The sequence below is a fragment of the Myxocyprinus asiaticus genome, chromosome 46 (genome assembly GCF_019703515.2).
Source record: "Myxocyprinus asiaticus isolate MX2 ecotype Aquarium Trade chromosome 46, UBuf_Myxa_2, whole genome shotgun sequence".
NCBI lineage: Eukaryota > Metazoa > Chordata > Actinopteri > Cypriniformes > Catostomidae > Myxocyprinus > Myxocyprinus asiaticus.
The window spans coordinates 22425643-22547538 of record NC_059389.1 but is presented as its reverse complement, the minus strand read 5'-3'; the positions used below and the strand labels follow the sequence as shown (position 1 = coordinate 22547538).

Here is a 121896-nt window from a genome sequence, read left to right as displayed (position 1 = left end):
AACTCGTGAACTTTAACAAAAATGAAAATCATTCATTTAAACTGTTCTGCACTTCTCTGTATTGACAACTGATGAACTTTAACAAAAATAAAAATCATTCATTTAAACTGCTTGTTTATGACAGCCCAGTTAACATCCATGTGGCATTCTCAGGCCACATCTGAACTATAAGGTCAATACTATGAGCTTTCTATGGGCCTCATCTGGTCCACACAAGTTCCTCCTTCAACTTACACACTGTGGGCCACGTCTGGGCCAGAACCATGCATTTAACAATCTCTGGGCCAAATCTGGGCCACACTAATCATCTCTACTCATAATAGTGCATAGGCCAGATCTGGCCCACACCCATTAGTTCTGCTCACTTTACATTGTGTGGGCCAGATCAGGGCCGAGGACCCAGATGTATCCTGGGCCAGAACTAAGTCAAGTGATGTGGCCCACAAGTGGGCCAGACAGATTTTGCTAACTGATCTTAGATTTGTAAGGGGACATGGGGAAAAGTAATAATTACCAGAGATTCTCCCTGATTTTAATCCCATGCAAACTCGTCATTCCAGTCATTTTTATGGACTTTTTCTGGACTGCATGTTCCCACTTCGATAAAGATTATAGCGTAGCTATTTTACCTTCTATAAAATGCCTGGTAAAATAACCCCTTGTTATAATCCCACTCTTTCACAATTTGAGCCTGATGAATCTTGGCATTGTCGTCCTGGAATATGCCCGTGCTGTCAGGGAAGATAAAATCCATTGATGGAATAACCTGGTCATTCAGTACATTCAGGTATTCAGCTGACTTCATTTTATTGCCACATAACATTGCTGAGCCTAGACCTGACCTATTGAAGCAACCCCAGATCATAACACTGCCTTCAGAGGCTTGTGCAGTGGGCACTATGCATGATGGGTGCATCGCTTCATGCGCTTCCCCTCTTACCCTGACGCGCCCATCGCTTTGGAAAAGGGTAAATCTAAACTCTTCAGACCACATGACCTTTTTCCATTGCTCCACAGTCCAATCTTTATGCTCCCTAGCAAACTGAAGTAGTTTTTTCCCGATTAGCCTCACTAACAAGTGGCTTTCTTGTGGCCACACAATTTAGCCCCAATCCTGTAAGTTCTCATCGCATTGCACGTGTGGAAATGCTCTTACTTTCACTATTAAACATAGACGTGAGTTCTACTGTCGATTTTTTTACGATGTGACTTCACCAAGCGTTTTAGTGATCTAAGATCATGATCATTCAAGATTTTTTCCTGACCACATTTCTTCCGTGAAGCTGATGGTTCACCACTATCCTTCCAGGTTTTAATAATGTGTTGGACAGTTCTTAATCCAATTCCAGTGATTTCAGCAATCTCCTTTGTTGTTTTCTTTGCTTGATGCAGGCCAATAATTTGCCCCTTCTGAAACACAGTAACATCTTTTCCACGACCACGGGATATATCTTCTGACATGGTTGTTTAAGAAATGAGAAGCTACACACTGCATCAGTTAGGATTAAAAGAATTGTTGCCAGCTGAAACATATTAATCACTGCAATAATGATCCAATCATTGGCTCTTAAGTATCTGCTTATTTAAATCCAAAAAATGTTTTTTTTTTTTTTTTTTTTGGCCAGCAGGCAGTGTACAATTAAGCAACAACACAAAAAGCCAAAAAAGAAGAGTGAACTGCAGTAGCACTGATGAACAGTAGGGGTCGACAGAGCAGAGAACAGCGGAACGTGTATTTCAACACCAATATATTAATGCTTTATCAAGAAGCTTCAACAGGTTACAAATGCTTCAAGGGAGGGCTGTAAGCTAAATTTCCCACAAATATGGTAATGTATGTTGCTCACAGTGAATTTGCACTCAAAGCAAACAAAACAAAAATAACATAAAACGTGATGTCTCTTTTGTGCTGAGAAGGTAAGCGCAGAAGTTCATTAAAAACGGGGTTTCAGCATCTGAAAATATTGTCCTTTTCAAAAATTATCCCCATTTGCTCTGCATTTTGCAAAGCATGATTCTGACAGTTTTAAACGGAATTACGATGTATCTGGCAACCCCGTATTCAGAGACGAAGTTCAAGGCTTTGTAAGATTACATAACTCACTGAGCCTGAAAAACATTTCCAAACTCTTACAGTTGAGAGCTGTGAACTCACACTGCACACACACGGCATGGCAATAAGGGTATCAGCCTTGTTTTTAACTTGCATCCTGATTGCAGGGACTTATTCAAGCACAACAAATGCAAACGATGGTAAGTGACAGTGTTTATGTCTCTTCTAGCAGTTACACATGGAGATAAACAAACCTCAGTTTGCAGAGGATACTTTGACAGACCAGAAATGTAGGTCAATTACCATTATAGTTAAAGATCATTTACATTTTAGGCTAAAAGTGCTACTTATATTTATTGTAGTAACTGGAATATAACAATATTCTTGCCTTTTTAAAATTGATTATATACAGGACCTGTCCTGCAAACCAAATCAGGAGCCCTGAAAGGTGCACACATTACTGCACAGGGGAAGGAAACAGTGATCTATTCCTACCTGGGCATACCATTTGCCAAGCCACCTGTGGGCCCATTGAGACTGGCTCCACCCCAGCCTGCAGAGAGATGGGACGGAGTGAGAGATGCCACACAGCAGCCACCCATGTAAGAATAAAACAAAACTAATCACCCTGTTAAAAATGGGAAATAAAAAAATAAATAAAAAAAGTCAACATAAACTTTTATACACCACAATACAATTTTATTTACTCTGTGTGTCTATCGCAGGTGTCTGCAGGGGAAGCAGTTAATAGTAGACTTGTTAGCTAATGTGTCTATGAAAATGGAGATTCCTGACTCATCCGAGGACTGCCTTTACCTCAATGTTTACACTCCTTCTAAACCTGTGGAAAATGCCAAGTTACCTGTAAGTCTTTTGATTATGCTTTTGTTGCATTTTAGGTATACAGGTGCATCTCAATAAATTAGAATGTCGTGGAAAAGTTCATTTATTTCAGTAATTCAACTCAAATTGTGAAACTCGTGTATTAAATAAATTCAGTGCACACAGACTGAAGTAGTTTAAGTCTTTGGTTCTTTTAATTGTGATGATTTTGGCTCACATTTAACGAAAACCCACCAATTCACCATCTCAAAAAATTTGAATATGGTGACATGCCAATCAGCTAATCAACTCAAAACACCTGCAAAGGTTTCCTGAGCCTTCAAAATGGTCTCTCAGTTTGGTTCACTAGGCTACACAATCATGGGGAAGACTGCTGATCTGACAGATCAATAATTGACACCCTTCACAAGGAGGGTAAGCCACAAACATTCATTGCCAAACAAGCTGGCTGTTCACAGAGTGCTGTATCCAAGCATGTTAACAGAAAGTTGAGTGGAAGGAAAAAGTGTGGAAGAAAAAGATGCACAACCAACCGAGAGAACCGCAGCCTTATGATTGTCAAGCAAAATCGATTCAAGAATTTGGGTGAACTTCACAAGGAATGGACTGAGGCTGGGGTCAAGGCATCAAGAGCCACCACACACAGACATGTCTAGGAATTTGGCTACAGTTGTCGTATTCCTCTTGTTAAGCCACTCCTGAACCACAGACAATGTCAGAGGCGTCTTACCTGGGCTAAGGAGAAGAAGAACTGGACTGTTGCCCAGTGTTCCAAAGTCCTCTTTTCAGATGAGAGCAAGTTTTGTATTTCATTTGGAAACCAAGGTCCTAGAGTCTGGAGGAAGGGTGGAGAAGCTCATAGCCCAAGTTGCTTGAAGTCCAGTGTTAAGTTTCCACAGTCTGTGATGATTTGGGGTGCAATGTCAGCTGCTGGTGTTGGTCCATTGTGTTTTTTGAAAACCAAAGTCACTGCACCCGTTTACCAAGAAATTTTGGAGCACTTCATGCTTCCTTCTGCTGACCAGCTTTTTAAAGATGCTGATTTCATTTTCCAGCAGCATTTGGCACCTGCCCACACTGCCAAAAGCACCAAAAGTTGGTTAAATGACCATGGTGTTGGTGTGCTTGACTGGCCAGCAAACTTACCAGACCTGAACCCTATAGAGAATCTATGGGGTATTGTCAAGAGGAAAATGAGAAACAAGAGACCAAAAAATGCAGATGAGCTGAAGGCCACCGTCAAAGAAACCTGGGCTTCCATACCACCTCAGCAGTGCCACAAACTGATCACCTCCATGCCACGCCGAATTGAGGCAGTAATTAAAGCAAAAGGAGCCCCTACCAAGTATTGAGTACATATACAGTAAATTAACATACTTTCCAGAAGGCCAACAATTCACTAAAAATGTTTTTTTTATTGGTCTTATGATGTATTCTAATTTTTTGAGATGGTGAATTGGTGGGTTTTTGTTAAATGTGAGCCAAAATCATCACAATTAAAAGAACCAAAGACTTAAACTACTTCAGTCTGTGTGCATTGAATTTATTTAATACACGAGTTTCACAATTTGAGTTGAATTACTGAAATAAAGGAACTTTTCCACGACATTCTAATTTATTGAGATGCACCTGTATATGCACCGATCAGCCACAACATTATAACCACATGCCTAATATTGTGTAGGTCCCCCTCATGCCACCAAAACGGCGCCAACCCACATCTCAGAATAGCATTCTGAGATGTTATTCTTCTCACTACAATTGTACAGAGCGGTTATCTGAGTTACCATAGACTTTGTCAGTTCAAACCAGTCTGACCATTCTCTGTTGACCTCTCTCATCAACAAGGCATTTCCGTCCACAGAACTGCCACTTACTGGATGTTTTTGTTTTTTGCACCATTCGGAGTAAATTCTAGAGACTGTTGTGTGTGAAAATTCCAGGAGATCAGCAGTTACAGAAATACTCAAACCAGCCCATCAGGCACCAACAATCATGCCACGGTCCAGATCATTGAGATCACATTTTTTTCCCCATTCTGATGGTTGATGTGAACATTAACTGAAGCTCCTGATCCGTATCTGCATAATTTTATGCACTGCACTTCTGCCACACGATTGGCTGATTAGATAACAGTATGGATGATTTTTGGTGCCAGATGGGCTGGTTTGAGTATTACTGTAACTGCTGATCTCCTGGGATTTTCACGCACAACAGTCTCTAGAATTTATTCCAAATGGTGTCAAAAACAAAAAACCTTTTTGTGTCACGAGAGGGTCCTACACAATATTAGGCAGGTGGTTTTAATGTTGTGGCTAATCTGTGTATATTAATGTGTGTAATTCTAGTTGTTTTAAATGGTTAAATTGTTGTTTTTTATGTTTGGTGTGCCAAAGGTTATGGTTTGGATTCATGGTGGAGGTTTGTCTATGGCCTCTGCTTCCATGTTTGACGGACATGTTTTGGCTGCCTATCAGAATGTAGTTGTTGTCTTGATTCAATACAGGCTTGGACTACTTGGATTTTTCAGGTAAAAAAAAATGAAGTAAATATAACACTTATATTAAGATCCAAGAAACAAAATTCAATATTGTGAATTTATATCAAATATAAATTAAATATATAATCTCTAGGTTCAGCGTAAGCATAAAGGCTTGGTCACATTCACCCTTGCACAGCAAAATTTCTCAAGCGAAGAAGGCTTAGTCAAAATTATAAGTGAGTGTGAAACTCTTACATGCTATGTAAGAAGGACCACCCCACTGCCAAACCAGTCAGCCTGCTATTAGTCAATGTTGCAAATTTGCATGTAAAAGTTTAACAAACTTGAACCCCACTCAAAATTTGCAGACTGATCTCACAGTGAAATCGGAAACAGTAGTCTGACTTTTCTTTAGCTGAAATCGGTCTGTGCTTACAGAAATTTGAAACACTGCCCCAGTGGCCAAAGCGGAAATTGTTGTTAGGCGTATAGGCACGTGTGAGCTCAACTTTCCGGATATAATGTCCACAGAGGGGTGCCAAAAGCGAGTTGTGAAACAAGTTGTTTTCAGCTATATAGGCTGTAATACAGCCCAACCTATACCCCAAACTTAAACCTATCCATCAATGGAGTAAAATTTTAATGTTAGAGGCAAAAATGCAACTTCCAAATTGCGCTCGTAACTGATTATGCAAACACAATCACTTCCTGGTTTCAACGAAGGATTTTGCAACGTGCTTCTGGTCGCGCCACAAGGTGAAGGAAAACATGCTGGAGCTGATGCAAAAATATTTGATAGCAGATGCCACTTGTCAGTAAGTCACACTTAATGTGTGATCATGTTGAAATTTGAATAGGGAAATTTTATCGTCACCGAGGTCCATCAGCTTGAATTTCTGATTAAGATGACTCTGGCCAGGTCCACAATAATCCGTTTAAATCTGAAAACTGTTTTCAGTTTTTTAATGTTTCCCAAATTATGTGGTTATGGAAAGCGTTTTCGAAAGTCTCCATTTTCTGTGGAGGAAAACACCATTTCAGTGTGGCAGTCGTAAACATAGTGAAATCAGTGTTTTCAAATGTACTGTATTAGGCCACGTCCAGTTTTCAGTTTCCTATTGTCATCGTTTTCCGAAGTATGCGGTATTGGAGAGCGTTTTTGAAAGTCTCCATTTTCAGTGTCATTCCACTGTGGATGAGGGCCGTAAATGTCTCTAATCCTGTAATCTGGAACATTTAGCAAATGTGGCAACAATTTAGGTCCCCGCTGAAACACAGGTGAAAATCTGTCCAGGTGTTAAAGACGTAATAACATATGACAAAACAATCTGTATAACAGTTAAAGTTTGGCACAGCTAACCATGTGATGTGTCTTTGGACTTTAAACTTGAAATACAATAAACCTAAAGACCAACAAGCTATTAAGTCCCAATCACTAATGACTTACAGTTTTTGTTGAGAGACATGTTTATAGATGTCTTATTTCAATTCTGTGGCATATTGAAATCAATTTTGGGGGGGGGGGTGGGTGTTCATAAGTTTTAAGTATCAGACTGTCCTCATTGAAAGTAGTTACCAAGTGGTTTCGTATGTCTCACTACTCTCATTCATGTATGACTGGACTTTGTGTTCAAGAAATTACTGTAACCTGGTCTTTGAACACCATTGATTTGATAGCATAAAACAAATTTGATTGGTACAGCGGAGTAGGGTAGACATCTAAGTTGTATTATGAGCAGACCTGTTCAATTACTTAAATGGTAAAGTGTGTAATTACTGTGCCACTAGTGTAACAAAATGCAATTGCAAAAAGAACACTTGCATATGACTTGTATGATGAACTTCTGTCCTTCAGCACAGGAGATGAACATGCACCAGGAAACTATGGTCTTCTGGATCAAGTGGCAGCACTCCAGTGGGTTCAGGAGAACATCCACAGCTTTGGTGGAGATCCTGGATTAGTGACTATCTTTGGAGAATCTGCAGGAGGTGTCAGTGTGTCTTTGCATGTAGGAATTGGAAATTCTTATGTATACATGTGCATATAAAATACAGACACCTTTTTGAATTTTAGGGTAACTGACTTCATACATGTTATTACAAAAATGGTTAAGAAATAAGTGAAGTACTTTCTGAAATACTTTCTGTAGGTTCTTTCACCATTGTCTTCAAACCTCTTCCATCATGCTATCGCCGAGAGTGGTACTGCAACAATGGATGCTATCATGAGTCCCAACCCTCTGCCAATAGCTCAGGTAAATTACGCTTGATTTTTCCTCAGGAAGCCTTGTTATTATGTTATGACTGAAGTATACTTTTTGATGTATGCATAATTGTACTCAACACAACAAGTTAGAAATGTAATGTAAAAATGTTTTTCTCTAGGCTGTAGGTAATATATCTGGCTGTGATATTTCCAGCACAAAGAAGATTGTTGAATGTGTCATGCAGTTGTCAGAAGAGGGCATCTTGAAGATGGCTCAGGTCTATTTATCTACTGGATTATCTATTATTGTTTGGATGCATTTGTTGCCAAGTCTTTAACCATTTTTTATTTCTTTGTTTACACTTTAAGTTCATGCTATGTGCTAAAGGTTGTGTTTGCATGTGTTTGCTCATAAAACAGGAGAATCCAATGTTTCGTTATGGAGTGACAACAGATGGCCATTTCCTTCCAAAACCTGTAGAAGACCTTCTTTCAACCAACAAGTTTAACAAAGTGCCTCTCATCACTGGAGTTACTGATGATGAGTGTGGATATATGCTGCCTAATGTACAGATTGTTTTTTTTTTTTTTTACTTTTAAATTCTTTTACTGTAAAAATACTAGTCTAAGGGCCTGCTCACACAGGACACGTTTTTGGCATCCTTTGTTTTTTTTTGTAAACATCCGCTAGACAAATGTTTTTGTCCATTTAAATGTGTCTCACTGCTTTTCAGCGCCTCACGTCATGAGTGTGTCATTTTTAAAGCTGAAGCGGGTAGATTTTGTTAATGTTAAAAGCAATGTTAAAATTCTTTCTCCTATCTCAGCTTTATATTCAGAGACAAAGGATTCAGTCATGAAGTTCAGTCACGAAACTACATGGCGCAAGCTGATAGGTCTTTTGAACCTGTAATCTGTAAAGCCAATCAACTTGCGAACTCTCTCTTTGTCTAGCATTTAAATTCCCTCAGTTGTTTGCAGATAAGCCTGTTTCACTGCAACGTGCTACTAGAGTTTTCACTCTGAAACCCTCCTCCACCCCAGCATCACATGCCTAATTCTTATGTATGTCTAATTCTGCAGCAGCAGAGCAGATTTCTGCCCGCCAAGGCTAGACCTACCAACCTGTCGTATCCATTATACCAGCTTAAAGGAATATTCCGGGTTTAATACAAGTTAAAGTCAATCGACAGCATTTGTGGCATAATGTTGATACCACAAAAACTGAATTTGAAATAGTTTTGTGTGGTAATCAATAATATGCCACAAATGCTGTCGTTTGAGCATATCTTGTATTAACCCTGGAATATTCCTTTAAATTTGTCATGACTGAACAATAAATAGGCCATTTTGCTTTTTTTTGTGTGAACAGCCCCTAAGTGGTGTAACACCATTTATTTCTAAAACTTGGAACTATTGTAATACGGTCTGAATTTTACATCATGTTCATATTCAACGTTTGCCTTTCTATAGTTCATGTCACCTCCAGGGTGGACAGATGGGATGGACCGAGAGCAGATCATGCCATTTTTGCAGATGTTTTTTCCTGGTGTAAGGGACTATACATTTTTAAATACATGTCTGCCAGGGTCAATAAAAAATGTTTGTGTTCATGTTTTTTATTAGTAATAATAGGTAGCTGAATACTAATAAGCTGAGTGCACACTGTAGGGATTTTATACATTACTTTGTTGTAGGTGACAAAATTCTCAGATCGTAAAAGATATGGCATTTTATGGCACAGTTGTCAGTCTTGGGTCGCTTACGCTGGTTAATTGCCTTTGTAATGAATGTTAGCCACTGACAGTGTTTTTATTTTCCTTTCCTTTTAGATTCAGGATCAGTCAACTGTTGAGCTTATATTAAATGAATATCTTGGCACATCTACTGACAGGATTAAAATCCGTGATGGATTTAGAGAGATGTTGGGTGACTTTTTCTTCAATATACCAGCTCGCAAAATAGCAAATTACCACAGAGGTAAGAGTTACCTCTGTTTGTTCGTTTTGTTGGAAAATGCTGTTTTCTCTTTGCTATGCATCATATAGATAATTATGACAGTTAAATTATAGATTTTTTATTCTTATTAGATGCTGGTGCACCAGTATATGTGTATGAATTCCAGCAACCTCCCAGTATACTTAAAAAGCAAAGACCCAGTTTTGTTGGAAGTGACCATGGAGATGAGCTTTTCTTTGTTCTTGGCTACTGCTTTGCAAATGGACATATAAAGGTGGAAGGTACAATCCAAATGATATTAGAAAACATACACATTGTTTTTAGGATTGATATATTAAAGGGGTTATGACATACTCCAATACCGATACTTCTATTAAACTGATTTTTTTTGCGATTTCTCGGGATAAAATGGGTAATTAAAAATATTATTTTTAGTCATAATTCAAGTCATTCATTTTTTATTTTATTTTTATTTTTTTACATTTGTGAGCCTAAACATAAAATTATTAGACTTCTGTTTTGTTTACCCCTACAAAAATGAACCATGGTTTCACTACAGTAACTATAGTTCAACCATAGTATTTAGTTAAACCATAGTTACTACACAATTAACCATGGTTACTACAATATTACTTTAGTAAAACCATGGTTAACTATTTTATTTAATTATTTATTGACAACAATTACCCACAAACACATTATAAGAAATGTCACCTTTAGATATGTTGTTATTTTAGTGTGAATTTGCTCCAGAAGCTGTTTCTCTGATTTTCTATCATTACCTCTACAAAGCACTGATCCCTCTTGTTTGAACGAGTCTTGTGATGGCACAAGCGCTTGTCTGTTTGTGTCTTTAAGCATTTTAAGATGAGTGGAAGAAGAAATATGTTCCCATCCTGCACAAATATTTGCTAATATAGCCTAATCCTTTTTATTTCACTTTGAAGATTATTGTTCTTGTTCATGGTAACCAAATAATATCCCTAGTTAAAAAAAAAAATGTTAGAATCAATATTTTTGTTTGAGGATCGATATTTTTGATACAACACCAGTATCGGAAGTATCGATACTTAGGATCGATCTGCCCATCCCTACTCCACACTACATTTCAGGGTTAACACATAACATACACCCTACACATTTCATCTGAATATATGAAACTGTTCACTCAAGCATCACCATAAAATATTAAACAGTCATGACTTATGAAATATTCATGAATACAATTGTTTACTTACAGATTTGCAGTCCAATAGTGTTTTAACTGCCCCATCCTTCAATAACAGTTCCTTTGCAAAGCCTGAATTATTTTGTGACTAATCCAATCCATAATGTTGGGGGCTTCAACAGGCCAAAGCAGAGACGCTGATCTTCACATCTTACAAATTCCGTGTTTGTTTATACACAGGACTGCATGTGTTTCTCCCAGTCAGTGGCAGCATCAGAATGAGACACGTTTTTAAAAGTTGCACTTGTACCGCTCTTAAAACGTGGCGCACATCGCTGAAAACGTATCAAAGCGATCAAAGATGTCCATGTAGTGCATGATTACAAAAGACCAACAATTAAAAATAGCACAGGTGGGTGCAAAAACGGTCTAGGATGCCTTAAAAAGAACACAACAGCATGATAGCGCAGCTGAATGAAACACAATGGGGGTCTCCATTTTAGAGTTATAACTTGACATTGCATCTTTTAACAGCAGAGCGATATGTATGATAACGGTTTATGTGGAAAAAATTTAAATCCAGGCAGACACATGAAGCTGTCCACTTTGGAGGAATCTCACATGACAGGCCATCTCTCCCCTCTTCACCTGTGTGACTGACTGAGCACCAGTGGGCGGGGCCAAGGGTGCAATGACGGAAAAATAGGCATTGCATATGCAGATGTATTTGGTCCTTGTGACGTCACATGGTCCACAAATTCCAAACGAGATGTTTTTGCAGCTATGTTTAAATAAATGCTCTTTTTTTATTAAGAAGTTTGTTTTCAGTTCTGAAACCTGCAGGATGTTTTTATAGTACAGTGACCTCTTATATGTCAAAAGATCAAGGAAAATTTGATTCCTCATGCCATAACCCCTTTAAGGAATCCCAGTATAAGATTGATTTTTATGGCACTTGTAGGTTTAACTGTAATCGTTGTCAATGTAATGAAACATTCATTAGGTAGTGACAGTCAGTCTGGTTTCATTCTTAATTTTCTTTCTGTTTGGTAATTCAGGTAAACTGACAGAGAAAGAAAATGAACTTTGTAGGACAATCATGGCTTATTGGGGGAACTTTGCTCGTACTGGGTAAGTGATTCTAACCACACCACAAATTACCACAAGTTACAAAAAGTGCTAAACCAGAACCCCATGTTTTTTTTGTGTGTGTGTTTTTTTTTTTGTTGTTTATATCCTCTGTATTATTTATAACCTATGTTTGGCTTTGTTTGTAACTGACGGCAGGTCTCCAAATGGTCCGGGCCTCACTCAATGGCCTAAATATGGAGCAGAGGCTGAGTATCTCGGCATTGGACTGGAACAGAAACCTGGAAAAGACCTGAAGGGAAAACACTATACTTTCATGACCCAAACCCTTCAGCAGATCATAAAAGACCGAAAGGAAGGCAAGTTATCAGTACCGGCTCTGTCTCAAAACGGGCTACTTAGACTTTCCGCATTAAAACTAAGAATTGCTACACATTTCTTTCTGGCAGGACCTGTAGTACATACCAAATTAGGAAGTCTAAGAGGTTCCTTCATGACTGTGAAGGGCAAGGAAACAATCATTAATAGTTACCTAGCTTTACCATTCGCAAAGCCGCCTGTGGGGCCCCTAAGACTGGCATCACCCCAACCTGCCGAGAAATGGGACGGAGTGAGAGATGCTACAAAACAGCCACCCATGTAAGACACAAAACGAATCAACCAGTAGGTAATGGGTAGTGGATGCCTTAGCGAAGCATCTTTATATGAAAAAAGACCAACTTCTATACAAATCAGTAATATCTGTAGTCCTTTGTGTTCCTTAATTGCAGGTGTCTTCAGATGAAGGAGATTCTCGTAGACTTAATAGCTAATTGGTCTATGACTATGGATATTCCTGAGGTATCAGAAGACTGTCTTTACCTCAATATTTACACTCCCTCTAAACCTGGAGACAATGCAAAGTTACCTGTAAGTCTTTGTTTGGACTTCATTTGATTGAAATTTGTTGAATTTTCATGCATAAATATTTGTTTAATATAAATAATGTCTATATTTTAAATAGTTTTTCTTTAATATTTGATGTGCAAAAGGTCATGGTTTGGATTCATGGTGGAGGTTTCAGTACGGGCTCTGCTTCCTTTTTTGATGGAGCTGCATTGGCGGCCTATCAGGATGTAGTTGTGGTCATGATCCAATACAGGCTTGGCTTACTTGGATTTTTTAGGTGAAAATGAAAGAAATTGTCACAACAACAGATGTAAAAGTTTGTTTTTCACTTAAAATCATGCCTTCTGCCTGTTTAAATCAAGATACACATGAACTCAACACCATATAATGACAAGAAACTGCACAAAAAGTCATTAATTATCATGGTGCTCTTGATTTGAATGTGTAGAAGCATGAATGAGATTTGACAGGTTTTTGGTGAAAAACTGTCATTTTTGTCTGTTCCTTATACAAAGTAGATGATAATTGAGTTGTTTGGATTACTTATAGACTACTTTTCAATTTTGGGTGAACTACCTCTTTGAGATCTAGTATAATGAACTGCCATTTAGCACAGGAGATGAACATGCACCAGGAAACTATGGTCTTCTGGATCAGGTGGCAGCACTTCAGTGGGTCCAGGAGAATATTCACAACTTCGGTGGAGATCCTGGATTAGTGACCATCTTTGGGGAATCTGCAGGAGGAGTCAGTGTGTCTTTACAAGTAGGGATTCACAATTACACACAGAGACTGGATAATATAATGTTTAGGGAAATCATATTGATCCTCTAAAATAGCAGTTTTGCAGCATTGCTTTGAAAGACCACAATTATATCATTTTTGTGGTTTTCATTGTTTTCTCTACATTGTCTGTAGGTTCTTTCACCATTATCCAAAAACCTTTTCCATTATGCTATCGCAGAGAGTGGTACTGCAGCAATGGACAGTGTAATACATACCAACCCTCTGCCATTAGCTCAGGTAAAGTATTTATCTACTGTTCACAATCATTCTTTCACAAATACATTTTAAATCTTCTGTGGTGGATGGATGAGACATAAAGGCCCATTTACACCTGGTATTTAGATGCGTTTTGGGCGATCCTTTTGAAATAGGACAGTGCTAAAGACAGGTGTAAACAAGATCCAAACATTTTGAGATTTGTCCACTTAGCCTCATAAGGAGGTACTTGAATACACATGACCACATTGCACTTGAAGTGTAAATGGTCATCCGTTCGAATGTGTTCGAATAACAGCGAAGCACCACCTACTCACCTGTCAATCAACCACTGTAAAAGTTCATATGTTGCACAGGAGCTGTTTAACACTTACAGTTGTGCTCAAAAGTTTGCATACCCTGGCAGAAATTGTGAAATTTTGGCATTGATTTTGAAAATATGACTGATCATCAGGTCTTTTATTTAAGGATAGTGATCATACAGTGCATCCGGAAAGTATTCACAGCACTTTTTTTTCCACATTTTGTTATGTTACAGCCTTATTCCAAAATGGATTAAATTGATTATTTTCCTCAAAATTCTACAAACAATACCCCATAATGACAACGTGAAAGAAGTTTGTTTGAAATCTTTGCAAATTTATTAAAAATAAAAAAAACCCGAAAAAAATCACATGTACATAAGTATTCACAGCCTTTGACATGACACTCAAAATTGAGCTCAGGTGCATCCTGTTTCCACTGATCATCCTTGAGATGTTTCTACAACTTGATTGGAGTCCACCTGTGGTAAATTCAGTTGATTGGACATGATTTGGAAAGGCACACACCTGTCTATATAAGGTCCCACAGTTAACAGTGCATGTCAGAGCACAAACCAAGCCATGAAGTCCAAGGACTTGTCTGTAGACCTCCGAGACAGGATTGTATCGAAGCACAGATCTGGGGAAGGGTACAGAAAAATGTCTGCAGCATTGAAGGTCCCAATGAGCACAGTGGCCTCCATCATCCATAAATGGAAGAAGTTTGGAACCACAAGGACTCTTCCTAGAGCTGGCCGCCTGGCCAAACTGAGCAATCGGGGGAGAAGGGCCTTAGTCAGGGAGGTGACCAAGAACCCGATTGTCACTCTGACAGAGCTCCAGCATTTCTCTGTGGAGGGAGAACCTTCCAGAAGAACAACCATCTCTGCAGCACTCCACCAATCAGGCCTGTATGGTAGAGTGGCCAGACGGAAGCCACTCCTCAGTAAAAGGCACATGACAGCCCGCCTGGAGTTTGCCAAAAGGCACCTGAAGGACTCTCAGACCATGAGAAACAAAGATTGAACTCTTTGGCCTGAATGGCAAGCGTCATGTCTGGAGGAAACCAGGCACCGCTCATAACTTGGCCAATACCATCCCTACAGTGAAGCATGGTGGTGGCAGCATCATGCTGTGGGGATGTTTTTCAGCGGCAGGAACTGGGAGACTAGTCAGGATCGAGGGAAAGATGAATGCAGCAATGTACAGAGATATCCTTGATGAAAACCTGCTCCAGAGTGCTCTGGACCTCAGACTGGGGCGAAGGTTCATCTTCCAACAGGACAACGACCTTAAGCACACAGCCAAGATAACAAAGGAGTGGCTACGGGACAACTCTGTGAATGTCCTTGAGTGGCCCAGCCAGAGCCCAGACTTGAACCCGATTGAACATCTCTGGAGAGATCTGAAAATGGCTGTGCACCGACGCTCCCCATCCAACCTGATGGAGCTTGAGAGGTCCTGCAAAGAAGAATGGGAGAAACTGCCCAAAAATAGGTGTGCCAAGCTTGTAGCATCATACTCAAAAAGACTTGAGGCTGTAATTGGTGCCAAAGGTGCTTCAACAAAGTATTGAGCAAAGGCTGTGAATACTTATGTACATGTGATTTTTTTTTCGTTTTTTATTTTTAATAAATTTGCAAAGATTACAAACAAACTCCTTTCATGTTGTCATTATGGGGTATTGTTTGTAGAATTTTTAGGAAAATAATGAATTTAATCCATTTTGGAATAAGGCTTTAACATAACAAAATGTGGAAAAAGTGAAGCGCTGTGAATACTTTCCGGATGCACTGTATGAAGCCATTTATTATCACATAGTTGTTTGGCTCCTTTTTAAATCATAATGATAACAGAAATCACCCAAATGGCCCTGATCAAAAGTTTACATACCCTTGAATGTTTGGCCTTGTTACAGACACACAAGGTGACACACACAGGTTTAAATGGCAATTAAAGGTTAATTTCCCACACCTGTGGCTTTTTAAATTGCAATTAGTGTCTGTGTATAAATAGTCAATGAGTTTGTTAGCTCTCACGTGGATGCACTGAGCAGGCTAGATACTGAGCCATGGGGAGCAGAAAACCTGCGTAACAAGGTAATGGAACTTTACTAAGATGGAAAAGGATATAAAAAGATATCCAAAGCCTTGAAAATGCCAGTCAGTACTGTTCAATCACTTATTAAGAAGTGGAAAATTCGGGGATCTCTTGATCCCAAGCCAAGGTCAGGTAGACCAAGAAAGATTTCAGCCACAACTGCCAGAAGAATTGTTCGGGATACAAAGAAAAACCCACAGGTAACCTCAGGAGAAATACAGGCTGCTCTGGAAAAAGATGGTGTGGTTGTTTCAAGGAGCACAATACGATGATACTTGAACAAAAATGAGCTGCATGGTCAAGTTGCCAGAAAGAAGCCTTTACTGCGCCAATGCCACAAAAAAGCCAAATTACAATATGCCCGACAACACCTTGACACGCCTCACAGCTTCCGGCACATTGTAATTTGGAGTGACGAGACCAAAATAGAGCTTTATGGTCACAACCATAAACGCTATGTTTGGAGAGGGGTCAACAAGGCCTATAGTGAAAAGAATACCATCCCCACTGTGAAGCATTGTGGTGGCTCACTGATGTTTTGGGGGTGCGTGAACTCTAAAGGCATGGGGAATCTTGTAAAAATTGATGGCAAGATGAATGCTGCATGTTATCAGAAAATACTGGCAGACAATTTGTATTCTTCTGCATGAAAGCTGCGCATGGGATGCTCTTGGACTTTCCAGCACGACAATGACCCTAAGCACAAGGCCAAGTTGACCCTCCAGTGGTTACAGCAGAAAAAGGTGAAGGTTCAGGAGTGGCCATCACAGTCTCCTGACCTTAATATCATCGAGCCACTCTGGGGAGATCTCAAACGTGCGGTTCATGCAAGACGACCAAAGACTTTGCATGACCTGGAGGCATTTTGCCAAGACGAATGGGCAGCTATACCACCTGCAAGAATTTGGGGCCTCATAGACAACTATTACAAAAGACTGCACGCTGTCATTGATGCTAAAGGGGGCAATACACAGTATTAAGAACTAAGGGTATGCAGACTTTTGAACAGGGGTCATTTCATTTTTTTCTTTGTTGCCATGTTTTGTTTTATGATTGTGCCATTCTGTTATAACCTACAGTTGAATATGAATCCCATAAGAAATAAAAGAAATGTGTTTTGCAAGGTTATGCAAATGTTTGAGCACAACTGTATGTCCCAAATATGTGTTGCAATAATTTAATTTTATCTTACAGATAGTAACAAGTTAATACCTATTTTAATTGCAATAAATAATTATAGTATTATATTTTCAAAGGTACTTTGTGTGAAAAGACTATATTGACTGACTATAATTGTACCAGTATATGTGGTGTATGCATGTCATATTTTTTCTTTTACTGTGAAGTACCTATTGAATGTAAATGGATCAACATGTTTCTCTGTAGTCTTTAGGGAATGCATCAGGCTGTGATATTTCCAGCATAAAGAAGATTGTCGAATGTGTCATGCAGTTGACAGAAGATGACATCTTGAAGATCTCACAGGTTTGCACGCCAGATCTGTCAATAATAATAATATTAACACAAATCATGTATGTGCCAAATTCTGTGTTTGCATGTGTTTGGCTTATAAAACAGGAGATTCCAATGATTCATTTTGGAGTTACAACAGATGGCCATTTCCTTCCAAAATCTGTAAAAGAGATTCTTCAAAGCCACGAGTTTAACAAAGTGCCTCTCATCACTGGAGTTACGGATGATGATGGAGGCTATTTACTACCGAGTGTAATGGAAAAAGTTTACTCTTACATTCTTTTGCTCTAAACATACTAGCATAGTTTTATCTTTTCGTCTACGACTCAAGTGAATTAAAGTGATAGATTATTTAAAAAATAAATAATAAATAAATAATTTTGTAACACAATTATGAATATAAACATTTAAATTGTAGATTGATAATATTAAAACTAAATTTTTCCACAGATTCTTGGACCCCCAGGATGGACAGATGGGATGGACAGAGAACAGATTGTACCATTTTTGCCTTTCTTTTATCCTGATGTAAGACATAACAGAGACTTCTGGGGCATTTACAATATCATAGGATATTTGAAACCTAGTAATATAGGTATACTTACAAAGTGCATGGCAGAATCATTTAGAGAAGGATTTAGAGAAGGAGTCTTTAGAGCTCACACACCCCCAAAACATCAGTGAGCCACCACCATGCTTCACAGTGGGGATAGTATTCTTTTCACTATAGGCCTTGTTGACCCCTCTCCAAACATAGCACTTATGGTTGTGACCATAAAGCTCTATTTTGGTCTCGTCACTCCAGATTATTGTGCCAGAAGCTGAGGTGTGTCAAGGTGTTGTCGGGCATATTGTAACCAGGCTTTTTTGTGGCATTGGCACAGTAAAGGCTTCTTTCTGGCAACTTGACCATGCAGCTCATTTTTGTTCAAGTGTCGTCATATTGTGCTCCTTGAAACAACCACACCATCTTTTTCCAGAGCAGCCTGTATTTCTCCTGAGGTTACCTGTGGGTTTTTCTTTGTATCCCGAACAATTCTTCTGGCAGTTGTGGCTGAAATCTTTCTTGGTCTACCTGACCTTGGCTTGGTATCAAGAGATCCCGATATTTTCCACTTCTTAATAAGTGATTGAACAGTACTGACTGGCATTTTCAAGGCTTTGGATATCTTTTTATATCCTTTTCCATCTTAGTAAAGTTCCATTACCTTGTTACGCAGGTTTTCTGCTCCCCATGGCTCAGTATCTAGCCTGCTCAGTGCATCCACATGAGCGCTAACAAACTCATTGACTATTTATACACAGACACTACTTGCAATTTTAAAAGCCACAGGTGTGGGAAATTAACCTTTAATTGCCATTTAAACCTGTGTGTGACACCTTGTGTGTCTGTAACAAGGCCAAACATTCAAGGGTATGTAAACTTTTGATCAGGGCCATTTGGGTGATTTCTGTTACCATTATGATTTAAAAAGGAGCCAAACAACTATGTGATAATAAATGGCTTCATATGATCACTATCCTTAAATGAAATACATTATTTTTTATATTTTTCATATTTTCAAAATCAGGACAAGGCTGAAAAATATATAGTGGGATCTCTTGCAGGATAAACTGTGCTCTCTTGCATAATTGGCACTTTAATGTTAAATCTGAAGTTCAAAATTTGTGTAGTACTCTATTAATATATGAGGCACAAAAGAAAGTTACCAGTACAAATGTCACATTCCCCCTTTTGAGAAACATTGCGAAAATCACAACAATTTTATATCTAGGTGACATGGAAAAACTTTTAGTAGGCTTCCCAAGAAACAACAAATCTCCTTAAACTAGAACTATTGTTCCAAACTTTAACTATTGGTAAATTTGTTTTCTCTTTCTCTCCCTTTAGCTTCAAGATCAGTCTCTCGCTGAGTTTGTGTTAAATGAGTATCTGGGCTCATCCAGTGACAGGATCAAAATCCGAGATGGTTTTAGGGAGATGTTGGGAGACTTTTTATTCAATATACCTGCTCGCATAGTAGCAAATTACCACAGAGGTGAGAATGGACAATAACTGTTGATTTTGAAAAATCAAAAAAAAAAAAAGTTTCATCTCTGTTTTACATTATGAGTCAAAGCCATGATTTAGGATTTTTTTTTTTTCTTGTTAGATGCTGGTGCACCAGTATATGTGTATGAATTCCAGCATCCTCCCAGTATAATTGAAAACAAAAGACCCAGTTTTGTTGGAAGTGACCATGGAGATGAGCTTTTATTTGTTTTCGGCTACTGCTTTGCAAATGGACATATAAAACTGGAAGGTACAGTAAAATGGTATTAGGACATGTAACAAATGTTTTTAGTATTATTACTTTAAGGAAGTGAACAATTTAAAATCTCAAACTTTAGTCTGATTGATATCTACGGCACTCATAGATTTAACTGCAACCTTTTTAATTACAGTAGTAACCAAGTAATTGGACATTGGACAGTGTCAACTGATATTTATTCCAGTGTCTTTAATTTTTCTTCTGTTTTTTTATTCAGCTGAAATGACAGAGAAAGAAAATGAAATTTGTAGAACCACCATGGATTATTGGGGGAACTTTGCTCGCACTGGGTAATTGATTCTTACCACTAAAATAAACCAGTCACTGTAAGGTTAAGGGTTTTTGGTCTATGTAGTTTTCATTATAACATTAGCTCTGAAACTGATGGCAGGTCTCCAAATGGTCCGGGCCTCACTCAATGGCCTAAATATGGAGCAGAGGCTGAGTATCTCAGCATTGGACTGGAACAGAAACCTGGAAAAGACCTAAAGGGAAAACACTTTACTTTCATGACCCAAACCCTTCAACAGATCATAAAAGAGAGAAAGCAAGGCAAGTTATCTGTTCCAGAATTGGCTACTAAGATGTTATTTTTAAAATTTAAATTTGTTACACAACTAAGCTTACAGATTTACCATAAATTGTGTTTACACTTTCACTGTAATAGAAATTGCACTTTATATTATCCGTTCAATCTTTCTGACAGGACCTGTAGTACATACCAAACTAGGAAGTCTAAGAGGTGCCTTCCTCACTGTGAAGGGCAAGGAAACACTCGTAAGTAGTTACCTAGCTGTACCATTCGCAAAGCCGCCTGTGGGGCCCCTGAGACTGGCTCGGCCCCAACCTGCCGAGAAATGGGACGGAGTGAGAGATGCTACTAAACAGCCACCCATGTAAGGCCAAATAATTACATTTATTTCTTAGGATGTTTTAAACACTCTTACACCTCACTGAAGTTGTCAGCTAATCTGTAATATGCAGAAAGAGTATATTTAACTTTTGTGTTTTATTTAGTGGTCACATGAGATTTTAAGAGTTCAAGACAAACTGTTGTATTTGAACATTCCCATTTTCATATGGTACCATTGTTTGTTTAGGTGTATTCAGGACAGGCAGGTGACTGTAAATGAACTGGGGTTTATGAGCATGGAGGTGCCTGAAGTGTCAGAGGATTGCTTGTATCTCAACATCTACACTCCATCTAAATCTGGTGAAGATGCCAAGTTACCAGTAAGTTCAAAATGGTGTCTGAGAATGACTAGGGCCAACAAGGTCTGGAAGTTTCACAGAAACTGTTCATGTGTCTTCTAGGTCATGGTTTGGATCTATGGTGGAGGACTATCATATGGTTCAGCCTCAATACATGATGGCTCGGTCCTGTCAGCGTATCAGAATGTGGTTGTGGTGATGATCCAGTACAGATTGGGTCTGATAGGATTCTTCAGGTAAGTCCCAAAACAATATCTTTAATTACTGTGATTAATGTCACTAATACAGTAATGAAACCAAATGTCATATAACCATTTTGTATAAAACATTGTCCTATGTATGTAAATGATTGCTTCTAAGAAATAAAAAATAAAAACTTGTGACATGCTAACCTAATTTAAAATATATATTTTTTATTCTATAATTAAAAACATGCAGTTTTATGTCCTCATATTTATTGAGAGATTACTTTTAAAAATTAAACTGTCACACAGCTGGAGCATTTAAGTGAACTGCAATAAAACTAAAAGGTAATTTACCCATTTAGACCCCAGTTATGTTCAAGGGATCAAACATATGACCATGCTTTATTTCAGCTCTAAATACAGCCATAAATGATAATCAATAAAAATAGTTTATGGTAATGTTTTAATAGTTGTTTCTGGTTTCCATTACAATGGACATTGGTTCTGAATTATGCCATATATGTTATTGTTCATAAAGTATCAATGTGTGATTTGACTTAGCAGCATCTAATCTAATAATTCTTTGTGATTTGGGTGGCACCAAATGACAATAACCTTTAAAAAAACACATGGAGTAAAAGAGTATTGTGACCAACTGACCATGTTTCAGTACATATGTTATACACTTTCTCCATATACATTTGTTATATCCAAAAGTTTGGAATAATGTATAGATTTTGCTCTTATGGAAAGAAATTGGTACTTTTATTCAGCAAAGTGTCATTCAGCTGATCACAATGTATAGTCGGGACATTAATAACATGAAAAATTACTATTACAATTTGAAAAAAATTTCAGAACTTCTTAAACTACTTCAAAGAGTTCTCATCAAATAAAATCCTCCACGTGCAGCAATGACAGCTTTGCAGATCTTTGGCATTCTAGCTGTCAGTTTGTCCAGATACTCAAGTGACATTTCACACCACACTTCCTGTAGCACTTGCCATAGATGTGGCTGTCTTGTCAAGCACTTCTCACGCACCTTACAGTCTAGCTGATCCCACAAAAGCTCAATGGGGTTAAGATCCATAACACTCTTTTCCAATTATCTGTGTTTCTTTGCCCACTCTTAACTTTTCTTTTTTTTTTTTTCTGTTTCAAAAGTGGCTTTTTCTTTGCAGTTCTTCCCATAAGGCCTGCACCCTGTGTTGTTTTTTACATCAGTAATGTCCTGACTATACTTTGTGATCAGTTGAATGCCACTTTGGTAAATTAAAGTACCGATTTCCTTCCGAAACAGCAAGATTTGTACATTATTCCAAACTTTTGGCTGCCAGTGCGCACGCACACATGCACACACACACACCATTAAAACCTCCTGCAGAAACAGAAATACTCAAACCAGTCTGGCACCAACAATCATCCACGCGATAATCTAATCAGCCAATCATGTGGCAGCAGTGCAGTGCATAAAATCATGCAGATATGGGGCAGGAGCTTCAGTTAATGTTCACATCAACCATCAGAATGGGGGAAAATGTGATCTCAGTGATTTGGACTGTGGCATAATTGATGGTGCCAGATGGGCTGGTTTGAATATTTCTATAACTGCTGATCTCCTGGGATTTTCACACACAACAGTCTCTAGAATTTACTCCGAATGGTGCCAAAAACAAAAAACATCCAGTGAGGGGCAGTTCTGTGGACTGAAATGCCTTGTTTATGAGAAAGATCAACAGAGAATGGCCAGACTGGTTGGAACTGACAAAGTCTATGATAACTCGGATCAAGTTTTGATCAAGCCTGTGTGTGTCACCTTGTGTGTCTGTAACAAGGCCAAACATTCAAGGGTATGTAAACTTTTGATCAGGGACATTTGTGTGATTTCTGTTATCATTATGATTTGAAAAGGAGCCAAACAACTATGTGATAATAAATGGCTTCATATGATCACTATCCTTAAATAAAAGACAGTTTTTTTTTTACATGATCAGTCATATTTTCAAAATCAATGCCAAAATTTCACAATTTCTGCCAGGGTATGCAAACTTTTGAGCACAACTGTATATAAAATGTAATCTACATCAAGATTTTGGGTTAAAATGTGTTTGTGTGTATATATATATATATATATATATACACACACACACACACACACACACTTACAGCAGGGCGAGCACACACACAGACACAGCAGGCACAGCATCAAGCATCACACAGGCACTTATCGGACACAACAACACACACACAACATCAAAGTGGAAAAAGTGTCCAAGGGGGAAGAGTGTTCATAATTAACGAGGGAATCTGGCATTCTCGCGGTGAACGGGGCTCCGTGAAAGGGGCGGGGTAGTGTTCATCGGGAAAGCCCAGGCATGGGCTGAGTCAGTCGGCCGCTCACGCTCCCCTGCAAAGTCCACGGCGCGTGGGGCGGCTTCCCAGGCCCGCGGCAAGCGTGAGGGGAAGGCGGCCCGGCATCTAGCCCATCGGCGGCAATGCGAGCAGTTCACCCCTGGTGACTCATCACGGCATCCGGGGGTCCGAAGAACGGGTCCGGCAGCGAGTCCACTTGTCTGATTCCCCCCCAGCTCTGGTCCTGGGCGCGCGCGAGGATGCCAGTGTGTGTGCACACATGGAGATTTGAAGCCGGCTCCCCGAGAAGAGGTGCGCACTGTATTTTAAAGACAGCGGTGATGAAGCATTATCTCCATCAGGTGTGCTTCATTCGCCGCTGACCAAACGAGACTCATTAATTATGCACCTCTTCTCGCTCTCCCGCCCAACTCCCATCGTGAGCCTGGCTGAAGGGCAGCCCTAAGAGGCGGGGCGAAGATGACGAGCCAGAGGGGCGGATCATTCCGCCACATCTGTAATTACTCTGTGGTCTTAATTTATTATTGCTTTATCTCACAGATTCAGTGTTTGTGACATGTACTCCTACCTGGAGCAAATATTGTGTTTTTGTATTTAACTACAAATTTAGATTTGTGAAAGTTTCCTTTTCTGATTTCAGCACAGGAGATGAACATGCACCAGGAAACTATGGTTTTCTGGATCAGGTGGCAGCACTCCAGTGGGTTCAGGAGAACATCCACAGCTTTGGTGGAGATCCAGGATCAGTAACTATCTTTGGAGAATCTGCAGGAGGAATAAGTGTATCCTTGCTGGTAGGCATATTTATCTATATCTTTATTGATATCCAGTATATTTGTAAATAAATCCAAAGTGAAGGGGTCAAATTTATCTGAATCTGCAATTAAAGGGATAGTTCACCCAAAAATGAAAATTCTCTCATCATTTACTCACCCTCATGCCATCCCAGATGTGTATGATTTACTTTCTTCTGCAGAACACAAACAAAGATTTCTAGAATATTTTACATAATAGTGAATGATGACCAGAACTTAACGGAGATAAAAGCAGCATAAAATTAATCCCAGTGGTTAAATCCATAGCTTCAGATGTGATATGATAGGTGTGGGTGAGAAACGGATCAATATTTAAGTCATTGTTTTTACTATAAATCTCCACTTTCACATTGTTCTTTTGTTTATGGCGATTTGCATACTTCATGCATATCGCCACCTACTGGACAGGAAGGAGAATTTATAATAAAAAAGGACTTAAATATCGATCTGTTTCTCACCCACACCTATCATATGGCTTCAGAAGACATGGATTTAACCACTAGAGTCTTATGGATTACTTATATGCTGCCTTTATGTGCTTTTGGCTTCAAAATGTTGGTACCCATTCACTTACAAAAGTTGAACTACTGATCTAAGATATTCTTCTAAAAATATTTGTTTGTGTTCATCAGAAGAAAGGCAGTCATACACATATGGGATGGCATGATGAATTTTCATTTTTGGGTAAACTATTCCTTTAATTTTTATAATAACCAGTTTGTCCAATTGCAAAAGGGGGAGTATTCATTTTTTGCAGTTCCATTTGGTGACGCTAGTTGTACAGAAATTACACACTTCAGCTTTAATCTGCTGAGTACATAGAGTCACTTCCTTTTGTCATTTTGCATTCAAGGTTCTCTCCCCATTGGCTTCTGGTCTGTTCCATCGAGCCATAGCAGAAAGTGGCACTGCTCTTTGGAATGGTCTTGAGATGGGCAATCCTTTACCATTAGCTCAGGTATCATTTCTTTTCATATTTTCCCTCATATTTTTCACTTGATATTTCAATTAATTGAACCCCTTATATTGATCTTAATTTCAGCATGTAGCCAAATCATCAAACTGTGACTTCAGTAGTTCATCAAAGATTGTTGAATGCATCATGAGCTGGTCTGAAGAGGAAGCTATTAAATATTCCAAACAGGTGAAAACACACACACACACACACACACACACACACACACACACACACACACACACACAGTGTGTATATATAAACTCAGCAAAAAAAGAAACATCCTCTCACTTTCAACTGCTTTTATTTTAAACAGAAACTTAACATGTGTAAATATTTGAATGAACATAAAAATATTCAACAACTAAGACATAAACTTGGGGGGGGGAGTTCAAAATCAAAAGTAACAGTCAGTATCTGGTGTGGCCACCAGCTGCATTAATTACTGCAGTGCATCTCCTCCTCATGGACTGCACCAGATTTGCCAGTTCATGCTGTGAGATGGGACCCCACTCATCCACCAAGGCACTTGCAAGTTCCCAGAAATTTCTGGGAGGAATGGCCGTAGCCCTCACCCTCTGATCAAACAGGTCCCAGACGTGCTCAATGGGATTGAGATCCGGGCTCTTCGCTGGCCATGGCAGAACACTGACATTCTTGTCTTGCAGGAAATCACATGCAGAATGACAGCAGTATGGCTAGTGGCTTGGTCATGCTGGAAGGTCATGTCAGGATGAGCCTGCAGGAAGGGTACCACATGAGGGAGGAGGATGTCTTCCCTGTAACGCACAGCGTTGAGATTGCCTGCAGTGACAACAAGCTCAGTCCGATGATGCTGTGACACACCGCCCCAGACCATAACTGACCCTCCACCTCCAAATCGATCCCGCTCCAGAGTACAGGCCTCAGTGCAATGCTCATTCCTTCGATGATAAACGCGAGTCCGACCATCACCCCTGGTGAGACAAAACCGCGACTCAGCAGTAAAGAGCTTTTTGCTAATCCTGTCTGGTCCAGCGAAGGTGGGTTTGTGCCCACAGGCGACACTGTTGCCAGTGATGTCTGGTAAGGACCTGCCTTACAACAGGCCTACAAGCCCTCAGTCCAGCCTCTCTCAGGCTATAGCAGACAGTCTGAACACTGATGGAGGGATTGTGCGTTCCTGGTGTAACTCGGGCAGTTGTTGTTGCCATCCTGTACCTGTCCCGCAGGTGTGATATTCGGATGTACCGATCTTGTGCAGGTGTTGTTACACGTGGTCTGCCACTGCGAGGATGATCAGCTGTCCTTCCTGTCTCCCTGTAGTGCTGTTTTAGGCATCTCACAGTACAGACATTGCAATTTATTGCCCTGGGCACATCTGCAGTCCTCATGCCTCCATGCAGCATGCCTAAGGCACATTCACACAGATGAGCAGGGACCCTGGGCATCTTTCTTTTGGTGTTTTTCAGAGTCAGTAGAAAGGTCTCTTTAGTGTCCTAAGTTTTTATAATTGTGACTTTAATTGCCTACCATCTATAAGCTGTTAATGTGTTAACGACCGTTCCACAGGTGCATGTTCATTCATTGTTTATGGTTCATTGAAAAAACATGGAAAACATTGTGTAAACCATTTACAATAAAGATCTTTTAAGTTATCTGAATTTTTACAAAATTATCTTTAAAATACAGTGTCCTGAAAAAGGGATGTTTCTTTTTTTGCTGTATATATATATGTGTGTGTGTGTGTACAGCTCTGGAAAAAATTAAGAGACCGCTGCATAATTATCAGTTTCTATGGATTTACTATTTATAGGTATGTGTTTTAGTAAAATGAACATTTTTGTTTTATTGTATAAAGTACTGACAACATTTCTTCCAAATTCCAAATAAAAATATTGTCATTTAGAGCATTTATTTGCAGAAAATGACAACTGGTGATAATAACAAAAAAGATGCCGTGTTTTCAGACTTCGAATAATGCAAAGAAAACAAGTTCATATTCATTTTTAAACAACACAATACTAATGTTTTAACTTAGGAAGAGTTCAGAAATCAATATTTGGTGGAATAACCCTGATTTTCAGTTACAGCTTTCATGTGTCTTGGCATGCTCTCTACCAATCTTTCACACTGCTGTTGGGTGACTTTATGCCACTTCTGGCACAAAAATTCAAGCAGCTTAGCTTTGTTTGATGTCTTGTGGCCATCCATCTGGAGTTCTGGAGATTGGGCTGGCCATGACAGGGTCTTGAGCCGGTGGTCCTCCATCCACAACTTGATTGGCCTGCCTGTGGCATGGAGCATTCCACAAAACCAATCCTCAATGTTGGGGAACATTGTCAGAGTAGAAGGAAGCAAGTTTTCTTCCAGGATAACCTCGTACATGGCTTAATTCATACATCCTTCACAAAGATGAATCTGCCCGATTCCAGCCATGCTGAAGCACCCCCAGATCATCAGTGATCCTCCACCTGGTCATCTAATGGTTAGACGGTGACCTGGAGAGGCCTTCAAGCCACAGTGTCTCGCACCCACTGTGAAATCTGGTGGAGGATCGGTGATGATCTGGGGGTGCTTCAGCATGGCTGGAATCGGGCAGATTCATCTTTGTGAAGGATGCATGAATCATGCCATGTAAATGTTTAATCGTATAACATAATATTGTAACACAGTTCAATGGAAAGGAGGAGGCGAGAACCGGCTTGACAATATAAATAAAGGTTTAATGATAAACTTAACCAAAAGGACACAAACACACACAGGTGTTGGACAGCTGTCCGTAACTCTCTCTCTCTGTCGCACTGCCGTCTCCGGTCGGCCTTATCCCTCTCGGGCTTAATCAGCCTTATTAGGGGCCGGGTGTGCGGAATCACGACCCGGCCCCGCCCTCCACCCTGCCATAAATATCAACAAGAAAACAGCACATTTTGATTCCGGTTCCAATCATGATCAGACACAGGCGATGTCCAGGTAAGCGCAAGTTGGGAGATTCATCCGCCAGAAGAGCAGTGCCAGAACACGACTGACATAAAGTGTTCTTCCGCAAATTGCTTGCAATTTTAAGTTTCAACCACAGAAAGAGCACCAAGTTATGTAGTGCAACTTTAACTGTAAAAGTACTTAGTTGAAACAACTTTGGCAGTGATTACAGCTTCAAGTATTTTTTGTATAATGCGACAAGCTTTGCACACCTGGATTTGGGGATTTTCTGCCATTCTTCTCTGCGGATCTTGCACTGAGGAGAGGCTTCCGTCTGGCCACTTTGCCATAAAGCCCAGATCGTTGGAATGTTGCAGTGATGGTTGTCCTTCTGTAAGTTTCTCCCATTTCCACACATGACCTCTGGAGCTCAACCAGTATGACTATAGGGTTCGTGGTCACCTCTCTTACCAAGGCCTTTCTCCCCCGATTGCTCAGTTTGGCTGGGCGGCCAGCTCTAGGAAGAGTCCTGGTTGTTCCAAACATCTTCCATTTAAGAATTATGGAGGCCACTGTGCTCTTGGGAACCTGCAATGCAACCGAAATTTTTGTGTAGCCTTCCCCAGATCTGTGCCTCGAAACAATCCTGTCTCTGAGCACTGCAGGCAGTTCCTTTGACCTCATGGCTTGGTTTTTGCTCTGATATGCATTTTCAGCTGTGAGACCTTATATAGACAGGTGTGTGCCAATGTCAATGTGACATTTCAGTTTTTTCTTTTTAACAAATTTGCAAAGTTATCAAAAATCTGTTTTTTTCAGTATTCATTATGGAGTGTAGATTGATGTGAAAATAATAATTTAAAGCATTTTAGTATAAGGCTGCAACATAAAATGTAAAAAAAAAAAAAAAATTAGGGGTCTTAATACTATATTCAACTGAATACTGAATGCACTGTGTGTTATATATATATATATATATTGATAAAACAACAATGCATAAAATGACATCATATTCAATATCTGAACAACTAGTATTAGAAATTAAATACAACATGTTCCATAATCTAAGTACTGCGCAAAAGTCTTGGGCACATTAGATGTTTCACAGAAACATTTGTCTTAAGATACTTTTATATTTTCTTCTTTAGTGTGTCAATAAGAAATATCAATTTTACATTTCCAAACATTCCTTTTGCAAATAGAATAGAAGAACAGGGAGCCTTGCAACAGATGAGTGTTTTTGAAGACATCCTCACTATGCAACTTTTTTGACAACTGTCAAAAACTTGCACAGTACTGTTTTTATATTTATAAATAGTGATAAATCAGTGTCTATAGGCTATATTTCCTTTTATTCATATTGCCAATAACTGTGATGTTTGCATCCTTATTGTTTACAGTACAAAATGATGTACTTCGGAGTTGCAGTGGATTCATATTTCCTTCCCAAGCCCATAAAGGAGATTATTCAGAACCAAGAATTCAGTAAAGTTCCTCTCATTACTGGTATTACTGATGATGAGTTTGGCTTTTTGTTGGCCACAGTGAGTAAATATTCATTATACTAATGACACTCCAAATAGTGGTTATTGTGTTTTTATGTGAACATAAATCTTGAACAGTACTACAACAATTAATACTACACTAAAATCAAATGTCCTGAGATTGTCATTAAGAAAAAAGTCTAATTAAATTATTCATTTTTAATATAAATAATATTTGAAAAAACTTTTGCCAGCCAAATAAAATGTCATGGTGGTACAACTAATATGCAGGAAGAGATTCTGTTGACATGTGAAAAGAAAACCATAAAATAAGAAATTATATCACAGCAAAGAGCCCTTTAGACCCTCATAACTGTTAAGGTCAGTGTATCTCTTTAAAACATGGCAGGTTTAGTTCAGTAATTTTATTTGTCAAAGTTTATTTGTCAAATAAATGGAAAAACCTTTAGAAAATATTATATGATTCAAAAATACTTTTTACGTGGAAAAATGTGTTTGATTTTGTTTGTTTTTTAAATAATAACACAAATACATTCAAAGGTATTCATGATGTAAGAAAAATATGTCATTACTTTGTACATGATGGTTGTACCACATGACATTTGTGAAGACATTGAATCAAAAACTTTGTTGATAATGGTTTTCTAAAAACGTAGCCTATAAAATCAACCTGAATACAACCATTACAATTTAGAAAACTTGCCACAGGTATGTTGAATTAAATGTTTTATCTTAAAAAGTAAAAGAAAAGGAGGGCCTTGGTAGCTCAGCGAGTATTTACGCTGACTAACACACCTGGAGTCGCAAGTTCGAATCCAGGGTGTGCTGAGTGACTCCAGCCAGGTCTCCTAAGGGTAGAGACACATGGGTTAACCTCCTCGTGGTCGCTATAATGTGGTTCTCGCTCTCAGTGGGGCATATGGTGAGTTGTGCGTGGATGCCGCAGAGAATAGCGTGGGCCTCCACACGCGCTACGTCTCCGCGGTAACGCACTCAACAAGCCACGTGATAAGATGTGCGGACTGACGGTCTCAGATGCGGAGGCAACTGAGATTCATCCTCCGCCACCCAGATTGAGGTGAGTCACTACGCCACCACGAGGACTTAGAGCGCATTGGGAATTGGGCATTCCAAATTGGGGAGAAAAGGGGAGAATAATAAAAAAAAAGATTATTTATTTTCATCATGTCAGACATCCTTATTTGTAACTGACCCATTTACAGTTGTTTACACCATTAACTAACTGTATGTATTTATATATTTGACTGAGACCATATTTTGACGCATGATGATCAATGTTATTTTCCCATAGTTCTTTGAGCCTCCAGGATGGACTGAGGGAATGGATAAAGAACAAGCCACCCAAACCTTGATTTTTGCTTTTCCTGAAGTAAGTATATTTACTTTACTTAATTTTGACTTTTAAGTGTAGTTTCAAGTCTTTTTTGCCAGTCATGAAAAGTACACTGGAACTTATTCTCCTGCTCACATATTTTTGGTTTTTATTTTATTCATGTATACTATGAATGTAATTGTCTCTAGCCTAAGGATCGATGGATCACTGACCTGGTGGCTAAGGAATACCTAGGCAACACTAACGACCGTGTTCAAATTCGAGACAATTATAGAGAGATGATGGGGGACGTGCTGTTTAATATTCCTGCCCTCAAACTGGCAAAATACCACAGCGGTGAGAAGTGATGATTTATTGATTTGTTTATATTGGACTGTATTGATTCTCAGAAAGATGTATACGTATCTGTAGGAGCTCGGAAATAGGAAATTGTCCGGAATTTGCTACAAAAATTACAGGTTTCATAAACTTTTTGGAAACTGTCATTATTTTTATTAGTTTATCCTTCAAAGCCTAGTTTATTTATGTACAATTAAACATGTAATCTTCTCTTATTACAGCTTATTGAACATTCACATTTGACATTATATCCTAGCTGCCAACACCACATACAGTGAAATGCCCTAGAACCACGGTTTTCAAACTGGGGGCACCAGAGCATGTCAGGGGAGGTTGCAGAGAATGATGATAAATTCACCAAGTAAAATCAAAAGATAAATAAATACAATAAAAATGTATTGTGAAGATTAATAGCTTTAATAAACCATAGTCAGGCTAACCCTTCAATGCACTTGTGGGTCAAATTGACCCAGCTGGTTAAATCATAGTTCAACAGGCACAATTTGCACATTTTCTCCCCAACAACTTTTGTATTGTATTATCATCAATAATTAACCTCTCACTAATTTACAAATGTAAAATGTACAAATTGTATGTACACTAAATGCTCAAATTTGTTAGAATATACACCAATGAGCCAAAACATTATGACCACTCACAAGTGAAGCGAATAACACTGATCATCTCCTAACAAGGCCACATGTCAAGGTCTGGGTAGATTAAATTGTAAGCGAACAATCAATTCTCATAGTCAAAGTGTTGAATGCAGGAGAAATGGGAAGGAGTAAAGACCTGAGTGAGTTTGACAAGGGGGTACGACGAGCTGGTGGAGGGAGTGTGCAGCTCTGGACCATGTTCTGCTGGAAAACCCTGGATCCGGCTATTCATGTGGACATCAAATTTGACACGTGCCACCTACCTACCTAAACATTGTTGCAGACCAGGTACACCCCTTCATGGCAATGGTATTCCCTGATGGCAGTGGCCTCTTTCAGCAGGATAATGTGCCCTGCCGCACTGCACACATTGTTTGAGAATGGTTTGAGGAACATGATGAAGAGTTCATGGTGTTGCCCTGGCCTCCAAATTCCCCAGATCTCAATCCGATTGAGCATCTGTGGGATGTGCTGGACCAACAAGTCCGATCCACGGTGGCTCCACCTCACAAATTACAGGACTTGAAGGATCTGCTGCTAATGTCTTGGTGCCAGATACTACAGGACACCTTCAGAGGTCTTGTAGAGTCCACGCCTCGGTGGGTCGGCGCTGTTGTGGTGGCATGGGGAGGACCAACAGCATATTAGGCATGTGGTCATAATGTTTTTGCTCATTGGTGTATGTATGTGCAGTTTGTATTTATGTATGTTTGTGTGTGTGTTTGTGGATGGGTGGGAGGGTGTTGGTCAGGTTTTGCTTGAACCACACACACACAGATTTGTTCCCATTTGTTTCTATTGACTTACATTGTTTTTATATTGAGGTAATAATATTGTGACAACTAATGTGTGTCTGTGTGTGTGCATGCAATTATGAGTATGAGTGTACTTACAGTTGTGCTCAAAAGTTTGCATACCCTTGGAGAATTGGTAATATATGTACCATTTTTAAAGAAAACATGAGTGAGCAGGCAAAACACATTTCTTTTATTTATGGGATTCATATTCAACTGTAGGTTATAACAGAATGGCACAATCATAAAAAAAACAAAAAATGAAATGACCTGTTTGAAAGTCTGCATACCCTTAGTTCTTAATATTACCCTCTTTAGCATCATTGACAGCGTGCAGTCTTTTGTAATAGTTGTCTATGAGGCCCCGAATTCTTGCAGGTGGTATAGCTGCCCATTTGTCTTGGCAAAATGCCTCCAGGTCATGCAAAGTCTTTGGTTGTCTTGCATGAACCGCACGTTTGAGATCTCCCCAGAGTGGCTCGATGATATTAGGGTCAGGAGACTGTGATGGCCACTCCAGAACTTTCACCTTTTTCTGCTGTAACCACTGGAGGGTCAACTTGGCCTTGTGCTTAGGGTCACTGTCGTGCTGGAAAGTCCAAGAGCGTCCCATGCGCAGCTTTCGTGCAGAAGAATGCAAATTGTCTGGCAGTATTTTCTGATAACATGCTGCATTCATCTTGCCATCAATTTTCACAAGATTCCCAGTGCCTTTAGAGCTCACACACCCCGAAGACATCAGTGAGCCACCACCATGCTTCACAGTGGGGATGGTATTTTTTTCACTATAGGCCTTGTTGACCCCTCTCCAAACATAGCACTTATGGTTGTGACCATAAAGCTCTATTTTGGTCTTGTCACTCCAAATTACAGTGTGCCAGAAGCTGTGAGGCGTGTCAAGGTGTTGTCGGGCATATTGTAACCGGGTTTTTTTGTGGCATTGGCGCAGTAAAGGCTTCTTTCTGGCAACTTGAACATGCAGCTCATTTTTGTTCAAGTATCATCGTATTGTGCTCCTTGAAACAACCACTCTGTCTTTTTCCAGAGCAGCCTGTATTTCTCCTGAGGTTACCTGTGGGTTTTTCTTTGTATCCCGAACAATTCTTCTGGCAGTTGTTGTTGCTAAAATCTTTCTTGGTCTACCTGACCTTGGCTTGGTATCAAGAGATCCCCGAATTTTCCACTTCTTAAGTGATTGAACAGTACTGACTGGTATTTTCAAGGCTTTGGATATCTTTTTATATCCTTTTCCATCTTTATAAAAGTTCCATTACCTTGTTACGCAGGTTTTCTGCTCCCCATGGCTCAGTATCTATCCTGCTCAGTGCATCCACGTGAGAGCTAACAAACTCATTGACTATTTATACACAGACACTAATTGGAATTTTAAAAGCCACATGTGTGGGAAATTAACCTTTAATTGCCATTTAAACCTGTGTGTGTCACCTTGTGTGTATGTAACAAGGCCAAACATTCAAGGGTATGTAAACTATTGATCAGGCCCATTTGGGTGATTTCTGTTATCATTATAATTTAAAAAGGAGCCAAACTACTATGTGATAATAAATGGCTTCATATGATCACTATCCTTAAATAAAAGATGCATGATCACGCACACGGCCATCGTCTGCGCATGCGCTGGCCATTGACCATACTAAAAGGCTGCATCCAAAACCAGGAAAATGCAGTCTCTGGAGGCTGTATATTGAGGTAGGAAGGGATCAAGGCACATCCAAATCCAATGTTCGTGTCACATCTTGTCTAATGAGATACATCTGATAAATCTTTGAAGGCAGCATAGATGTATCCTTCGCTACCTATGAAATCTCACAATCCTGTGCGCACGGATCCACAGCGAAGAGAGAAGAGAAAAAACACCGCTGCCGAAGAGGTTTTTTCCACCTTTTGATTTCATTTCTAGCGAGAAATTGTATTGTAGTTATGAAATATACACTTGGTTATCGCCAAAACTCTCTTGATTTTGTTCTAGATTATTAGACCATTTTGGATCAGTTGGATGAATGAAGCAGACGCGTTACCTTTAGTGGGCACCAGATGGCATTAATCAGTTGCTGGTATCCTAGCAACGAGGTGACATTACACTGTCTCAGTAACCTGTCCAAAACCAGTTTCTGGAGGTACCTTCGTACGCAAACGCTGTCTGTTGAGTCATTAACTGATAGGGCAGTGAGGCAACAAGACAGCTACCTTTGGTTTCGGACGCAGCCAAAGAGTGTCACAAAGTAGTTGTAGTGCGCATGTGTTGAACGTGTTCCCATTAGTTTGCGGTCAGAAAGTATACTCGGAAAGGCAATGCGGTCAGCTGGGCGCGATCCGACGTTTCTGACCGTGAACGAATAGGAACGCGTTCGACGCATGTGCACTACAACTGCTTTATGACACTCTTTTAGTATGGTCAGTGGCCAGCGCATGCGCAGACCACATGCTCAGACAAGGACCACGTGCACGAGTCAATAAAATCTAGACAGTGCGGCTTTGCTGTTGACGCAATTTGCGCCGCACCCGAAGTATACTTTGCACAAGTTTTTCTAGGATGCATAAAGGATTTTTCAGAAGTCATGTGCCGGCAAATACGTAGAAAATCTGAAAAATATGTGGAACAAAATTACAACGTGTCCATTATTATGAGTTCAATATGATCTCAACATGATCGTGTCTTCATGTGTTTGTTACAAGTGCAAATTCACATTGAGCCGAAGACTGGCTCATGTGATGCGAGTTTATCACAAAAACAGGCTAAAAACAGTTCCATTGTCATAAGAACAAAACATGTATTCTTAATAAAAAATAATGCAAAATAGAGTTTCATAATATTAATAGAAATATTTATAGCCGTTAATCACGCACCAGTGTATAACGCATTAACCAAATTAGTCTGTCAGACTGAATTTAAGGTTCTTGATCATCATTGGCGAATTGCTTCAATCTCTGAAATATGATTAATTTTGATAATAAACTCAGCAAAAAAAGAAACGTCCCTTTTTCAGGACACTGTACTTGTAAAAATCCAAATAGCTTTACAGATCTTTATTGTAAATGGTTTAAACATTGTTTTCCATGCTTGTTCAATGAACCATAAACAATGAATGAACATGCACCTGTGGAACGGTCGTTAAAACACTAAAAGCTTACAGACGGTAGGCAAGTAAGGTCATAGTTATAAAAACTTAGGACACTAAAGAGACCTTTCTACTGACTCTGAAAAACACCAAAAGAAAGATGCCCAGGGTCCCTGCTCATCTGCGTGAACGTGCCTTAGGCATGCTGCATGGAGGCATGAGGACTGCAGATGTGGCCATGGCAATAAATTACAATGTCCATACTTTGAGACGCCTAAGACTGCGCTACAGCGAGACAGAAAGGACAGCTGATCGTCCTCACAGTGGCAGACCACGTGTAACAACACCTGCACAGGATCGGTACATCCGAATATCACACCTGTGGGACAGGTACAGGAGGCAACAACAACTACCCGAGTTACACCAGGAACGCACAATCCCTCCATCAGTGTTCAGACTGTCCGCAATAGGCTGAGAGAGGCTGGACTGAGGGCTTGTAGGCCTGTTGTAAGGCAGGTCCTTACCAGACATCACCGGCAACAGTGTCGCCTGTGGGCACAAACCCACCTTCGCTGGACCAGACATGACTAGCAAAAAGTGCTCTTCACTGACGAGTCGTGGTTTTGTATCACCAGGGGTGATGGTCGGACTCGCGTTTATCGTCGAAGGAATGAGCGTTACACAGAGGCCTGTACTCTGGAGAGGGATCGATTTGGAGGTGGAGGGTCCGTCTTGGTCTGGGGCGGTGTGTCACAGCATCATCGGACTGAGCTTGTTGTCATTGCAGGCAACGCTCTCAACGCTGTGCGTTACAGGGAAGACATCCTCCTCCCTCTTGTGGTACCCTTCCTGCAGGCTCATCCTGACATGACCCTCCAGCATGACAATGCCACTAGCCATACTGCTCGTTCTGTGAGTGATTTCCTGCAAGACAGGAATGTCAGTGTTCTGCCATAGCCAGCGAAGAGCCTGAATCTCAATCCCATTGAGCACGGCTGGGACCTGTTTGATCAGAGGGTGAGGGCTAGGGCCATTCCCCCCAGAAATGTCCGGGAACTTACAAGTGCCTTGGTGGAAGAGTGGGGTAACATCTCACAGAAAGAACTCACAAATCTGGTGCAGTCCATGAGGAGGAGATGCACTGCAGTACTTAATGCAGCTGGTGGCCACACCAGATACTGACTGTTACTTTTGATTTTGAAACACCCCTGAACATTATTACATTTCTGTTAGTCACATGTCGGTGAAACTTGTTCAGTCTTAGTTGTTGAATCTTTTTATGTTCATACAAATATTTACACGTTAAGTTAGCTGAAAATAAAACCAGTTGAAAGTGAGAGGACGTTTCTTTTTTTGCTGAATTTATAACATTAAAGGACAATACCTGATGAAACTTCAAAATGTATTGGCCAAAATGTACTGTTGTTTTAGTGGAAGTTTTTTTTTGTATTTTTTTTTTACATTTAGCATAGGCTATCTTATTTATTATTGCCTAGTTTTACCTGTGTTTCAAATGTCCATTAAGCCAAAGGATCCTGTCGTCATTTTAGATTCAGGAGCACCAGTTTACCTGTATGAGTTCCAACATTCTCCAAGTATGATCAAGAAGAACAGGCCCAGCTTTGTTGGTGTTGATCATGGAGATGATCTTTTCTTTGTTCTGGGCAGCTGCTTCACAAAAGCCCATATCACTATAACTGGTAAGCAAATATTTGTAATGATACTTTTAGAAATGGAATAGTCCAATTAAGACTGCACCCTAAAACACTGAGATAAAAGGTTTGTTAGTTTTAAGTAAACAGTGAAAATTGATCAGTCGTGTTTTATGGTTCAATCCCTTTAGCTTCTTTCACAAAGGAAGAGGATGAACTATGCAGAACTGTGATGGCCTACTGGGGAAACTTTGCTCGCACTGGGTATAATATATTTTGGCTCTATACATTTGTGTGTATAATAGGGTATGGTGTATTATTCTGTAATTTAATAAAATTATTTGTGGATGTGTGGGCAGGTCTCCAAATGGTCCCGGTCTCATAGTATGGCCTGAATATGGATCTGAGCTTGAGCATCTCGGCATTGGACTGAAACAGAAACCTGAGAAGAACCTGAAGGGAAAGCACTATACTTTCATGACTAAAACACTTCCAGAGCTTGTGCGCCAAGGCCGAAAGAGGCACTCAGAACTGTAGGAAAAACAAATTGTTGCTTTATCCTCTTAATTGACACTTGAAACTATTTCAGACTAATTTTAAAGAAATTCAGAGGGTAAAATTAAAAAAAATGGAACAATAACGGTGATTATCTTATAAGAATTTGCATAGTTAAATTTGCACTGAAAAGGGTCCCTCTGTATACATTGTCAACATTTTGAATATTTCTTGATGCTGCAGTTTGAATTTCACAAGGTAAGAAAGTTCTTGAGAAATGTTCAACTTGAGCATGAGAAGTGATTTTGAACACCCAATCATCTGACATATTGACAAATGTACTTTGAACAATTTAACTATTTGTTAACTAACCTGTCACAATTAAAAATAAAATGCAAAGTCAGACATTGTTTTTCCTCCATTTTATTAAGAACAAATGAAGGCTAAGCGGCAAACCTCCCTGAATTTGAATGCAACAGGGTGCATACTAGTTATGAATTTGCACTTAAAGAATTTGACAATTTTACATGGACATCAGTCTAACTATTGACAATCTTTTAATGCTAAATAAGAAATTTCCAAGCAAATACCATTTTCCAATTACCTATACTTAACGCCAAATGAAGAATAAGCACTATAAGTATTCATATTTTGATAGCTTTGGAAATTTGCCGTTTTGCTACTCATAAGATCACTCTTCTTAATAACATATTATTTACATTACCATATGACTGAAAGATTCAAGATAAGACAAATGAAACTGCAAAACTTACAGTGACAAGAAAAAGTATGAGAACCTTTTGGAATTACCTGTATTTATGTATACATTTTTCTTAAAATCTGGTTTGATCTTCATCAAAGTTACAATAATGAACAAACAAATTAATGTATTGTTTTTGTACATATTGAATACATCTGTCAAACATTCACAATGTTAGTTTGGAAAAGTATGTGAACCTAGGCTAATGATGTCAACAAAAGCTAATTAGAGTCAGGAGTTGGCAAACCAGGCATCCAATTAATGAAACGAGATCGGAGGTGTAGGTTAAAGCTACTTTGACTTATAAGAAGCACTCAAACATTTTGAGTTTGCTATTCACAAGAAGCATCTGCTGACGTGGACCATGCCCTGCAAAGAAGAGATCTCTGAAGACCTACAATCAAGAATTGTTGTTTGCATAAAGCTGGAAAGGGTTAGAAGAGCTTATATATTCATCTGATCTGTCCACAGTTAGACAAATTGTCTATAAATGGAGACAATTTAGTACTGTGGCTACTCTCCCTAGAAGTGGCCGTCCAGCCAAGATGACTTAAATGGCACACCGCAGAATGCTCCAATGAGGTAAAAAAGAACCCTGGCGTGACAACTAAAGACTTGAAGGAATCATTGGAACTGGTCAACATCTCTGTTCATGAGTCTACTACACGGCAAACATTAAACCATGAAGGAAGCCGCTGCTTTCCAAAATGAAAAAAAAACAAAACATTGCTGTGCGCCTGAAGTTTGCCAAAGACCACCTTGACATTCCACAACGCTACTAAGAAAATGTTCTGTGGACTGTTGAAACTAAGGTTGAATTGTTTGGGAAGAACACGCAGCACTACGTATGGCGTAAAAAGGGCACATATACCAACATGAAAACATCATCCCAACGGTAAAGTACGGTGGAGGGAGCAATCATGATTTGGAGCTACTTTGCTGCTTTGGGGCCTGAACCACTTACCATCTTCAAGGGAAAAAATGATTCCCAAGATTATCAAAATATCCTACTGGATTATATCAGGGTGGCTGTGCGCCAGCTGAAGATCAGCAGAAGTTGGGTGATGCAGCAGGACAATGACCCTAAACATCAGTAAATCCACTACAGAATGGCTTCAAAAAAAGAAAATCTACCTTTTGTGTGGCTCAGTCAGAGCCCAGACCTTAACCCAATAGAGATGCTGTGGAATGACCTCAAAAGAGCCATTCACACCAGACATCCTAAGAATATGGTTGAGCTGAAGCAGTTTTGTAAGGAAGAATGGACCAAAATTCCATCTGAGCGTTGTGCAGGTCTAATCAGCAGCTACTGGAAATGCTTGGTTGAGGTTATTGCTGCAGTTATTAAATCCAAGGGTTCAGTTACTTTTTCCACAGCACTGTGAATGCTTAATGTGATGTGTTCAATAAAGTCAAGAAAGATTATAATTGTTTGTGTGTTGTTAGCTTAAAGGAATAGTTCATCCAAATATGAAAATTCTCTCATTATTCACTTACCCTGATGCCATCCCAGATGTGTATGACTGTCTTTCTTCAGCAGAACACAAATGAAGATTTTTAGATGGAGCTCTGTCAGGTTCTTATAATGGAAGTACACGGGTGCCAGCACTTTGACGGTCCAAAAGTAATATTTAGGCAGCATAAAAGTAATCTACATGACTCAGTCTATCAATGAATGTCTTCTGAAGAAAATCGTTGTTTTTTTGTAAAAAATAAATAGATAATCAAAACGTTATTAACTTTTAAAAAGCGGTGAGTTCACGTGGGAATTCGGAAGCAGCGCTTATTTACAACAGACGCGAGAAATCGGCCATTTCAAACTGCATCAGTGCCCAGGATAGAAGCGCCAATTTAAAGTTAAAAACTTTTTAATTGTCTACTTGTTTCTTACATAAACCCATCGATTTGCTTCAGAAGACATTCATTGATCGACTGGAGTCGCATGTATTACTTTTATGCTGACTAAAAATGCTGGCACCCATGTACTTCTATTATAAGGAACTGACAGAGCTCTATCTTCTTCTAAAAATCTTCATTTGTATTCTGCTGAAGAAAGACAGTCATACACATCTGGGATGGCATCAGCGTAAGTGAATAATGAAAGAATTTTCATTTTTTGGGTGAAACTATTCCTTTAAGCACATTGTGTGTAGAAAACCAGCTAATTCCAAAAGGTTCACATACTTTCCACTGTATTTGTTAGACAAGGTTTTGCTAAATTATCATTAAGATAGACACAAGGCTATATCACAGTAGCAACATGAGAGAAACAACACTAAATAATGCAACTCAAATTCAACATGAAACAATGTTTGAAACCAATTTTACTTCCATTGTGTGACGTATTTCTGGGTGAAACAGTCAACGCTAAGAGAATATTCCACTTAAAACAATTAGCACTTAACTAAGAGGTTGTAAACACAGGTGACATACTTAAATGAGTTCATCCATCATACAATCATCGCTTAAAGACCAAATTTATTGATAAATGTTTAAATATTTTTAACGCATTTACATACAGTATATATTTACTTTACATTACTGGTTGAGTTTGCTATTTTTTTTTTTTTTTTCATTTTCAAATGCTAGTAATCCTGCAGTCAAATACAAAAGTATAGTCAGAGGAATTTTGCCTCTGATGAACGTCTACACTGCGTAGGGAAGAGCACTTGGAAGAGAGCTGCACAGCTAGATGGCCAGAATAACTATCATGTGAAAATTGTAACGTTATGTTCGTAAAATTTTATGACAAAAAAATGAAAATGAAGCCATATCATGTTTTGGTGTGAATGGATACAATAATTGGTAAATCCAAATCATTCTAAATATTAGCGTGCCCAACAGCGATGCAAATGCACAGCGACTACCAATGGGATTGAAGACAGTGAAGCTCTCGTGATCCGCCTCCTGATACAGTCAGACACAGCAGTTGAGTAGGAACTCCTACTTGCCACCTACAGTACAGCGAATTGGCATGCGATTTAATCGCTATCAGTGTGAATGTTAACATTTTGAAGTCTACTACAGGGCAACGTCAAATGCGACGAAGACTGTTTCAGTGAAAACATTACAAAAAAATGAAAGAGCACTTCCATGCCATAATGTTGGGAAAACACAGTCTGTATTTAACAAATAATGTTCAGAAGAAAAACAATTATTGAATAACATCGATTAAAAGCTACTGCAGAACAGGGTTGGGCAACATTCAGAATTTAAGAATCGACTCAGTTTTAGTTCCTGCATTGGAATTTGAATTGAATTGGCCATGGCCCCATTATGTCGAATTGGAATTTGAATTGCAACTGAATTGCAATTCGAAGAATTTCAACAATCACACAACACGAATTTCATTAGTCCAACAGAACAACAAAATGGGCAAGAACAGATCATTTTCTAGGTGGTCTGAAAAGGTCTACATCTTGTAAGCCTGTGTCATGTTGTTTGACTCCATTTTTAAGATTCTGGGATAAATGAGTATAAATGAAGTGTTCTTCCATCATAGTCCATAAAATGTAGGGATGTCCCGATACCATTTTTTTGAGTTATTTTTGTCAAATAAAGTGCTGCATAACAAAGCATCACAGATTTGAGATATTGCTTAAATATAATTAGGGATGTACCGATACCATTTTTTTGAGACTGAGTAAGAGTACCGATATTTTTTTTAAATTTTTGGTACTCGCCGATACGGAGTCTGCAACCTGTTTTTTTTTTTTTTTTTTTTTTTCTGAACTGCATATCAACAGTTTATTTAAATTTTATAATCAAAATGGTGTTTAAATAAAATCATTAAAACTTAATCAAATGAAAGTTTAACAATTAATTTTCACCATGATATTGTATTATTTTTATCAAATGAAGCGCTTATATTCAGAGCCTCACAGCACAATCTAAAATACACTGAAGTTATATTTTATCAAATAAAGTGCTGCACTACAGAGCATCACAGATGTTAGTTACTGCTTAAATACAATTAATATTGATTTGTAATTATTATTAGTTGCAGTAGTAGTAGTACAACAGTGAATGTTATATATCTGTCATACTTTTTTTTTTATTTAAATTGAGCTTTTATTTTGAAGTGTTTCTGTGTTGATATGACCAAGTAGCTCTGACCAGAAGCCTTCTACAGTTGTGCTCAAAAGTCTGCATACCCTGGCAGAAATTGTGAAATTTTGGCATTGATTTTGAAAATATGACTGATCATGCAAAAAGTGATTTAGAATTGGTGTCATAACGAAGTTTGTCCAGCAGAGCGTGCTCCGACTCCATTGTTTACAGAGCTAAGCTGTCAGTGGAGGTAATCGGCGTCTTCACGGTGAGTTGCTAACTAGTTTGTGAAATACATACTTGAAAGTTAATAAACAATGACCCCATCATTTTCCCTTTTCAATATACAGTTGTGCTCAAAAGTTTGCATACCCTGCATTTTGATTTTGAAAATATGACTGATCATTTATTATTTAAGGATAGTGATCATATGAAGCCATTTATTATCACATAGTTGTTTGGCTCCTTTTTAAAACATAATGATAACAGAAATCACCCAAATGGCCCTGATCAAAAGTTTACATACCCTTGAATGTTTGGCCTTGTTATAGACACACAAGGTGACACACACAGGTTTAAATGGCAATTAAAGGTTAATTTCCCACACCTGTGGCTTTTTAAATTGCAATTAGTGTCTGTGAATAAATGGTCAATGAGTTTGTTAGCTCTCACGTGAATGCACTGAGCAGGCTAGATACTGAGCCATGGGGAGCAGAAAAGAGCTGTCAAAAGACCTGTGTAACAAGGTAATGGAACTTTATAAAGATGGAAAAGGATATAAAAAGATATCCAAAGCATTCAATCAATCACTTTGAACTCAGTTTCAGCCACAACTGCCAAAAGAATTGTTCGGGATACAAAGAAAAACCCACAGGTAACCTCAGGAGAAATATAAGCTGCTCTGGAAAAAGACGGTGTGCTTGTTTCAAGGAGCACAATACAACGATACTTGAACAAAAATGAGCTGCATGGTCGAGTTGCCAGAAAGAAGACTTTACTGCGCCAATGCCACAAAAAAGCCTGGTTACAATATGACCGACAACACCTTGACACGCCTCACAGCTTCTGGCACGCTGTAATTTGGAGTGACGAGACCAAAATAGAGCTTTATGGTCACAACCATAAGCGCTATGTTTGGAGAGGGGTCAACAAGGCCTATAGTGAAAAGAATACCATCCCCACTGTGAAGCATTGTGGCGGCTCACTGATGTTTTGGGGGTGTGTGAGCTCTAAAGGCACGGGAATCTTGTGAAAATTGATGGCAAGATGAAAGCAGCATGTTATCAGAAAATACTGGCAGACAATTTGCTTGATGCTAAAGGGGGCAATACACAGTATTAAGAACTAAGGGTATGCAGACTTTTAAACAGGGGTCATTTCATTTTTTTCTTTGTTGCCATGTTTTGTTTTACGATTGTGCCATTCTGTTATAACCTACAGTTGAATATGAATCCCATAAGAAATAAAAGAAATGTGTTTTGCCTGCTCACTCATGTTTTCTTTAAAAATGGTACATATATTACCAATTCTCCAAGGGTATGCAAACATTTGCGCACAACTGTATATAGGGAGCCTTCATGCTTAGCCTAAAATAGCATAACACTGTAGTCCCATAAACACTCTATGGGCAGTACACTGGCAAGGAGACAAGAGGTCGTACTTTTTTAATGGATGTCATGGAGGAGATGCTTCATTATGCTGAATAAACTGCTTTTGTGAGGAAACAGCTCTTCATTTAATAAATTGACCACCTGTCTGCTAATCTTCAACATGTATTGCACTAAACAATCCTTTTTGAGTGAAACATGTGTGGAGTTGGCTACAATAAAATTACTGTTTTGTAAGAGAAGACACGGACGATTTTGCGACAGGTTTATGGCTCTCCCCATTCATTTGTATGGTATCCGCAAACTGTGACTTACTGTCGTAACACGCTAGTTGACCGTTACGCTCTCTTCTGTGGTAAAAATGCAGAGGTTTTTATCTCAGTATAGAAGATCTCTGCTCTGACGTTATGACGAGCTTTCCACTCCTGAAAAGCCGGTCGCGCCACCGAAAAAGAAGAAGCCACCGAAGAAGTCCGTCGCTACGTGACTCAAAGTGATTATTAAACCGCAAAGGCTGCTATTTAAGTAAATAAGTATGTACTCTGTTTGTGATGACATTCATATGTCTGATGGTATTGGTTTTTGGTATCGGAGCATTTTTACGAGTACGAGTAACAGTACATGAGCGCAGTATCGGACCGGATTCCGATACCATCATAGGTATCGGGACATTCCTGAATATAATACAGTTACTATTGATATATTATTATTATGATTATTTTTAGTATTACAGTGAATATTATATAACTATACAGTAGTGATCTATTTATGTTGTACTTTTTTTCCCTTAAATAAACTGAGCTTTTATTTTGGCAGAGCTTTTATTTTGAAGTGTTTTGTGTGTTATGACCACGGAGCTCTGACGTTTCCCACTCTGGAAAAGATGGTCGCTACGTCACTCAAAGTGATTATTAAACCGCAAAAGGCTGCTATTTAATTAAATAAATATTTAGTCTGTATTTGTCTCACGCTAAAAAGTGAATTAGCTAAAAGAGAATTAGCATTGTCGTCTGCTACAAACAGAGCGTGCGATGCTCATGATGGTGTTTTCTGTGTATGAGTCAAGGATCTCTAAAAGGTATAAGCAATTTGTGTCTATGTCAGTACAACACCGGCTTCACATATTCACAAACTCACATTTGAAGTGTAGCCCATATAAACTATATATTTATCTCATTAAATCACAGCTTTTGCAGTTAAATAATCTCACTAGGACATAACGTGATTTTATTTGTGCGCTGAATGTTTATGTTATGACATTCATATGTCAGATGGTATTGGTTTTTGGTATCAGAGCATTTTTACGGGCACAAGTACAAGTACATGAGCGTGGGATCGGACCCGATTCCGATACCAGTATCGGGACATCCCTAATAAAATGAGAGTTAATTTATTAAATATAATGAAATAATGTATATATAAATACACATTTCTATTAGTGGCATCTCAGACATTGGCTATTAATATCATGAAAAATTTATTATAAAAAGTACACACAGTAGTTTTATGGATTTCATTCCATTTTAAGTCTACTTAAACTCAAATTTCAATTCTGCATCCTGTTTGCTACCTCAGCTCAAATTAAGTTTAAATTCAAATTAAGGAATTTAATTGGAATTTAAAAGGCAATTTCAATTCAATTCTAAATGGCACACAACCCTGCTGTAGACTGTTTTGGCAGTACATCCAAGCCATTTTGAGGACAAAACGCTGCTCGGTAATGATTCAGAGGCACGCGTCGCTTGCTCCAGTATATGGGTGAACTTTTACGACATCCTCGTCACCATTTTCAGGTTACAAAAATAAATTTATTAAAAAGCTGATAAGAAAGGCTTAATATAATACAACATGTATGGGCATGCCGCTGTAAATATACCTGTGCTAATGCAAGCAGGAGTTTGTGTGTGTGTGTGTGTGTGTGTGTGAGGGATGGACACAAGTACTCAAGTACTCGGAAAAGACGTGACGATAATGATCGATCATGATCATGCCTGAGATTACCTTTTACTGAATTTGAAATGATACGAAAAGGTGTCAAAAACAATGTCTCATTTTTTGATTTCTTAATTGGTTATGATGTATTAAAAAATCAAAGATAATGGCAATAAATGAAAACTTTTTTTTTTTGTTCCTGGGTAGTAAGTGTTATTTCCTAATTGCTTATGTCTCAAAAGTATAGAAAATGGCTATTATTCCCCACAAACTTTGCTTTTGTGACCAGGACAGTGATATTTTGAAATTTACCCATTTCCAATAGTTCACATAAAGTCAGAAAAAAACAACATATGAATCCAAATTAACATGTATTTATACTAAAGTAATATTCAAAGCTGTGCTGGTCCAAAATTGTAACAAGTACCCGTCTCTTCCCCTGGCTCACTCAGTGCACCTCAAAGAGGATTACAACAGCATCAAGACCTTGCTGGCGCCTTGAAGTATGATGAGTACGGCTGGGAGGTCATAGGAGATTTCAAAATGGTGGCATTCCTGATGGGTCTCCAAGGTGGTTTTACCAAGTTTCCCTGCTATCTTTGCCTTTGGGGCAGCAGGGACACCAAGGCGCACTACCACAGGTGGGACTGGCCACAGCGGACCGAGTTCTCTGTGGGGAGGAACAACGTCAAGTGGGAGCCACTGTTGGAACCCCGGAAGGTGCTGATGCCACCACTGCACATCAAACTGGGCTTTTTGAAACAATTTGTCAGAGCTCTAGATAAGGAGTCTTCAAGTACCTTCAAGACTCCCTAAGCTGTCTGAGGCAAAGGTCAAAGCTGGTGCCTTCGTCGGACCACAGATAGAGAAAGATTTTGGATTCATATGTTTTTTTTTTTCTGACTTTATGTGAACGAAAAGGCAAACATTCTCCTGTTTTCTCATTGGGAATAGGTACATTTCAAAATATCACTGTCCTGGTCACAAAAGCAAAGTTTGTGGGGAATAATAGCCATTTTCTATACTTTTGAGGCATAAGCAATTAGGAAAATATCACTTACTACCCAGGAACAAACATTTTGTTACATAGTGAAATATACGGTCATACAATCTTATGAACTCAGTAACCTTTCCCTCATTAAAAAGTTTTACTTTTAAGTTTAAGATAATTACTGTAATCTGAGAGATGCAATCGGGGCCTGGGTAGCTCAGTGGTAAAATACGCTGGCTACCACCCCTGGAGTTCGCTAGTTCGAATCCAGGGCGTGCTGAGTGACTCCAGCCAGGTCTCGTAAGCAACCAAATTGGCCCGGTTGCTAGGGAAGGTAGAGTCACATGGGGTAACCTCCTTGTGGTTGCTATAATGTGGTTTGTTCTCGGTGGGGCGCATGGTGAATTGAGCGTGGTTGCCGCGGTGGATGGTGTGAAGCCTCCACACGCGCTATGTCTCTGTGGCAACGCGCTCAACAAGCCACGTGATAAGATGCGCGGGTTGACTGTCTCAGACGCGGAGGCAACCTCCGCCACCCGGACTGAGGCGAATCACTATGCGACCACGAGGACTTTGGGAATTGGGCATTCCAAATTGGGAGAAAAAGGGGAAAAAATCCTCCCCCCCCACCCACAAAAAAAAAAAAAAAAAAGATCAGAGAGATGCCACTTTGTTAATTCATCTTTCGAGTACTCAAGTACACAAAATGACTAAAATGCCCATCTCTAATGTGTGTGTGTGAGTGCATCAACAGGGAGGTCCCTGATGGTTGTGTGTGGGGTATCTTAAAGAACATAATCTGAATACCATAGTATTATGTGCCTGATGAAAACAGTGTAGTGCAGTAGCGAGGTTGCTATCAGGATGTCCAGGACTGCATGTTGCGGAGCATGGCCTCGAAGCGCTCCATGCTGGGGGCCTGAGCGTGGGATAGTTGGTCTGTCAGTCGGCTATACAGACTGAAGGACTTGAGCTCCAGCCAGATGAAGCCAAAACGGTCATCATCAAACACAACAAAAAGACCCGGCGTACGCTCTGGGCTCGTAAAGCCGTGGCCAGCAATCAGGCCTGTCCCATAAAAACTGAAATGCATAGAGAAAATCCAGATTAAAATTGCATTACATTTATTCCACATAGTAAATATTTAATTCCTTTTAATGTCATTTATTTTGTTTAAATATTTGTATATTTTAAATATACAGCATGATAATAACTTGCATTAACATAAAAAATGACATGGTGTACTTTGGGGAAGTTGACATGATATATACTCCATCTAAAATAATAAAAAAAAATTTTGCTCATTCTTTTATAATTATTAATTGACAGTCTAAATGATATATTTATATCTTTAAAAATGTATTTGTAACACCACATGACCATTTAAAATTAACAAAGGCAAAATGGTCATTAAAAATTACGAAAAAACGGTGATCAATAATCAGATCTAAGATGTATACTTTCCCCTATGCATGAATATAAATTTTATTTGTTAATGTATTCATAAAAATGTATTAATATAAATATAAAAAATTATTGCAATAAAACACTCACCACATCTTACAGGTGCGGGGGTACACTTCATTGCGGGCCATGACTCCCAGAGGCAGCACAAAAGGTTGCAGTTCAGGTGGGGCACTGCAGGCACCAGCTCTAGGCTCAACATCATCTGCTCCAGCAGGGGGAGCTACATCTGAGCCCTCAGCCCCCTGAGCAGGGCCAGCTTCTGCACCCTCTGATGATGCGTCCTGGCCCTGCGAACCCCTCTGGGCCTCTTCATGCACCCCCAGCACCAGGCGAGACAGTTCTTCCATGTTCCTTTGCTGCTCCAGGTCAGGCAGACGCACAGGATGGTTCAGGTCAATTTCTAATGTCAATTGACCTGCTGGGACATTGGGATCCCCCTAAAAGACAAAGTAGTAAGGCAACAGGGGTGAACAGCCAAAACAGAACTGAAGAGAGTAGGTGAACCAACAAAACAGAACAAGGAAATTTGATAGTCAAAAGCCAAAACCAAACACAGAAGTGAGGAGATGAACAGACAAAATTAAACCCAGAAGTGAGGAGTTCAACAGCAACACTGAACACAGATGTGAGGAGATAAACTACCAAAACCAAACACAGAAGTGATGTAATGAACAGCCAAGAAGTGAGGAGATGAACATCAAAATTCAAACACAGAATTGAGGAGATAAACAGCCAAATCAGAACTCAAAAAGGAGATGACCAGCCAAAATGTGGAGATGAACTGCAAAAACCAAACCCAAAAAAAGGAGGAGATGAACAGCCAAAGCTGAACATAGAAGAAAGATGAGCAGCTGAAACCAAACACAGAAGAGAGGAGATGAACAGACAAAATTAAACCCAGAAGTGAGAAGTTCAACAGCAACACTGAACACAGATGTGAGATGAACAGCCAAAACCAAACACAGAAGTGATGTAAAGAACAGCCAAAACGGAACACAGAAATGTGGAGATGAACTGCGAAAACCAAACCCAAAAAAGGAGGAGATGAACAGCCAAAGCTGAACATAGAAGAAAGATGAGCAGCTGAAACCGAACACAGAAGGAAGGAGATGAATAGCCAAACTAGTGGTGTCACAGTACCAAAATTTCAGCAGTTGGTACAGATACCAGTGAGATTTCACAGTTCTCGATACCAATTTCGATACCACAGCAAAAATATGATATGATAATGTGCTATTGAACACACCAGTTTAGTTATTTTTAATAATCATTTCAAGAATTATAGTTAAATAATTATCATTATTTTCCAGAACATGTTTTAAAGTTTAATTCAATCATCAAAATGGTGTCTAATCAATTAATTCTTACAATTTTAATATAACTTAACGTCATTGCATTTTTTTTTGCCAAACCTTTATCAGCAGCTGTCTTGCTTGTGATAAATTGATTAATTATTGTTGTTGTTATCATTATTACTACAAAGAATATTACATTTTACTATACAGTTGTATTAATGTATTTATATTAAATTTTTTATTTAATTTCTTCAATTTCAAGCATCTAGCTTTTATTTTGAATCGTACATTTATTATGACCTGTTTTTTGCCGGAAGCTTCACTTTTCCAGACAAACAGTTTGTGTCATGGCCCAGTGTGATCACTGAAAATTCATGTCTGAAATCTCCTCTCTTTACACTGGCCTTTGAGTCTGACAAATGAAATGTAGGACACCGTTTTGGAGTGTTTGTATTTTAGATTACTGGTGTTTGTGTATGTGGTAATTTTGAAATGTTATGTTTAAAATTGTATTACTGTGAAGCACTTTGGTCAACTCTGTTGTTTTAAATGCTATATAAATAAAGTTGAGTTGAGATTAAAGTGCAAATGTTGTGATTTAATTATATAAATATATAGTTTACATGTTCTGCGTGGTTCACAGTGGATTAGTGCTCTGCTTTGTCATCTCAAACAACGTGAATGATTCTCAGTGTCTGTGGAGTTTCCAGTGTAGGAGCGGTCGGATTTATACATTCATTTAAAGTATGCAGCTCATCCACACTAAGGTTGTAGCCTTCAGCGGTTTAATAAATGTCACTAGGATTAATTGTTCATTTCAGTGTAAAAGGAGTAACAGAGCACGCGTTCAAAATAAGCCTGTGAGCATTTTAAAGCTGTCGTGTGTCAGTCATACTGCGTGCTGGTACCGAACAGAGTCGGTGCTCGGTACTATCGTTACATCTTTTTTTATTTTAGTACTGACTTGGTACCGAAGTACCGGTACTTTTGACAACACTAGCCAAAACTGAAAACAGTAGGTAGGAGAAAAATGGCAAGAAACAAACCCTAAAGGGAGGAGATGAACAGAAAAACAAAAACAAAAGGGAGAAGATGAACAGCCAAAACCGATCACAGACGTGAGGAGATGAACAGCCAAAACCGATCACAGACGTGAGGAGATATACAGCCAAAACAGAACACAAAAAGGAGATGAACAGCCAAAACAGAACACAAAAAGGAGATGAACAGCCAAAACAGAACATAAAGTGAGGAGATAAACACCCAAAACCAGACCCAAAAGGGAGATGAACAGCCAGAATCGAACATAATAGTGAGGAGATGAACTGTGAAAACCAAACCCAAAAGTGAAATTATGAACAGCCAAACCAAAACACAAAAAAAGAGATAACCAGCCAAAACTGAAAACAGAAATGAGAAAAACGGCAAAACCCAAACCCTAAAGGGAGGAGATGAACAGAAAAAAAAACTAAAGGGAGAAGATGAACAGCCAAAACCAAACACAGACGTGGAGATGAACAGCCAAAAGAGAACACAAAAAGGAGATGACCAGCCAAAACAGAACACAGAAGAGGAGATGAACAGCCAAAACGAGGAGATGACTAGCCAAAACAGAACACAGAAGTGAGATGAACAGTCAAAATGTGAGATGAACAGCCAAAATGTGAGGAGATGACATGCAAAAACAGAACACAGAAGAGAGATGAACAGCCACAATTTGAGGAGATGAACAGCCAAAACAGAACACAGAAGAGAGGAGATGAACAGCCAAACAGAACACAGAAGAGAGGATATGAACAGCCACAATTTGAGATGAACAGCCAAAACAGAACACAGAAGAGAGGAGATGAACAGCCAAAATGTGAGGAAATGAACAGCCAAAACAGAACACAGAAGAGAGGAGATGAACAGCCAAAATGTGAGGAAATGAACAGCCAAAACAGAACACAGAAGAAAGGAGATGAACAGTCAAAATGTGAGGAGATGACAAGCCAAAACAGAACAGAAGTGAGGAGATGAACAGCCAAAACAGAACACAGAGGTGAGGAGATGAACTGCACTAGATGTAAATAGGCAGAAGTGAGAAGGTGAACAGCCAAAACAGCACTAAGTACAGATGTAAATTGGCAATGTAATACGATCACTCAAACCACATTCAGAGGTGGTCAGGAGCACATGGACACATCACATTTGTAGAGTTTGCGTAGATGTTATATTATTTTAATGGAAAACATTTTCACTTTTCCTTAAGTTACAAATCTCTTTTGTAATCTGATTTTTGAGTCTTCTAGAGGCATTCAAGCTGTAGAAAACAATCTAATAATTTCAGCTAAACTCTACTAAGAATCAAAACTGTAACCTACAGTAAGTTTGGTGGCTTTAGCCTTGGAGCCATGGAAGCTCAGCATTATAATCTCCAGGCCATGACTGCCATACGTCCCTTTAAAGAGGCCCGGCTGCATGAGGTCTGAAGGGAGGCACGGGGGCAGATATATCCGCCGATATGTCAGGCAATTACTGAAAGCAGGAAATAAAAATAAAAACAGATCAAACAGTAAGAATATTATTTGTTATTTTACTGGAAAAGTAACTGGCAGAATGAAACTGCATGTTCATCTTTGCTATAAAGAAAATGTTGGTTGAGAACCAGTTTAGTTGCCTTCATGAAAATATACAATTATCTTATTTAAAGTAACCCAATACTGATACTGATCTGGGAACAAATATCAGTTTCAATATCAATCAATATCAAAGTATTTACTTTTGCCTGCTACTTGAGAATCTAATAAAGGTAAGAATACATGACTGGATAGGAAATGTTCTTTCCCATCCGAAAGTCACGCAAGCTCATTTGATCGACTGAGTTAAGGATTGTGTAGAAGACTTACTCATACTGGCTGGTGTAAATAAACTTCATGAGGATCAACTCCTGCATGTGCTCATGGAAAATGTCCTCTAACGTTCTTCCCCATTCCTCCTCTAACCATGTTCTGAACTCCTATCCATCAATACACACACAAACACCTAGGGCTCAATGTACATCCACCCAACCATTGCTGAAAAGATATTTGCTATTTATTAGGAACTGAAATACATATACAGTACCACAAAAGCTGTCTATACAAGACCAGTTTCCTACCTCTTGCCTTCCTCCAGGCATACGATGGTGATCTGTCTGGTTGCATTTGGTGGAAAATTCATCCTTTTTCACAGTCTAGTAAAAACATTTGCAATATTATGTGAAATGATGGCAACCTTTAACATAGTTTAAGCAAATCCCTATATGATCAAGTACAATTACACTATAATGTCTAATTGTATACAATACCTGTACAATACAATACAGGTTCAAATGTAATAGCAGAAAATAAGAAATATCTTACTACTGTCAAAACCAGTTATTCTTTTAATTTATCTTTAAAGCTACACAACGGAACTTTGGGTCTCTAGCAACATCTGAGGTTCAACCTAAAGTTGCAAATAACTTGTGGAAGAACATTTTACATCAGTAAACGGATGAATCTCATTGTTTTGGGTTACCTGGACTTTGCCTGGGATTACACAGAGATATTCACCTGCATGATGTGCTATTTTCACCTTGATATTATGTCATTCCATTAAACACTTATAACCGAGATATGAACAAGTGTTTTATCCACCACACATTAATGTTTGTATTGTTTGTACAACATATATCCCAAATTTAAGAGATGAAACTCATGATATGGCTGATACAACACTTAAGACACTTAATTATTTGTATGTTACAATTTACAGCCTCAGTGAACAATGCAAGTGAACTGTAATATTACAATAATAGGTCTATGCACTGCACACAATAAAACTAATAAAAATAAAAACATGAAACAAGGATTCAATAATGATGGGGATGAAATATACTTTATTGAATATAAAAATAATATGCAGATTATCATAAAAGTTATAATAAAGAGATGGTTACACGCTAAAATTAATACGTACATTACTGTGCTATGAAATGGGTACATAAACAATTTGAGATGAGTATACATTCATGGGGAACTACTAGGGCTGGGTATTGATACAGATTTCACAATTCGATTAGATTCCGAGTTACAAGCTTTCGATTTGATTCCGATTCATATGGGTACATTTTAGTGATAGTGTCCCTTTTGCTTACATATGAAAGAAATTCTCTCCAAGCTAATGCTGATAATTATACAGGGAACCTTCTAACTAGGTACATTATGAAAATATACATATTACATATTATTAGCTTTTAATTATTTTGTCACATGTTGGCTTTTTAAAAATGAACAAATCCATGTATTCAATCATTAAATATGATAGTATATTGCATATATTATTTTTGCTTAATTGCATAATTTGTACTATTTACAAGTATTAACATTGATTTTTTGAACACATGCTAAAACTGGTACTGTCTCTTTAAGGAAACCGGCAGTTCTGTAAAGATTGTCTGTTAATGAGCCCAAGAGAGAGAACTCGAATGGTTTTATCTCATCTGTGCCATGCATGATTAGAATTAAATGTTTCTTTTTTTGTTGTTTTTTGATCAACAACAGAGTGTAGAGAAAAGAAAGGGTATTAAAAGAGACATTATTCAATGTCAAATGGGTAGCGTAGATCTCATCTTTGGACACACATAACACAGAACAACTTTTCTCGCTGCTGAATACTCCATCACTATACTACACAATTACTGGAGAGTGAAATGTAAACACTTACCAGCCATTTGCCAAATATATACATTTTAGGGTACGTTTACATGACAACGATGTACTAAAAATGGAAAAGTTTTTCCCTTTGCTTTTTGAAATGTTTCGCGTACAGATGACAACGTTGTCAAAACGATCCCCGTTCACACGCATCTGCGAAAACGACTAAAAACGCTGTATTATGCATGCCAGGCCAGTAGTTGGCGATGTCACTTGCACATAAGCATTCTTCCACAGAGCAGTGAATACAAACAATGAAGATAGCGAAGCATCGAGCAATTTTGTCTGGACGGACGATGATGTTGCTTTATTACTACAATTACTTTACTGGAGAAGCGTCAATAAACTCAAAATCTTGAGAAGCACAAACACAGCCCTGTAGTCCACCACTGTAGTTTTGAATAGTGCCCGACCGATATATCGGCCAGCCGATATTATCGGCCGATATTAGCCTTCACCGATATATCAGTATTGGCGTATATTTTACAGATAATCGCCGATATGAAAACTTTTTTCAGAACATATAATGCAGAAAACAATGCTTTAGTTTGTCCAGCTGAGCACGCTCCGACTCCATTGTTTACAGAGCTGACGGTGGCTCTGCAGACAGGGCGGAGTTGAGCTGTGCGTCGCTAAGTTGCTAACTAGTTTGTGAAATACACACTGGAAACTTAATAAACAATGACCCCATTATTTCCCCTTTTCAATATAACTAATATAACATTAACCTTGTCCCTGACAACCATGTCACTCATGTCTGTTTGCTGTTAGCCAGCTATAGATGGTGCAGTCAGTAATGTAGCAGATTGAAAGGTAAACATCAGAGCATCTTTTTGCAGCTCAGCAGACAACGGTGCGGTGGTGGATTGTGTCTGATGAGTGTTGATTTCATGCTATGTTGTTACCTAGTTGGTGAGTTGCAATGCTGGAAAGTAAAATAAACAACGTCCATCTTTTACTGTCCGTGACAAGCTTATAGCTAACTAGCTAACCACGGAGCTGCTTTCATTGTTGTCAGCTGAGTGGAAGCTAATGTGTAAACATGTATTCACCAAACTGTTTTGTTCAGGATTTGCAGTTTGGTACCCCCTTCAACCGAACAATTCCAGTCATTGCATTTATAAAATGTAATATTTAAAAGTCTGGTTTTCCACCATTGAAAGTCTCCCATGAACTTGTTTAAAAGAATACGGTGTAACACTGCTGCTGCTGTTTATCTCTTGACTCGGCAGTATTAATATAGTCAGCATTTGACTGATACTAAACAGTAATACTGATGTTTATTTAGCTATTTATTTTATTTTTATTTATTTTAATGGTCAGCATTTGTCTGATACTAAACAGTACTGATGTTTATTTAGCTATTTAATTTATTTTTATTTATTCTTTATTTTAATGGTCAGCATTTGACTGATACTAAACAGTACTGATGTTTATTTAGCTATTTATTTAATTTTTATTTATTCTTTATTTAAATGGTCAGCAATTGACTGATACTGAACATACAGTACTGATGTTTAAGCTATTTATTGTATTTTTATTTATTTTCTCAGTGTTCATTTCTAGAATTTGTTGACAATGTATAATAATGATGTCAAATATTCTTTGATAAAAATATTTAAGAAAGCAGCCTTCTGAGTACCTTTGTATAGTCATATCGGTGCAAAATCGGTGAAAAATCCACATAGAAAATGGTCGGCCACCATATCGGTAATCGGCGAATTTTCTGATTTTTCTCTAAAATCGGTATCGGTCTCAAAAATCCCATAACGGTCGGGCTCTAGTTTTGAATGTCTCACGCGTTGTTTTGAAGTACTTGCGCATGCCTATAGACTGAACACGTAATACGCGTGTGCATGACGTTACCGTTTTCACAAATTTGCATTTTTGTATGTTTACACGGAGACGATAACTGCATCGTTTTCAAAAACTTGTACTTTGAAACCCATTTTCAAAATATTGCGTTTTCAGCCCCCAAAACACTGTTGTCGTCTAAACGAACAGCCAAAACGCATAAAAAGTTTTCAGTTTTTAGTTGAAAACGTTGTCGTGTAAACGGCCCCTCAGTCGCAAAGTGTGAATTTGTTTGCAAATGCAATCTCTCACTGTAGTGGAGAGTTGTGCATAGAGTAAAAGGAGGAAATCGATATTTTTACTCACCCCTAGTTACTACTTTGTACCTATAGTGGCTCTGTTTAAACAGACTATCTGCTAAAAGGGCAGTGGAAAGAGACAACAACTTGTGCTTTCTGTGACTGAGGTAAAATAAATTAGAAAAAGTGGCGCGCGCACACACACACACACACACACACTTACGAACCCTTGAAATGGCAGCAATGTTTTAAAATAATCAGAGGACATGAATATTAGTTAACATGTTACAATAACTTTACTGGAAAACGTAGAACGACCCGACAGCTCAACATTTAAGGGTGCTCTCACACTAGCACTTTTGGTGGCACCCGGGGTCGAATGACGTCAAAGTTCGGTTCGTTTGGATAATGTGAATGCTATTTTTTCGAACTCGGGCGCGCACCCAGGTCTGCTTGAAAAGGTGGTCTGGGGTATGGTTCATGTGAACTCTGGTACAGTTCGCTGCTGATATGAATGCAATCCTACCAAATCGCTGAAGTGAACCGCTTCTGATGACGAATAATTAGCATCTTTGCAGGCTCGTGATCACAATTATTATGGTATAATGCGTTTCTCCTACCTGCTTGTGTCCCAAAAAATCCTCTTCAGAGAGCTTCTCACATCTCTTGCAACACATCAGCAGGCTCGTGGCAGATAAATGCTAATATTCATCACATCATTGCACATTCAGTGCATCCGCGGGAGACAAAGACGAGTGTCGTTCTGTGCATGTAAAGTTTTTCATTGACTTTGTTGTCCACAATGTGGAAATTTGTCTTCGGCTTCACCATATACAATATAGACACCAGCACATCACATAAAACAGCATAGAAAAAAACAAACAAATATGATCCATTAAAATTATACCCTCTGCAGGCATATTCAAATACCCACCCACATATTTACACACATATACAGCTACGCATTTAATAGTCTGACTGCATTATGGAGTCAAACAGCTGCCGCTTGTACGCACGTTGATGACGTAATCGGACCCGTGGTTAGGACCCAAATAAAATGATGTGAACACAGACCAGCACGGGGAGTGGGAGGAGGAGGAAACAACTGAACAAAGTGTGAAAGCCCCCTAAATCTTTACTGTTGGCTTACCGTTGTGATGGTAAGAACAGACTTTTGAACAGATTTTTTTATGTACTCACTCAATAATGGAATTTTGTCAAATATACAGTATTGCAGCTCTAAAACAGAAGTGCTTTGCACATACAAACTATCACATCACTAAGATGAAGAATGGTTATGGAAGTTATATATACTATAATACGATTGGAAGTTTTAAATAGTATGCTCAGGGCATTTACCTGAATGTCTCCTTTATGAGGGCCCTTATGGCCGTACATACATTCTATTGTAGCTTTATTTTTCTCCCACATATGAATGCGGAATAGAGGCCGTCTACGCATGGGGTCCTCCACACGGGGATCATGGGGAGGTAAATACATCCAGCCTATAATGAATAGCCCATCAACCTGAAATGATTAGAGCAAAGCAGGAAAGAGTGAAACAACAGACAAAATATACACGACAATATATGTTTTTTTTAAATGTAGAACAATTAGATGATATATAAAAGATCACAGGGCTTATAAATCATGAATCGAAAAAAGCTGAGCTAATCTCAAGTTACTGAAAAATGTAGTTAATTAAGTTAGTATCGTTGTTACTAACTTAACTATGCTATTGGCATGGTAGGCAAACTCAAAATTACTTGCCCATCCGCATCAAAGTATGTTGCGGTCCCATTAGCATTTTCATACTCGAATTATGAAAACTGGGATTAACCTATGGTTATAGTTAAGTTTTTTGTTTATAATGCAGGATCTTACCACCACATTCAGTAGTCCTCCATAGGGCCCTATATCAGGCTGCCAGAGACCAAGGATGTGTCTATATGGATATAGCACTGGAAAACAAGTTTAAAACATACAGACTTAAAAACGTCACAAAGTAGCAAACAGCATGCATAACATAAACTCAGAAGAAATGTTAGATGGGATGAGAATATCATAAGGCTGCATGGTGCATGAATTCATGTTGAGTGTGTGAGTATATGCCACATATTTGCCATGCAACAACTTATATTATGAACAAAATAATAATTCTGACAGTTAGAGGGGATCATACGTATCCTTGTTGGATTTCTTAATGTAGTTGTGTCACCTGTAATAATTAAACATGAATGATCTCACACAGTCAGTTGATGTTAACATAGCTGCAATCTTTTGCACCCCTTGCCATCCAGTGTCCATCACACACACATGCAGGACACCCAGGCGTGCGCAGAGCTCGACAGAATTTGGTCTCATGCTGCTCTCAGATCAGTTTCACACTCTCCTGCCAAATCAAACCAAAGCTGCATCCCAAATTGCATACTATCCACCCTGAAGAGTGTGTACTATTTGCATACTATCCGTCCTAATAGAGTTTGTTGAAAAAAATATGCCAAAGATGCCAGAATGGAACGTTATTCCTGGTGTTTTTTTAGGCTTAACAGAAGAGGACCTCTTTTGAATTTTCCAGCCAAGAAATGCGAGGACAAAACTGATATACATGTGTATCACAGCTGTTTTTAAATGTATGCTATATGTAAACAGTCCCTTCTTGGTATTCAAAAGTTACCACGTTTTCCGACTTTGCATGGTCATGACAGGAGTTGAACAATTGGATATAACTTTGCACAGACAAGGTCAACAAGAGATTTTATCAAACTAGACTCATGCTATGTTTTTAAACTTAAATAGTTGAAACAGCGTACTTTGATGTTTATTTATGGTGCCACGTCTTACCCCATATACTTCTGTGGTACTGTAAATACGATTTTTGCTTATTTTTACAAATTGAGGGACAAGCCGTTTTTTGTATGGTAATAAACAGAATATCGCAAATGGTGTTAATAGAGCTTAACTTGTATTAAACATGGAACATTCCATTACGGTAGTTAAGTTAGCTAGATAAATTAATAATGTAACAAAAGTAATGCATTTAGCTATTGGGGTCTGTAGCATCAAGATGCAATTTTCATGTAGTGGTAGACTTAACTGATCCACAAAAGCATGTACTGTACTTTCACATTACCAGCGAAGTACAGTATGCACTTTTAGTACATAGTAGAAGTAAGTATACTATATGGGATTCAACCTTAATCCATTATATAAGGCTCAAACCATAGATTTCTTTATAATAATTTTGTTTCCCCCTGAGTTCCACTTATAATTTTAGTAATGTCATAACCATTTTGCAGAACGGTTGACGTGTAAATATGGATGGCCATGTGTTAATATCTTGCTGACATCAGAAAGCTGCATGAGTTCGGAATGAGAAGGTCTTACAGCTTATAATCAAACCGCTCTTTTTGGACTGGGGAGGAAGTTTTGAGTTCGGAAAGTTACAGTACATTTTCACAGTCCAGTGTGATTCCTTGTGATTTGACCCCTTTAAAGTGAAACTGTCTCAGATCAGCAGCAAAACCATTTTTAGCCAACACCTTTCACAGACAGTGATGTGTTTCCACCACCACAAAGCCTTCACACATGGCCAGTACATACAGTGTGCGTACACGTCCCGATAGTCCATATGCTCATAATCAGGGAGGAGCTTCATAAAGCGTCCCGACTTCACCTGCGGGTTCACACCTGGAGGGGTACGCAGGTGAGTGTGCCACAGGAAGATAAGAGAAGCAAAAGACACTGTGTGTGCTAGTAAGGGCTGGGTGATACATCAAATATTCATCATATATTTGCGATGATTTTGGTAGCAATGTAAAATTAAGCAAGATCGTGAAATTTCACGAGATTTTAATATGCTTTTTGTTGGGCCATTAAGTATCCTAAAGAGAGTCATGACTAGTTTCAGGATCCTTCCTTGTCTTATGTCTCACGAATAAGAGTTACGACATAAGAAAAAATGGCAATATCAAAAATGGCGATAAGAGTTGGTAAGTTTGATTATGTAAATTGGTTCAAGCTGTCTGTTTCAATGAATCGACTGAAATTTCTTCTTCAACGAATCATTTAATTAATATCTGATAAATGTTTACAACAGATTAGTTCAGCCAAAAATGAAAATTCAGTCATTGTTTACTCACCCCTGTGTTATTACCATATATGACTTTAATTCTTTTTCTTAACACAAAGGGAGAAATTGTGAAACAAAATTGTGCTCAGTGATGTCATCCAATGGCAGTTTATGGTGACTACATCTTCAAGCTTCAAAAGGACACAAAAGTAAAATTCAGAAGTCTAATAAATTATTGTATGGGACTCTTGTAATAAATTATTGTATTGTATGGTTTGGTGAGAAACAAACCGAAATCTAACGTTTTATTAAGTGAAACTCTTGACCGTCCGTAGATCTCCTGTGTGCGTTCATGAGACGGACTGCACATGAGTTTTCCTTGCACGAGAGCAGAGCGCTGAAGCCACTCGCAAGGTGGGCAGGGTTCCCACTCTTTTATGAACACCAGATTTAATGACTTTTAAGGACTTTTTCAAGCACCTATTAAAATCACGTTTAAGCATACATCATAATGAAGGCCTCTTAGATAATAAATCAAACATTCTGTAATATTCGATGTGTGAGGTTAACTTTAAGCTCAATAGAACTATTATTGGTAACAATTTGTCAGTACTATCAATATCACTTTTTAATGTATCCATTTTTTCATTTTTTTTTTTTTTAAATGTTCAGTGTAGCTCCTCAAGTAAATGTCCCTTGTTTTGGATATTCTTATGGAAAAACAAGTTAAAAACTCACCTAAAACTAATAAAGAACTTTTTGCAGTGTACAATAAGCTTAACATCTCTCACCTTTTTGTTAAATTGATTTTACTCTAACTCATAAAAGCAAATCTGACCCCACAGAGAATTGCCACTTTCAGAATGTGTACTTCTTTACATGTCCTGCTTCTTACTGATAGAACTTTAAAGGATACAGTAGAGGTAAAAGAAAATAACACTGGGGTGTTTCCTTTTTAGAAGCTCTAACATGCAAGATTTGCTTCCATGGAACACCAGCTCCCCTTTATGACAACATTTATTCTTAGTTTTTTTTTTTTTTTTTTTTTTTTTTTTTAAGTATACAGCCTATATTACAGCTCTTCTCTACAGTCACTTGTTTCCCAGCAAGACTCTAAAAAAGTTGGGACAGTCAAGTTTTTACCACTGTGTAAAATCACCACTTTGTCTAAGAACACTAATAAAGTGTTTGCGCACTGACGACACAAGTTTGTTATGTTTAGCATCCAGAATTAGCCATTTTCACATGAATCAGAAACTACGTCACCGCAGGGAAAGCTACTTCCGCTACGGCTTTGCAGCTATAACTTTAGTATACATTTGCCTCGAATAACGCTTTTTACCTCTTCTGTATAGTCTGTTTTCCAACGAGTCACAATATAATGTACACAGAAATTATTTTGCATATTTTCCCAACTTATTTGGCTACTCAGGCTGCCATCTCTTTTGAGCTTATATGCTCAAATGAAGCACTAGTGTGGTTTCATCACCAGCTCCCTAATATTGTGTAGGTCGACCAAAACTGCACCAACCCGGATCTCAGAATAGCATTCTGAGACGATGTTCTTCTCACCACCATTGTACAGAGCGGTTATCTGAGTTACCGTAGACTTTGTCAGTTCGAACCAGTCTGTCCATTCTCTGTTGACCTCTCTCATCACCAAGGCATTTCCATCCACAGAACTGCCGCTCACTGTATGTTTTTTGTTTTTGGCACCATTCTGAGTAAACTCTAGAGACTGTTTTGTGTGAAAATCCCAGTAGATCAGCAGTTACAGAAATACTCAAACCAGCCCATCTGGCACCAACAATCACACCACGATCCGAATCATTGAGGTCACATTTTTGTGAACATTAACTGAAGCTCCTGACCCATATCTGCATGATTTCACTTCTGCCACACGATTGGCTGATTAGATAATCGCATGGATGATTGTTGGTAATAATAAAATTTAAAAAAATTAAAAATCAAATGAGTTGGTTCGGCTTCATGGTGTGAAATACACAGAGTTTAATGAATATTATCCGGAATGTCACACATTAACTTTACCACACTCAGTTTTATGATGATGTCAGGAGCATGTGAATGAGATTAAATATCAGATCGAAAGATGACAGCAGTGTCTCTGTTTACAAAGTGTCCATGGTGCGAGCGATCAGATGTGATTTTCCCGGCCCTGCTTCTCATTCTGGAGCTGCACAGGTGTGTGAGAGAGTGGAGCTGGCTTCCGATTATTTTCTCAGCACACGTGCTGTTTTACTTGCAATAATGCATAGCCGACCCAAACAGACACGGAGAACAACGATGAGAATTTATTATCTAATTTATCTTATTATAGTTATTTATTACCGGTGTAGTCTATGACCAGTAGCAGCTTGAATGTCTCTGGATTCAGTGAAATATCTGTGAATATGCTGGATTCAGTCGCATTATGCCTTCTTTAATGCTGTCAGATTGTTAATTAGAGCTCTGTAGAGTTGCCAACAAAGCATAAAGTCAGATCACACATTTACACGCTATTTAATTTGTATGAGGACTTTGATTTCAGCAGATCTTGCTTACGTTTCAATGGCCGTTGTTGATGCCGGAAGTAAGTTTACCCTGCGAGGGCCACCCCCGGAAGCGAGAAACGCAGAAGTGTGATAAAAGCCTATTTTCCCCCAATCATCCATTATGCAGGTCTTCAACTGAGCAATTTTATGAGGCCTCCTATGCAGTATTGTGTACTTCATAATGCACCAAACATTCTCAATTGCAGACAGCTCATGACTGCAGGAAGGCCATTCAAGCACCTGCTCTCTCTGCCTATGCAGCCATGCACTTGTAATCTGGGCAGTATTCTGTTTGGTGCTGTCCTGCTAGAAAATGCAGGGATGTCCCTGGAAAAGAGTCTGAGTGGAAGCATATGTTGCTCCAAAATGAGTACATTTCTTTCTGCATTAATGGTGCCCTCATAGATGTGCAAGTTACCCATGCCATGGGCACTGACACACCCTTGGCCCATACAGACACTGACATTTGGATCTGATGCTGATAACAGCTTGGATGGTCCTTTTCCTCTTTGGCCTATAAAACTATTTGAAATGTGGACACATCAGACCACCAAACACAATTCCACTGTTCTACTTTCCATCTCAGATGTGACCGAGCCCAGAAGTCTGCGGCGGTTCTGGAAAGGTTTCTGCTTTGCATAGTAAAGCCGTAACTTGCATCTGTGGATGCAACAGCGAATGGTGTTATTTTGGTTATTTCCGATCGCATGTCATGATATCCATTAAAGACGAATGACGTTTTTTAAGACAGTGACGTCTGAGGGATCAGAGTTCACGTGCATTTAGAAGTGGTTTTCCAGCAGGACAACACCCAACCACAAACTACCCGGATTACAAGTGCATGGCTGCGTAAGTAGAGAGTGCTATATTGCCCTGCCTGTAGTCCTGACCTACCTTCAAGAGAATGGATGACACATGATTCCTCAAAGCCCTTGTAAATTTATCTCTTCTGTGGAACACAATGTAGATGTTAGGAGGAATTTTAATCCCAGTCACCATTCACTTTCATTCATCTTTTTTCCATACAATGAAAGTGAATGGTGACCACGACCAACATTTGCCTAACATCTTTTAAATTCCACAGATGAAAGAATGTCATATGGGTTTATTACAAAAACATGAAGGCGAGTAATACATTACTGTGCAAATGTTTTAGGCACTTGTGAAAAATTTTGCATAGTGAGGATATCTTCAAACATAATGAAATAAATAGTTTTCATTTATCATTTAATGTCATACAAAGTCCAGTATACAAAAAAGCTAAATCAATATTAGGTGTGACCACCTTCAAAACAGCACCAATTCTCCTAGGTACACCTGGACACAGTTTTTCTTGGTTGTTGGCAGATAGGATGTTCCAAGCTTCTTGGAGAATTCACCACAGTTCTTCTATCTATTTAGACTGTCTCAATTGCTTCGGTCTCTTTATGTAACCTCAGACAGACACGATGTTCAGTGGGGGGCTTTGTGGGGCCATGACATCCATTGCAGGGTTCCCTGTTCTTCTATTCTAATTTTTCTATACGCAAAAGTCATGTTTGGGAGTCTAACATTTATATTTCCTATTGACACACTAAAGCTGAAGATATAAATAACCATCTTAAGACAAATGCTTTTGTGAAACATCGTATGTGCCTAAGACTTTTGCACAGTACTGTAAGTGATGACAGAATTTTCATTTTTGGGTCAAAAATATATTTAAGAGTTCAAGTCAGCTAACCAGTTTACAGTTGACAAAATGCACTGAAAATTAACAGATGAAATCCTGAAAGAGGGGACCTTGCTGCTAAATCAGTTATGTAGTATATAAAATAGATACAGTGCATCCGGAAAGTATTCACAGCGCTTCACTTTTTCCACATTTTGTTATGTTACAGCCTTATTCCAAAATGGATTAAATTCATTATTTTCCTCAAAATTCTACAAATACCCCATAATGACAATGTGAAAGAAGTTTGTTTGAAATCTTTGCAAATTTATTAAAAATAAAAAAAAAAAAATTAACAAAAAATCACATGTACATAAGTATTCACAGCCTTTGCTCAATACTTTGTTGAAGCACCTTTGGCACCAATTGCAGCCTCAAGTCTTTTTGAGTATGATGCTACAAGCTTGGCACACCTATTTTTGGGCAGATTATCCCATTCTTCTTTGCAGGACCTCTCAAGCTCCATCAGGTTGGATGGGGAGTGTCGGTGCACAGCCATTTTCAGATCTCTCCAGAGATGTTCAATCGGGTTCAAGTCTGGGCTCTGGCTGGGCCACTCAAGGACATTCACAGAGTTGTCCCGGAGCCACTCCTTTGTTATCTTGGCTGTGTGCTTAGGGTCGTTGTCCTGTTGGAAGATGAACCTTCGCCTCAGTCTGAGGTCCAGAGCGCTCTGGAACAGGTTTTCATCAAGGATGTCTCTGTACATTGCTGCATTCATCTTTCCCTCGATCCTGACTAGTCTCCCAGTTCCTGCTGCTGAAAAAAATCCCCATAGCATGATGCTGTTTCAATCTTTGTTTCATCAGACCAGAGAATTTTGTTTCTAATGGTCTGAGAGTCCTTCAGGTGCCTTTTGGCAAACTCCAGGCGGGCTGTCATGTGCCTTTTACTGAGGAGTGGCTTCCGTCTGGCCACTCTACCATACAGGCCTGATTGGTGGAGTGCTGCAGAGATGGTTGTTCTTCTGGAAGGTTCTCCCTCCACAGAGAAATGCTGGAGCTCTGTCAGAGTGACAATCGGGTTCTTGGTCACCTCCCTGACTAAGGCCCTTCTCCCCCGATTGCTCAGTTTGGCCAGGCGGCCAGCTCTAGGAAGAGTCCTTGTGGTTCCAAACTTCTTCCATTTACGGATGATGGAGGCCACTGTGCTCATTGGGACCTTCAATGCTGCAGACATTTTTCTGTACCCTTCCCCAGATCTGTGCTTCGATACAATCCTGTCTCGGAGGTCTACAGACAAGTCCTTGGACTTCATGGCTTGGTTTGTGCTCTGACATGCACTGTTAACTGTGGGACCTTATATAGACAGGTGTGTGCCTTTCCAAATCATGTCCAATCAACTGAATTTACCACAGGTGGACTCCAATCAAGTTGTAGAAACATCTCAAGGATGATCAGTGGAAACAGGATGCACCTGAGCTCAATTTTGAGTGTCATGGCAAAGGCTGTGAATACTTATGTACATGTGATTTTTTTCGTTTTTTTATTTTTAATAAATTTGCAAGATTTCAAACAAACTTCTTTCATGTTGTCATTATGGGGTATTGTTTGTAGAATTTTGAGGAAAATAATGAATTTAATCCATTTTGGAATAAGGCTGTAAGATAACAAAATGTTGAAAAAGTGAAGCGCTGTGAATACTTTCCGGATGCACTGTATGTATATTTAATTTAATTAGATTAGTGACCGACCGATTTATCAGTATCGGCGTATATATGTTTTCCGATAGGCGCAGATATGAAAACTTTTTTGCAGAACATTTAATGCAGAATACAATGCTTGGGGTGATTTAGAATTGGTGTCATAGCGTAGCTTGTCCAGCAGAGCATGCTCCGACTCCATTGTTTACAGAGCTGAGCTGTCAGTGGTGGTAAGCGGCGTCTTCACAGTAAGTTGCTAACTAGTTTGTGAAATACATACTGGAAAGTTAATAAACAATGACCCCATTATTTCCCTTTTCAATATAACTAATATAATGTTAACCCTGTCCCTGACAACCATGTTACTCATGTTTATCACATCTGTTTGCTATGTTAGCCAGCTATAGTTTGTCAGTGCAGTCAGTAACATGGCAGATTGAAAGGTAAACATCAGAGCAACTTTTTGCAGCTCAACAGACAACAGTGCGGTGGTGGATTGTATCTGTTGAGTGTTGATTTCACGCTACGTTGTTACCTAGTTGGTGAGACGCAATGCTGGAAAGTAAATAAACAATGTCCATCTTTTACTCTCCTTGACAATGAGCTTATAGCTAACTAGCTAACCACGTAGCTACTTTCATACCTTGTCAGCTCAGTGGAAGCTAATGTGTAAACATGTATTCACCAAACTGTTTTGTTCAGGATTCGCAGTTTGGTACCCCCTTCAACCGAACAATTCCAGTCATTGCATTTACAAAATGTAATATTTAAAAGTCTGGTTTTCCACCGTTGAAAGTTCCCCCTGAACTTGTATAGCAGAATAGGGTGTAACACCGCTGCTGCTGTTTATCTCTTGACTCGGCAGGCATAAATGCTTCTTGTTGCCCCAACTGACTGGCAGTATTAAAATAGTCAGCATTTGACTGATACTAAACAGTACTACTGATGTTTATTTAGCTATTTATTGTATGTTTATTTATTCTTTATTTAAATGGTCAGCAACTGACTGATACTAAACAGTACTACTGATGTTTATTTAGCTATTTATTGTATTTTTATTTATTCTTTATTTTCTCCGTGTTCATTTCTAGAATTTGCTGACAATGTATAATAATAAATGTAAAATATTCTTTGATAAAAATATTAGTTTAAGAAAGCAGCCTTCTGAGTACCTTTGCATAGTCATATCGGTGCAAAATCGGTGAAAAATCCACATAGAAAATGTCTGTTTTCATTCCAGCTCAAAAATTAACTATATCAGCCACTATATCGGTATCAGTCTCAAAGATCCCATATCAGTCAGGCTCTATTTAAGATAGATAAGATATTTAGAATATTATATTATTTATATTATGTAAATCAGAACATAGGCCTACATATATTAAAATCAACTAATTCTCAAGGCAGCGAAGACTGTTTTAAGGGTTTCTCTTCACTCTCCAGCTGAGTAAAACTTTACACAAATAAATAGCAAAAATTCTTTCTTTCTTGTTAAAGGTGACAAGATATGAAGAAGCAACTAGATCGCTCCAATGTCATGTGCTTGCACTGTAATTATGAAAAGTAACGATAGTTTTATTGCATCTCTCGCTCGCAGAGACAACATTTTGTTTTTACATCTTTAAGTTCAACAACTATGTGACAATGCACTTCCTTAGCTCACTGTGCGCTCAAACTAAACTCAAGCATCCAATGAGCTGGGAATGCAGCAGGTCTGTGTATGCGGGAGAGTGACACAGTAGAGCTGATTCTGGAATTAAGATAGAAAGACAAAAATTCCTGCATTACAGTATGAACATGGAACTTGCGGGAATAAATAAAATGGTGCGCAATACTTGCAATCCTGCCCTGTCAGCACGAGGCGATATTCTGTGTTCCGCAACTGCTATCGGGTCCTTGAATAATGCATAATGTGCGAGGAAGGGCAGCCGGTGGAGTTTTTGGTACCTCCCTAGGGAGATGGTGCCCCATGCAGACTTCATAATATGCATATAGGGAGCAGTAGTACCGAGTATGTGTAACAGAGAACAGAGCTGTGCACATACAGTACGTGAAGCAGCGCATGCACATTCTTTAATTCAATCGCCTTTGCAGTTTGATAATCGCACATCGTGATTTTATTTGAATTTTGATTAATTGTTCAGTCCTAATTCAAGCACTTTCTATTTTCACAACTTTCCAGGCCTTGAATCTGTGTCTAAAATGTAAGTATTTTCAAGGACTTTCAAGGAGCGTGGGAACCCTGGGTGGGGTGTTCATGAGAAAACTTGTTTTGCTTCAACAGGACCACTAGCAATATTAACAACAGAAAACACAACATGGCTGCACACAAACCAGAGAACAGAACTTACAAAACATGTCTGAATAGTTTGAGGTTGAAAAATAGATGCATTTCTATGCCCAGCCTTATTTGTTTGAAACAGAGTCCTCAATCAAACAGAGAGATGGGGCTGAAGTTAGCTACAGTCACACTGTGTCCTAACCAGACACCAAATGACATGCAATAAAAGTTATCTTTTCCATGTTAATCAGAGTTTTTGTCCTAAGCAGCTGCGACGAGTGACGGGACATTCTTTCGATTACTTTGTTTCTTTATTTGGCGTCGTGCCTCGAGTCCCATCCGCTATGAACTGTCACCGGTCCAAAATCTTTCTGATAACATTATATTGAAGCCAGTATCTCACTTGCTGGTTAAAACTTGTTTTTGGCCGAGAATGTTACACCTACCGACTGTTTTCGCGGAGGTCTCTTCAGGTGAAGGTCTGTCAAACACACACAGGTACAGGTGGAGAAGAGGTAACAGATATTCCCGCTCCCTCCGCCTTTCTCTCTATTTCTGGACAAAGAAATTAATCTATTTTTTGACTTCAAACTCTTCATACATGTTTTGTAAGTTCTATTCTCTGGTTTGTGTGCAGCCATGTTTTGTTTTCTGTTGTTAGTATTGCTGGTGGTCCTGTTGAATTGAAAACGAGTTTTCGCTTTAACGCCCCACCTCGAGAGCAGCTGCAACGCTCTGCTCTCGTGCAAGGATCTTTAAAGCTTGTGTGCAGTTTGTCTCATGAACGCGCACAAGAGATCAACAGTTGGTGAAGATTTTTGCTAAATAATAGATTCGATTTCGGTTTGTTTCTTACCAAACCTTATCGTATTCCTTCAGAACAAGACACGCGTCGCATACAATAATTTGTTAGACTTCTGAATTATACTTTTGTGTTCTTTTGAAGCTTGAAGAGGTGGTCACCATAGACTGCCATTGTATGACATCACTGATCATAATTTATTTTTCACAATTTCTCCCTTTGAGTCATATGGGGTTATAGCAACACAGGGGTGAATAAACAATGACTGAATTTGTATTTTTGGGTGAACTATCCCTTTAAGTCTCCATGCTGCACATAGGTCAATATTGCTGTTCATTACTATGAGCACTTAACCAATCCAAACTAATTGCACTTACTATTGAACTTAACTTGCACTTACTGTACACACACACACACAAAATACTTCTGTCTCTTTCTTCTGCGCTAGCACCTATACTACTCCAGCCACCTTGAGAGCTTGGCAGTACAACACTGTTGTTGAACTTTGTATGACAAATTGCTTGTTCCTCATTTGTAAGTCGCTATGGATAAAAGTGTCTACTAAATGATTAAATGTAAATCTGCCTCATCAGAGGATAATATTCATTTAATGTTAAAATACACACTAAAATCACACTAAATTCTTATTTTTTATTTTTGCATTGGTGCCTTAATCAAATACCAGTACACTTCATAGGAAACTAGCATCCCAGCTAACAAATGTTTGTTATTAAAACGTTTTCCAAACATTACGTTAGTCCCGTTTTCTTAACACGAGTAGAACTTTTTTTTTAAAGCTTAGCGTAACATTTCATAGAATATGAAAACCTCCAGAAAACATTATTTGCCAAATCATTTATCAGTTTTCACTCTCAGAAAAAAATGTAACAAAATCTATTGTAAGGAAGTAAGAACAATGTTGTACTAAGATCTTTTCTACTAACATTGTGAGAAATTGTATCGAATAATAATGCCATACATATATTCCATTAATATTATTTACGTTGACTAGTGTTCCTAACCTTTCCATAACACTAGTCAAAGCTGCTGAAACATCCCATTAGGTAAGATATTTGAACTCAGGGGTCAGCAACCTTGCGGGCAATAGTGCGAGAGAGGAACATTGTATATTTATTTTTTAAATGTTGAAGTCCCTTGCACCTGCATGCCAAACCATCTCTTGCAGTAATCTTTCCTCATGGTCACATAGACTTTTCTATTTAGTAATGAGCTGAATGGGAAGCAAAACCCCATTTTTTGTTTGGCAACGCAGACATTTGTGTGGTCCAATGCTGATCAAGACCTGCAGATCAATTTAGACAGAACAGTACTTTCAGTGAGTCGTGCAAGTAAACATGTCCATGGTTAAGAGGATGATAACCCACTATTTGTTCTGTTTGATATAATTCTTGATATAAATGAGAAATAACTGCTATCAATCTTTAAGGTTTTCAACCCAGCAAACATGATTAATATTAAAAAATAAAAAGTGGCACTTCATGTTAAAAAGGTTGCCAACCCCTGTTGATATATCTTGGTTCAAACCAACAATGTAAACACCTGATTTCCTCTACATACAAAATAAACTATATAAAGTGGGTGTAATTGACCATAGAGTGTCATGGAGAGCTAATATGAGTGTATAAAGCATCATGAGTACATGACAAATGATGTGAATGATATTTAATGGTGGTGATGTGATGGCATTGAACTACCAAACAGATTCAAGTCTAAATGGCGTTTAAACAGAGACCAAGATCTAGATGCATATGTATTGATTTGCCGGAGGAGCTTTTTAAAAACATTCTGCATGAAGACAAAGGCTTGGAATAAGTCAAATAAATTCAAAACATTTTTATGAAGTAATATATTTATTCACATGCTTTTACATGTGTATGTGTTTATAACTTAAAAACTAACTGTTGAGGTTACAGTAGTGTTACTTACGTTTGACATATAGTTCTCGGCTTGACATGCCCACAATCTCCATCTTGCGTAGGTCATCTTTCATACCAAATTCTGCAAGGAGAAAACATCTAATGACAAAATGCAATTATACAATACAGTTTAAAGAAAGTACTTAATCTAGCTTACTATTTAGTAAATTGCAATTCAGCACTGCAAACCCTAAAGTTGTCATTAATGTAAAAATCAAGTTGCATTAGTTAAGTATTACTTGAAATGTCAAGTTTTGGACTCATAACTCAAATATGTAAGTTCACTGAACTTATTTTTCTTAAAAATCCATAGACTTAAGATTTGAAGTGTTCATAACTCACTACTGAGTACAAAATTGAGGCTATGGGGAATACCCACAATCCCTTGCTGTTGAATTATGTTTCCTTGGTCAGAGGGAACAGATTGGGGAATTTAAATAATTGTTATTAAGAATTAATAGATGTTTTAGCTCTTTTGATGCATTATTTATGCTTTGTTGCAAATAGTTGTTTGGTGTGATCTGTGTCCCCTCTGTTCAAGTTGGACCCTGATCACACTATCTCAGTTCTCTTTGTGCATGTGCAGCTGAAGTGCATATATGCATATCTGTAAAGAATGATTTATTAACTGACCTAGAATCAGTTATCTTTATTTGAGCTGTGCTGTTGTTTGATCTAAAATTGAATCAATTCAATTCAAATGTACAACAGTAGAAACAACATTTAAATTCAAATCTGAGTTAAGTCTACTTGCATGTAGACTCAACTTATAGATAAGTTCACTCTACTTGAAAACCAAGTTAACTTAACTTAAATACTCAAGTTTTGGGAGACCACATTACTCAATGGAATTGAGGGAACGGTTTTACTCAAATGAGTGCAATGAACTTATTAGGGTTTTCAGGGTGACAGAATATGTTCTTTTGTGCTAAGTTTTAAGCTAAACAACATTTTAATACAAGTCTAGAGCCAAACCATCTATGTATCTATCCATTTTATAATTATACTCTAGATTTACAGTATATTTCTACTGTTTTACTTTGTTCTATTCAATTCAACTAGAGGTTTAAATGACTTCTTGAGACCATTTCTTTATTAAATTATTTAAATAAAGTGATTTTGGCTAGATTAAAATATTTCATAACCTTTTATTTAATCCTAGTAAATTAAATAAATTCTAGTGTTTCAGAGGCACTAGGCCATGCTGAACTTATGGTTGTGTATTAATTGTAGGAACTGAGAAAAGAAAAATAACAGTGACCTCAAGGGATCACTTAAAATGTCTTTAGTTTAACACAACTGAACTGATGGTTTGGCAAGTTATGCACAATTACCTCCAAATTACATATCTCAATTCATAGTAATACATTGGCAGGGCTGCAATGTGATATGTATTGCAATACACGTCATGATTCGATATACTGCAATACATAACAATGTCATAATTTGATTCGATTACGAATCAATTCCAGTTTCTATTCCAATTAATTTGGGTATATACTGATCATGAAACATCATGTTTTTGTCTCTTGGTGAGCTAATTAAATTGATTTGGAAGTAACTGTGTGCCAATTTTGTTGCGTGTTTACATGATATGAATACACAAATAGTTTAATATAAATATCGATACATGGATCTAAAGTATCGATACAATATCATGAGAAAAAGTATCACAATATATCGATAGTTGGTTGTATCGGCACGGCCCTAATCACATGTACATTTTAAATGAAATTAATTTTACCAGTGCTTCTGAGAATTAAAGGGTGATTCTCACAAAACCTGTCAAGAAAATGTCCTATTCTACTCCAAAATTGAAAGAAAAAAAATAAGAAATCATATTTTGCATATAGAAAATGAAGCACGTTTTACGAATTCGCATTACCGCAATGGAAAGAAAGATCCATTATTAGGACAGGGTATTCATTCAGATTTCCCGATTCGATTCCGTTTCACAGGCTAACAATTCTCTCCCAACTAATCCAATAATTCTTTCAGGAAACCTTCTAACAAGGTACATTACGAAAATATTAATTTCACAAATTAGACTGCATTATTTTGGTCACATTTTAGCTTTATAAAATGTACAAATCCATCTATTCAATCAATAAATGTGATTTTATATTGCACATTTTATTTTTTATTTTTATTTAATTGCATAAATTGTACTATTTAAAAGTATTTACATTGATTTGTAGAACAAGTGCTAAGAATCGGTACTGTCTCTTTAAGAAAATCTGCAGTTTTGTCAAGAGCATCTGTAAATGAGCGCATATTAACGAGAGAGGACTCGAATGGCTTCTTTACCTCAACCCTGCAATTCATAATTAAATTAAATGTTTATGCTTTGTTGTTTTTTTTATCAACAAACTGTAAAGAACAGAAAGGATATTAAAAGAGACACTATTCATTGACAAATGGATTGCGTGGATCTCGTCTTTGGACACACATTTCACGGTATGAGTCAACTCAAAATTTTACTCTCATCACGCAGTGAAAGGATGCTGAAATTCTTAGCCAATGTACAACACTCCTGAGTGATATCGAGATCGTTCAAATCGAGATCACAATGCATCGGAAAATCGATATTTTTATCGAGTCCTAGTCATTATGATATTGTCATTACCTCAATGTGAAAAACATTAAATTAAATTATTGTAATTTAAAAACTAATTGTACAACAGCATCTTTTTTTACTGTTATGGTAATGAAAACAGTGGAAATGGCAAAAGCAAAATGTCCAGATAAACTGCCTGGCCAAAAAGAGTCACCATTTGGATTTAAATAAGCAGATACTTAAGAGCCTATGATTGAATCATTATTGCAGTGATTAATATGTTTCAGCTGGCAACAATACTTTTAACCCTAAATGATGCAGTGTGTAGCTTCTCATTTCTTAAACAACCATGTCAGAAGATGTATCCCGTGGTCGTGGAAAATACATTACTCTGTTTCAAAAGGGGCAAATTATTGGCCTGCATCAAGCAAAGAAAACAAATCAGAAGATTGCTGAAATCACTGGAATTGGGTTAAGAACTGTCCAACACATTATTAAAACCTGGAAGGACAGTGGTGAACCATCAGCTTTGCAGAAGAAATGTGGTCAGAAAAAAAATCGACAGTAGAACTCACGTCTATGTTTAATAGTGAAAGTAAGAGCATTTTCACACGCACAATGCGACAAGAACTTACAGGATTGGGACTAAACAGCTGTGTGGCCACAAGAAAGCCACTTGTTAGTGAGGCTAATCGGAAAAAACAACTTCAGTTTGCTAGGGAGCATAAAGATTAGACTGTAGAGCAATGGAAAAAGGTCATGTGGTCTGATGAGTCTAGATTTACCCTTTTAGAATGAAGTCAGCTGACCACCTGAATGTACTGAATGACCAGGTTATCCCATCAATGGATTTTATCTTCTCTGACAGCACGGGCATATTCCAGGACGACAATGCCAAGATTCATCAGGCTCAAATTGTGAAAGAGTGGTTCAGGAAGCATGAGGAATCATTTTCACACATAAATTGGCCACCACAGAGTCCTGACCTTTACCCCATTGAAAGTCTTTGGGATGTGCTGGAGAAGACTTTACGGAGTGGTTCAACACTCCCGTCATCAAAACAAGATCTTGGGAATAAATTAATGCAACTCTCAATGTCGTGACATTGCATAAGGTTGTCGAAACAATGCCACGAAGAATATGCGCCGTAATTAAAGGTGCACTCAGCGATTCCTGAGAAACACTGTTGATATTCAAATTCAACTGCCAAAACAAATACACCCCTCCCTTCAGTGCTCCTTTGGAAGCTCCGCCCCCCAAATTCATGCAAGCGAGACGGTTTTATGCATACTAGCTCCAGACATTCGCAACTCTCCTGTTATTAAATCTAACATCACAACAACAGAATATATGGGTTCTGTGAAACATAGCAAAATATATGTTACCCACCTATCGAGAAGAAAAAGAGCAACTTCTGCATCCGTCTTCAAGCCTTTTACCTCTCTGAGGTCTCTCCACTGCTGAAAAGCCTCACTGATGTTGACGCGGCTCCTAGCCGTCGACTTTATCATGATCCTTCTTTTTTAGTTTATATTCGTCTGACCTTTTTCTCTTGGTCTGATTCTCAGCCATTTGTCCTCCGTGGAGTTTAGAAAGTTCACATCAGCCAGATTTGCCATTGCTCTTCTAATGAATTTCCCTCTCGCTCTGCCCCCACCCCCCATCCTGTGCACGTGCAAGAACCACCCCCGTTGCTGATTGGCTGGAGTAGTGTTGAGTGGATCGGTCTGATCCACTTTGTTTTTGTCCCATTTACAAAGCCAGGGCTGTGTACAAATCCTAGATTTTTTTTTCAGCCCACCCACAGAACAGACAGCTAGCAGACTGTGAGGAGATATTTGAAGAATTTGACAAAAAGTGTATTGGATTAGAATTACTGAATGCACCTTTAAAGCTAAAGGTGGTCCAACGACATATCAGAGTATGCGACTTTTTGGCCAGGCAGTGTACGTTACAATAATTAGAGCTGGGGGGGTTAAGCTCAATAGGAACAAATATAATGTTTTGCATGTAGAAAATAAAGCCTATTTTTAAGGGGCCATTAAGGTTTTTAACATTATGATATTACTATTTATGACAGTTCCACACATTTTACTTTCTCATAATTCTCATAACCGCAATGCAAAAGAAGATGGCCATTATGATTTTCTCATGACCACAGTGTGATTATAATTTTAAAAATTATTGTATAACAGCATATTTTCTTTACTGTAATAAAGTAAAAATGTCTGTGTTTCGATAATGGGAATCAGTGAAAACAATGGGAATGGCAAACGTAAAATGTCAGGATGCGTTACAGTAATGACAATTGGGGAGTGTATTTTTACTCCAAAAGAAACTATTTTAGGCATATAAAAAACAAAACCTAATTTAGGGATTTTTTTACATTTAGATATTATATTCATGACAGTTATGCACATTTAAACCCCACAATTCTCATTACCGCAATGTGAAAATATGATTTATTATTATTATTATTAGTAGTAGTAGTAGTATGATTCTTTTACAACAGCATTTTTTTTTTACTGTCTTTCAATGAAAAATGACTTTGTGATGGTAATTAGCATCCTCTTTGATAACAATGAGAATAGTAAAAGTAAAATGTTCTGACGCGTTACAGTAATGAGAACTGAGGGTAAAATGTGCTTAAGAGTCCTAAAAATAGTGTCACAATGCAAAAAAATCTTAATGGTTCTAAATGTAGGCTTCATTTTCTTTATCTAACATATAATTTCATATTTTAATATTGGTTTGGGGTTAAATATGAACAGAAACATTTTCTAGACGGGTTTCGTGATAATGAGAATCACCAGAAACCTTTACCAAAACATTGCCGCTGTTTCTCAAAACATAGTGAGCTGCCTAACTAGACAGCCTTTGTTATACGCACTAGTCAAAATGGTTGCCTATGTAGGAAGCACACTAAGTTTTGAGACACATCTCGCGTCTGACGTTACGGCGCTTGATAAGGCTTGTTCAAGAAGTCAGCACTAAAACCCCGGCCGCTTTCCTTCTAAATACAAATCTTACATTTCCATATGTGCAAATATATGGTGTATATACTGTATATGAGCCAATAATCAGAAACAGTTGCTGTTTGCAGACATTACCCTCTGTACATCTTCTTCTCCAGATTGTTTCCGTGTTCAGGATCTGCCTGAATTTCTTGCACACCAGCGCCAGATTCGGCAGCGCCGTGCCGGGTAAAGAAGCGAAGATCTCAACTAAAAGCTCCGGTGGTAAATCCAGCAGTGTCTGCGGACGGGGTGGCCCCGTACAGGCCGAGCCCGAGCCTCTGCATCCGAGTCCAGTGACCCCACTAGCACCGGCTCCGCTAGGCCCCGCACCGCAGGTCTTGTGACAGCTGCTGCCATCAGGGTCGTCTTTCATTTTGCCCACGACCCTCTCCTCCTCCTTCTCCTCGTCCATGTCCATCTCAGAGTCGCTCTCTTGATCCGCCTGGCTGTGCCTCTGCCGCCGCCTGCACCGCCGCGACTGACCCACTCCGCAGAGCCTGGCACACACCGCCATCCGTAGCAACATTACATCATCACCGCACAACAGCTGTCGCACCTGCAGTGCTTCGCTAGATAGTGCGCTCCCTGCGCGTTACGTGATCAGGCGTCTTCGCGTGACGCTATCACGCTGCTTTTGACGTATTGGATGGCGGAAGTCTGCAGGTCCGCGTCAGTGCTGCATTTTGCGGACTGAATAAAATATGTAAAACCATCGGCTACAAAAACATCACTTTTAAATTCAAATATAAAATGAAAACATATAATTATTTCGGCGATTCTCTGTCTTGAAACTCTCGAAACATTGCACACTGGAGACATCTGCTGGTCAAATATGTGTAACTGCAACGGGAAGAAATCCCATAAACAAATTGACTAAAGGTTGTTCTTTACCCGGTTGGGAAACTGTGCGTTTTATCACGTCCTTCATCACGTAATTTTGGAATAAGGTCTCTTTTTTCAAAAAGAACTAATGGCAATACAATATGAGGTGTTATATTGGGAGAACTTTGTAAATAACATTGATTGGAAAAAGTGTGGTCATTGCCTCTTAAATACATGATAGGCCTAACTAATAAAGTAAAGAAAGTATCGTTTGAGTTATTGCATAGATTTTACCCTGCCAAATTATATTTAAAAAGGTTTCAAATAGATATAGAGACACACTGTGATGCCCCAAATTAATCTGCACATCACATCTTTTGGGATTGTCCTTTTACATAATTATTTTGAATAGACTTTTTTAATTTTATTAACGAAAATTTGCTTTTGGATCTTTCTATGTTGTTTAAGGTTGTATTGTTTGGTTTTTATAGCATTGGCAAAACAAAAGTAAATTAGTATTTTATTATCAACCTTTTACTGATGTTTGCCAAATTTCACACTCACCGAAGCAAATTCCGTAATCAAAAGCCCTTATTAATAGATTTTGAGATTAATAGATCAATAAATACATTCTTATTTTAATATTTTTGTTTAAGTCTGTACACTTGTATTTTTTAATATATATATTAAATAGAGCATATATATATACACTACCCGTCAAAAGTTTTGAAACACTTGCCTGAAATGTTTCTCATGATCTTAAAAATCTTTTGATCTGAAAGTGTATGCTTAAATGTTTGAAATTAGTTTTGTAGACAAAAATATAATTGTGCCACCATATTAATTTATTTCATTATAAAACTAAAATGTAATAAAAAAAAATTAAAAAAAAAGTTTTTGAAATTGATGACTTAGACCAAATAATAAAGAAAAGCAGCTAATAAGTGCCCAACATAGATGGGAACTCCTTCAATACTGTTTAAAAAGCATCCCAGGGTGATACCTCAAGAAGGTGGTTGAGAAAATGTCAAGAGTACATGTCTGCAAATTCTAGCAAAGGTTGACTACTTTGAAGATGCTAAAATATTACACAGTTTTGATTTATTTTGTATTTTTTTAGTCACAACATAATTTCCATAGTTCCATTTATGTTATTCCATAGTTTTGATGACTTTACTATTATTCTAAAATGTGGGGGGAAAAAATTATAATAAAGAATGAATAAGTGTTTCAAAACTTTTGACCGATAGTATATATATATATATATATATATATATATATATATATATATATATATATATATATATATATATATATATACATATATATATATATAGTATATAGTGTATATATATATATATATTAAAACTCTGACAATAATAATAAAAATAAAAAAATAAAGAAAAAAAGTTTTCTCTTTTATTATACCTTCATTTATTTCTTCAAAATTAACTGGATCTCTTTTAATCTTTTAAAGATAAAATAGGGAAATAAATTAAATGTCTGAGTTTTTGTTTATTTAAATATCGTTGTATGATATTTGGACATATAATAAAAAAATAAAATACATTTAAATAAATAAGTTGATAAATAAATAATTAAATTAAAAAACTTCCCCACTTAGCCGCAGTGAAATTGCGATACATATCCTAAATTATCCTGCAACCACAAACGACCGTAATTGGTCTATCATCGTCAGCGCTGAGAAAAGTAACACAAGTCAAATCATTTGCTGCCTGCTGAGGTAATTGTCAGAAGCATTCTAAGAAACAGTATAATAATAAAGCAAATCTTGCAAACTTGCAGTTCTTGATCATGTTGTTAAAAAATATTTACTTTTGTTTCCATAGCAACGAAAACTACCTAAGAAAGAAGACTACCTGTGCTGTGCGACATGGTAACTTAAATCTCATTGTTGTTTATTAAAGATGGACATAGATGGATGTTTTAATTATGATATGCTTATGGCTGTTTTGCTCATATCTACTGACTTTTCCATGCAATTTTGTCCAGGCTGAAGTCGAAGACACTTTAAAGAGAATTCAGAGCCACAAGGGTGTTATTGGCACAATCGTCGTTAACGGAGAAGGCGAGTAACAGTACTACAGTATGTTTTTACTATAGTAACACTAACTGTACTAAGGTATTTTTGAAATGTTATAGATTCATTGTAAGTAATCTATTAGGAATGAAAGGGAAATTACTTTTTTTGTTCAACTATGGCTCATGTAGTTATAACATCTAAATGTGTTTAGGTTACCATTTTTCATAACAAATAGTTTGTTTTATAGAAACCATAGTTACATTGATGGACATATCAGTGGTAATGAGGAGCCATCCATGTTTTACCTGTGGTTACTATGATATACCACAAATGATGGTTCTTAAAGAATGTATTTTATTTTATTGTATGGTGTATTTTCATAACTAAAACTGTTTCAGCTTATGGTCATTCAGTTATATATCAGCGTAATCAAATATATACAGTATATACCCTGATCTGGTTTGTTTGCTCCACTATTTCTAGGTATTCCCATCAGAACAACACTAGACAGTTCCAGCACAGTACAGTTTGCAGGACTGCTGCATCAGCTGACTATGAGAGCCAGAAGTGCAGTGAGAGACATCGACCCCCAGAATGACCTGACATTCCTGCGCATCAGATCCAAGAAACACGAGATCATGGTGGCGCCAGGTAGGTCACCACATTATCGGAGTCTTCTTATCAGGCTTACTGTTATAAACATATACAGCTTTCACCTTTTTCCTATTCTTCCAGATAAAGAATACCTGTTGATGGTGATCCAGAACCCAAGTGAATAATATTGTCACAATTAAACAACAGCAGCAGGTGTGGACACTGTTTTTTGGTGGTTTAACGTCGGCATAATACATCCTTTTCTTAAACGTGTGGATTTGTTTGAACATGGTCCTAAACCTGTATGACGTTTCATCTTGATCACATGTAATGTCGTCAATAAATAAGAATCCTTGTTTGGTAAAGGTCTTCTAAATGTATGTTTAGTTTCTCTGGATTCAAAAATGTTTTATGATATGCCTAAATTTATGGTTGTTTTCTTTCCCCTCAGGCAGTATATTCAAGTGTAATTAATCTAATATCCACTGGAGGGATCCACTATATTGCTGCTGCTTTGCTTCTTTGAAATATTGCTGGTTTTATCAGTTGTGACAGCAGCAGACTGGTTTACAATGCACTTCCTTTAGTACAAAAGGTAATGGGAAGTGTATGCGGGTGCATATCATTTAAATGCATTTGTTCTTTAGGAAAAAGCACTGCACATTTAGTAAAAAGAAGTCAGTGTGATGGATAATCAGTTCCTAAATTACATAGATTTGGCATCATCATATGTCACCCAGAACCTTTGGGCTCACTTTTTTTGTGTTTCAATAGCCCAAGTGTATTTGCTTGAGGGTACAGTGTGGTCTTTTTAAAGGAGTGATGAGCCCTGAAACTTTCTACTTAGGCCACATCCACACTAATCCACGTTCATTTGAAAACTCCTAACATCATCATTTTATTGTGGAAGCTAGAACCTGCCACAAGATGTAGCCTAATTCTGACCCTATGTTTTACAATTGACCATTCGCTAAGCCCCGCCTTAAAAGCATTTCTGGCCAATCCAGTCTTGGCAACTGTTGCAGCCGCCATTTCTCTGACAATCATTTGACTTTTTACAATGAGAATCTATGGTAGTAATGTGTGTGTGAGTATTTTATCGCAATGATCCCAAAAATTTTAAAAAAAACTTTGTTGCTGGATCACTTAATAATGACACAAGGTACCTAGAGAAGATACAGTGTGTTTTTTTTCTTTGTTTTTAAAAAAAATCTTTAAATATATATTGAGAGGAGCATGCTATGGCTTAAAGTGTGTCATTCCTCATGACCAACTACACATGTATAACAACAGAGAGGACACCTACATTTCCTCCAAGGTAAATTAAAGCTAATAACTGAATGTTACTTCATTTATGTATCGAATCATGTCTTAGTAAAGGCGATTGCAAAGAAAGTATATATCATAGTGAGTGTGTATTGAAACATTATTAACAGCTCTGTTCACTTACACTAATGTTATGAGGTGTGTAATCTCTATCAAATGGCGCTTTTCTCTTTTGAAGTGACTGTGATAATCGTTTGCCTCAATTCTGATTCACAGTCTGCACAGTTTTCAATCAAACTACTATGTAAATTAACAATTTCTTTTACAAAAAAATGTAAAAAAAGATATGCTTTACAATGTCACTCTTCATTCCAGCCCACGTAATAATATTACCCATTCCATTTATGAGCAGTTCACGGCAATCTCCCATTCATTTCTGAGAATTTCTGTAGAGCTTGTTAGAGCCAACGACCATAACAAAGTGGGGCGGAGCTTAGTGAAGTGTCAGTTGTGACTTTCTTGCAATTGTGACTTTATAACTCACAATTTTAAGAATTAAATGTTGCAATTGCGACTTTGCGATATAAACTTGCAGTTGTGAAAAATAAAGTTGCTATTGCGAGTTTATATCTCACAATTGCAACATTATTTCTCGCAATTGTGACTTTATAACTCAGAATTGAGAGATATAAAGTTGCAATCCAGAGAAATAGTCACAATTGCGAGGCAAACAATAAGTTCTAAAGTTTATTTCTCGCAATTGCGAATATATCTCGCAATTTTGACTATATCTCGCATTTTAGATTTTATTTCTTGCAAGTGCAACTTTATTTCTCGCATTTGCGACTTTATATCTTGCAATTTTGACTTAACAACTTGCAGCTGCGTGAAATTAAGCTGCATTTGGGATTTATATAAAGTCACAGTTGTAAGAAATAAAGTCAGAATTGTGAGTTATGAACAGAATTACCTTTTTTTTTCTGTTCTGTAGCAGGATCAAGGTAACATTCTGTAGCTTTATGTTGTTGTCTAAGTGCTACAGGTAGTGGGGTGAAAGGTGGTAGTGATTCTAGGGGCCCACAACACATTTTTAAACTGTATTTTTTAATAGGAAAGGGGCTCAAAGCAATATACAGTCAGGAGGCCCAGAATACCTTGCTATGGCTCTGGGTTGACTGGTAGCCATATTTTATTTTATTTTCATGCTCATATTACTGATAATTGGATGTGAACAGAATATTCCAGGTCTCACCTTTAATTAAGTCACCTTTACTTTGTAAACTGTAATGCAACACCATCACTATGCAAATGGGTTTAATGGTAAATGCTTGAGTCACAACTGCAAAAATTGACTAATGTACCTCAGGACTATTTGACAAGAGATTTGGTGGATGATTGGTTATCGACAAGGAACCAATATCTCCAAAACATCAATATGCCCAGTAAATCTAGTAAAATGATTGTGTCCAACAATTAAAAAACATACAACATTGTCATCTTTTGACAATCTGTTGATTAGAAATTCATTGTATGAAAAATATTTTCAATTATTGTACTGATTGTAACTGAATAAAATGACCAAAAATGTGATGTTAAGTTGTGTCACGCATTTTGCATGCAACCCTGTTACTGTATGATAACTGCCCTAATTAAAAAAATATAACATTCCAATAACATTGTGACACCCAGGAAGTAACCTTACTTCCACTCTTTTACTGCATGGTGTGAAGACAAGTAAATAATTACTTAATTATCTCAATTTTTACACAAATTGTAGTGTTGACTGCATTCATCAAGCTCAACCATTCAACCTTGTTTCCAAAGTTATTGTAAGAAATCAGAGAAGTACCTGAGAAACTGTAAGTATTAAGACATGTTTTGTTAACAGGTTCCACAAAATGTTTGAGCCTTGAAAATAAAATATTATATATTTTTTTTATTTATTTTTTTTCACAGATACTTTGTCGAAAAAGAACAAATTTGAATACATTTTTAAGAGTCAGTATAACCTCTGATGTCCTTACCAATCCAGATACCTGTAGTGTGTTTGCTGAAATTATAAACTCTAAAACCCTAAAATAGTAATGAGAGGGGGTCTGGAAATCACCTGCCTGAATGAACTTCGCTGGAGTGTCTCACTGCTGGACTGACCTCTGTTCGGCTTCCATCTGCTCTCTGTTTTACATGCGCAGCGCTGCCAATTGGAACTCTCAGCACGGGGCAAGAAGCCAGCAGGTTTCATGTTCTGAGACCGGCTCCTGTGCAGAGCCCATGAAAGATTGTTAGTGCAAGATGATAAATGGTTGGGTTAATGATGAATTAGGAGTTGGGCTAGTCTATGTGATAGGTATTTTTTGGTGAAGTAGGAGAGATTGTGGTGTTGTTGGTCAGTTATGAACCTTTAAAATTATGTGCTTTTTCACCACCGGGCTGTTCTGTTCTGAGCACAGTGAAGAATGGTTCCAGTAGCATTTCCACTTGAGCATGGTTCGGCACGGTACAATTACAAACCATTCTCTATGGTGGCCGAGAAGTGAACAACACAACAAAATTAGCGAAGCAAATAAAAGCTGAAAACACAACGGAAATAAGCCACAACACAACGAGATAAAGTTCCCTGGTCAAAGCATCACAAGAGAGCATTGACGGGAACTGAGCATTTCCCCTGAGTGCTTCACCGTCCGATAGCCTGCATACAGCCTATTTTCCCAAGAAGGTATAGCTGCAGGCCAGAGACCTCCAAATGGGGGCGGAATCTACAAAAGAAGGTGGGGTTACTTCAGAAAGTGGCGTGGTTACTCCCAAAGGTGGTTACGCCAACTCCAAAAGGGGAGTTACTTCCACTCACGGTTGAGATTAGGAAAAGGGTTAGATAAGGGGCTCCCTATATCTTTAATGTCAGTTTAGAGTGACTGCCCCTTTTTGGAGCAATGCCTGCAGCTTTATCCTTCTCCATTTTTGCAGGAGCAGGACACATTATAAGAGCTGCCGGTACACAAAAACAACTGAGGGTACTGTGACAAATTTCGAGCAAATGTTGAATTTATTGGCACGGTTAGCAAACCATGCTCAACCATGCTAGTGGAATAGTTTTAGTACATGGCAATTCAAGATTATCAATTTGCCAACGCCAAGGTAACTCAGTTGTTTCGAGGTAGCTGGCCAAGATAGCTAATATTTGGGTAAGGTTAATAAAAGTTAATAAAAATAGTGTGTGTTTAGTGTATCTTCATGCATTAATGATGATGGTTGAACTAAAATAGTACATTATTTTCCTACACACCATCTGGGAAGTAGATTACGCAAGCTAGCTCATTAAAACCTATTTAGCAAAGATGGACCACTTCTATTAAAATGAATGGATGAAATATGAATGCACAACCGTCAACGGATGTATGAAGGAAGTTCCGCCTTGCAGGTAAAAGAGCCAATCACTTTAGATCTTCTGTCAATCAACTCGAGAATGTGCATGCGCATTAGCTAGACAAGTCGGGGGAAAATTGCATTTTTTAGTGTTATCTGAGGTAAAGAAGCACAATTTATGATACCAGTGTTGTCAGATTTTACAGCATATTTGAAATATTTTCTTTGATCGTAATCTTGGCCAACTTAGCTGTTCCCTCATTCATGTAGATAGGAGCCGCACTGTCATGTCTGGAAATAGCTTCATGGAAGAATTCCAAAGATGGCCGCCCATGGACTGACTCGCTAGAAAGACTTTGTTAAAACCCATATAAGATATATATATTGTATATCAATATATTCCTGATTTAATATTTGTGAATAACTGTCCTTTTAAGCTAGTCTGGGAACTTTTACCTTTTGTGTGTTCATGTCTCATGGCATGCACAATCCCTCAGCATAAAATGGAAAACCATTCACCTTTTTCGCTTTGCTTTCGTTTTTGCGACATGGGCCGTGTCTTTCCTGTGCTTTAGTAAATACCATGGAAAAAAGCAGACCGCATAGCGGTCCTAAAAACTTAAATATGTGATCATTCTGCATAGCGCTTCAATGTTTACCTCTCACACCATCGCCAACTGGCATATTTGTTACATTCATTTTAATCCTGATTTCACAGCAACACAGTGGAAAAAGAGACCGTAACTGTGCCAACTGGCCTGGAACAGCATGGTTTCGCAACAAGAAATGTTTGGCCCGATGGTGGAAAAGCGGCTATTTTTTTTTTCTTTATTTAAAACTTTACTGTTTGTTTTTCTCTGTATTAAAGGAATGTTCCATTTTCAATACAAGTTAAGATCAATCAATAGCATTTGTTACATAACGATGATTACTCCCAAAAACTATTTTGACTCGTCCCACGTTTATTTAAAAAACTGCAAAAAATCACAGTTACAGTGAGTGAGGCACTTACAATAGTAAGTGAATAGGGCCAGTCCATAAACATTAAAGTACGCACTGTTTCAAAAGTATAGACACAAGACGTCAACATTATATGTGTTAACATAATTTTAATGTTATAAAATCAAGGATTTACCAGTATTAAGGCATTTACAGGATTACAGGGTTTACCGGCGTTAATTCATTCGTGACAGAGAAGTTGTAATACTGGATATAACTTTACACAGACAGGTTAGTAAGTGATTTTATAACACTACAATCATATCCACACCTATCATGTGTATAGTGTGAGTCAGAGCAAAAGTGTGGTCAGAGGCTACTGGTAGTTAGTTTTAGTGAGAGTGGAGACTTCTGAAGAACTGCTGCTTACTTGAATGACATAAGGTAGGTGACTGGGTGTTTTAATTAAGGTGTCCCACAAGGAGCTTTGTATTATCCCTATCCAAAAAGGTATTCAGAGATCACTATCAATATTATAATGAAGCATCTATCCCCCTTTATTTCCCCAATCTACCTTTCAGAGCTTAGAGTCATCTATCTGCACACCTATATCTTCTTTGGTTTAAAGTTCTGTGTGTCTCTCTCCTTAGCTACCTGCTCAGGTTTCCTGCATTGCAGAAACAATTGAAGCTGTGTGAATGTCTAGATTACTCATCCTAAAGCAGATATGTACGGTGCCAAGCCATATGTGTTGACCAGAATATCAATAGGCCAGTAAGCAATCACCAAGCAACTACATAGCAACACCCTGGAAACCACCCACAATACCCTAGCATCGTAGTGACAGCTTTTACACTGGCAAGCACCACTACAGATCTGCTTATGAATAGTTGCATTTAAAGTAATATAATAACAAGCATAATATTAAACAATCAAACAATGAGAGCAAAAAATGTTACTCATTACCTTTGTGTAGGTTGCTAAAGCAGCTCTATATGATGAGTTTAGTGCTTTAGTGGTATAAATGTTTGCCTGCTGCTAATGTGACAGCTGTTACGAGAACAGGTGATAGGCCGGAGGACACTCTAGCCATCCTTATCTAAAAGAGCTTTTACAGGATTACACACTTTGTTCAGTCAGAGGAATATTTACGTGATCTGGGAAGGATGATGTTGTAGGCGTGTTTATTTGTTTTTAACATTGAGCCAATTCTGTAACTTTTATCATTTCAAAATGTTATAACTTTCAAAATATGTCCTGGTAAGAGTGTTGTAGTAAAATTTATTTCAATGCTGCATTTCGAAAGTACAACTGTTATGTAGCCGAAGAGGTGGGGTGTTGTGGTGGGGGCGTGGTTGAGCGCCGGCTTGTGAATGGAGAGTGAGATCAGGAGATGAGAACGGTAAGGATCATCACCTGGCAATGATTGTCTTTAACAGCTGTTTGTCATTGCAGTGAGAGTGGAGCCGGTTTTTAAGAGCGAGTCGGATGCCAGTGAAGATACCCACAGCAGAGAGAGCTACCCACGGACACACAGCCAGAGAGCTTTGTGTTGTAAAATAAATTACCGTTTGAGTTGGATTTCACCGTCTCCAGCTTCCTCCTTGTACCCCATCACAAACTTGCACAGTGTTACCAGGCCGCAGCGCTGGCCTGACAAAACAATTGCAATTGGCGTTATTCACAGTAGCACCGTCTTTGATTTTTGATGGGAATGAAAACAAGGCTGTGGGGGATATACTTATCATCTCTTCAATGACATGTATAAATCTATCAAAAAGCTCCTAGATCATATCTTCAGTGCATTCAGAAAGTATTCAGACCCCTTAATTTTTTTCATATTTTATGTTGCAGCCTTATGTTAAAATGCTTTAAATTATTATTTTTTCAAATCAATCTACACTCCATACCCCATAATGACAAAGCAAAAACCAGATTGTTGATGACTTTGCAAATTTATTAAAAAGAAAAACCTGAGGGTCATGTGATGCCATGCAAGAAGCAGACCTGTGAGCGATGAGCTCTTGCCACTTTGCTAAATTTTTAATTATTTTCATGTTATAATCTGGTGATATTTGATACACCCAGTTACACATTTGCTCTTTGAGGCAAAACATGGCAAAGAAGTAAAAATCCTCAGGCTCTGGAGACATTAAAAGACACTTACGTGTTCAGGATGAAAGCCCCGACAGGCCTACAGACCGGGGACTCGATTTGGATGGTGCAGCGGGAGAGGTGATCCAGCATCAGTTGTCCAACATGTCGGTGATATTGACGAAGATTCTTGCTGACTTGGAGGATCTCGCTGTAATACATCGATTGATTACGGCGATGGAAATAAAATTCTCTGAATTAGTTACAAGAGTGACTGATGTTGAGAGACGAATCGATTGTCTGGAATCTTCGGAGAGGGAATTAACTGCAACCAAAGTTGATTTGGAACATCTCCTTGAAAAGCTTGAAGATCTTGAGAATAGAAGCCGCAGGAATAACGTTCGAATTGTTGGAATTCCTGAGCATGGAGAGGGCAGAGATATGGTGAAATTCCTAGACAAGCATTTCCTGAGTCTGCTCGACATAACAGGCCACAAGCTGGAAACGAGCGAGTCCCAGCTCACAGATTTGCTGAGGGAGATAGGCCCCGATCGATTCTGGCCAGATTTCTGAGATCATCCGATAAAGATCTTGTGTTGCGCCAGGCGAGGAGCAAAGGGAAGCTTTCTTGGAAGAACCGTAATATTTTCTTGTTCCCGGACTTTGCGAGTTCGACAAGAGAGAAAGCGATCGGTTCAAGGAATGTAAGAAACTCTTACATCAGCGAAAGATCACTTTTGCTCTGATGTTTCTGGCCAAACTGAGAATAGAAACGAAGGACGGTCGCAGAGTATTTACATGTCCCAATCATGCAATGTCTTTTATTGAATCAATGGGTGAGTAAACCATTGGGTGTTTCTCATGTGAGTGGCTCGCTTTACTTACTCTGGCTTTTGAGGAAGCTGGGCATCATTTTGGTTTCTTTTTTCTTTTTGCGTTGGCTCTGCTGAGCGGCTGGAGCTTGTTTTGTGACTAACACTTTTCCTTAAAGAAATTTTTGTATTGAAGGAAGATTACTTTTGCATTGAAGTTCCTGGACAGTTTGAGAGTGGACACTATGGATGACTGCAAAATATCTACATTACGTGCTCACACAAAGGATGTCTTTTATAAAGTTGATGGATTGTGTAAGTCATGGTATATACTTTTATGCAGCCTCCGAGTGAATTGACTCGACCATCCGGGGAACCGGGATGCTGGTTTTGTTTCTTTTTGTGTCGGTTCCGCCTAGCGGCTGGAGCTTGTTCTATTGAATAACATTCCTTTGGAACAGCTGTGGATTAATCTGTTTGTTCTTCATGCTTATTCCTCCTGCTGGCTGGAGTTTGTTTCGTTGAGTATTTTTATGGGACATTGGAATGATCATGTCATCCGCTGAACTCATAACAGCCGGCTCATTGAACATTTGTTTGTCTGTCCGAGGAATCTGAATGGTTTTATATCAGCTGGAATTTGTTTTGTGGAAGATCACACCTTTGAGACAGTTCTGTGAATGAATCTACACATTCTTTGTGTTCATTCTTCCTATTGGCTGGGGTTTATTTTACAAAGTATTTTCTGTTATGTAATTTTGAGGCCAAATTGAGCAATCTGATAAAAAGAAGGAAGGTTATTACTTTTCTTAAACATAAGAAATATAATATAGTGTTTCTTCAAGAAACACATCTCTCCCCGCAGGAAGCTGAAAAATTTGGGAAGATATGGGGTGGACATGTTTTTTTTAGTGCTGGCTCAAGTAAGAGCAAGGGAGTCGTTATATTGATTAATAAATATCTACAATTCAAATGTCTCAAACAGACTAAAGATAAATTAGGGAGAGTCATTATTGTTTTAGCTGAAATTCAAGGGCAAAGGTTGATTTTGGCTAATATTTACGCACCTAATGCTGATGATAAGGGCTTTTTTATAGATCTTGAAGGGATGCTGCAAACCCCTGGCACCACTCATGATATAATATTGGGAGGAGACTTTAATCTTTTGATGGACTCAGTCCTTGATCACAGTGAAGCAAATGTGTGTAAACCCCCTAGAGCAACATTGACGCTTCACAGGATGTGTAAAAATCTTGGTCTTACGGATATTTGGAGACTTTTGAACCCATCTGGTAGGGACAATACATTTTTTTCATCAGTCCATAAGATTTATTCTAGAATAGATTTTTTTTTATATCCAAATCCCTCATTTCATCTGTTGTTGATTGCTCAATTGGAAATATCTTAGTCTCAGATCATGCCCTGGTGAGTTTAGAGGTGTTGCCATATACAGAGAAAAAGAAATCATATAGTTGGCGCCTTAATGTGTCCCTTTTGCAAAATTCTGATTTCCAACAAATGTTAAAGACTGAAATCAGTGTTTATATGGAGACCAACTGGTCCTCAGTATCCTCTGTGGGCATGGCTTGGGAGGCACTTAAGGCAGTTCTTAGGGGTCGGATCATACAGTATGCCTCATTCACCAAAAAATCCAAAGCACGAGAACTCGTGGAGTTGGAAGAGAATATTAAAAGTGCAGAGGCAGAGCTGAAGCGCCGTATGTCAGCTGATGGCCTCAAAGAATTGACCCGATTGAAATATAGATATAATACTATTTTGTCACTGAAAGTGGAGTTTTGGTTATTCAGGGCAAGACAGTCATACTTTGAGTTGGGTGACAAAGCAGGGAAGCTTTTGGCTAGATATATAAAGCAGAGAGAGTCTTTTTCTATCATTCCCTCAGTGAAATCTGCTGGTGGTGAAATGTTTTCCTCAGCCATTGATATTAATAATGCCTTTAAAGAGTTCTATCTTGATCTTTATAGTTCCATGTCTTCGTCTACTGATGAAGATATTAGAAACTTTGTGGAACCATTAGATCTTCCTAAACTGACGATTGAGCAAAAAAGCTCTCTTGATTCTAAGATAACCTTGGAGGAGCTTGACGAGGTAATTAAGTCCCTACCTACTGGCAAGGCTCCAGGGACAGATTTTTTAAATCCTATGCTACAGAACTGGCTCTACTTTTGTTAGAAGTTTATACTGAATCATTAAAGAATGGAAAGCTTCCTCCAACCATGACACAAGCCCGGATCAGTCTGATTCTTAAAAAGGACAAAGATCCAAGCGAGTGTAAAAGTTAACGTCCAATCTCCCTGATCCAACTAGATGTAAAAATATTGTCAAAACTTTTGGCTAAACAATTAAGTAAGGTTATGACATCTCTTATACATATAGATCAGGTGGGGTTTATTCGGGGCCGTAGCTCTTCTGATAACATCAGGCGTCTCATCAATATCATCTGGTCAGCAGCGAATGATCAATCTCCGGTCGCTGTCATCTCACTTGACGCTGAAATGGCGTTTGATATGGTAGAATGAGATTATCTTTTTAAGATTTTGGAAATGTATGGGTTCGGGAGTACATTTATTGGTTGGATTAAGTTACTTTATAGACACCCTGTAGCAGCGGTACAAACAAATGGATTAATTTCAGATTATTTTACTCTGGATAGGGGCACTCAGCAGGGCTGCCCTCTTTCCACATTATTGTTCTGTCTTGCCCTGGAACCATTAGCAGCCACGATAAGGGGGGAGGATGATTTTCCAGGAGTGGTGGCGGGAGGTGTGGCGCATAAGCTTCTGCTTTACACAGATGATATTTTATTATTTGAGAATTATTAATTCTCAGATTATTAATTCCTTTTCCAAGTTCTCAGGATACAAAGTTAATTGGTCTAAATCCGAAGCTTTGGCTCTGACAGCGTACTGTCCAGTAACGGCTTTCCAATCGGGCACCTTCCAATGGCCCAAATAGGGCATTAAGTATTTGAGGATTTTATTCCCAGCAAATTTGTCTGATTTAGTTAGTATTAATTTTGACCCTTTAATAAAAAGATTTGAGCGATGTTGGCAGGTGGGCTTCATTACATTTATCGATGATTGGGAAGGTTAATGTTATTAAAATGAATTGTATTCCAAAATTTAATTACCTGCTACAATCTCTCCCTGTAGATGTCCCCCTCTCTTATTTCAAGCAATTTGATATCATAGCGAAGCCCTTCATTTGGAATGGTAAACATCCCAGATTGCATTTTAATAAGTTACATAGGCCGATTGACAATGGAGGGCTAGGCCTACCCAAGATTTTGTTTTATTACTATGCGTTCAGTCTCAGACATTTGGCTCACTGGTCACTTCCACCTGAGAGAGCCCCTCCCTGGTTTGTTATTGAACAGGCAGTTCTTGCCCCTATTTCGCCATTACAAAGCATCTCTATCAAACTAATCGGAAAAGTTAAGTTACACCCTGTTATTTCACATTTACACTCAGTATGGACTAAAGTGTCCAGATTGTTTAAATTGGACACTTATTTAAATGTTGCCTCGAGCATATGGCAGAACCCAAGATTGTGTATTGGCAAGTCCTCTTTCTGCTGGCCAGAGTAGATTGTGAGGGGGGGGGTGCTACACTCGGTGACCTATATGAAAGTGGAATGTTGAGATCGTTTGAAAACTTGGTCCAACATTTTGGGATCCCCAGACCTCAGTTTTATAGGTATTTACAATTGCGCCACCTGCTTTGTACTATTTTTGGGAGTAGCACACACACCCTAAGGAGGCAGATGCATTGGGAGAGGTGATTGCAGCTTTTGGAAAAGGTCATGAGGCATCAGTGTACTACTCCCTGTTAATTCAGAGTATGGGGGATGGAGCTTTAACTTCTATTAAGAGAAAATGGGAGAAAGATTTGAATTTGGTATTGGAGGATGGAGTGTGGACTAAGATTCTGAAAAATGTCAAGTCTGCATCTAGAGATGCAAGGGTTTGCCTTATGCAATTTAAGATTTTACAAAGATTTTATTGGACCCCCTCTAGATTATATAGGCTTGGTCTTAAAGACACACCCACCTGCTGGCGATGCCAATCAGAAGTTGGAGACACAACCCATGTTTTTTGGGGATGCGTTAAGATCCAAGATTTTTGGTCAAAGATTCAGAATTATTTGCGTGACATTCTGGGCATTCAAATTTTACTTTGCTCCAGACTTTGCATTTTGGGTGATGGGGAAGTTATAAATTCGGGGGACAAATATATAAAAAATTGGGTTCTGACTGGCGTGATGATTGGTAGACAAATTATTTTAAGGGGATGGAAGTCAGACGGAGCACCACCATTTCCAGAGTGGGGTGTGGAGATGGGGAGGGTGGCGGCTTATGAGAAGATGATAGATGGAAGGCTGGGGCTGGAGGACTTATTTTTCAGGAAGTGGGGTAGGTATTTGGTAGTTTTGGAGGACTCTAGGGGATGGGATGAGGAGGGAGCTGTTTAGTTTAATTATGCATGTTTATTATATATTTTATTTTTATTTATTTGTATTTATTTATTTTTTATTTTATTGTTTGTGTGTGTGTATTATTCTATGTGACCACAGGGGTATTCTTTGGGGTAGGGTGGGGTTGGTGTTTGGGGAGGGATGTTAATAAGGGTTAAATGTTAAATGTTGATTCGGTGTGTATATGTTGTGTTTTTCTCTGTTGTGTTTTTTCTTTGAATCAATAAAAAAATGTTAATTACAAAAAGAAAAACCTGAAATATCACATTGACATAAGTATTCAGACCTTTTGCTATGACACTTGAAATTTAGCTCAGGTGCATCCCATTTCTCTAGATTATCTTTGAGATGTTTCTTCACTTTGACTGGAGTCCACCTGTGGCAAATTAAATTAACTGGACATGATGTGGAAAGGCACACACCTATCTACATAAGGTCTCAAAGCTGAAAATGCATATCAGAGCAAAAACCAAACCATGAGGTCAAAGGAACTGCCTGCAGAGCTCAGAGACAGGACTGTGTCGAGGCACAGATCTGAGAAAGGCTTCAAAAAATGTTGGGCTGCATTGAAGATTCCCAAAAGCACAGTGGCCTCCATAATTCTTAAATGGAAGGGGTTTGGAACAGCCACGACTCTTCCTAGAGCTGTCCGCCCAACCAAACTGAGCAATCGGAGGAGAAGGGCCTTGGTAAGAGAGGTGACCAAGAACCTGATGGTCACTCTGGTTGAGCTCCAGAGATCATGTGTGGAGATGGGAGAAACTTGTAGGACAACCATCACTGCAACACTCCGCCGATCTGGGCTTTATGGCAGAGTGGCCAGATGGAAGCCTCTCCTCAGTGCAAGACACATAAAAAAGCACCTAAAGGACTCTCAGACTGTGAGAACAAGATTTTCTGGTCTGATGAAATGAAGATTGATCTGTTTGGCCTCAATTCCAAGCGTCATGTCTGGAGGAAACCAGGCACCGCTCATCACCTGAACAATACCATCCCAATGGTATTGGGCTGTGGCGGTGTTTTTCAGCGGCAGGGACTGGGGGACTGGTCAGGTTTGAAGGAAAGCTGAACGCAGCAAAATACAGAGATATTCTTAATGAAAACCTGGCCCAGAGTGCTCAGGACCTCAGACTGGGCCGAAGGTTCACCTTGCAACAGGACAATGACCCTAAGCACACAGCCAAGACAACACAAGAGTGGCTTAGGGACAACTCTGTGAATGTCCTTGAGTGACCCAGCCAGAGCCCGGACTTGAACCCAATCGAACATCTCTGGAGAGACCTGAAAATGGCTTTCCACTGACGGTCCCCATCCAACCTGACAGAGTTTGAGAGGATCTGCAGAGAATAATGGCAGAAAATCGCCAAATCCAGGTGTGCAAAGCTTGTCTCATCATACCCAAAAAGACTTGAAGTTGTAATCGCTGCCATAGGTGCTTCATCGAAGTACTGAGTTAAGGGTCTGAATATTTACGTCAATGTGATATTTCTGTTTTTTATTTTTAATCAATTTGCAAAGTTATCAAAAATCTGGTTTTTGCTTTGCAATTATGGGGTAAGGAGTGTAGATTTATGTGATTTGTTTTTAAAGCATTTTAGCATATGGCTGCAACATAACAAAATGTGAAAAAATGAAGGAGTCTGAATACTTTCTGAATGCACTGTAAGTTTAAACATCTCTGGAGTTTTGTCTACTGAAATTTCTTAATATTATGTCAGCAGAATGATCCAAAAACAGTTTAAAAAACTGTACAACCCATTGAAGAGACTGTACATCTATTCCTCACAGCCTCGTTGTCATTCCCATCAAAAATCAAAGATGGCGCTGTAATGAATAAGGTCTGTGTTGGTGAATGTGGCAATTAGCGAAACTTAAATTTGGTCAGAAATTCTGTTGACTGAACTAAAGTAGAAAAAGTTGAGATTACTTACATAAATCAATAGTTAGAGAAAATTAAGTTTTTAAACAGTGAGCACATACAATGTCAAGTTTGGTGGTAAAGACTGAACTAACAGGCTTTACAGTTTGATCACTGCTAATCTAATAATGTAGATCTGCTTAATAAAGTATATTTTTGGGGGGGGGGCCTAGGTAACTCAGCAAGTAAAGACGCTGACTACCACACCTGGAGTCGCAAGTTCTAATCCAGGGCATGCTGAGTGACTCCAGTCAGGCTTCCTAAGCAACCAACTGGCCCGGTTGCTAGGGTGTGTAGAGTCACGTTGGATTAACTTCCTCTTGGTCTATAATGTGGTTCTCACTCTTGGTGGGGCGCGACTGAGGTTCGTCCTCCACCACCCGGATTGAAGCGAGTCACTACGCCACCACATGGACCTAGAGCGCATTGGGAATTGGGCATAACAAATTGGGGAGAAACCCCCCCCCCCCCCCCCCCAAAAAAAAGAATATTGAAAATGATGGTCAGCTGTACTTAAAAACTGAATTTTACTGAACTTATATCGATTTGTAAAAATTATAAATATTTTTGAGTTTTCTGAACTTCCAATTTAACTTGAATTGCTAAGTTGATAAAACTAATTTGCCTGAAGTTGAGTAAACTCAAAAATGCTTGGCAGCTGGTTAAATAAAATAAAATCAACATTGTTCATTTGTTTGTTTATTTTTCTATGTGGGAGTAAAAGTTGTACATTTTTTAGCCAACTCATATGATTTCATCATCTCGTACTGTTATTATGACTTCAAAAAGATTCTTTTTATAACAAATCTCCAAAACGGTTGGTCAAGTTTATGTTCAAAGCACATTGGAATTGAATTTCAAATCAACAATAAAATCTGACAAAAACGGTATCTGCTTCTTTAGCTCAAATCACCCAGAAAACACTTCTACAGCCGCTATATTTTTTATTCTGATTTCTTTCATTAATTTTTATATTATTCTCATCCTATAATATCTCTGGCAACACATCATATGCGTTTGAAATATCACTTCATTTAGGTGAAAAATGGCGAATGCTTCTGTCTGTGTTTTTTTTAAAATTTTTTTTTTAAGTTAGTGATAAGATGATACTAGCCCTTAAAAATGCATCCACTAGATGAAGTACATAATGTATAGTGCATCATTTGAGATACAGCTATAGACCCTTTGCCATTTGAAGAAAAAATACCAGAGCATCCAATCTACAGTAGATCTGATATACTCCTTAGCAGCTTTTTTTCTCCACTTTGTTGCCTGCTGCTCACCTTTGACCTGTACTTTTATAATTACCAGTGATTTAGTGTCCATCACTCTAGCCACTTTATTACACCTACTGTACATTAACCCATCCAGACTGCTCTCTTCCATATTCACCGACTGTCTAACAGCTGTCTAATAGTTGTCGTGTATATTTTCACAGACTGTCTAGCAGCTGTCATGTTTACTCACACCTCATCCAACTAACAGTCACTTTAAACTCAAGCTTGTTTAAAAGATATAGTCATTGTCCATATGGACCTCTGCTGACCTAGAACATTTTAATATGTTTATACTTGACCTGACTGATAAATAAAATGTCAAATTAAATTAAAAACACACTGTAACATATATAAAAAATATGTCCAGTGAGTGCACGCTGTATATATTGTCATATTGCATTATAATTTTAGGATGTGCACTGTATTTCATAATGTCCTTTTCACACTGTGTCACCTTGAACCACTGTATCATTGTATTCTACATCCTGTCCTGCATTTAAAGAAGTACTGTACTCAGTATTTATTTTTTATTTTTATTTTATTTACACTGACAATTGTCGGTATGGATGAAACAATGTAGAAATGCAATATTTGTATTTAGTCATTATATTTTTATTCTACAAGTAAAAGTATTAACTGAGCATTGAGATGCTCAACATACCTTTAGTAGACCTCATGAGGCAGGTCTTTAAACTTTACATGCTTAAATGTCTACTAGCCATATATGTCATTTTAGTAATATTTGCAGTCACAATCAAGAGCCCATTCGTTAACCCACACTGCCCTACATCTTGCCCTCTGATCTTATTGGCTCAATACTCTAGGTTAACTGTCAGCCTTACCTCCCCCAGTTACCTTGAGAAAAGCAGGACTACTCTCCAGCTGTTTCTATAGGAAGAAAGGCCTGTGGATGTTGCAATTTGTATGTACTGTATTGTATGTTCTGTACTGTACAGAGCTTTCAAATATTACTGGTAGGTCTAAAATGAAAATCAAATAAAATATTTTGCAATGTTTTGGTTGCACAACAGATGATGTTGATCTTCCCTCAGCCTAAGATAACTCTTTATCTGTGTCTGTCTGCTGCATTGTATAGCAGATGGTGCATTAACACCAATTAGCCTCAAATTCAGCCCATCTTCACCCTTGCACATTATGACACCTGGGCAAGAGGACAAACCTGAGGCCACAACAGCCAATTAGAACAGAGAAACACAGATGGAAGACTTGTGGCTGAAGATTGTACATAGATTGGATTGGAGGCAAACATATGGTTAATCAAGATATGGAAGAAACAATTTAGAGCAATACTTCCCTGTAAGCCACTTAAAGTTTTTTTTTCATGACAAACTACTTGCCATGAAACCAGCTGTTCTCTTTCAAGAAGGTAAGTTCGGTGCTGCGTCAGAAGCTGACACTATGGGAGCACCCCCCAGGGGGCGTTGACTTTAAAACCTTATCCATCGGGGGTCTGGATAGCTCAGCGATAACGCGCTCAACAAGCCACGTGATAAGATGCACAGATTTACTGTCTCAGACGCGGAGGCAACTTACACCAGGAGGACTTAGAGCGCATTGGGAATTGGGCATGCCAAATTGGAGAGAAAAGGGGAGAATTTTATTTTTTTTTTTTTTATCCACCACGGCAATTTGATTGGCTGGGGATGCTTGGCACTCTGACTATGCTGATATCATCGTGAGCATATATATTCCTTTTTCAGGTCAGCGTTGACACTAAGCCAACTCTTCGCTGTTGATCTGCACCTGTTCAGTGAGAATGAGTTATATTTTTCTCCCTGCTGTGTTCCAGCAAAAGAAGCATCACTTCTATGTTAAAATGCACTCATAAAAGAGCAAACTAAAAGAGTATGCTTGCTGAAACACATCTTTTTAAAGACAGCCAATGTTTTGCAGTTGTTTTCCAGCATGTGAGCCCCTGTGTCAAACAGGCACTGTGGAGTCTGATTGTGTTCATTGTGAACGCACGAAGCTCAGGACTCTGTACTCATGGCTTGCTTTCATTGAGAAAGTTGAAACCGATCCCTCTTCCTCCCAAGGGAACACACAAAGGACTGGTGTAAGGGCGGATACAGAGTATGGAGGTTTTGAGGAGAATTTGATGCCGGCACAAGCCTTGTGCACCTACACTACTCCATATATGTCACCCGTTATGACATGCACCCTGAGATTGATACGCATGATTCGATCATGTTCGCCGTCGTGGACAAAGAAAGTGATGCTTTATCGCTGGAGGCCTCTGATGCCGAGACCTGGTCACACTCAGTGTCTGTATTTCTCCTTGAGCGGTGGAAAATATCAATAATGCTTCAGAAACTGAGTTGAATGAGGTTGTCGATTGGGCAGTCGAGAGACTTGTTAATGTTCACGTTAACAAGTTATCCTATATTAATATGTACAGTAGGCCTACATAAGAATTAATGATTAGGCTATCTGTTTTATTTGTGTACAAAAATGCTATTTTCTGTGTATAGTGAAATAGCTTTTCTATTAAAAAATTATAAATTAAGATGATTTGATATCGTGAAGGAAAAAAGGCACCACTGAAAGCAGTAAAAGACAGAAAAAAATGACATTTGGTACAATTACGGGACAACTTGTCATCAGCGAAGAGCATGCACAAAAAACAAGCACGGGTGCAACCTGAAGTTTAATAGTATATTTTTATAGCATAATGAGTTTTTATTTAAATGCATGAATATTTTCAGCAAAGTAAATATACAGCGAAAATTGTGGTGACTCTAGCGCTGCAGGCGCATCAGCATTTCACTGTAGATGCAAGAAATGTCCCGCTCCTTATTGAAACGGAAAATATGATTGTTTAGAAAATATCCAATTGCAATTAAAAGAAACGTTCTGATTTGTAGCTCAGCTGAGTCGAACTATCAATTCTGCCCGTGCCTTCAGTTCAGTGCTTCCGCTGCTCCGTGCGAGGTTAGACAGAATCTTTGTATTCTTGCAACACCTCAGTATAATTAAAATTTGTCAAAAACCTCCTTGCTGTTCTGGCAGCTATAAATATAACTCATTTTAGGTGGGCATACGCAAAATCCTTTGAAAGATAGGTGCCTGCATATGCCCTAGACTACACTACTGCTTTCATGTACAGATTGTCCCTCGTCATAGGCCATTCTTGAGATTTTCCTTCGAGGGGACTGCATTTCTAGCCTTTGTGCTGTCCCTGACTTCTTGCACATTCATGAAATGTGTCAATGCGGCACTTGCTCCGCTGAAGCTAAGGGTGCTTTCACACTGGCAGTTCAGTTCGAAACACGGCACGGTTCGCATGAAAAATTGGTAATGTGAAAGCTGTCATACGGACCGGGGAGCGCACCACGGTACTGAACCCGAGACTACCTGTTGGAGGTGGTCTGAGTTCGTTTACAATGGAACTGTAGCGCGATTCAGGTGAATGTGAAAGCAACTCGGACTCGGGTGCGCACTCATTCAGGAAGTAAAGTAACCTGTGCATGCATTTTAGCTGATGATGACAATTATTTTCGACAACACACGAGGATCCACACATTCCTGAAAGTCCCAAAAAAGTAATGACACCACAATGACATTCAACACTAAAATACCGTCTGTCTATCTATCTATCTATATACCTTCTAAATACTATTATAGGTTATAATTACAGGGTATAATAGGAGATGAAAGTGGCGATAACTTCACATTGGACACGAGCGTGAGTAAGCATGCAGTGTAAACAAAGATGCAAATTAATTCCTTGCAATCAGCTGTCTCCTCAAAAAACGCTGTTTGCGAGCAGCAGCAAGCCGCCTTCCCCTAGACATCTTATGAGTTACGCCATGAAGCGCACATATACACAGTTGTCATTCACTCTGCTGTGCATAATGGCACCAAAATAACAAAAAAACCAAAAGTATGAGTCGCGTTGTGTTCTCCATGCGTGTTTGTGATGACGTAAGATGAACGCAAATGGATCGGGGTTCGATAGAATCAAGTGAGTGTGAAACCAGACCAACGCTGCGGGGGGCACCAGGAACAATCGCACCGCAATTGGACCGCAGCAAACGTGCCCAGTGTGAAAGCCCCCTAAGTGGCGTCTGCATACTGAACTACCTCGATGATTGGCTATTTCTAGCTCAATCAGAGATGCAGGTGTGCAAGCACAGAGATCGGTTTCTCATCTGTTGGGACTCAGGGTCAACTGGACAAAGAGTGAATTTGCACCCAGTCAGCAAGTTTCCTTGAATGGAACTCGACTCCATAGCCATAAGAACACATTCAATCCATTCTCATGCACTTAAAGAATTTCAAGCCGGAGAGTACCCTGCCATTGTGTAATTTTTAGAGAGCAGTGGATTTAATGGCCACTGCAGCTGCCATTGCCCTGCTAGGCTTGCTACAGATGAGACCTTTACAGTGCTGGCTCTGCCCGAGGGTCCCTCCTCATGCCTGGCGACATGTTTACCATCGCCTCCTAGTGACGCGTCACTGTTTAGCCATGGAGGAGAACCGAATTGGAAAGGTTTGACACTCGGCAAGTAGGGCAGATGCAAAATTGTCACCTCCAAGCGTATAGTTACCATATGTGTCCACTGGTGCTTTTTGAGCGGAGCTGAGTGGACGATTTCAATTCATTTCTACAGGAGTTGAGCACCACGATCTCACAGGGGATTGTGGGATTAACAGCAGAGCGGATCAAGCGTGGAGAACGGCAGAGGGCATCAAAAAAGTTAAGAAATGCTCAGCGTTATGCAAATGAGGAGCAAAAATCGCTGGGCAGCAGCCAATCACTATGAGCTGAAGCGGTGACATTTGTCATTAGCGCTTCTAAATCTGCATTTAATGCTGGAGTTTCTGCTGGATTCAGTGCTTTAATCCCATCATTATGTTTATTTCAGACTTCAAACAGACTTCAGATGAAGATTGCATACATTTATTGTGGCAATACTGAGGCTGGGTAACCAAAAGTGTAATAAATCAACACTGTTTGCATACTTTGGGAATTTGGAAATAAAGTTGGCATCTTTCTTACTGAAATGGTGCATAAAATGATGATTTTATTGTTTGTGTCCTGAAAACAATTTTAGACAATACACACTCACTTTATATAATACAAACACCCCCAAAGTGGTAGCTCTTGAGCATTGTGAGAGAGGCTGAGCGAATTTGTTCCGCTCCAGTGTGCATGTACCGTTAGCGCTGTGATGCACACACCATCTGCAGAGGTATGGCAAAACTTTAAAATGTTATTTTTCATGACATTCTATCCCTGTGTAATATTTTAAGTGGTTAAAACCTTAAAGGAAATCACAATTTTTGTTATATAATTCCAAGTTAAACATTAATAAAATATTACTAAAAAGAATGACAATTTGTATGACAATTTATCATTATAATCACAATAATATGCATGACAATTTATTGTTAGCCAAATTTCATAAATGTGACTTCCCCAGCTGCAATAGGGTCTGAGTTCTTAAGGAGTTGTGGTATGAACAATAAAGGGTCTTAGAACATATTAACGCTAATTGAACCAAAAAAGAAACTGGGTCCTCTTTTACAGTAAATCCACTTACATTGTAAAAACCAAAAGTACTGAGGTCTGTACTTTCTGGTTTACTTTAACTGAACTGGCTTTGGTCCATTTAAAATGTACTACGTATATGTGAATCCACCCATACTGACATTTCCTGAGAAATGAATCTAGAAAAAAACATTAAAAGAATATTCTGAAATATTTAAAATAAGTTAAGCTCAATCGACAGCATTTGTTGATTAATAATGTTAATTACTGACAAACACTGATTTCGACTTGTCACTCCTTTTCTTAAAACAAAAAGCAAAAATCAGTGAGGCATTTAAAATGGAAGTGAATGGGGCCAATCCATATGTTAAAAAATTAACTGTTTCAAAAGTATAGCTACTAAACAATATGCATGTTAACATGCTTTTACTGTGATAAAATAGCATACCAACCTATTCTGTGTAAAGTTATAGCCAATTTTACAACTCCGTTGCTATGGCGATGTAATGCTGTTAACCCTAAAACGACCCTAAAAACGATGATTTAAACAACTTTAAAGCAAAAGTAATACACAAGTTTTAATAGAAGAATTAATGTAAGCACTTTTATAAAATTATAAGCTTCACAAAAATTGGCCCCATAAATGTACATTATAAGTACCTCACCGCAACCTCAATTTTTGCTTGTTCTTAAAGAAAAGGAGGGATGGGTCAAAGTACTTTTTTGAGGATTTACCACCAAAACTTTCCACACAAAGAACCACACTCGAGTATGTCTGCCACGGATACATTGCAAAAGATGCAATGAATCTAAACTGCTTTTTAAAGGCAATTATTCAGAGAAAAGCAGCTTTGATAAATACATTATACTATAATAAGTGACAGGGAGCATTCAAAGATGCAAATTATACGGCATCAATAGCGGTTCACTTCCAAGAGTTAGTACGGATTACACTCTGTACCAATTGCAGACCGAGTTCACATGAACTGGCCCACAAACCACATTTTCAAGCAGAACAGTTTTCCACACAAACCAAAATTTGATGTCGAACGAACTTGGGTCCGCATCAAAAGCACTATTGTGAAAGTGCCCTCTGAATTACACAGCACTGGTGGTCATAAAGCTACATCTACCTTGTCTTCCCACATACTAAGCAAAAGAATTCAGAGTGGTTTAATGCACTGCAGTGCAAAAACAGTACTGGAAGTGGCCATGCTTCTGTGCATAGCCGAACACTGCATGGATGTGAGTGACATTTACCATTTTTGGGAGCTTTATTTGTGTACTTTTGTCATTATCATATCCCCCAAGCTTTCCATGTTTGTATTTAATGGATTTCCAGCTGTGCAACAGAGAGAAAGAAAGAAAGAAAGAGAGCCACAACTGTAGGCACTTTCAAAAGACCCCTGCTGTTACTACAACATTAGTAGGGGACTAAGAGTGTTGCACGTTTGTGTGTGTATGTGTGTGATTCTATGCAAAAGTGTGTCTCATGAACTGAAGATTCTGGGGGGTTCTGATTAATGACTTGTGTACAATTCATTCTTTTAAACTATTTCTTTTTTTTAACAATTCAGTCAAACTGATTCCCAAAGTGTTCATACAGTATATCACTTGAATGTAAGGGAAAACTTTGCTTGCAGTAAAATTACTGGGTGGCATGTTGTAATCATAAATAACACAACATTTGACAAAATCTATATATTTCCCTCCTGATATATATATATATATATATATATATATATATATATATATATGTACCTGTTGTGGCGACAGTAAACAGATGTCCTGTTCCATTTTGCACTGCATGCTAACAACACAAATAAACGGTTTAGAAAGTTCGTGTCGACGCACCCGGTGTATGCAGCCTCAAGCCGTCGCGTCGTGTCAACGGACACGCATGGTGTAAACAGGGTGTCAGCACCATAAACTATCAAGCTTTCCACATCCAGTTTCCAGTATCATCCTGCACTGAAATGCACATCGCCGGAAATGCATCTAAACGTCAGAGTTGTCCATCCAGCACATGTTTTAAAAATAGCGCAGATGTGTGAAAGTATGTGTCCATGATGCGTTTGTGCTCAAAACAGCAAGAGGCAGCAGCTGAATGAGAGAGAATAGCTTCTCTTCTTCAGAGTTGTAACTTGACACCGCATCTTTTAAAAGCTGCCCGAGATATGTATCAAGCGATCAAAGACGTCTGTCAGTGCATGTATAAATACATAAATAATTGAAAATAGTCCAGATGTATATACCACATTGAAGAGAAGAACTAGGGCTTTCAAATGATATAAATATATGTATGATTATTTAAGGCTAATCATCCTTTATCAATAAGATTTCACACAGCAATTTTTACAAAACTCTTCTCCAGCCACCATACTTCATCAGACAACTGCATTTTCAACCATTTTAATTACTGTGAGTATCAGTCATATGAGACATAGAAACAAACAATACATACATACCCAATGGTCTTGGCTGGGGATCAGGTTCCATCTCATCTTCCATCTCCTCATGGTCCGGGTCTTCCTGCAGTAGTTCCTGGTCCAGCAGATCTTCCTCCTGTGTGCTCCTGCCTTCAAAAGCAGGGAGCCATAGTCTTTCCATCTCTACAACTGAAAAAAAGTGCTCAATTGGTAGCCAGCAGTGTATTCTTCACAAATCCATACTCTGAATAGTCACCAAAGGCTTGCAGAATAACCAGAATGTCCAACTGCAGACAGCCCTCTCACACTTTCCTTGTGAACAAGGAAGCTACACACACAATCTAAAATCATGTCTGTGTGATGGATTGGTAAGGTTATCTGCTAAATTACAGAAAGATATCTACCATATTTTTTTATTACATGGGAAAATCAACAAGCTATATAACTTCTCTAACTAACAGGCCAGTTTCCATTCAGGTCTGAACAGTGTAAAAAAAAAGAAGGTCTGAACAGCATCTGCTCTCTGCCTCACATTACTTCAGGCGGATTTTTCACAAGCGACAAAATTGGAAAAAAAAGTTACTGATATTTAGTTAAAAATGTACATAGCATTACTAGTTAATGTTTATTTAGCAAGTTTCACAGAAACTGCCAAAAAAAGAAGAGGCTCGCCAATGACGGTCACGTTTTTTTCCAGAAAAAATAAATAAATAAACTACCTAGCACAAATTAATGCTTCGTAACTAAAAAGTTTTGACTATCTTCCACAAGCAACAAAACTGGCCAAAAAGTTACTGATATTTAGCTAAAAATGTACATAGTATTGCTAACTAATGTTTATTTAGCAAGTTTCACAGAAATTTGCTTAAAAATAGAGGCTAGCTGCCTGTCGATGAACGCCGACAGTCATGTCATTTTTTCCAGAAATAACTAGCATTACTCCTACAAATAAATGCTTCGTAACTAAAACTTTTTGACTTTCAATAGACAATATTGACAACACATGTTAAATAACTTGTCTTACCTCGAAAGATCGCCTCAGTTTTCAATTTGAAGCAGTAAGTCCAACACTGGAGGTAATCTCCCGGGATATTCTCTCTGGCTCCGCCCAGGCAAATGGAGGATGACGATGATGACGATACATTTATTATTCATGCCTAGTAACCCCTTAAACAATCATATGTGCTTTTAGCTTATATTGTCATGAGTATCTGGCAGTTTTCAGAAATAAAATCAGTGATTGGATGGCGAAGATATTGAGACAGGAACCATGGGAATAATTGTTCCCAAATTTGAATGCTCCGGCTGGAAATGGTTAAGCACCAGTGGGCGGGGCCAAGGGTAAGATGATGTGAAGTAGGCACTGATGTTTTTAAGCTGTAGAGGCGGTCATGAATAAATGGGCCCCTAGTGACGTAGGGAAGTCATGGAAGTAGAGAACGAGGTGTTTTTGCAGTTTGGTTTCAATAAATGCTATTATTGCACTGGGGATAAAGTTTTGAGTTCTGAAATTTACAGTATGTTTTTATTGTAGAAAGACCTCTTATATGTTAAAATATCAAGGAAAATTTGATTCCTCATGACATGACCCCTTTAATGGAAACTATACATTAATGCTTCCTGTTGGTCTCTACTGGTAATGGCTTCTGTTGGTGATATGGTATGTTGTCTAGTGGATACCATTAGAGACCAGGACATATCTGTAATGCAAACCAATACAAACCATTAAATCCTATTGGAATAAGGCCCAAAACACACTGCAAATAAACATTTGGTTATGGTTTTAATAGTTATCAGCTAATGGTTCATAATGGTATTTGTATTGAAAACCATTAGAATTTCTATTGTTTTGTGTGTGTGTGTTTTTATAGCAGGGCTGATTTGAAAAGAGCAGTAACTTAACATGCATTCCTGGGTTACTGTGGCAGTAACAAACCTCAGTACTCAAGGGGGCAATAGAGTTCAAAAGGCTGCCAGTAACCCTTATGTGTTGACATTCAGGTAGCTTAAGCTATAAACATGTTGATAGTTTAACTTGCAAATTCTCATTAAACTTTTGTTAAACTGAAAGAGAGAGAGAGAGAGAGAGAGAGAGAGAGAGAGAGAGAGAGAGAGAAAATAAACTATCAATTAATTTAGCCTGAAAGTGTTAATACAATTTTAGCTTATGGTTTTGACATGACTTCTCACTGGCACTCACTTACTCCTGCAGTGACGGGCTGAACGGAGGGGGCTAATGGTGACTCCTAATAGAAAAGAGCTGGAGATTATTGACAGAAGAGCTGTTGGCAGAGCTGGGGCTCTCCAGACCTGTCTTCTAGGTTAGGAGACCTGTGTTTCCTGATCTTAGTCTTTTCTTGGCTGCATCTGAAAGCTGAAAAATGCTGCCTTTGCAAGCTGTATACAGAGGTAGGAAGGCATCAAGGTACTTCCAGATTTTATGTTTACGTCACATCCTGTCCACTAAAATTCCTTCATCTGGTTGGTTTTTGAAGGCAGTTTAGGTCCAGTCTTACTGCCTTTGATATTCCAAAAACCTGTATGTACGATTTGCTGGCTGGTTTAAAGATTAAAAATGGTGTCCGAAGGATCTGTTAAAAGCAGTAATTTGTTGTGTATTCATTTCTACAGAGAAATAAGAAATAAGGTTGTCCTCAAAGGAATATTCTGGTTCAGTACAAGTTAAGATCAATCAACAGAATTTGTGGCATAATGTTGATAAATAACTACAAAAATATATTTACTTATTTGTCCATCCTTTCTTTAAAAACAAAAACTGAGGTTACAGTGATGCACTTACAGTGGAAGTAAATAGGCGGCAATTTCTGGAGGGTTTAAAGGCAGAAATATGAAGTTTATTATTTTATTATAATTTCACTCCACTTTGGAACCTTTGCCAAACTCCCACCAAACCAGTTACCCTGAGCAACATTTTACCACCCAGTTCTGGGCAGTAGCTTCGCTATAAAAAGCTAAGCGATTAGCTTAGCTTCATTTCTCAGTAGCAAGGTGGTAGCTTCGCTAGTTTTTATATAAAGTAGTTTTCAGTAGCTATTTTATTGATTAGACAAAATCTACACAGCTACATAAGACTGTGTACCAGGTGTTTACTGTCACCAGTTTTTAATCAGAACTACCCTTACAAAAATCAAGAGTTCATGGCAAATTTGCCACGAACTTGCCGCAAATTCGTCACTGATTATTTTCACATGCTAATGAGTTTTGTGACAAATTGTCCATTGTTGTCAAAGGTTTGCTGTATGTTCACCACTACCGGTGAAGAGCTGCAAAATTCTGGCAAACATTTGCGGCATATCACAAGCTCATTTGCATGTGAAAATAATGACTGGCACATTTTTGGCAAGTTTGTGGCTAGTGTTCCAGAACCCTAGATTTTAAAACACGGAACACAAAGATTACGCTGGTTGCCGTGGATATTTATCTACAATGAATGGAAACCAAACCTGCAAATGTGTCACATCATTTGCCAGTGATGAGTAAGGTTTTTAAGTTCAACACGTGTGCAGCTTCTAAATGTCTACTCTAGGTAAAGACATTTTCCAACCAAAAGAGTACAAAAAAAAAAAAAAACATATCATGGCATTACTATGTTTTTTGGATGTGTAACATTACCTGAAAGCACTATGTAAATACAGTGGTACAGTATATGAATAAGGTAGTCAAATATCGAAGTACCATGGTAGTACCATTCTTTGAAGTACTTTGAAGCACAGTGTAAATACAATAGTATATAAATATGGTAGTTATATCAAAGTACAATAGAATGGAATTACCTTCTGATACCATCAGATATTGAATGTTATTGCCCAGGTGTGCCTCTAAACAGAAGCTTCAAGTACATACAGAAATACAACAGCTAGACACAGAATTACAGGATAAGATGAATAGTGTCTGTACGTAGAGTTTTGCAAAGGAAATTATGTTCAAACACGTGTGTTTGTAGAGGTAGTAGTATATACGGTATATCAGTATATTTTGATTTTGCATACTGAACACATGGGTTTACATATAGCATGTAAAAATATGGATTACATGTTTTTTTTACATGCACATACATTTTAGCAAGGCCGTAACCATGTCTTGAACACTGGGGGGGACCAAACCGTTTTGGGGGAGGGGGTCATGGATGGTCACAAATATAATGGTCCTCTTTGGCCCTTTAATAAAGGCGCTGAATGCAATAATTTTCTGAATAAAAGTTGGAAATGCGATAAAGGCCCAAAAGTGTATAATATTTGGTTTTAAAAGATACATGTATTTTTAAAGTTCACACAGTGCAAGACAAACACTGTCTGCATTGCTAGCAATTTGCCTGTTTTAGTAATCTTTTCTTTTTTGTGCTGCCTCAAAGAAAAGATAAATATAATTAGAATTTCTTTTCATCATTGATGTGTCTGTAAAATGACATGACTGTGTCAGCTGGCTAGCAAAAAGAAAATACCCAATTATTTATTGCCCTCAAATTGTCCCTCATTGTTTTTTGCTCCCAGTAGAATATTAACACAATCTTTTCTTCCAGAATGCTAACGCTGCTCTTTTCCATACAAAAACAGTTCATATTGACCACTGCTGTCAAGGTCCAAAGAGAAAAAAAATAAAAATCATTATTAAAATACCACAAAAGTAGTCCAACATAGCTGTTGTATAGCCCCAGAAAGCTTGTAATATAGTGCACTTGTCATATGACTACTGTTATGATGTCTTTATACAGAACCTTTAATAGTGATTTATAGTATTTGTCCTCTTTGAATCTTAACAGCACCTGCTCACTATAAACTGTTATTCTATGGAATAAAGCTGCTTAAAATATCTTTTTTGATGTTCCAAGAAAAAAACAATCTCATTTTTGAGCACAGGCCTGACAAGCACATTCTCAAAATAAAAAGGTCTCTTTTAAAAGTAGACTCTTGGGAGATGCTGTAATTAGAATTCAGAATTAATTAAAGAGAAATTATTTAGAAAATCTTGAATTGATTTTAAATTATTACTTAATAATATTTGCATTAAGAATATGTGACACTGTCCTTGCCAAAATCTAAAAGTCACTGGTTTTACCATGTTCTAGTTCTAATCTGGGTGATAACGCTCTACTTTGTGTTTTTTTTATAGATAATCTTCTTAAAAAGCTACTTCAAAAGCTTGCCAGATTACTGCATTCATTCAATTCCTTTACAATATACACACATTTGCGCTTTGTCTTAAGTCTGATTCGCTGAAAGCTGCTCCGTTAATGTTTTCACATTTAAAGTTATGAATGACATCCGAATCACGTACTGTACAGGACATATTTTAAATTCAAAATGGCGAATTTCGCTAAATGGTGAAGAGTTTGCACCCTTGGAAATTTATGTCGGTCAGTACAACATTTCAATCATAAAACAGTGGTCAAATATTGCATGTTTATTTAGATATTTACATTTTGATATTCTAGGAACTATTAACAGGCCAGAAGTTTGTGATCGCAATGAACTTGATGGAATATAGCATGTCAGAAGATTTCTAAATTAATACGAAATTTAACAGGTAGCCAATGTAATGACGATAAAATGGGGCTAATATGATCATATTTCTTGGTTCTAGTCAGCACTCTGGCAGCTGCATTTTGAACCAACTGAAGTTTATTTATTGAACTTGCTGGACATCCTCCCAGTAATGCATTACAATAATCTAGTCTTGAGGTCATGAAATAGTTTTTCGGCATCAGCAACAGAGAGCATGTGTTGTAACTTAGCAATATTTCTGAGGTGGAAGAATGCTGTTCTACAAACATTGGTAATTAGATTTTCAAAGGACAGATTGGTATCAAATATAACACCTAAGTTCTTCGCTGTAGAAAACGACATAACAGTACATCCATCGAGAGTCAAGTTTATTTTAGCGGCTTATTTCGAGAGGTTTTTGGTCCAATAATTAGTACCTCTGTTTTGTCGGAATTGAGTAGAAGGAAATTTCTGTCCATCCAATCTTTGATTTCATTGATACACTCTGCTAATTTGGAGAATTGTGAATTTTCGTTGGGTTTAGATGAAATATAATGTTGGGTATCGTCTGCATAACAGTGGAAACTTATTCCATGATTCCTGACGATATCTCCCAGGGGAAGCATGTATAAGGAGAAAAGCAGAGTCCCTAAAACTGATCCCTGTGGCACTCCATAATTATCTTTTGTTTGATTTGACAATTCCTTGTTTACACATACAAAGTGGTAGCGGTACTGTAGTTCTAGTGTTCCATTGCAAACATATCCCATGATTAATTCCTCACCAAAGACAGATGTCATAGCAGTCACAAAGCCAGAGGTCAGAGTTAAAGTGTCAGACAGAGTGGGTGGCTGAGTGAAGTTCAATAGTCAATTAAGGACATTTGTTGATGTGAAAAACTCACCCTGAAACCAGAAAATGATGTTCCAGGGGTGAAGGCTAATTAACATACAAAGGAGGGCCGCCATAGAGTGGAGTCCCATCGACTGCAGGCTGTGCGCTAACCAGGTCACTGAGGGTCGACCCTAACACCTGTGCCTTTCACAGAAACTCAACACACACTCTAAACACAACCGAGAACACACAGATTTCATCAAACTCCCCCCACCCTCAGTGTTTTGCTCATACACACAGACAGACAGTACACGCACATGCTAATTTCACACTCAGTAAGTGTGAAGGCTGTCAGTCCGGGCTCAGATGCAGGCACAGATGGCTTGAGGGAATGGGCTTTGGATATTGTTGCTAAAGCCCCTCTTTATGTAGCGGTTCTTGAACCAGCCTACCAGTCCATATAACTTTTACTACTACTACTAAGAAAGGCAAATGTGTTCGGTTAAATAAATGAAGACAGAATTTTCATTGATGGATCAAGTATCTCTTTATACTCTAAGGTAACCAAATGGGCAGCAGACGGATCATCTTGGTAATGTGGGATTTGTGGGATGCACTCTGGATGAAGCTCCTAATCTCATGGTTACCAAGGTTGCCAAGGCCTGATTTTTTAATAAATGTGTGTATGTACAAAACCCATCTGAATGGGTATACGTATAAATAGACCTAGTTACACTTCTAAATGAGCTCAATGTGTATTTGGAGACTAGCTGGCCAATAATAATCAGGGTTGACAGGACGGAATGAGATAGAGATGAGGGTCTCGAGCACCCTGATCTCAGTAATACGCACACTAATGCCAGGCTTGTTAGGGTCTGGACTGCAGCTGTGCCCATTGATTGGTTGTGCCATCTGCCAAGCAGGCCTCTGGGAGTGAGAAACATACAGAGAGCTTTAATTGGGTTGTGAGCAGACAGAAATTGCCCTGGCGGCATGTTCTACAGTAGCAGATAGACTAATGAACATGCTCTGCTGGTGAATTCTCACTGAGAATGTTCTGCTGCAACATATTTAATGGGGTTGTATGTATTATACACTTTTGTAGCATTTTATTTTCTCCCTGCATTTTAAAGTCCACTTATGATGTTAGTCAAGGTTTCTTGCACCAAAAACAGTCCTAATTTAGTTTTACTTGAATATGTGTACCCTCTCTCTGTGCCTTGGAATTAATCAGGCTATTTTTCCTTCTGTACCTTTAAGACGTCTATATGTTAATGTCCTTCCTAATTGTGTCTGTGTTCCTCTGTTTGTTAATTAATGTTATTTGCCCTTATGTTTGGCTTGACTTTTGTTATGCCTTTTTAAGTTAAAGCCCAGTCTTATTTTGTTAAGTTGCATGTTTGTTTTTTGTTTTTGTTTTTTGCTGTGTTTTTTGTTTTGCTGTTTTGTTTGATGTTTTTATTTTGTTTTGCTTTGCTTTGTTTTGTTTTGCTCTATTTTGCTTTGCGTTGCTTTGTTCTTTGTTAGTCCAGTTATGTGCTTGAAGTTAAATTCAGTTTTTTTTTAAGTCCTTATTTTGAGTCCTTGTAGATTTGTTTGTTTGTTATTTTTGTTTTCTTTTGCTGTGTTTTGTCTGAGGTGCTTTGCTTTGCTTTGTTTTGCTGCGCTTTTTTGTTTTGTTTTGTTCTTTCTCTTAGTCCAGTTATGTTCTTGAAGTTATGTTGTTTTTTCATGTTGAGTCATTGTTTTGAGTCCTTTTAGATTTGTTTGTGTTTTGTTGGATTTGTTTGTTTGTTGTTTGTTTGTTTGTTTGATTTAATACTACATTACATTTTCTTTGCACTCATCTTGCTTTACTGAGCTGGTTTATGTGAAGGTCACAGACCTATACAAAAATGAATTCCAAGTTTCAACAAATATAATCAGCTGTAATTTGCAATTCAGCTGTAATTGACTCTCTCTCTCTCTCTCTCTCTCTGTCTCTCTCTATCTCTCTCTCTCTCTCTCTCTCTCACATCTTTTAATTTTCTCCAGCTATTTTTCCTTCTCACTTTTCCTTCATCTCCTTTGCACTCTTCTCTGCAGTTACATATAAATCCAGGCTTTGTTGTCATTTCAATTAACAGAACTGGTGGGATCCACTCTGAAATCCTGTTTATAAACCACAACAATAAAGTTACATACAGTAAAACTGCTAGTACCATTATTTATTTTATTTCTTTCAGCAAATGGTCAATGAAAGGAAATGTTTATTGTAAACCTCAGGAGGTCAGTTTTTTTATATGAGCTGTTTTATTTTTTATTTATTTTATATGAGGCTTGCAATTTTTGCAAACTTGTTACTCTGAATTGCGTGATTTTGTTTTATTATAGCTAAAAAAACGTAACATACATTTCAAAGTTACATTTGAACTAAACGTATCAAACTAAAATGACTGTATATTATTTAAAAAAAAAAATGAAAAAATGTAACAAGCAGATTTGTTGTAGATTTAGCCTAAATTAAGCTTTAACTCAGTAGGGACTAGTTTGACCAAACAAGTTATTGATAAACTATATTTTCCATAAAGTAAAGAAATACTATTTGTTAAATATTTTTTCGTTCAATAACTTTGGTAACAGTGTTAAATTGTTTAGCCAGTTCTGACGAATTCTGGACAAAGAAAAACATTATTTGCTTATTTTTCGTTCATGCAGTATAGAGGGCCAAATTTACATAATTTCTTGATTGTCATATTTTAAGTAATGTTTCATTGTTTGTAATATGAGGAAAACCATAAGGCAACAGAGTTGCACACAAAATGTGGGACACAGATAAATATTTTTTAAGATAACTAAAATGAGTTATTTGTGAACAAAATATTTTGTTTACGACTTATAATTTTAATTGTTGAATACATTTGAAAAGGCTGAGACCTCTGAAGTGGGAGGTCCTTATACGGACAGGGGTATAGACTTTCAACATGTTAATCATGTTATTTGATAGCTTATATATCTAAAAGTTCTCACTTCAAAAACATGGGATTAATGTCTCTAATGATAAAAAAAAAAAAAAAAAGTAGTAATGGGACACCAATTTCTAACCAATTTATAGAAAGTTCCTCCTACAAAGTCACAATGGTATATTTTGAGGCCAGAGTTTTCCCCAAAAAGCTTAACAAAGTGGATTAGGAGGCAAGCAATTTTTTTTTTTCATGTGTAACGTGAAATTCTCTTTCTTTCTTTGTTTCTCTCCCTCTTTATCCAAGAGGAATCACTGATATTAAAAATAATACTCAAGTCTATATGATCTGTGGCATTTTTCGCTTTGGCTGTGAGTCAACGGTATCTCATTAACAAGGTTTCCTAGATATATCTAAGTCAGATTATGGTTTATATCCCTGGTGAAATGATTATAGGCTTTGAACAAGATCCAAACAATACAATTTCTTGAAGCTTTACAAGCTGTCTATCCAAATACACTGTTTATGGACTATCAATACAATTCTATGCCGTATATAATACATGTAAAATATAATAATATACTGTACGTGCAATAGTTACTTTTGTGCATATTGTGTAAAACTTGTAAAATGTCTTGTCTATTGTGTTTTCTATAATGTTTATTCTTATAATTTTGTCTTTATTGTAAAGTTTACATTGTGTACTGTCTGTGTAAATTGTGTATCTTGTTTAGAATGTATTTTATATTTAATTTAATTCTTCCATACTGATGCATTTATAATTTCCAAGCAGAATGTTATGCATATCCTCATGTTCATTAAATAATGCCGCCACATATGCTTCAAACAAACCACCTGCCCCCCCCCCCACACACACACACACACTTCAGATATCTGACTGCACAAGGACTGTCATCCTATTTTTGGCCGGCAACACATTGTTTTCCCTGTCTTTCCCCATAGTCACTTGTGTGATTGTGGTTGAATGTCTTTTCATTGAGTGAAGTCTCTGGATAATAGGCTCCACTCTTGTGAGTTCATGACCCCTGAAGCAGTGTGGCTTATCAGGAGAACAATAACAAACATGTTGGCAGGGAATGATGGATTCTAAAGGCTCTTAATCAACCATCATGATTTATATCCAATTATGCAAACCTCATGTTGGATTGTGTCAATGACTGGAGAGTTCTTGTTCTGCAAAAGTGTTCCACCATCTCAATCATGCTGCTGTTGAACAGAAAAGAATATGTCTGATATTACTTCACAAAAATGTGAATCACAATTCTGTACAGTATTTCTCCTCCCTCTCCTTATTAAAATAGCTCACATTTACTCAGTCATTTTTTTTGTGGTCTCATAGTGGCAGCAAGGGTCATGGCTAAATATTTACAGGATTGCAATCTTAAAGGAGTAGTTCACCCATGAATATTCTGTCATGATTTACTAATTTGCAACTGCATGCTTTCACTTACTTCTTTGAATGGATTTGACATGAAAGGCACAGTACCTCTGATTTAAACAAGTAATCAAAATTTCCTAAATCTTTTGCGAAAAAGAGCTTGGTGTACTATGAAAAATTACTGTAACTTTCAGAACTTAAATCTTCCTTTCGACTACAAAATGACTGCTGCTTATTTCACATGTGAAGGGGGCATTTCCTAAATGTACAGCAGCAAAAAAAATGTTGTGCAAAAAACTAGACTATAGGGCTGGTTATCACCAACCTCATGATATTATATATCGCAATTAGTGCTGTCAATCAATTCAAGTTTTTTATCTAATTTATTACATTACATGCCGATTAATTTATCAAATTAATCGCAATTAATTGCATTTAATAAATATTTGCTAAAAAAAAGGCCCCAAATAAAGATAATTCGATATAAATGAACATAATAATTCAAATAATTATAAATATAAATATATAATTATTAAGATATTCAGAGATATATAAAATATTAAAAATATATTGGATTATTGTTGCAGATGAGTACATAATTGATTAGACAAGATAGAATTCAATATTGTATTTATTTTATTCCCATATCAATGAACAAGCCTACAGTCAACAGCAATATATTTTGCAACAGAGTTTGTCAATCTGCCCTGCTCTCACAGGATAGTATAGAGGCTTTTGGAGCGTCTCACTGGTTTTCAGCATCATAAATAATAGGACGCTCTATTAAAAAGATAGTTCACCCACCCCCCCCCCAAAAAAAAAATTTCTCTCATCAATTACTCACCCTCATGCTATTCCAGATGTGTATGACTTTCTTCTGCTGAACCCCCCCCCCCCCCCCCCACACACACAAAAATCTCTACTTTCACTTTTGCATTCTTCTACTTTTGTTTTTGCTGATTCTCATTCTTTGTGCATATTGCCGCCTACTGGGCAGGGAGGAGAATTTATAGTAAAAAAGGACTAAAATATTGATCTGTTTCTCACCCACACCTCTCATATCGCTTCTAAAGATATAGATTTAATCACTGGAGTCGTATGGATTACTTTTATACTGCTTTTATGTGCTTTTTGGACCTTCAGATTTCTGGCCACCATTCACTTGCATTGTATGAACCTACAGAGCTGAAATATTCTTCTAAAAATCATTGTTTGTGTTCTGCAGAAGAAAGAAAGTCATACACATCTGGGATGGCATGAGGATGAGTAAATTAATGAGAATTTTCATTTTTGGGTGAACTATCCCTTTAAGTAGTAAAAGTAAAACTCGCCCAGCTGCCCAAGCAGGTGTAGCTGCAGGCCGGAGACCTCCAAATGGGGACGAAATCTCCAAAAGAGGGCGGGTTACTCCAGAAGGGAATATGGTTATTCCAAAAGAGGGTTGCACCAACTCCAAAAGGGGGAATCACTTCCACTCATGGTTAAGGTTAGGGAAATGGTTAGGTAAGGTTAGCTATATCTTTAATAGTGGCTTGGAGCTCCCGCCAATTTTGGAGCACTGCCTGCAGCTATATCCTTCTCCAGCTGCCAAGAACGCATCTAGTGTGACGGCTCTCATTCTGTGGCTGCGCTGCTTGTGTGGTTTGTTGTGGCATGCTGACTGCCCCCTACTGACGCGATTCGTAAAAACATATGTACTTCAAGATTGAATTTCTCCTATGGTAGGAAAACCTGTGCTTTTATTATAGAATTTACATATGGGTTACGGTGCATTATTAATTGCATACATTTTTTGAACATTTTATATTTCATATAATCAATCTAAATTAATGCATTTAATAGGGTGACCATACGTCCTCTTTTTCCCGGACATGTCCGACCTTAAAAAAGCATCTAAATTCTAAATTTGTGAAAATGTCCAGGATTTGGCTTTAGTTGTATTATGATGTGCATCTGGTCTAATACTTCATTGTGTGTGCGCGCATATTTGCATTGCTTTAACCCCTCTTTGTAAGTCCCGCCTTCTCGCACACAAATTGGTAGATTATAAGAGGCTTGCAGCAACTATTGGCCAAATTCCTGCCTGTCAATCTCTCCGCGAACACGCGAAGCGCTGTTGTGTTCGGCATCAAACAGTTGCTTGACCATAGCAGCAAATGACAGCTGAGTGGAAACAATGCCCAAACGAAAGTGCAAATTTACAGAAGATTTGCACAAAAAATTCCCATGCTTTCGTCCAGGTCGAGATCCGTGGGAAGCAGAATGTATGACATATAAAGCTGGCACTTATGTGTCAGTTGCTAATAAAGGTGCAAGTGATCTAGAAGCACACATTAGCTATGGTCAGCAAAAGGTGAAAGTTCATCAGGTAAATCACCAGACTACTTTTTGTGACCAGATAAAATTATCACATTGCTTCATTTTCCATGGACATTCAAAATAATAGTAATAGTAAGTGAAGGTACACTCATGGCATCAAATATTTTATTTTAATACATGGACATTCAAAAGAATGTTGGAAATTTTTATTTATTTATATATATTTATGTTATGCTAACAGAGTGTCTTTTTCACTGTATTAAAGTCTGCATTCATAGTAACACTGTTCTGAACCCTATTATCTCCCCCTCCCCACCACCAGAATACCAGAATATGGTCACTCAACATTTAATCAACAGCCCAAATCGAGTTGAGTCACGATTCAATAATACATTGTAATATGTCACAATATCGTAATTATATCACAATTGAAACTGCACCAAACGCATGAGACAGAGAAGAGTAGCTCATGCGGGTTGAGTTTTAGTCACTGCTGTGCCTCATAGAAGTGGTTCAGTAGTTCGTATGTTAATGTAATCTTGTGTTGAAGCAGTAAACGTATTTGGCTTGCTGTCCGTATTATGGAGGGCTCGGAGCTCGAGACTCGACTCGAGTCCTGATTACCCCCCCAGACTTATTTAGATAATGGATCTAGAGAATAGGTGGAGATGGGGTGGAGGTGGGATGTCAGGAGAGTTGTCACAGGAAGCAGGTAAGCAGCGGCTTATGTACTCCTGCTCGTGGGCTGTGATTTGTCAGATTTAAATTAAGATGCTCCTCCCAAACCTCTGTTAATTAACTCCATTTCTGATCGCACTGAGAAACACCGATCTCAGAGTTTGCGTTAATTTAGATGACCTACATAATATGAATACACAAATAAATTGATAAAAATACTATTAGATACAGGGATCTAAAACATCAATACAGTATCGTTAGAAAAAGAATTGTGATACTGTATATTGATACAGGTACGTGATCGTATCGGCACAGCCCTACTTGGAAAAAATGTAATTATGAAAAATGTTTGATATGAACCATTTAAATAAAATGTAAAGACAAACTTGTTTTAGATAGTTGGGTTGATTGTTGATCACTTTAGTTGAGAGTAAATTGTCTTTCTCTTCTCCCATTCCTCTGATTCTTTTGTAAATTGATTTGTCCAGCCCTTGTGCAGACATTTTGTTGTGTCGCCTGTACAAGGTCTGAGGTCAGTCCACATTAAGCTCTGTTACTTCTAAGCACTCTCTGCTGGCTGTTTATTGGTCATGGCACAACCTTTAACCTCTCTTTACTGCAGGATTTACACAGGGGTCACTGGCATTTTGACCACCCACCCATGAGAGAGTGGTGAAACAGGGGTCAGGCAGTTAATTGTTGAGAAAAGACCAGCTGGTGTGCTGTGGACATTATTGTACTATAGCTTAATACACTTCCTGTAACAATGTAGGGTTTCACCAGTGGAACAAAATAAAAGGGAATCTGAGGAGCAAGCATCACGATTTCTCTTACTCATACTTTGGTTTAGGGATTTGAACACACCCCTAACAACAACCCTTAACGGTGGTAAAATAACTGTGATGCGTAGACTCTTATTTAAAGCTCATTGCTTTCAAATCCCACGTATACTTGAATGTCTCGAGTAGGTATACCATCTTCATGAATTTCTTCAAAGCACTCTGCTCAGCTAAGCATTTCTACCAACAGCACTAAGACGGAGACAGCAGAGAGATGAGTGGGTGAGAAAGCTCTATCTCTCTCCTGTTATCTCTCTCTAATGGAGTGATATCAGTGGTGTTCAATGGCAGATTCATGAGTAAGCATTTGGCATTTAAGAATCAGACATCAATAATCCCTCTGTGCTTGGAGATGTCTCTTATTGATTTATCTGTGTATACAAATGGGGCAGCATTGCTCCCTTTCCTTTTTAAGAACTGGAAAGACCATGTGCTTTCTGTGGGCATTGTGTGTAATCTCATACGTAAGAGAAATCCACCTGAGCATGCAATAACACATCCAGATAATTGCCCATCAAACTTAGAACACACTTTCTCTTAAGCTCTATATGCATACATACTGTACACACCATAGTGACCACTTATTGTGTACACCATTACAGAAGATAAAGACATAGCGTTTTTAGAATGAAGTTGAAGCATTACTACATTAAAGTAGTAATGTTTTGATAATAAAGTCGTAGCATTGTGAGATTAAAGTTGTAGCATTAAAAGATTTTTTATAAAGTGTAATAATCACAAAAGGAATAGACTGCCGAGACAGCAACTTCATCAATGGAAAAAAATTGATGTAGAGAATTTAAATTAGCTGTTCTCCACCACATATACAATGATACTTTCTTTACGACTTCATTCTCATAATATTACGACTTTAATTTTGTAATGCTACGACTTAGTTCTCAAAATATTAAAACTTAAATCTAATAATGCTACGACTTTATTCTTTTAATTTTTACTTTATATTCAAAATATTAAGCTACTACTTTAATTTTGTAAAACTTTATTCTCGAAACTATGTGACTATTCTCGTACAAGGAATAATATGCAATTTTTCTTAAAATGTTACAACTTTATTCTCATAATATTATGACTTCATCTTGATATCTTCTTGATAAGATTTTCTTTTATACTTTATTTTTACTTGGCACTAAAACACTATTGTACTATTATTATTGCTAGGATTATGGATTTTACCAAATCCTTAACCCTAAGTATTTAACTTGGTGTGTAACTTGTACTCATTTGTGCAACAGACATTATACCTCAGATCTTGCAGCTTGTTAAGGAGAGGTGTGCTATTACTTTCCAAAGTGATGGGAATCATGATTTTCAAAACAGTTTGCTCCTTATAAGCTGAAACGATTCTCTCAGAGCCCCAGTACACAAATTTTAGTATACTTCCTTAAAATCAGGAAATGTATGCCACGCTAGCTGCCTTGATTTATGTTTTAGCAGAATGTATGTTTTATGAGTTTTATGTGAGCATCATTCTTTTTCATATACTGTACAAATGCCAATATATTTTTCATGTTTTTTTTTATTTTTATTGCCAGGTAGAAATAGGTAATCATTTTACACTCATTTAGGATCCGATCTTAATATTTGAACTCATTATCTTAACCATTACAAATCAAACAATGAAACTGTTCTCAAATAAGCTAGAAAGCGATTTCTTCCATCACTTGGTAAGACAAGCCAAAAGCACAAAACACGATCTGTGCCTTTTAAAATTGCTAGAATCTTACACCATCTGTCATTTAGAGAATGAAAGTGAGAGATGTCATTTGTCTTTGCCCACAATGATGTATTTATGCCATCAGGCCTGTCAGAGTAAGTGAAATATATGAAAAGAGGAGGAATCTATCTATCCAGCTAGTTGGGGTTCTGTTCTAGAGAAATCCTTTGTTTCAGGGACTGACTCTAACCAGTTTTAGAAAAAAGACAATGGTTTAAATGAGTTTTTAAGAGTCACTTCCTGTGGTTTGACACTTCCTCAGCTGTCAGCTAGCGTTTAGCGAGAATAGCATGTCTGCGTCTTTGCACTGTAGCTAACTGGCCTGAAGCCAGATTGTGGCTATCTCTTAACTGTTACAAAGAGTGACAGGGTAAAGATAGCCTTCTCTGGCTATGACTCGGCTTCTTGT

The 121896-nt window shown here is 38.2% G+C and overlaps 3 protein-coding genes across 4 annotated transcripts; 2 read left to right on the top strand and 1 right to left on the bottom strand.

Moving 5' to 3' along the window:
* Positions 1-2119: 2119 nt before the first annotated feature.
* ces2b (carboxylesterase 2b) lies at positions 2120-40498 on the top strand. The gene is made up of 37 exons (XM_051689101.1): positions 2120-2253; positions 2466-2655; positions 2779-2917; positions 5293-5426; positions 7234-7387; positions 7529-7633; positions 7764-7862; positions 8005-8151; positions 9058-9135; positions 9417-9564; positions 9675-9824; positions 11770-11842; positions 11999-12159; positions 12250-12439; positions 12571-12709; positions 12832-12965; positions 13300-13453; positions 13607-13711; positions 17479-17577; positions 17671-17817; positions 18016-18093; positions 19457-19604; positions 19719-19868; positions 20095-20167; positions 20269-20429; positions 20584-20773; positions 20978-21110; positions 21192-21325; positions 24288-24441; positions 25316-25420; positions 25505-25606; positions 29719-29862; positions 31136-31213; positions 31366-31513; positions 37597-37746; positions 37890-37962; positions 38058-40498. Exons 1-37 carry the CDS (start codon positions 2172-2174, stop codon positions 38233-38235), a joined length of 4827 nt encoding a protein of 1608 aa, XP_051545061.1. The 5' UTR covers positions 2120-2171; the 3' UTR covers positions 38236-40498.
* A 7071-nt stretch (positions 40499-47569) lies between these two features.
* LOC127435566 (F-box only protein 31-like) lies at positions 47570-78398 on the bottom strand. 2 transcript variants are annotated; one of them, XM_051689113.1, is made up of 9 exons: positions 77768-78398; positions 72111-72182; positions 58991-59067; positions 58466-58633; positions 53435-53509; positions 53184-53293; positions 52659-52812; positions 49088-49437; positions 47570-48615 (listed from the first exon to the last, which is right to left on the bottom strand). In XM_051689113.1, the coding sequence occupies exons 1-9, from the start codon at positions 78198-78200 to the stop codon at positions 48393-48395; spliced, it is 1662 nt and encodes a 553-aa protein (XP_051545073.1). In that variant the 5' UTR covers positions 78201-78398; the 3' UTR covers positions 47570-48392. The 2 variants fall into 2 exon arrangements, with proteins under 2 accessions (XP_051545073.1, XP_051545074.1); XM_051689114.1 differs by lacking the exon at positions 77768-78398 and adding an exon at positions 76047-76297.
* Positions 78399-80263: 1865 nt separating this feature from the next.
* On the top strand, positions 80264-81918 carry LOC127435573 (dynein light chain roadblock-type 2-like). Its single transcript, XM_051689122.1, has 5 exons — positions 80264-80393; positions 80510-80585; positions 81024-81191; positions 81276-81347; positions 81586-81918. Exons 1-4 carry the CDS (start codon positions 80391-80393, stop codon positions 81317-81319), a joined length of 291 nt encoding a protein of 96 aa, XP_051545082.1. The 5' UTR covers positions 80264-80390; the 3' UTR covers positions 81320-81347; positions 81586-81918.
* The last annotated feature ends 39978 nt before the right edge of the window (positions 81919-121896 follow it).

Bases quoted from the DNA above. Each gene is read 5' to 3' on its own strand.
- LOC127435566 (XM_051689113.1), bottom strand. From the start codon at position 78,200: ATGTTGCTACGGATGGCGGTGTGTGCCAGGCTCTGCGGAGTGGGTCAG. The intron at 59,068-72,110 runs GTAAGTAACACT...CTTGTTTTCCAG, and splicing joins CCGAGAACTATATGTCAAAC to TGCTATATCCATATAGACAC. The intron at 49,438-52,658 runs GTAGGTTACAGT...TTTGTCTTTTAG, and splicing joins CTAAAGCCACCAAACTTACT to GGGGATCCCAATGTCCCAGC.
- LOC127435573 (XM_051689122.1), top strand. The intron at 80,586-81,023 runs GCGAGTAACAGT...CACTATTTCTAG, and splicing joins AATCGTCGTTAACGGAGAAG to GTATTCCCATCAGAACAACA. The intron at 81,192-81,275 runs GTAGGTCACCAC...CTATTCTTCCAG, and splicing joins CGAGATCATGGTGGCGCCAG to ATAAAGAATACCTGTTGATG.
- ces2b (XM_051689101.1), top strand. From the start codon at position 2,172: ATGGCAATAAGGGTATCAGCCTTGTTTTTAACTTGCATCCTGATTGCA. The intron at 2,254-2,465 runs GTAAGTGACAGT...GATTATATACAG, and splicing joins CACAACAAATGCAAACGATG to GACCTGTCCTGCAAACCAAA. The intron at 13,712-17,478 runs GTAAAGTATTTA...GTTTCTCTGTAG, and splicing joins ACCCTCTGCCATTAGCTCAG to TCTTTAGGGAATGCATCAGG.